We start from the raw sequence: 144179 nt of genomic DNA on the forward strand, positions 1-144179 counted from the left end.
ACAAATGTTAAACAACCGTTGCATGACGCTCTGCGGTCATGTGACCGTGTCGTGATACGGGAGTGAGTTATGACAAGCAGGCTGTCTTTAATAGTTTGATGGATTTACAACCTGGTTGCTCACAACCAGCTGGTCCGGATAAGCGGCCAGAGCGCAATTCCAGCAGTTGGTCAGGTTCACGTGACGCTTCGGAAATCTTCGTAAACGGCCAAACTGAAAGTGAGCCCAGTCATGCCACCGGATTTCCATCCGCTACGGTTTTTCCACCAATACGCTCTCGTTCTCGGATTTGGTAAGTGTCGATTTTGTAGGTACCGATGCAAACCCAATCGTTACGCAATCGCTGGCAGGGTCTTCCAAGGAGGCGTCCGGAACACGTTTAAATAAACCTAGAATAAAGTAGTGGCACACATGCATTATGTTACTGTCACAATATTTACTGTCGCAACATGCTTCCTTTCTCAACCTCTCGCCTTGTGTAATGTTTTTCCCTCTACAGAAATACTGATGCAATTGATGATCTATACCACGTGAGGAAAGCAAGTGAAAGCACGTGACGCCCAAAGTAGAGTTTGGTTTTCCTTAAAAAATGGTGGTGTACAGCTGAGGAGGGGAGGCGGGAAAACAGAAAACGTCTCGGAGAGGAGAGACGGTTACTTTTTCAAATGAAATAGAGTAAGAATTTTCTCAGAAAAAGCTTGGTAAAAAAAGTAAAAGAGCCTGAAAGCTACATAGCGGAAGGTGACGTTTCGTTAAGAGATATCTGATTTCCGGGCTTCAGGTGATCATAGGTCAATGATACCGTTTATCGGTGAGGGGTGTGAGTTGTTAGAAGTTGTGACCGCATAGTTTAAAAACAGACAAACGTTCCGTAGATTCGAAGAACTTGTTACTAGAAACACGTGGTAATTAGCATTTCCAGAATAATACAATATAAATGTTTACACTGATCAAGTCGTTACACAAGTATTGGTGTGATCTTGCAATATTTTGAAATAAAGAAGGAATTTTATCATCACTTAACTGTGTCCTTCAACTCTCCTCAAAGTGACTCATTAGGTAGATTTTGGTGCCGCCGAGCGAAACTTGTTCTCTGCCATATTTCGATTTACTGACAATTGTTAAGCCCACTTTTAAATCTGGCGACGCAACCAACCCGTCTAATTACCGTCCAATTTCCCTGACAAGTGTGTCTTGCAAATTAATGAGCCATGTTTTTACGAACATTATGGCACACTTAGATCAAATCAACTTTTTCTGTCCTAATCAACATGGCTTCAGGAAAAACTACTCATGTAACACGCAGCTTTCTGAATTTGTGCATGATTTACACTTAAACACCCATGCTGGAGCGCAAACTGATATTATATTTATCAATTTCGCAAAAGCCTTTGATACAGTACCTCATGCGCTTTTAATTTCAAAGATTCGTCACCTTCAAATTGACCACTCGATAGTTGACTGGATATCGGCATTTCTTACCAACAGAACCCAATCAGTGATGGTTAACGATAGTGTGTTCTTCTCAGCTGCCTGTGATCTCTGGAGTGCCCCAAGGAATCGTTCTCGGACCCTTACTTTTTGAGTTATTATTATTGACCTCCCAGAAATTATTACGTCAACAGTTAGGCTCTTTGCTGACGAATGTGCAAGTCTATCGAAAAATACCTTCCCCAGCCGATCACTTAATTCTTCAGAACGACCTGAAGATAATCAGCGAGTGGTGTGTTACCTGGCAAATAAAAACAATAATTCTATTAGCAGTTACAAAAGAAAAAAAACATTGTCATCTTTCCAATAATCAATTTTAAACCAGGTTATTGAAAATGCACCATCGTATAAGTATTTAGGGGTTCATTTTACCAGCAACATGTCCTGGAAATTGCGCATAGAGAGCACAATTGCAAATGCATCTAAGAAGCTCGGCTTCTTAAAACCTAACATTCATCCCGCTCCACAAACAACAAGGCTACTAGCTTATAAATTAATCATCCTTTCCAAACTAGAATATACCAGTATTATATGGAATCCTCACCAAAGCTATTTCACTTTAACCCTAGAAGCTCTGTAGAATGAAGCTACGCGATTCATTTGTCACGAGTACTCCACCTTCACTAGTGCTCGTTTATGCTTTTTTCATCAAATATATTACGACGGATCATTATTCAAAACATTTCTCTGCTCACCGGCACGGTTCATATCTCCTAGACTTGACCATTCTTTCAAAATTGAGCCCATTAAGTCGCGTACTAACCTGTTCATGTTTTCACCACTCCCTTTAGCTATAAAGGAATGGAATAGTCTCGCCAGTGATGTTGGGGTTTCATCTGACCCGATATTGTTTAAACAGAGTTGTGAAGAGTTGTTTTGTTTACCTGCTAGTCTATGACAATATTTGTATTATTGTTAACTTCAGTGTTTTTACTGTTCGAGTTCCACAATGTGTGTGCAATTCATCGCACGTTTTCCTCTTCTGTACACTGGCGTTCTTGTTGTTGCATTGGTGAATAAGTCTTTTTCTTCAAATTTTCCGATATATGTATCAGTCATGACTTTTCCCCCATTCTTGTAACCCCCTCATGTAATGCATCAATAGATTCTTTTGAGGTCAATAAATGAAATGAAATGAATGAAATAAGATTGTTTTTAGAACTCTTTAACCCCTCTATTTTTGCACACTACAACCGTCCGCAAGCACTTGATGGCAACAAATAAGGCATACAACTTTTTTGTATGATGCATAGCTTTCACACACAATGTTTTATCTCGTTTTGTAAACCAACTGCAAATGCTCCTGCACGAAAGAAAAAAATCTGGTCGTAAAAAAACTTTTAGGGTTCTTCGACTTGTCCATAACTTGTATCCTGAAGATTTCTCTTAAGCACTACATAAAAGCGCTCTTTTGGAAAAACCTATACGGGGTTCTTTTAAGCTCTCTTTTTGATGCTAAAGGGTTCTTCATTGCCCAGTTACCTTTCTAGTGCGTCAGTGGGCGATAATGCCTGAGGCAAAATCGTTTTCACGAGCTGAAAGAGTTCTTGCGGCCGTCGAAGAACCCTTCCAGAACGAATTTTTTAGTATGGACATGCCGATCTGCAAAGAAGTAACTGAGTTAAAGTTGTTGTGTTGTTGTTGGTCCTCCCGGTGGTGTGGGAGGCAGGTTCCGCTCCGATGGTCTGGAGCGTGGTAGCACGAACGTCGCTGAGTGACGGGTCGACTCACTGCTTGTAGAGAACTATGTACATTTATTTACACTCTAGTTACAAGTCCCAACTTGGGAGACCATCCTGCCTCGTCTAAAGTCTCGACCCCCGTCCCTGCACCAGGGGTCGAGACTTTAGACGAGGCAGGATGGTCTCCCAACTTGGGACTTGTAACCAGAGTGTAAATAAATGCACATAGTTCTCTACAAGCAGTGAGTCGACCCGTCACTCAGCGGCGTTCGTGCTACCATGCTCCAGACCATCGGAGCGGAACCTGCCTCCCACACCACCGGGAGGACCAACAACAACACATCAACCTTAACTAACGGCTTGTTAATGCGTGATGTTAACTGATGCGTAGCGCTGCTTAGACAAAAGTGAAGATTTTGGATTTGTGCTTTCGCTTTGCATTGTGGTCCATAATACTGGCTTTCTTATAGCTATAGGTGCCATTTCCTACGCTTCCACTGCTACTGCAAAGGTGACTATGCTATTACAATTACGAGTACATATTTATAGATACGGTGTTTTGAGTAAAGAGATTCCCTCTAAGATTAGCCGGAAATATCAGCTCGTGAATGTAACCAGGTCAAACATTCCTTACATTCACAGTTTAGGGGTTAATTTTACCCTCTGATTTTTTAAGGTGTAGCTCATTTTCAGTGAAAAATTATACCAAACTTCTTGAGATTTCAAACGGAGGACACTGGCGCAGACGACCGATTTGATTGAAGGTTGTGCTTGGGTCGTTATCGTCGATATTGGCGCAGCAAACAAGCAACGAAGCTCGGTCAAAAGCGGACGACTCCGTCGTTTGGTTGGTAGGTCTATCGAGCAATTTCTGGGATATTGCGTTTGACACTTTATAGCAGTATATGTATTTTATACTAAAACAAGAGTATCAACCCTTTTTGAATATATGACGCGATTCCTTTTTCAAAATTATTTATTACGCTAATGTCGACAAACCCTACTTCTTGAAAAGGCCTGGCCTACATTGCGAAACCGCGTCTAGTGTGCCACGTCTGGTTCTTCGACTCCGCTCGGTGCTTGAATGAATCAGACGGCTGCACCATACCCTCATGAGTAGCCAATAACAATCTATAGATGATTGTGGTAGGGATGGTGAATTTAAACCTGGCGAATCCGCGATAATGATGTTGCAACCTTGTTTTTCAGCTACCTGTGCGTCCGTTACGTGAGTTGGATATCTCTTCCTACACCAAATATGTACAGCGTAATTATTTTAATCGAGGTTATTTCGATTTACGCCGAAGCTACGTTCTCTTACTCAACTGTTACGCCGTCTAACCTTTTCCTTATTTTTTTTTTTCATTCAGCTACAACACTCTTCGATGAGGTAACTTGTTGATTTCATTATGAGTTTTAATATGAAAGATATATTAACTTGCTACTGGAGGTGATAGTGCGAATCCTCACACATATTTGCTGATGCACTGGCGTTTTGAAAACTCAAAGCATCCCTATTTTTAATCTTAAAGCAGGTGACATTTTAACACCGAGATTGTGCGACTTAAGAGCGCTAAACCGCTAAGCTCGATCCTCTGGACATTCTGCTCGAGTGATCATTAATATTGTAAGCTCAGAATGGATGGTGAATAAATATGCACGTGGAAAGTTTTGATGCGATGATGCACATTCTATTTTGTTAGCTGATTTGATGACCTTGAGCTTGGCTCGCCTTAAGGTTAACCTTGCAACATATCTTTTCATACTCACTTCTAACTTTGCGCACTCATAACGCAAGCAGCGCCCAGAATATTATGGTCACGTTGAAAATGGATTCATACGAGGAAATAAGGGCAATGGCGCAGGCTAACTGATAAAAGGGTATACTTATAAAAACCGAGAGACAAAGTAAAAAAAAAAAGAGACTAAAAAAACAGCGGACAACGTGGTTGTGCATAGTTGTAAACCCGAGACTGGGGATACAGACAAGGGACAAAACACAGAACGACACGGACGAAGTCTCAAACGCAGCTACAAACTTTATTTCACAGGACAAACATATATGTCACTCGTGAAATAAAGTTTGTAGCTGCGTTTGAGACTTCGTCCGTGTCGTTCTGTGTTTTGTCCCTTGTCCGTATCCCGTCTCGGGTTTACAACTATGCTCAATTTCCACCAGCTAGCCTGCACCCTCACCATTGCTTCATTACACGTCGCTGTGTTGTTCTTTTTTGTATGCTTTTGTTGTTTCGGGGTTTCATAACATGACAATTTGAGGAGTTTCATGTTGGTTTCCTGATGTGTGGTTGTTTTGACACCCAGGTGAAGAATCGCCTATATCGTGAGTATACACTATTTTATACTGTTACAAATCCGGTGACAGTGTAGCAGCGTAATTGTTTTTATGTACTTAAATAGTAATTTCATGCTTACATCTGGGTCATCACCAACACGTAATTATTAAAGGTAATATTATTTCATCTTTTCAGGCTTCTACAAGTTCACTGATCAGTATGAGGTTTGAAAACCGCTCAGTTGTATAAGTTGTCTCGTCGCGAGCTTATTCAAAATGTTTTTTTTTTTCAGGCATCGATATCGAAGGATGTCTTCAAAGAACTTGTGGGAAGTGAGTTTGTATCCTTCTTGCCAAATTGTAATACTTTTATAAAAATAAATATTGACGTCCAACCAAACAGACGCAAGAAAACTATGCATTTTTATTTCACTTGTTCTGTCTAGCGTGCTGTTCTGTCTTTCGTTATAAGGTTCAGCCCAACTATACATGAATGCATTGCTAAAGTTTTGTCTCAATTAATACCCAAAGCAAAAGTGCTACTGTCAGCCAACTTGGGGAAAACTTCTGCATAATTTGAACCTGAACTACATATAAAAAAATAAGGCGAATTGCTAGGCAATTGTGTTACATACGTGAAACGTTCTAGCGTCACTAATGTTTAGCGATACTCTGAGTCTTACGTATGCAGGGCTTGTGAACCTGGAGATCCTCCAGAGCCTTCCACACTCTGAAGCTCTGCTTCCTCTGTGCGCACAAATGAACGAGCTCCTCCCCGCCTACCCCTCTGGTCACGTGACCTCCTCCGTTAACTAACCAGCATCGAGCTTCGCGGTCATGCTTATTTATCAGGCTTTATTTATGAGGTTTAATAAAAAGCTGTGCAAATAACCGAGGAGCCGTTCACCCTAATACAATCAAAATTTGCACAAGAAACAAAGCTAGCGATATTTTGAAACCTTCTCAAGTTGAAGAGTCCCTAGCGTCACAATGCAGCACGCAATTTTTCATTTAGTCACGCTATCTTCTTTTATTCTCTCCCCCTCTCTTTTGTGTATTTTTGGATCTTTTATTGCTGCGTGAGCTGCTCACTATAGTCCTGTAGAGGCAGAGGGAATCAACCCGTAAAGCGCGTGGTGGCTGTTATTATGTTCTGAGGTTCAAATGGGGACGTCGATGATCGGACGAAAGAGATTCCTTCACCAAACATACAGACCTGCTGCGAAGTTATACGAATATGACATTTAACTTCGGAATGTCGGGTATTGAAACAGTATAATATTGCTAAGTTTACTATACCCGAAGGGAGATCAAGAAAACATGAAAGAGCTGAATTATAATTACTATAATGCTATTCCTGTCGTCTCTGCCCCAAACTCTCTGGTATCAATTGGGTGCGCATACAGACAATATTCAGTTTGAAAAGTTGTATGACAGGACGAGCAGTGACTTCCGAGTTTTCCACGTTTCATTATTGAAAAAGGGCACATGGGAAAAGATACCTATTTTATTTAATATTGAATAAAATGTATCTTGGTCCTACGGAGGGAATCGCTATACCGAGAATTTGTTTCCGCGGCATTATTTGAGTCCTGTGGAGAACCTAGCAAATTGAGTTTTTTTCTTTTAATTTTCTTTGGTTATGTAAAAGGAAACTTAGGAAGAGGCGTATAGGAGAGCGCGTTGGAAAGGTCAGGGCACAAAGCTCTGGTTCGAGCGATTAGAGGCTAGACGCTAAGATAAGTTTGTGTTCGTCTTACATGTTTATCCTTTCTTCAATACTGATCCTGACCAACGTTCCTTGTCCATCAATAGGAAAAGCTAGGGGCCCTTGTGTATGAATGCGTTCAACGTCCGGTGTTCGCGCTCTCCACTGCCCTTTTGGCGCCGACATTGCACCACTGCCCCTTTGGAGGATCGGTACTGTATTGGGCTCATAATAATGCGATCGAGGAGGTTTCCACTCCCATCGGGGCGCGTTGAAAATTGTATTCTTCCTTCTCAATTATGTGTTCTTTTGTAGGCTTCGCGTACCTGCTGCGACAATCTGCCGGGGCAGGCCGTGCCATTTTGTGACGCTAGCCGCACATTCGGGTAGCTGAGCCAAGCAGTCAGCGGCTGTTCGCGATCGGGGCGCCTTCCTTCCTCTCCCTCCCCCCCCCCCCCCCCCCCCCCGCCACTTTCCCCCTTCCCATATGCGATTACTACAAAGCATGAAGTTCAAGCTTTACAGATCTTTTAATCATCGCGTGCCCTTTGGAAAATTTATCTGTCGTTCAAGATGTGAGTAAAACGTTGATGGTGGTTCTTTCCTTTGTGAGGCGCCGCGGACTCCCGATGACTTCGGTGCTGATGGTGAGGTCGACTCGTTTTATGATGGGGATTAAATAACTTTATGTACAACGGGCGGAAATATACAGCTGGTCTTACGAGTCAGGAAGGGAACTTTTTGATGCCCGGTGGATCCTCTCTGCGTCTACTCGATGTGAGGTCTGCCCAACTAGCTCCAGGCAAAAACGCTTCCCCTGAGGCAACGAAATTCTTAAATAGCACGGCATTCGCGCAGCTCTCTTTTTAGAAAATGAAATGCCTAAAGAACGACTCTTGGAACTGACATACTCTTTCTCCAACGCTGTACGCTAGATCTGACATCACTTGGTCTTTTCTCTTCCCATTCGTTGATTCTGACTTCAGATCTGAAGTTCGTCGTCCTTGCGACACCAATGTTAAATAGTACGCAATGGTACCATGTGCAAAGATCACTAGACACCCTCGCTTGTATGGCGTGTACGCTCGGAAAGGAAACAAGGTATACACGCACTCAACTCTTTGACGTCACGGCGCGGTGGTGGCGTGTCGGGCGCACTTCCGGTCTGGGGCTGTGGGCAGAAGTCCCCATGACAGACGTGTATTCCAGCGTTGTTTTGAAAGGAACCGGACAAAAAACCTGCCTTCTCGTCAAAACGCAGCGACTGGGGCCGTACCAAAAGAGTCGAGAAAGGTTTGAAGGTCAGTTTTCACGTGCTCGGTTCGTCAGAGAATCTGGTTATGTGCCGTGAAAAGGGAAAATCATACCCCGTCGGACAACGATAGCTTGGGCGGGAAGCACTTTGGGTTGAATTCACGAATACTTGTTGTCATCACAATCATTTGTTTTGTTCCATCAGGAACGTCAAAGACCGCTGAGTTGTGCGGTCCACCTACGGACCACGTTCAGCGCGTCTTCAAGTTCAAACGGCCGCCTGATCGTTCGAAGTGTCGTCTGCTCTTTTAAACGTTTCTGCTTGTCGTCTGCTCTCTTAGACGACGCCGGCCCATAGACCAAATGTTGGCCCGCTTTATTTGTGATAAAAAGTAAGTGCAGGCCTCAAAAGACTGAAAGTTGAAGGTTGGAAAGCAGGCTCGACGTAAACAGTAGATGCAAGGAGATGTTGATCATTGTTACCAGCGACCATCACCGACTTGCTATGCCTAATTCACTTGTTCCGATTCTGCCTGCTATTTTCAGTATCGACGTCGACCATCTCAGCTGCGGTTCACGCTTTTGCAGCCGGAGCGGCGTCGAAACTGAAAATTGCGAACGAAATCTCATCATCCGAATCAGACTTTAGCGTACATACTGCGGCATCCACGCGGAATGAATCACCACATGTCACGATATTCACGCGAAAGTTTGCGGTGTAACGAACCTCGGCAATTTCCCTGACGCCGCTCAAGTAGTCAGACATCGCCAGGAAGACGTAGAATCAACAATTCGAACGCGAAAAAGGGCAGGGGGGCTCACAGCGACGCTGACAACATCGCATTTCAATGGTTTGTTTATGGACGACGGCAAGCTTCTTGCCCACACCCCCATCGCGCATGCGCGGCGCCGGTGGCGTCCGATAGGGGCGCTCCGGTTTGTTTGTACACATGAGTTGGTGTATACGATTATCGTCGGTGGAAGTGGCTTGGCGGAGGCATTCCTTACCTCCAAGCGAAAGCAAATGAAAATAAACAAAAAGCGGTCGCACCGAACCTTACACTGTGTGAGAAGTTATATAGCCTCAAATCTATATAAAACAAAACAGTGAATAAATAAGACATTTTATTTTAGTCACTGTAAGGAAATAATGCACCTGCCATGACACAACAGAAGTAGTAAAAACTGTGAGCTCACATTGAGTGGCCGCCACTTTTTTTGCAGCTTTAATTTTTGGGAAGAAGATGAATATGTGCGCGGAACTGCAAACAAGAAAAGAAAAAAAAAACGCGTCATGTTGTTAGTTTATGGCCAGATCTCATCAGCTATAAGCGGTTGTCTAGCGAGCAAAAGCAGCCGCCGAGTGCGGATGTGCGACTCACAATACCAGATGGGGCGGTCTACCCTGACAGATTTGGTGACGCCAGTCGCCAGATCTGCGTACCTCGCCTACCTGTGGCTCTAGCGACTTGTACACGAGACCACGCGCTCCGCTGGTCCAATTTGTTTCGTTGAGCACTCTGTGTGCTTCATATTTCATAACGGTTTCTGTGGTGTTCTGTCACACTCTCCTCCGGGATCCAAGTCCTTAAACACATTCTCTGGTAAAAGAACGGTTTTCTCAATTACATGGTGCGCCAAGAAGTTTTTACAATATTTGGTTGTCGGGAGAAGAAACATTGTTTTTTGGAGTTTGGAGTCTAAGCTTTCGCAAACAGTAGGTGTGACAAAACCGTTACCGGTACGTGTTACCAGCAAAGGTAAAATTATTAATATACGATTCACAATTTTACTCCTACCTAAATTAGTGTAATTTCGTCTGGGGTACAACAACGTCGACGGATCTATAAAAAAATAGACTTTTTTGCACACACAAAAAAGCGTTCAAGGCTATAGAAGACGTTTCATTTGACTTCCACACAGCTAGTTTATTGAAGAAGTTTAGCGTTATCAATATACATGCTCTATTTAGCTATAGACTTGTCACTAGTCTAAAACTAGAAAAAAAAATACGTGCACAAACGTTTTGATAGACCTTGGACAGCTCTGAAAATATTCATGCGGATTCTACCCGTCGTGCAGAATGTTGGGAGGTGGTCACTGCAATAACGAATTATGGCACACAAATGCTTAAACATACTATCCCAAAAATACTTAACCTACTTGAAGATGAAGGACTGAAATTCAGTACGTTGTCCCTTAGAGAAATTCGACTACTTTTCTCCACAAATGAATGTGAATCTGAACTAGACTTTTGGGGTATCATAACTTCTGTCTGCAAATAGGTCACTTTTCTTTTATAGCCGCTGATAAAATATATTATATCTGAAACACGCTTTGTTAAATTGCGGTAATAAAAATGTGTGAATGTTTTTTTTTTTTTTTTTTTTTTTTTTTCGAGTTGCTGCTACCGTGCCTTGTAGGCGGTCGAGGAGTTGTCAAGCTGTGCCATACAACTTTTTTTCTTGATCGCCACCATCAACGTTCGATATAAATAAACTCTTTATTATTCATATTATTATAAATAACGTACAGCTCTCCTAAGATGCGGCTACATATACCTTAATCCGCTATTTGAAATGAGGAATTATCAATGCACCGAAAGGAGCCGGACATCTATTACTGTGGTTCTTTAGGTGAACTCGATTATGAGAGCACAAAGAAACGTAATCTTAAGTGGTCGGCATTTTAGTATGGTGGTGATATCATTAAGAATTATTTCATCCAACAGGATTCATTGACATGTCAAGAGCATTGGAGGTGAGTATCACTCCAAAATAACCTACGAATAAAAGTTAATAAAATTTCAAAGAAATACTTTAGGCATAGAGTGGTTTTATTAATGAAGGAGATAAGCTACACTGTGATATTAAAATCAAGATAGTGTAAATCAATGCTCACCTCTCCAACAACGAGTCTAATAAGGCGGCATCGACCCGAGGGTTTCTGATGCTAGCTTTGACGTATCCATACGAAACAGGTAGGCTGTAGTTCCGCCGTGTTTGTCTCCACTTACGTGCTTCATTTTACAATTATTTGTTAACAATCATTAGGCCCGCTTAAGTGCTTGTGTGTTTTTAGCTCTAACTCTCATGGAATAAAATCGCACATCTAAAATGAGCTCAAATTCTGAGGACGCCAGAAAGTTTTTTTTCCTCTCCAGTGCCTCCTTGTCAGAATTTTAGACGATTTCTTTAAAAATCTTGGACCAAAATTGTAAGTTTTTCTTTCTTTAATAACGTAATGGTTGCGAAATGGATTTATAAAAAAATAACTAATGTCACAGGTTGATCGCGAAAGAAATACTATGAAGCAATAATTCATTCGTGAAGTTGTAAAGAAACAAGTATTTTCAATAGCTGTGCATTTAACTTTAGTTTTAACGCAGATGAAAAATTCAGGTTCATAAAAACTTATGCCATAATGTCAGTTACTCTTTAAACAAAAATCGGAACATCTCATTTACATTAACATAAGAAAGGTTTAAGACAGTTGTTGTCTGATATTGTTTTGTACTGTTCAATACTATTTCAAAAAAACAATCTGATGTCATTGTGACGTGCACGCATACATTATAATGCATTAATGGTAATAAAATACAAAGCGTTTTTTATTCTGGTTTTGTAGACAAGTTTATAGATTACTGCCATGGGACTCTAATACTGCATGGGTATATTTTGGACTCCAGGCACATTTAAGGGTCTACAAGCAGCAGTTATGGCACGCAATACATACTGCATAGTTAGTATAGTGAAAATGTGGTTTAAGTATTAAATCTGTAAGCTAACAACAGCCACTATGTTTTGCGCAGATGTTAGATGGTAGAAGTGGTAGAAAAGTGTGGATACTATGGGGTCTATTTTTCCTAACCGAGGCTGTATTCTCTTAATTTTAGTTAAGTCTGTCACCTTAAATACTAATACAAATGCACACCTGTGGTGACTGTGAGAAACTTTACTGTCTCTTTCTCCATCCACTTTCCAATGGCTGTTTCCTGACTGATTGAATTGGCATTAAAATACAATCATCATATCTGATTATGTGTCTTTATTCAGGGATTTCTTCGATCAAAATATAAAATAGAGGTAAGTGACATTCACTTGCTAAGCTCGTAAGGATTCCCCACTTCTGCAAGGGGCGAGACATTCTTAGTGCTTTTTACCATAGTTTAGAAATAGTGACATATGAATCGCACGACGTGCATATCTTGTTGCAATAATAAAATGTCACTTTCGAGGTATTTGCGCTGTTGGAAGCCGTCGTGTATTACCTAAAGGCGAAACGTACCTGGGTGGGTTTCAGACAGTACACAGAGGCGTCCTAAACATGCTACGCATAAGAAGCAAAATGTGCACTTTCTATTTGGGTACTTGGATCCGCGCCTGAGTGCCGCTTTTCTGCGTAACATGCGAGAGGCCATAGCATCAATTGCCCCACTTTACGCGTCGAGGTGCACAGACGCGCTAATGAGAAATAATCAATACAACCATTTGATTCATTGGTTCGGTTACTAGAGTGCTCATTGGTTCGGAAGTCTCGACGCGGCTATGAGCTCGCGATGGAAAGGTTAGGCACCGTCGGGATACATCACCTTTGAACTCATGTCCGGCCACAGCTGACACTGCAAGGCATGAAAGCCAATCCAAGGCCGTGAGAGTTTCCCGTGATCTTTGAGAGGAAGCGCCGTGACGCATAGAAAGCGTGGTCACGTGCCACGCTCATAGAGCTGGATTGTCTGGGATGGCTCATCTGCCAGCGGGCGTGACGTGAAACGAAGTATAGTCGTTCAGACCCCACTGGCTATATGCCTCGACGACGAGACCACGTTAACGTAATACCAAATGGGACTGAGAGAGCGAATCAGCAGCCGCGCTGACCGGTGTTACTCTTTTAGCCTGGCGTAATTGGGGGGGGGAGCAAGCAGGCCTTGCCAATGTCTGGATGGTGTTTGTCATATTCTATCCGACGTTGACATAAGCGTCGGTATCGCCTGCATTGTAATTGGCACCTCGATCTTTATTTGCCGAAAGTTCCAAGCAGAGAAGGGGTTCCTTCGCTGGTTATAGCCACTATAAAAGCTTAAGAAACGAAGGATGCGGCTTATTCTGTTCATGCCTCTTCGTCTTTTGTTACGCTCATTCAAATTATTTTCGGTTAAAGCAACCACCTTATTGGTTGGGGACACGAAAAAACAATTCTGAGCCACGTCTTGCGTTGCTGTAGCTCTCTGCGACTATAGTGATTACAACGAGTACTACAGACCAGCGCGACGTTTGTAAATCCGCGTTTAGTCACTAGAGAGTATGTGCACGAATAAGGGTGGCACAAAGTGAAGCACTTGGGCCTCCGCAGGGCTGCAAGCGGTACCATAGCTGCGACGTGACCTCAGAATTTGACGTTCGTCCACTATGTTCCAGGGCATCATGGCAACAACACCGCTGTTTCCAGTATACCACAAGCCCGTGACATGTAAGTTATTCTGCGCTCTGCTGAGACTTGATAAAGCTAAATGGACATTTTTCGCGAAGCGTTCTGCGCACGCGCGAGCTCCCGATGCCAAGCGGTTGAAGTCGGCACGAAAAATCGAGGAAATTCGGAATGAGGCTGTAGATCGACGGGTAGAGCACGTAATTGCAGCATATATATAATTGTGTTACACAAAAAAAAGAAAGTGGACGGAAAGAAAATCACGACGTTTGGGTGGACGCCACGGATTCTCCTCTTTAAAGTCGCGTTGGGCACGCGACGCAGCTCATAGAGCGAAGAAACTGGCAGCGTAGCTCCCATTATCGATGGGTAGTGCAGGTAGGTCACTTCCTCGATTTTTAGTTCGTGCAGCCACCGCCTGGTGCCGTCGGTATTTGGAAAAGGTCCATTGTCAGAAGCCCAAGCCAGATTCCAGAATAATCTTCGTTACTTGACAAAGTTGAGGAAGAGGCCTGGAGCACGAAAAAAAGTGTCTTTGACTAGATATTTGAGTACAACTGTATGAGTCCAGATGCTTTTGATTATTACTCGTGATAATCAGGATAGTCCTATACAGTGTGTAACTTCTGCTAATGGTCTACTGACTGTATTTATCATTCAAAAGATGCTTCTCCTCCGCAATACGGTGTGTGGGGTAGTCAGCACTTCGTGCACCTCGAGCCGTTTTCTGCTGCGTGGCACAGTGCCCACTATTTCTTTAGGTCTAAGCATAATTTCAGCCTAGTAATTCGCCGAGCTTCCTCCTTGCCATTTCCTCTTCCAAGGGCTTTCCGCAAAAGTAGAACTGTAGCTACCTTAAAGTAGCAGTAATACCAGATGTTTTAGTGGTTTACCCTCCATTTATAGGCATTTTCTGCAACCTGGTGTGCCCTTCCATCCTCGCAGATTGAACAAGAATCATTGCTGAATCGCCGTCAGCTTTTGCCATATGTGGTGTAGCGTGCATAATATTTGAAAGTTTCTTTTCATGGGCCCTTTTTTAATGCTAACTTCATTTTCATCCAGGCACATGTACATTGGATGACGTAAGTTGACATACAGTATATTCATTATATTGTAAAATGTTATATGTAAATGAGCTTAATCGCGCAATTAATTTGTAGAAGACACTATATATCGTTAAATATTATTAAGCTCGGAGTGTGCCCAGTCCCCAGCGCATTTTTATCGCTACAGAGCAGGTTGAGGCGTTGGTTTTTAGAAACGCAAAATAACGATTCACGAAGTAGGAAGTGCGAATAGAATAAGGTATGGACTGTCCTTCTCGATCTGGCACCGACTATAATGCTAGTAAATTACAAATCATAAAGGACGTGCATGAGGCCGAAAATGAATTGTGCTTCATTTTGTTTTGTAAGTGGCGCTGTCCGACGCGGCTTCTGCATATGGTTTCTTAAAAAAAATAATTAAACTAGCATTTAAACGTGACCGCCGTGCACTTCTGCAAATGTGAAATTTAACAAAATATTGCGTCAGGCCAGGCTCTGTTTTCGAGTAAGTTTCAGATTATACTAGCTGATCTTAGATGTCTGGCAGGGGTGTTTAGTTTCCCGTTCGCCCGCGGTCTGCATTGTTGGTTGGCGGGTATACCACAGAGGGGCTTGTTAGTCCGTCGGCGCGCTTTTTGCAATACATTAAGCAATATTTAAGCAATACATTTGTAAGATAAAGAGGCCGATACAACGATAATATTGACGTTTTAATCTTTTGTGTGGGTCACCAATAAAACAGGCCTTCAGCACCTTGGTAATTGGGATTTACATATTTGTTTTACCTACACAATAAAGCAATTGAGTCACGGTAGTCTCAATAGCATGGTGGAGAAATAGTAAATAACATTGCCATGAAAATAGAGTGTTGGTATAAATGAGCATCCGATGACCACTAGTTCAACAACATAAAAATAACTCTGGGTATACAGGCTTTTTTATTACAATATTGAGTTCTAAAGCTAGCACTGAATGCAACAATGACGTTTTCAATCTCCCCGACTGTTAAAACACCGCTTGCGATGCATTTCCTTTGGGGGTTCATTCGTTATCTTAAATGTAATTTACAAACAGAGTCATGCGTATAATTTATATTCGGTATAAGTAATATTGCGCACTGACATGATTGGACAAACTCACGCCAATATATTGATGTTTACTACTGCACACAGGTGCCAAACGTTCTGCACGACGCGCATACTGTTTTATCTTCTAGAACTTTCTGGCCGTCATTTGGTGCGTCCGACCGTTAGAGAAAGACTGACTACATTTGGCTTGTGGTCTATATTTTCAGGTCACGAGGAAACTTCTAGGTAATTGATTTCGGATATCTACGTGTTAAAGGATTCTTTGCAGACAAGATTTTCGCACCGTGTAATTGCGTTGCTGTCATCTGTCAGTTGAATCACTCCCAGCAATGATGAAGCCAAGGCCAGTTCATTGCCCAGCTCTGTCTTGCAGTGTATTGCTATGTTTTGTTACGTTTCGAACAGTTATTCTCAATAACTCGCTTGATACTTCTGGCTTCGCACGTACTTTCGTAGTTTTGTATTGTGTGCATCATAAACAAACGTCGTAAACATTAAAAATTAAACCGCTGCACCTGCTAAGGTAGGCAGCTCTTTCCTACTTTGCCTTTATATATTGTGAACGTAAAGACGTCGGAGAAAACTCAAATTGATATAAGAAAGTCGGAGCTATACTGAGTGCAGACGTTTGTTTGAGCTAGAATAAATAAAAATGCGCTGGTCTAGTTCATTCGTCTTTTATCTTTTTCGCAGATTACCTGAACACTTTGGCGAAGCTTCGGGTAAGTGGTTGAAGTTTTTTGCGTGGCGTGAGCCTAAGGTCATAGGAACATCAACTTTCACAAAATATTTATAAAAGCGTGAAGAGCATGCGTCTCTTGCACTATTTTAGAGTCATTTCAATGCACCTTAATTATAAGAGTATTCAATATGCAGGGTTCGGTCGAGAAAAGTAACCCAGTTTTTTAGACCAAATAAATCAGCTATACGCGTCGCAGAAAGACCATATAGTCTTCTTCCTTGCTGACATGTATTTTTCGCTCAAATATATGCAGCATGCACCCTCGATGCCTTTTTTTTTTGTTTGATAGATATTAGCCCTAGGTGACAACGCCTCATAAAAAAAATGTTATTGTCTTTTACTTTGTTTTTGCTTAGAAAATCATGGTCTAGAACTTTCGAATTTCGTCTCTACCGCTAGTGTCTCTTGCACACAGAGTTCCAGCTTTCTGCGATGCGCAGCTAATTTAGGTGGTCGAAACAACAAGCTAGGTTTTATCTTCTCGTCGGGCTCTGTATATTCGATTTCGTTCTCAAGAGAGGAATATCTTACGATATTACGATCTCTGTTTCAGTATCACATTGGGAATGTAGAACTAACAAAAGCAGAAACTTTCAAGTATTTGGGGGCCAAAACTTAAAATGGCAGCCACATATCATCAATATCTGCGCAGCTGCGTATAGGAAATTATGTATGCTTAGAAATAAACTTAAAAATAGCAATGAAGAAATAAAACTTACGGCCTACAAAACTCTCATACGACCCACTCTAGAATATGCCTCTGTCGTTTGGGACCCCGCAACCAAGACTGACATAGACAAGCTCGAGAGAATACAGAGGAAGGCTGCACGTTTCATAACTTCAAATTACAAATCAACGTCCTCTGTGACAGAAATGTTGAAAGCTTGCGGGCTTGAACCCTTAGTGGTTAGGAGAAAAATTGCACGCCTAAAGTTTTTGTTTTTGATTTATCATAAACAAGTAAAGATCAACCGAGACACTTATCTTAGAAACATAACCAATAGATCAGCTAGATTAAATCATTCCAAAGCATTGCAGTCGTATCTGCCCAGAATCGATGTTTTCAAGTATTCCTTTTTTGCAAATACAATTAACGACTGGAATAAGCTTCCCGAACATATCGTAAGTCACAACGATGTTTCAGTGTTCGAAGACGCCGTTAGACTTTTTTACTCTGTTTAAAGAGTGAGCATATTGTCTTGGTGTTATTTTCTCTTTTTTTTCTCTTTTTGGGGTTAAATATGTATATATTACGTGATACTTTAAATATTGTACTGTTTTTTTTTTGTTTTTGTACACGGCACGTGCCCTCAGTTATTAGTTATTGGTGATAATTTTTGTCAGTATATTGTCATTGTTAAATTTATTATCACTTTTTACGTGCATTTAGTGCTCTTGTTTTCTATTTTGCGCTCTCGGCGCGTTTTGTATTTAAACTTGTAACCACTTCATTGTTCGTAGCTCTGTTGGAGGTATGAGTCATATTCTTTTTTGTGTGTGTGTGTGTGTTTGTTCCTCCCTGCCACGGCCCCACGGGCCAGCAGTATGTACAAATAAATAATGATCCTTTCAAACAAAAAGGGGACGAGAACTCAAACCCCATATTGCAGCTTAAAGTAACTCTCAGTTCCAGGAGTAGAACACTCCTTGTCATCTTTAGTGCAATGCGGCTATAGGACAGCGTCAACAATTTAACGAAAAATACATCGACAGTCCACCTTTTTGACTTACCGTGGGGGCGTCGTCAATCTGGCTTTTGTACTGCCGCCTAAGTGCTAGGAGTCGAATTTGCCCGTGGTGTCGGAGATGGCGTCGTCCTTAGACGAAACGTCCCTATATAGACACCCTAACTGATATGTTACATGTCTTCATGCAAGGCGGTTGAGTAGAAGCGTCTGAAATACAGAAAGCAGGAGATGTCCTTTCGGATGCGGTATCATGGCAGCAAAACAGATTAATATGTTTTTGACATTCTGTTTAAAAAGTGCACCTTTCGATTAGATGCGTTTAAAACGTTTTAAGTTTAAAAAATAAAATAAAAAAAATATATTCGTGTAAAGTTTTGTTTGCCAACGTTCAAGGTCGTCAGCTAGTCGCTATTACTGAATTTATTCTGATATTTGTTTTATTTGTGTCTTCATTATCGTGGTGACGAGTTGCCCGGACATTTTCATAAAAGCTTTAACAAAAATACAGTACGTCATCAAGTGTGGGCGGCATGGAAAGGACAGCAACATTATTCCATAAGCTCACTTGAGTTCTAAACTCATTATTGTCAATGTATGTTTTCATATAGTAAACACGTTGTCAATTGCCATCAAATTTTGCTACCCATGATCGCTTTGCCGCGATTTGACAGACGTTGACTGCTTGTAGCTAATTCTAAACTCCACATCAGGCCCATATGAATACGTAACGCCTTTGTCTCCTACCCTGGGAGATGTCTGCATTCATTTCGAACATGTACGGTACGCTCTGACTGTACAGTCACCATAGGAATGTTCTCGTGTTACGCCGATTGCATAATAGTAGTAGGGTGACCAGACGTTCCGATTCAGCTGGGACAGTCCCGTTTTTTAGGTGCGCTTCTGCTCTCCCGTCTTTTTGTCCCAATAAAGAATTACGTCCCGTTTTCGAGACATGATTTTTTTTTTATATATAAAAGTGTGCAGACTTTTACAACCGAGTTTTGCAGGATAAAGTCCTGCTTAGGAAACTTCAGTCGTCGGCAAAATACGCCCACGTTAACGAAGGATACGAAGCAGTGTGACTGTTCCCTAGACCATAGGGCTTAGTGCAATTTGCTAACTTTTTGAAATGAGAGCAATTATTTCATTAAATCCTTTCTCCCAATCTTAATCTTTCAACAACAACCCCCCACCCCTTGGGATGTCCCGTCTTTTACTTTGAGGAATATGGTTACCATAGGTAGTAGGCTCTGGAGACCCAAACCCTCTGAGCGCAGTACGCTCGGTGATAATGCCTTGAGGTAAATTAAGGGAATCACAGAAGGTCATATACACTAAAATCCAGTGCCTTTACTTTCATGCAAGGCATTTGGGAGAACCAATTGCTGCGGTCAGAACACAATGATGAAAAGTTAACAATTTAGAAAACAATCAGCGCTGTAACCGTGAGTATCACATAAGAACGGCAAACGCAATACTCAGGGCCAAAGCACACAATTTTATTTCAAAAGCCTAAACATGTCTTAAGCTTCGTCGCTCGCCGAGCTTCTTTATTAAAATTGCAGAAATGGGCTCCTACAAGTGCTTTGAGAGAAAGTCGACGCACCCGATTTTTTAGAGTACTAACAGGTGGATTTGACATTCTACAAGTTATGAGATGCTAAAATAATATATTTTTTTTTTACATCCTTGACTCCTTAACGGGTGATTTTAGTTACTAGAAATCAACATATCGATAGCAACGATGTATGATTCTTTGCAGGCTCAACGAGTGACTCCGCTTACTGTTGTTAACACTTTTGAGGATGGTACGTAGACAATCGGGCACAATAAAATTACATTGGTTACGTGTTTGATCGAAAACGTTAAAACACATTAAAAAAATACAATAGAAAAGCACTTTGCGAGGAGATACGACTAAAATAGAGGTGCGGCATGCCCGTATTTTATCCGCGAAACAACTCTGTGTGACCTAGATTCTAAAAAAAGCCCTGTGCCTCTACTTTCCCGCATAAAACTAGGAGAGCCAATCAGCGCAACTTACGGAGGCAGCTCAACAAATGACGATGCCGAAACATATGCTTAGACCAAAAAACGCATTCTGAGTTGTGAGATTGAGCAATTCAAGACGTCATGATTGCATTACTTAATGTCGCAACTCAGACTGCGTTTTTTGGTCAAAACATATGTTTCGGCGTCGTCATTCGCTGAGCTGCCTCCGTAAGTTGTCGTGCTTTGGCTCCCCGAGTGTTGTGTGGCAAAGTATACACACGGGCTTTTTTTGAGTGTATTTATATTTGCACGAAACGAGTTGTTTCTTTTAAATATTGTGCCTATAAAGGGGTACTGGTGCCCATGCGCTTTATTGTCCTGCAGCCTGGAGCATATGGAGGGAAAAGTCTTGCTGTAAAGTCATGAGATGACTCATGGGGTCGTTCTCCGCCCTACCCATTTCCATACACTGCAGACAAGCATCGCGCTGGCATTCGTTCGTGTGTTACTACTGCGCGATCCAGGTTGAGTACTCGAGATTAGCAGCTTTACCATACTGTCTAAGTTGGTAATGAACAGCGCAAACCAGTTTCGACCGATAGAGTATAAAATAAGAATCTCGCAGTCTAATCTGCTTAACTGCTGGCACGTCTATTCGTTGAAATCCATTTTTATAGAATGCTATGTGTCGTTTAAGATGGCGTTTTCGGAACATGATACTTTAAATATGCTCATAACGTTGCAGAAAAAAAATCATAAATTTCTGCATGGTAGCGGTTTGGTTGTCTCCTACATAAATAAGAGGCGACACAAAAAGTGAAAGCCGTTTACAACTCCTTGTAACACCGAATTAGAGCGCAGCTCTTGAGGAGGAGGAGGAGGGAAGGGTACTGGGGGGTGGTGAAGTGACCTGGGGGGGGGTCACGTGACCTTGGGGGTCACGTGACGATGCCGATGATGTCATCAGTGGCGTCACTGATGACATCATTCGTGATGATGACGATGACGATGCGGATGCCGGTGACGTCATCAGTGACGTCACTGATGACGTCATCAGCGATGATGACGATGACGATGCGGATGCCGGTGACGTCATCAGTGACGTCACTGATGACGTCATCAGCGATGATGATGACGATGCGGATGCCGGTGAGGTAATCAGTGACGTCATTGACGACGTCATCAGCGATGATGATGACGATGCGGATGCCGGTGAGGTAATCAGTGACGTCATTGACGACGTCATCAGTGATGATGACGATGACGATGCGGATGCCGGTGACGTCATCAGTGACGATGACGTCATCGGGGAGGTCACGTGACCTCGGCGGGGGGTCACGTGACCCTGGGGGTGGTCACGTGACCTCCAGGGGGGGGCGTGTCACGTGACTTCAGGGGGGTCACGTGACCTCTGGGGGTCACACCTTGGGGGTCACGTGACCTTGCGGTGACCTTGGGGGTCGCGTGACCTTGGGATGACCTTGGGGGTCGCGTGACCTTGGGGTGACCTTGGTTACGCCGACGGCGACGGCGACGCCGCTCAAGCCGGGAACGGGCCCCTAAGAGCTGCGCTCTAAAATGACACTGCTCATAGTACGAGATTGTAACGGGATGGCACATAACTTCGTCAACTTTATAGTGCTCCGATGCGTACAATACGGTCTTGGATGTGATTAGGGGCAGGGTTTGTAGAGTGTGCAATAACGCAACGGTATGAGGTTACATTCATGTTGTTCTTCCCATGTGCCAAGTCTACGCTGGTGTTATGGAGCGAATCATGGTAAGATTCTTATTTTACTAGAAGCGCAGAATTAACGTTCTATAATAATATTATCAAAAGTTGAAACTAGAACAAAATACTTATAAGAAAAAGCATCTTTTGAGCGTCTCTACCGAATAATTATAGTAATTAACGTTTGGACATTGCTTCCTATGAGAGTTAATGTGTTTCGTTTAGAAGCTGAACACCTCTAAGTTACCTAAAAATTAATTTACTAGGCTTTTACATCTTTTCTTCTTGTGATTATTAAGCCGGTCCGTTTATTAGAGTTATGGTTCAATATTTGGGGGATATATTGATGATGACACATGGCGCATAATCACAGTGGTCGTATTGATTAGCAGCAAGAATTTATTCTATAGTTTCAAGCGAGATCATATAAACATTTCTGAGCTGAGGGGGCAGCTAGGAGTGTTAAAAAGTGCAATTAAATTTGTCAGAATCCACCAAAAAAAAACAGTCAAGGCCCGTAGAACGCCTTTTATTATTTGAATTGTAGAGCGAAGTACAGAAATGTGATGAGCTCAAATGTTTTTAACTTTTTATTTCTGTATTATTTATTATACTTACTCAGAAACTCTCTCAAAATACACGAATTATATTCCGCAAGAAACGTTTTCTGCTTGAACTAGGTACAAATTATAAGGGGAGTTGTGTCACAACAATCATATCTGCATCCATCTTTTTGGTTTGTGTTAATTAACCCTATTGCCGTTCCTTCCTCTGCAGAAGCTTTTGGATGATTGACAATTCTTCACACATCACGTAGAAAAAAAGGCGGATTATATGCAGGGTGCATCATCCCCATTACTCAAAAAGAACATTACCCTCCCACTGCATGCCTTTAAATTGAAGGACTGTTGGATGTGAGGACGAAACGGCTCACGTGTGTGCTGGGTTTCGCTTAAATGCTCCACCGCACACAATTTCTAAGGTGCCCAAAAATGTCGTAGTTCAAAATAAAGTAAGTGCACTAAAAAAAGGCATTTTGTGGAATTGTTTCTAGACGCCGCTGTTGCACGACGACATGTGTAAAGTGTGAAAGCGATGAGTGCGCGCATCTAGGCAAAACACTGACTTACAAATGTATAATATTTAGATTGTCTCGGGTTTTCGCGTGCAAAAGTTGACAACTAAAAAATCTGGCTGCCCCTTGTACATGTCAATCTGGAGAGTCATTCAAAATAACATTTTTTTGTAAAATACATATGCGAGCGACATCTATTTCTCACGCACAGATGCTGTTCCTTATACACTTAAACAGGCGTTCTCGTCGTATTTCGACCAAACACCTCAAACCCTAAAACAATTACCTTAGGTTTGGCTATAACATCGTTTTCATGTGTCCATAACTTGCAGTTAAAATTTTTTTTTAATTTTCTTTGAGAGGCTTCCGCTGTCAGAGCTTATCGCTCATTACACACACACACACAAAATTAAGTTATCGACAAAGGCGGTGGAATGCTAAGAAGAAGTCTCGATCCTCAGCTGGGGTTTAATTCCCACTGATCCCGCGGTCGTTGAATCTCGCTCGCTACAATGAATTACACCCATGTATGAAAATTAAAGTTTAATTACGGTAGAGAATGCTTCTTTTATAAATACTTATTCATTGGCTGACATGCGCCGTGTGGGCTTCACGTTGCGTTAACTTGAGTGTAACGCTTTTTTCGTCTCATTCAAGAGTGACGCTTTCAGATTAAATTCAAGCCATAAAGATACTCTGTGATAGCATCACCCAAGTGGCATAGTTCATCGAGAACACGTTTTAAGTCTGACAATTCAGGGACCTAAAATCGCAAAAGAAGCTAAGGCATGAACTAACTTGATATTCTATGGTCAGTGCCTACTCTAGGAATTTGACCCTGAATTGCCAAAAGAACTGGCAGAGTAAGGCTTCATCGCCTGGTTGTTTGCTGGTAACCTGGCTTTTTTTCCATCAGTTCCCGATGAAATGCAACGATCAGTCTTTATTTATGGTTGTTTGGCTTTCACCTGACAACTTTCGACCTAAATATACAAATAAGTTCCCAAATTAGGCTTCATTTCGGGTTGTCTGTTTGATACGTGGCATTTTTGGCTCATGCCTAGCACTTTGGCTATTATGTGACGAACCGAAAAAATTCTGTCGAGAAGTAAAACAAAAAAGAAGGTACTCTGGCACAAAACAGCGCCTCGGAGCGAAACCTTATTAGGCAAACGTTAACCAAGTTGAGCCCCCAGGATCGCGAAACTTGGGCCGATAGAGTACCTTCTATCGGCCGATAGAGTACCCAGTCTGCCGTGCTGACTGGGTGCATATTACCGAGAGGCTTTTTTGGAGAATGTGATTGAGAAAAAATGTCTAGAAAGTACGGCAGAGTTTATTTATAATTGCTAGACATTCTCGCTACAATCGCTTTTTTTACATCTATGTTTCTTGTACAATTTCTCGTGACTGTCTATTAATAAAAAAAAAGACAAACAAATAAAAACACATTTATGTGAGCCTAGACAGACTTCTATCGGGGCCGAGGTATATGCAACAGCGGACTGCTTGTGGAATTTCACCAACAAAACCCTAACCTCGAAAGTTTGCCAGTAATCTTGCAGTTGAAAAATAGCCTCCTGACATGGTAGGTGAACTGGAAGCCGTACAAAAGGATTGCCAGAAACAAAACTCGTTTCGTTTACTGGTTGTTTTGGAAATGACTGTAGTGGTGTCTTAGGCAGGGACGAAGGTGACGTCTGCGGTGAAGCCCTGCTTGAATGAAGCGTACGGCCTGTACTCGACGACCAGGTCGCGGCTGACGGAGGTAGCGGTGTTGCCAGGTTTGATCTCTGCTCCGCAGTACCTGCGAAAAGTAAGCGAAGAGTCGGTGGAACATACACCGCGATAACTGACGTGCAAAAGAAGCGCGTATGCTGCTACTCGTTGCCGTAGCAGAGTAAAATAAAATATTTCGCAACCCTATCCTCTGTTGCATTAACCATATGGAAAAGGCTCGTCCCACAAAGCTCTTCTCTTTTTCAGCTTTGACTGATTGTGCCCTGGTAGGAAGGCGTGTAAAGAGAAAGAAACCGCCAGTCATGGCGAGCGGAAATCCTTGTGGGAGGGACATCCCCCCCTTCTTATGGTGTAACATACTATAGCGCTCCCAGCAGAAAGAACACAGCTAAATCGCAAAAATCGTGGAATCTCTCTTTCTTTGTATATACATATATATATATATATATATATATATATATATATGTGTGTGTGTGATGAATTGCGAGAGGCGAAACTACGCACGTGAGATGATCAAGAAACACCATAATCTAAACCCCGAGACAAGGGGAAATAAAATTAGGTAAACAAAATAAGGGGGCATAGAAAAACAACTACATTGTTGTTTTTTACCGTTATTTTGTTTCCCCTGTCTCAGAATTCAGATTATGATCTTCGATGAACGATTTTCTGTTTGACCAAACTGCGACTGCGCTTTACTGAGCAAGTATTGCCAAATATTCTTTGTTTTCAGGAGCCTTCAGGCGACAATTAACAATTGGAGACTATTTGATGTTTCATCTCCAAGCCTATACACAAGTTTGCGAGAGGTTGGGCCTCTCACTTTATATGTTAAAGACTGCAGAAATAACATAGGGTTTTCTGTCAAAAATATAGCATATAAATATTAAACCGATTAGAATAAATCATTGATCCGACTGTGGGGTTCATCGTTTGATTCTCTCCATGCTACACGAGTGCACCCTAGATACTTCGCTTTCGGGGGTCGTAATTTAAGATTTCAAAACCTTCTTGACGAATAAGCAGAGTTCGGATGTGCAAAAATTTGAAGAAACTACATTTTGCTCAAAGCCTCCAGTAAGCACCCTGCTATAAGCACAATGTTATGATTGAGAAAATAAATTTACAGTGTTTCGCAAAATGCAGTTGTTTAGATGTGGCGTGCGGCATTGCTCCACACGAAAGTAAGATAGCATTTTAATTGTGTGAGTTCTATGGTTATTCGACCGCGCTGACTTTCGAAATGGGTGCTAGCGAGACGACAAGACACCAGTGCCATGGGAAAATGCTTAGGAAGAAAATACTCGTTTAGAAGCAGAATCGAAGAAATGATTGGGGAGATTTTGGAAGATCGCCTTAGGTTGTTTTGGGCTATGTTAGTATACTTATTGCCCTGTCGCACATTTTATAGGCAAGTGTTGAAAACTCACGACCTGAAATTTCCTTATTTTTGATCAATTGAGCTTTACGACGGGAATCCGCAATTCATTCTAAGAAAATGCCCGCGCGTTTGCCTTTCTCCGAGCACACAAAGAAATCACTAATCGACGAAGGTAGAAAAAACAAACAAAAACAGTTGTCAGCCACAACTGCAATTCTCGCTGGGGTACAGAGCACGTATTTATATAGGCAGAGTGGAATCATTACAAATGTATTTTTTTACCCCATACAATAATTGGGTTTTCACATTTGATGCGACAACGATTCCACGTACTTCGCTAGCAAACATAAACTCAGGCAGAGTTTAGGTTAGGTATTTCCTGAAGCTGCCGTAGTTTCCACATGCGAAGAATCTCAACAATCTCCGAAGTGAGGTCGTAAATATAGGTATATCTGGGTGACACAACGATAAGGGTTTTTGAGCATACGTTCAGACGAGAGCGATTGCCGCTATATACTCACGAGACGGCGATTATATTTGATCGAAAGACAAATCCCGGGAAACGTCAAGCTCTTCCGACTTGTTTTATCCTTCGATTTTTATTTCAGACCGTTAACGGTGCTTAAATACAATCAGCGCTGAGAAGTTTTGGTGGCGTCTTTTTCCCTGTTTTTTGTTCGCGACAGTCACGACCAGGATATGTCTTGCCGTGACGATAGGAGTAGTGATCCCGACTACTTATAATCAATTGCGATCAACAAGTGCGATGGTATGTGTAACAACACAACAGAAGCCCGTAAACATCGCGTGCTCAACTGGAACATCGTCGAGCTTGAATTTATTTCCGTCGATGAAAGCAGAATAGATCCTACAAAAGGAGTCATATTAAGTTCTTGGCTAAAAGACGTTTTTCAAGAAGGGTTCTGCCCATGCGCAGGCCTTCCTCTCGCTTCGGTGAAAGCTCTAACTCTGGTTGGCGTCCAGAGGAACAGTTGCACTACCTCTCCTGCCTCTGCCACGACTCGAATCAGCCGCAGAGAAGGCAGAAAAAGGTATCTCAGCTCCCATTTCATCTACCCACCGTAGTTGGAGTTACAGCCACTCGGTGTCGCCTCTATATGTGAAAGGGGCCATTGTGGAAGACCGACCGCAGCGCCCTTTTCGGCCGCGTGGGGCATCGAATAGTGTTGAGAGCTCGAGCAACGCAGGGGGTGGCGACTCCCAAGAATCTAAGGAACACTCCGGAGACAATGAGACTGGAACATTAACCGATAATGAAGATGAAGAACGAACCACGAAGCAAGCAGCATCATTATAATAACCTACACGCGGTGTGTGTTATGCTGCCGGTATCTGTTAAACAACTCTCCTGAGTCGGCCAGAGTGTCCACTGGCGGCCTGCCTTGCCGAGATGTACACGTGCCGTCGTCGGGATAACGAAGCTACTGGTGTTCAAGGAAACCACGGCAGATGGCGCCAGGGGTCATGGTGGTGTCACGACGATTCCATGGGAGACTATTACTATGTTTGTAATTCTTTCCGCATGCGACGAAGGGTACAGCGGGGAACATCCGTGTCAACGTGGCGTTCTTTCTGCGTTCAAGCGTAGGTCTCTTGTTTTCACCGCCTTAAAACATGGCCCGAAACATGATGTAGGAGTAGCAGTACGTAACACAAAGACTAAAGAAAGAAACACGCACCACTGAACGAGCGCTGTCTCGCCACTAAATGTTTAATAAAAAAAAAATAATTAGTAGCCGTAGGAGGCCGGCATGGAAACCCAGTAGTGTTTTCCACCCCTAGAGAAAGAGCTAAGTTTGTTCGACTGTTAACTCGAAGGAGTAGAGCTTCCAAAACACTTATATGCAGATGAATGGGATTTATCAGATGGGAAACGCGTGAGATTAGTTCCTTCCGGCACTCAGCTCGCTCGCAATCCCAAGGGCATTCCACCTCGCCTCGGTGCCTTCTGCTCTCTGGCTCCGCGCCAGCTGCGCAACGCTCCTATTGGCTCGAAGCGCTGACGCCAGCACGCGTCACCCTCTCCTTCTGCCCCCGCCTCGGTGCACCTTAAGTGCACCTACGCGTGGAGCGCGTAGGTGCGCCGTTCTGAGTCATCTGAACTGTCAACACGGTACTCCCTCTCTCCTCGTGGCGTCATGCATGGCGCTGACAAACTCCCTGACTGACACCGGCGGGTGTTCGTCCAAACGAGCGTTCAGCGTTCCAGTTTTCACGCATTAAAAGTAGGTGCAGCAAAATGCATGCGACCCCGTTTGTGACTTGTACACTTTAAAAAGTCTGTGCGCCTACTTTCCCGCACAACACTTGGAGAGCCAATCAACGCAACTTGCGGAGGCAGCTCAGCGAATGACGATGCCGAAACATATGTTTACACCAAAAACGCAGTCTGAGTTGTGACATTAAGCAATGCAAAACGTCTCGCTTGTATTGCTTAATGTCACAACTCAGTCTGCGTTTTTTGGTCTAAACAGATTTTTCGGCGTCGTCATTCGCTGAGCTGCCTCCGTAAGTTGCGCTGATTGGTTCTCCGAGTGTTGTGCGTGAAAGCACACGCACATACTTTTTTTAGAGTGTATATATAGTTCGGATATTTTATACAGGATACGCCTCTCTTGTCGTAGGGTTCATGTTGGACAAACCGGTAGGTGCATCAAACGACAGGTCCAGCGAGCACAGCTATTCCCTGAACACCTCGGTTGCCGGGAACCTACGGGCACACTGTAAGAGTTGCTTGTGCAAATCATCCTCTGATGAGACAGCTACCTTAGGAAGGCAGCGTATAAGGCGACGAAGAAAAGTGATAGAGGTCTTTCACGTTGTTACTACGAAGCACAATATTTCAGCGAATCACGGGTAGCGTAATCAGAAAAAAAATACTTCTTTGGCATCGACAATGAAGGGTGAGTAAGTGGAGCATTGATAGCGGACGCCCGAACGTGATTGCACAGCCTAGATTGTGCATGCGCGGTTAAGTGAGTCTTTTTCTCTGTTTTCGTTAATAAACATTCAGTTGCGAGTCAGCGCTCGTCCTCTTGTGTTCCCTTCCTTTGTCCTCTTTGTTTCGTGCTGTTACACCTACACCATGTTTAACAACCACTAACAAGCCCAGCTCTCTGCATTTCACATGTTTCTGAAGTCGGTTCAGTCTGGATTAGGATGACCGGGAACTACACGGTGCTCCGTCAGTTCCGTCGGATTGTGTGGCAATATCGTGCTCGAATGGTACGATTGAAGCGTCTTGATGTCGTGGAACGTGGGTGCAACACTGCTCCTGCAGTCCGAGTTACGTACACCCGCCGGCAACATGAAGGTGAACACTTTACCTGGTTTTTTGCCTGTTTTACGGCTCCCTAAAGCTATATTAACTCTCATAGTCTCAAATGGTACGTGGCTTGGGGGTCTAAACTTTGCGTTCTAGCCCTCTTCTGGAAAAGAGTTGTTCCAAAACTTGCAGGAGCTTCAAAAACAAGAAGAGGGCCGTTGACCTTCATATCGCTCACCGGTGTACGAAATTCATTATGGCGATCGGGCGATCGGCATAGTAAATGCTGGGGAAAGTTTTGTTTTAGTTCTCCATGGTCGACAGCTCGGCCGTTTCGTTTTCTTTTGTTGCTTGACCCTTTCAAAAACAGGTCCCGACATTGTTTAGAACTTAATAAATTTTTTTATTGAATTTCTTATATACTGTTGAGTTCCTTTGTAAATGCACTTTCGCTAAACGTTAAAAAATTCAACAGCAAATTTAACTAGTTTTTTCCCAGCTTATTTTATAAAAAGATCGAAAAATATCTGCTAAGTTTTTGTAGAAATACCTTTAAAAAATTTAAAAATAGTATATGATAAAATGTTTTGGTAGTCATGTTTCTAAAGATTTTAAAATAATATCTGCTCACTTTTTTGTAGACATGTTTCTGGAGCATTTCAAAGGAATATCTGCTAAATCGTTTTCGTAGCCATGTTTCTAAAGAATATTTAACATAATATCAGCCCACTTGCTTTTGCAGACATGAAATTTCTAAATACGATCTGTAAACCTATTTTTTTCTAAACGTGTATGCAAAATAAAATTGACAGATTAGCTATGAGCTTTCGTATGTTAACATGTTTATCTTAAATAAAATAAAAATTGCAATATTATTTTTCTTTCTACTTTTAGCAAAAATATTTAAAAACACCTTCCAATAATACTGATTTCACATTTAAAACGGTACATACGCCAGCTAGCACACCAGCTCCTCTTCCAAACCCCGGCCGGCGTCGGGTCTTCGCCGACCTGACTGGCAATCTCGGCGGTTCATTCGATCAGAGTGTGGTTTTCGACACTCACGAAATGTCCTGTTTCTTTTTTTTTTTTTTTTTTTTTATTAAAGGTAAATGTTTCAAGTATGACCGCCCGAAATTGCGAATCGTTTGTTGTTTGTAAGCCAATCTCAAAACGAGCACGTGCGGACTTTGCGTAGATTCACGAACGGGTTGTCTCCAAAAACGTTTTGCAAAGCCGGATTCATTTCGACCCATTGAAATTTTTATTTGCGTCGTTGCCACGTTGCTTGGTCGCATGGGATGAAAAAGAAGTGAATGAAAGATATGATGCGTGCCGTCGTACCTTAAAATCGCAAGCAGAATCGAGTTATGTGAAAAGGGCAGTCGGAGAAAGGATATGTTCTGCGGGCGAGAGTTATAACCCATGATGAAACTTTGTGCATACAATAATGATGTGAAACACCGGAAGCATTAAAACAATATTGCATGTTCTACAATAATTTAATGGAAGATCTATATGATGGCACAATAGAGCACTGACCCTTTTTCTCTTGCTCCTGGTCGAGCAGAAGTGTATTGACATACGGTGACCTAAATATGGTAAAATTAGTTTTTTTTGTGTGTTTTTGTGTGTTTATATGTGCTCACCCACACTTTGCTTGTCACTTATATTTGTGTGGAGCGACTATGAGAAAACAAATAAATCCCGTATTTACTCGAGTAATAGCCCCACTGTACATGAAGAAAACCTGGGGGTTCGCTTTCTCGCGGAGCACGCGGGCTGTCAATCACCGCTATCGACAGCATGATTCCAGCGGTTGACAGGACAGAGATAATGTCTTCGCGCAAAGATACCCTCTGTGAAGGTTTAATTTGTTTGGAGAACCATGTTCTTGATCTAGTCATTCGTTATGTTATTTAAGCGCAACGAGATGATTGGCAATATATGTGCTTTGAGGAAAACTAGACACAAGGGCCTTGTTCATAAATGGTGCGGCTATTACTCGAGTAAATACGGTATGTTAAAAAAAAAAAAAAAACATCTTTCGGATTTTACGGGCACAACGAAAAAGTTGTTCTGCGTGGCTGACTATCGCTGCTGTCCGTGGAACACGTTTCTTTTCCGCTGGAGCATAAAACCACCAGAATAACCGCCTAGCATAAAAACATTAGTAATGGTAAAAAGGAAAGGGCGGGGGGGAGAAGGCGAGAGTGACCACCGGCCTTTGAACCCGCGCCATTTTGGCTAGCTGCTTCCGCACTGGCAGATATGAGGTCCGAAAAACAGTGTTCATAATTCATTCACCCTCTTCTTTTCGCGCTTTTCTCCTTTTCGTCTGCTCGTGGTCTTCAGTCCTTCTCTCGCTCTACCATTAAAATGTAGAGCGCCGATTTTTTTAACTACCTAACCCAAGCGCGCATATGATTCAAGATGGCTTCCTTATTCTGAAATGCTATCGCGTTTCCCCAGATTTACTCTAGTTCATTAGAAAAAGTTATATTTCGTTCGCTGCCGAAACCGAAACATCGTTCTCCCTATTTTCCCCCCAGTTTTCTCCGCCATTCAAGCGTGACGTCACGGTGGACAGCGAGGCGCGCGGCACGCCATCGGGTTAGAGCACACCACGAGCAGGCATTCCTAGGCCCAGCCCAACCCGGCCCCGTAGAGTCATTTCCCGGGCTCGGCCCGAAACAGACAGAATATTTAGACATAAGCCCAAGCCCGGCCCGAGCCAGGCAACATTTTTTTTTTTTTAAATATAAGCCTTAGCCCGGCCCCGAGCCCGAGAGATTATAAGCATGAGCCCGAAAAAGTTTTCAGGCTTTAACCTAAAAACTGTTTGCGCATAAATCGCACACTTGCCACTTTCCCACTCTGCTGGTGGAGTCCATACGTTTTCTTTTATCCACGTGAAGGCTTTCCAAGTGCAAGATCTATTTTTGTTTTTATGTTTTTGAGCGGCACTGTAGTGGCTTTGCACTTCGCTTGTTTGTTTTCATTGAACCTCAAAGATCAATGAGCACACTTTTTGTTATCAACTATTTTAAATTTGCGGCACACGACTGCACAGGCACGGCCCAAAAATGTTTCTGCTCAATCCCGAGCCCGGCTCGGGCCCGACAAATAGCGCGCCACCCCGCCCCAGCCCGGCCCAAAGACCGGGCCGGGGTCGGGCCTTCGGGCTGGCCTGGGCGGTGCAGTGCTCTAAATTGGGTACGCTCGCGTTCGACTTTCTCGGGTATAAGAGCGAGAAAACAAAGGCGTTCGTGATATCTGCAATTGATAATAATCTTTATTTGCACGAAGTATAAGCTTGGTCTACGTGCTAAACTTTAAGAAATGGAAAAACATAAATAGAACAGATTTAACTGGGATTTTAAGAAAACCGTTTTCATAACTCGCTACGCATAAGCCGCGCCTTGCTACTATCGTAAAATCGCTATCAAATACGTTCTTCTATCAAAAGCTAGCAGTTACGCTGGCAAAGAAAGAAAAAAGACACAGGCAATACATTTTTTGACAAATTACGCAAGCTCCACAGAGAATGCTCGGAATGTTTGGCACAGGCGCCCCACAAGCTCGTCTTACATGAATGAACGTGTCATTTGTGTACTTTTTTTACAAAAGTTACTCTTGCAGACTCCACACGTGTAGCATGTAACATGCATATGCTCCTTGCTGCTTAAGTAATTTCGCAAAATATTTATAGACCATTCCAGAAAAGCGCTTTTGGTCGGTAACATTTTCAGCGTTCGTGTGGGTGGCGCGTACTTTACTCGCCTTCGCAAGCGACGAACACGCCATTGTTAGGCTGTGACCTAACACATGTAGGTTGCAATTTTCGTAAATATTGAAATGTACACAATGGAATAGACTGTATTCTTGTAGGCCGGATCACAGGTTGGCGTTCATGAACATTTTAAAATAAAACTAAAATAACTCGGCCACTACAAAGCCAAACATCAAGCTGCAACGAAAGGCGAGCAAAATACGCAAATACGCTATTGATCTTAAAGAATACTTGTTTGAATATGCGATAGTGCGTAAAGTACAAAAATGCACGAGAAAATGTTTAATTAAACTGAGTTATCCGAAGTGGCCCTTAAAATATTTGTCCCTATATATATATATATATATATATATATATATATATTTTACTGTCGGAGTTGGACTTATTCATTCAACTTTTTTTTAAATTAAAGTTTTAATTTTGCACGGCATTCATCAGCGGTAAATTTACATGCATCCCCTTAAGGACTATAATCTTTTTTTTAAATTAAAAACTTTCATACTTCATACAACATTTCTCCACCATAGAATAAGAAAGCGACGTTCTCACCACCTCGCCTGCGGTAAATAATTGCGCGCCGTCCTTCTGACAAACCAGACAACGGCTGTATCGTATATTAACGGAGCTCAACAGCCGCTCCCCAAACCTTTGTAACACCAGCCACGAATAGCGGTGTGTCAAAAGCCATGTCGAAACTCATACTTAAACTCGGTTTAGTCGTTTCACTTCCCGTCTTCAACAGGTCGGCCGCGTGAGTGGAACTCCGAAAGTAGCTCAGAGCTTTTTCGGAGCTCCAAGCTAGATTCGATGTCTCAAACGAATATAATGTTTATAAAAAAATGCAAGAACATCACTGAAGCAATTTTTAACAACAAATGTGACTAATGTCGACTCTAGTACTATATTGTGCACTGTTTTTCTCGATATTATTAGCGCTCCTCAATAGACTGATGCCGTCTTGGTCACAGCCGGCTTGAGTATGCGCTTGCCGCTCTTGAAGCTGTTCCAGTTTCATAAGAATACTCAACTCACGGCGCGCGACTATAAAGTGTCCCGATTATAAGTGAGAGCGTTTCACGTGACATTAGTTCTCTCGGCACACAGCGTGCGCAGAAGCATCCTGACGTGGCTGGCCTTCATTACTTCCAGGGAGCGGATTTTGTTTTCACCCACGAAAACAAGGGTAAAAATTAAGCTTTTCCCGGCACTGTTCATAGACTCTATCGCAAAGCACAGATTGCTACCCAGTACAAAGGAACCTTCAACCAAGAACCCGTGAAAAAATATTCTGGATTGCTGGAGTCCGGAAAACCACTTCGGGGCTGCCCGCCGGTGACTTTCACGGATAGGGAAAAGTAGGAATTTTTCGTTGTTGCCAGCAGAGAGTTCCCGGCTGAAAAGCTCGCGGCCAGCGTAACTAAAAAAAAAAAAAAATTAATACCTTCACGGACATTTTTATTTTTATAAAATATTTTGGCAATCAGTTCAAAAAGACTCATTGATGTGGTCTGCCAGTTTCCAGCAAAATCGAAGGCTATAAAACATCGACGGAGTTCCCCTTTAAGAGTGCACTAGCATAGCCAAGGCTACGGATGTGCACACCTGCCGTGGTGTCTTAGAGTATAGTTCAAAACTTACGTTTGTCCAGAGTAAAGGGATTGAAGTCGCAGTTCAAGGCGGTCATACAGACAGAACCTTCGAATCCGGCCGTATAAGTCAAAGCCCTGGAACGTCAGCTGCACCTTCATTCCTCGCGGAGCCTGTAAAAAAAATCGCAGTGTAACTGTGTTGAAAGCGGCAACGGGGTTCTCTGTGACGAGCTATTTATTTATGGTTCTATCTATTTTGAGTAATTCATGGAAGGAAACATTTCAAAAATTACAAGTAGTGCAATCTATGCTTCGGTTCTCGCTGTCCAAGGTTCCATAGAAGCCTGTTTTGCCGTTGTACCATATTTGAGTAGTAATCAAACTACAGTAATTGAATTACTGTAATTTAATTACTTTTTTATAATGGGTAATTGTAAAGAATCACTTTCGGCTAAAATTAATTGAAATTTAATTACTTTCTACCGTCAGTAATTGCAAAATTTCAGACACAATTACCTTTCCTTTAGTGAGGCTTTGCGGCACCGACGGAAACTCGCGGTAGCCTCAGCGCTCGCACAAGCGGCCTAGCGCTCGGTGACACACTCGCACAAATAGACACTCATGCACACGCTTGCACAACAAAGATAGCGTCGCGTTTTTCGTTTGTTTGTTTGTTTACACTGCAGGTTGAGAGACAATCTTCGGAGCCTACCTGAACGGCGGCGTGCAGCGCCGTCTGCGGCGCCAGCAGAAAACAATAGCGTAAACATGCCAAAATATTGAGAAAAAAAAATTGAGCGTCAGCTTTTAGTTGAGGTTGAGAATTGTAACTGTCTATGAAGTTTTTTTTTGCCAGTTTTTTATATTCTTCTTTCAGTACTGTCACATATTTGTATATTTGTATTATCTTGAAGTTTATTTCCTGGTTGTTTTACTTCGGATAATATTTGTACGTGCACTTTGAAGACTGACCTCGCACCCGTGAATATTGTCGCCAATGATTCGGGCGCCCCGAATCGGTTATCATATATTTCTGAGCCATTATAATTTCAACTCAATGTAAATAATTTACAATAACATAATGTTTGTATGTGGATGTGGTCGTATTACCACGTGTGGATCTTAGTTTTATATTAACACTTCTAATAAATTCATATATGACGAATAGTTGCATTTTTATTTGTCTGGATAACAAAAACATGTCAACCCAATATTTTCTTTAGCAATCTGGCATCTTCCAGCCTATTAAATAATCTATTATTACTTATTACAAATATAAGAACGTAGTGCTTTATTGTCCCAAGCTGTCAAGTTCTGCCATGAATTCACCAAATTCATAAAAGGAAAGTGCAATAAAAGGAAAGTGCAATTCTGCAGCGATGCTTAAGCTTCCTCAAACATTCGGGCAAGGAACGATCAAAGGAGTTGCATTCTACACAACTCCTTTAAAGTTATATGGTTCAAGTCGGGTCGCTCTCAGAAATAAGTAATCGTGAATTAATTTCAGTACTTTTTAAAAGTAATTTGTAATTGTAATTAATTACTTCTGACGTAATTGTAATTGTAGTAAACTACTTTTGGAGCAAAGTAATTGTAATTGTCAGTAAATTACATTTTGGAAGTAATTTACCCATGTATGACGTGTGTTCGTGTGTAGAAATGACACTAATTTCTCCGCCCGGGGCATGCTTCAATTTAAGCTATTAATGACAAGGGTCACGTTTTCGCCCTGTGTTTTATTTTTGGTATCAGCAACAATTCGCGAAACGTTGAGGCGACCAAAAGTGAATTTCGAGATCGCCTTTTTGTATGGGTGGAACTCAACCTGCGCTCAACAAAATATTAGAGGACGAAAAATAACATTCATGCAGGGCCTATTTCATATTAAAAACGCAAGTAATCAGTGCGACACCTCCATTTGCCCTAGTCACCTATTAAAGGATGACCGTGCATTGCGATATGATCCCTTGCCCTAAGCATCCGAGAAAACCACAAACTACAATCAGGCGTGGCCTTTTTCCCATCAGAATAGCTACCAAACAAGGCGACAGGCCCCCTTGTTTTTATCATTGTTTGTTTTCTGAGACGGCTCGGTCAAGCTTGCGCCGTAAAATAGAAGATCTCCAACTCCACTTTGGTGCCCCTGTAATAAAACTTCACTCGGTCGTCGCTCAACCTTGCAAACCGTAAATACGTGTCATGGTATAAAATGTTTGCAGCGGCTAAAATGTGTTTTATTTTCCAACAAAGTCGTCCGTAGCAGAAACATTAAATGTTTTCTTCTGCCCGTTGAAATTGCTTCATGCGCGAATGGCCTTGCTGGTTAAGTATACAATGTTTCCTGCCGATGCAACGCTATGCAGTCCGCAAAAAAAAAAAAAAAACAGAAAACACAAAACAAATCTCGACGCCTTCACTAACACTCTGGCATTTTCATCGAAGATGTATGTTAGGCGTGAATAGAACACTTTCAAAATTTAGCGCCATCAAGTAGCTGCTGCGACAATTAATCGTGTCCGCCATTGACTTGGCACGTACTCTGAGCATTTACTAGACACGAGGCTTGTGTCAGCATTCTGCGAAGACTCAAATCCGGAGGATTCCCCCGAAATTAAAATTAGGGTGTGTGCAGGGTGTAAGATAGACAGGTGGGGAAACGGCCCATAGAAGCCTACTGCAGCGTCGTGACCAGGGTGTAAGATAGGCAGGTGGGGAAACGAGAGCCAAATGAGCGACCGGAATGTGTCCCCCTCGGGTTTCTCTTCTCCTGTGGCGCCATCTATGTGGAGCACCACGAACTCTCACTCCGGGTGGGCGACCGGTGGCGACCGGCTAAACTGACGGAGATGATTTCTCGTGGATTTTCAATGAAGGAATGTCGTGCTCTCGGTTTATTTTGCGCACTCTCCCATAAAGTTCTATCCAAAATTCGATTCCAATTTTTTTCCTCTCGCCGCAGCGCCATCTGTCGCAAATCGGGGGTACCCGCAAGCAGACGAGTACACAATCCGGTCACGGCGCTGCGGTAGGGCTCTATGGGCCGTTTCCCCACCTGTCTATCTTACACCCTGGTCGTGACCGGATTGTGTACTCGTCTACTCGCGGTTCCCCTTGATTTGCGACAGGTGGCGCTGCAACGAGAGGAAAAATTTTGAATCGGATTTGCATGGAACTTTATGGGAGAGTACGCGAAATAAACCGAGACCACGACAGTCCTCCATTATAAATCCACGAGAAATCATCTCCGTCAGTTTAGCCGGTCGCCACCGGTCGCCCACCCGGAGTGAGAGTTCGCGGTGCTCCACATAGATGGCGCCACAGAAAAAGAGAAAACCGAGGGGGACACAATCCGGTCGCTCATTTGGCTCTCGTTTCCCCACCTGTCTATCGTACACCCTGGGTGTGTGTCTAAACTTACAGGTGCTGGGAGGAAAGGGGGGGGGGGGAGGAGACAAGGAGGGACTTTCTTTACAGCATTTACTTATTTGTTTCCGCCGATTTTTCTCTGCGTTGGGAGAGAGGCATGCGTGGTGTCCGACAGAGCTTCTGGGACTGTACATTCAACATAACAGACTAATCATTGAATTAAGAATGCGTAATTTATTTAAAAATAAAATAAAGTAAAGCTAAAATCAACATTAGAGAATATCAATCACCGTATCGATACTGTGATACCGCAATGAATGTAAAATAACAAATATATGATCGACTGAAGAATCAGGCAGCACAGAAACGACTCTATTATTTCAAGGAATCGTCAGCGAAAGTAAAGGCTTTCTTTTTGCGATGCCGACAAATATCAGAACAGGTTATCTCAGGGTATAGAAAGGGGCGATCAATATTAATAAATTCTAGTCGCACCCTGTCTTCCGACGTAACAAGGAAGATGACGATATACAATACAATCTCTGGCACTCTATTTACCTAACCCTCTATGCAACATTTATAGGGATTTCCAATTAAAGGCGAAGGTAGCACACGCTTATCATTTACCTTTCTTGATTTGAGAAATTATCATTACATCTTCAGAGCGAACTCGTTTTAATGCGATATCAGAAAATGTTAACACTTACGAACGAAGAAAGTGAGACCGGGGAAAATGTAAAGCAGTAACGAGCAGGTATGCACCAAAATAGTGGGAATAAAGCGAACCTATAGACAAAAGGAACAACCATAACCAACGCACAGGCACACGTACACGCACACGCGGAAAAACGTGGAACACTCTCCTGTGCAGTTTACCGTAACACACCAACGCAATAATGAAACAAATACCGGGAAATCCTAAGCCATGTACGCTCGGCAATGCTCAGACGCGCGGGAAATGCATACCGAAGCTCCCCGCCCTTTCCGATACAGCGCAGACGATGTAAGCGAACCGGGACGCTTGCTATGAGATGTTTCCGCGGTTTCTTGTGGTTCCCGTTTCGGAAGTCATGACCAGGATTTGCGTCGCCGTGAACCGTCGATTGGGCGGGAAGTATCGGTTGACGGGAAGCTAATTTTGGTCAATCGTGAATGGCGACCACACAGACAATTTTGGTCGGTAGATGTCGCAATATATGGTTACAATTGTTTTGGGCCAGTCAAGCTGTGTCAAAAGTGTATCTCAACGGAGCTCGCCTTCTTCGTGCCATCGGTGTTTAAACCAACTGGGCACTGAGAAGAATCACGGCGCATTCAGTGTGCGCGGTGGGTTCAGCCGGTGATAGCACGAAGACAACTAGCGCCGTGAGAATGCCAATAGTCCTACCTCACTTGCTCTGAGTTATAGATCGAGGCAGGCCCATTGAGGCTGGTTAACTTCCCGCTATTTAAACATAAGACACTTAAAAGAAAATTAATTAAAAGTCAGTGCTCCGTTCGATTTTTTTCTCTCGCGCCTTTTCCTTGTGCGCGCACTAATTATATATATTTTTTATAGTTGTACCAACGCGGTACGCCGATATCGGCAAACCACTCCTCTGTTTTCCTTCACAGAGGGAGACAAGGAGCTAAGCAACGTCCAGGACATATGACAAAACGGCTCGTGCTCTTAGGTCGCTGTGAGCCAGCGCGCTCCACAAAACACCGATTTCGCGCAAAATAAATATTACGTTTTTTTTTGTTTGTATTTGTATTCAGCGAAACATTTTTAAGTGGGTTCCCTCAAACCAGTGCTTGACAAAATACTCGAGAACAGTATTATGTTAAGTTACGAAATAGATGCTTCATAAAGTACTGTAAAACCCTTTATTTTCGCGGCCCCTATTTATCGCGAATCGGTCACAGATGACATAATCGCGACCACTAAAGTTCGCGAATTCCAGACGCCTGCATTGAAATTCGTAAGGACCGAAATTTTCGCGCGCCCTTAAATTTCGCGAATTCTTCAATTCGCGAAATTCGCGAAAATTGAGGGCTCGCGTACATTAAAGGTTTTACAGTATTTAAAATATTACCTAGGTTATTTTCAATGTAAAGCACCTTGAGTAGAGTACAATTACTTAGAATTGGAACTGAATTACGTTTAAAGATACTTCGGCATTGCGTAATTCGTGTCGATGTCAGTGACAAACACAATTATACAGTTGCGCAAATCTAATTTACCAAAGTAAAAAAAAAAAAAAGAAGAAACCTCGACGTTTTGCTGTAGCAGGGTCAACATACAAGCTAAAAAAGTGTCTCTTATTGTGCCCACTTCATATTTTCTTCTATTTGTTATTTTCTTGACACCAAACTCTGCATGGATGTCGTGGGTCGCTTCCCGCTCTGCGTTGCGCCACAGTGTGTCAATCTCTACTTCCGGGAAGCCACCTCTTTTGTTTGAGGATTTTTGGGGGGAAACTCTACGAAACAAAAGACGCCTTTGGGAAGGTGAGGCGAAAACCTTTGTTGTACGAACTTTGGGGTGAAATATGAGTCACAATGGGAACCAAAGCGACGTTTTGACGAGCTCAGTCTGTCACCTTAGCTTATCGAAGCTAGTAATAGGATTTGGTTGCTCCAAAAGAATGTTCACGTTCGCTCGTGCCACGCCCAGGCCACTTCATACCATAAAAACTCGGAAAAAGACGGAATGTTAAAAATGTATAGGAGATAATGAGTACAAGATACTCAGAAACGCAATTCAAATACAGTATGAAATACTCTCGGTTAAAAGTATTTGCAAGATACCAAGACACTTCAAAAATATCTAAAATGCAGTATCTTGAGTAGAGTATTTGAGATAGGAACAAGTCTGCCTCAAACAAACTAGAGGGTGGGGGGGGGGGTGTAGGGAAATCACTTCTCGCATCCAATCACATCCTTCATGCCCAAGAACGGCGGGCGCCAAAGCTACTTGAGGGGGTTTTGAAGATAGTCTTTTTTATCTTTAGGAATATCGGGGAATATCGAGGGCTATTAAAAAAGGAACAAAATTGCCGTGATCAAAGGTTGCCGACGACGCATTCGACTGAGTTAGCAGGGTTATGCTTGTAGTGCCATCTCTCGATAGACGCTGCAAGCAGATGACGTCCTCTGTCGAAAGCAGACAATCTTGGCGTCTGGTTGCTGCCCCTATCGGAAGATGGTGCTATAAGATCATTACTTACAGAGCCGTATATGGGGACAGTCTGGCCAGCGGGTGTGGCGACGAAATCGCTGGCGAGGAGAAAAGCAAAAGAAAGGGAGAAGAGCGCCGAAGGAGCGAGAGAGAAAGAAGAGAGCAAAGAGGAGACGACCGCCATTTTGACGCAACGCTGTCGGCGCGCCGAGCACAGTTGAGGCTACGCGTCGTCTGCTATGGGCTTATTTCTTTTTCGCCTGAATAAAAGTTTCCGTTCAAACATGGATAAACTTTATTCGTTAACTCTTAGGCCAACGAGGAATAGCATTATATCTTCTTGCCCGAGCCTGCCAAATAAAAAGAGAAAACCGAAATGTTGATGTCGATCCCATGCATTCCGCTATGAATTCTGCCCAGCGAATGGATAAAAATGGCGGCCCTCTCCGCTCAGCTGGGAGTGGCCGAGAGTTCACGCGCATGCGCTTACGCCTCTCGCTCTGCGCCGCGGGCTGACTGGCTCACTGGGGAGAGGGGTGTTACGGTGGCTAGATCATAGACCGGCCAAACTCTCCCCATATACGGCTCTGATTACTTACTACCTCGGTTGTCTACGCTCTCGTCGATGTTCACCATGGGAAGTGTAGTCGCCTTATTTTATAGAGAAAGAGAGCTCCACTTAAACATTAGAAGGGGCGAAATGCACCACTAAAATGCATCTCCGAAGAAAATTAAAGAAGGCTACTTTCGGGAGCCGATTTTTTCGGCAAATTTTAAAGCGGACCTGGGTAATGAAAATACCTATATATAATGTCATAAATTTCTTTGACAGCAAACTAATATGAACACATACTTTTTTTGTACATAGGTGTCTTAGGGTTTATGAAGGTTACTTGCCCGGATCCACCAGACGCACACTCCTTGTTTTGGTTCCTGGGCATCGGGGTAGCCTGGGGAACTGATAGTCCTCTGTCGAGTAACGCGCCTTCCGCAATGTGGACGAGCTTTAGACAAAAAGAAGCAACAAAACCAAATCTGAAAGCACATCGTCAAGGCGAGAATCATCATAGCGTCAGCACTTTTATGACCAATGCAAGAATCGTCTGTTTTTACTGTCGCAAAAAAGATTCTGACGTATTTATTTTTTATTTTTTTGGAGTCTGGAAAGATACACCTCCTACCAGGCACGTAGCCATGATTTTGTTTCGGGGAGGCCCACCCATGACAAAACGCTGTATGACGGGGAGGGGGGAGAGGAGGTCCCAGCAAAATGGAAGATTTCGGGGGGGGGGGGGGGGGGGGGGCCCGGGCCCGATGGGGCCCCCCCCCCCTGGCTACGTGCCTGCCTCCTACTCTCTGAAATTAAAAAAAAAGCAAACAAAAAAACTTGAATAAGTTTATTGGGAAAATTAATGTCACGAGATAGGATGGTCGTTATTGGATAACCAAATGTGGAGAAATGGGTGGCTTCAAACGTCGCTCTTGGAGATTGACTTGTGAAAGTTTCCAGATGAACGTCCTTGATTCTCAAGAACGAAAACATACAATATTTATAAGCAAAAAAAATCATTAAAAACACGTGGAAAAAAAACTTCTCATGATCATTTTGATAAAATTGGGGAGCACATAATGTGCCTCGCGTGCGTCATGTGTGCACGCGATTTGGGTGGTGTCGAATGTCGCTGCATACAGGACATACTAATATGTTTTACGGGTTTGCCCGAATGACTGAGACAAGTTTAAAATTATTCTGAAATGATCCGTGTCACGAGTCTGCTTTGGTGAAAAGTTTTTCCAGGGTTCTGCTTGTTCCTTGGTTGCGCGTAAGGCCTTGAATTCTTAGCGCGCTTGCAAAACAAGGAAACTCTTTTGGTAACAAAAGTAATTGCAAGAGGAGTAATCATAGCCTTTATACGCTATCTATTGACTGCCATCTGAAGTTGTGACGTCATACGACAGCTACGTTATCCATTGGCACGTTATGATCCATCCCGTGATGTCGTGAGTGCACGTTCGAGATTCCAGCTATGCTTCGCCATTCGGAAGCCAACTGTCAGGGCCGACGGTCACTTGCGGGCTATGTATGCTGGACTAAGTGTGACTCGCCATCAACGGTCGCCTGCGCAAGGGGTATGCTGGAGTATATACTACTCGCTGCCGATGGACGCCTAAATACTAAGTATGCTGGACTAGGTATGAATGACAAAGCATCACTCACCATGGAGAGTCGCATGCTACCGCATGCGAGTGTAGGCGGCAAGTAATGCTTAGTACAGCTACTTGCGATGTTGTTCACCTCTAGACGGAGGTTTAAAAAGCGCAAACGACTAAGAAGAGAAGAGAACAGGACAGAGCGCTTAGTCATTTGCGCTTTTTAAGCATCGGCGTGCGAGTGTAGGCGGCAAGTAATGCTTAGTCCAGCTACTCGAGATGTTGTTCACCTCTAGACGGGGCTTTAAAAAGCGCAAATCACAAAGAAGAGCAGAAGGGGACAGGACAAAGCGCTTAGTCATTCGCGCTTTTTAAACCTCCGTCTAGATGTTCAACCAACTAGCCCCCCAATTGATCTTGATGTTGTTCACCTCCTTGTTGCGTCGAGCAAGGAACGAAACAGGAAATCGCTTGGTCCGGGGTTTGATTCCCGCTGAGCCCCTTGGTGAATCTCGCTGATTACCATTAATTGTCACTAGTTACGCTTATAGAATTATAATGACTAAACATGCCCTCTTCACGCTTCGGATGCTTATGCGATGCCTGCTATTGGCTACGCATGATTGAATTATGTCGCCTCGGCCTACGTGTAATGCTTTTTGGTCACTTTCAAGCTTAACGTCTTTCGAAAAAAAAAATCTAGCTCATAAACATTGTTTATGTTAAAAAAATACGTAAACACCGCTCTCGATAGTTCTTCGATAACTGGGAAAAATATGTGGTGCTTTTCTCTTGAGAAGCTATTGAAAAAGTCATCAGAGGATATAGAATGTTAACAGCTTTTCATCTGACTTTCTCTAGCTTTTCCATTGGCTTTCTTTTGAGTATTGGCCCACTTTTCATTAGAAAGTCAACAAACGTTTTGCTGCCTTCAAGATGTTATTTCTGAAGTTTTTTTATTGAAAATGTACAATAGTCCAAAAAAGTGCTTTATAGATTCGCTTTTTACTTGACAAAGTTTTGGAAGTCTCACTACGGCTTTTTACTCTGCTCCTGTTTAACTTTCCCGAAATAGCGAAAAGAAGAAGGAAATTGCGATTTTTGAAATAATTTATTTTTGTATTTTGCTTGGAAGTTGTGTTTCTTTAAAGTACCTGAAAGCACTACACATCTCTCGCAAATAAAAAAAAAAAAATAAACAAGCACAGCGAAAACAAACACCATGAAGCACTCACAACCCTTGAATCACAGTCGGGCTGACTGCTCCAGAGGCTTATATACCTTACACTTTCAAGTAAATCATTTGGCCGGCGACCACCGCAGTATTTTTAAAGATTTCGAGTATTTTATCTACTTCTCGGAAGTCTGTCCAAGGGAAAGCAGTGTTTCTACGTTCGTTGAGTCTGTCTGTTAGTAAAAAAAACACAAAACAATAACATTGGTACAAGCAACAATTATTCGGCACAGCCGCTAAAACAACCATCATAAAGAATGGCGCACAGAAGGTACGTTAAAGCTTGTCTGCAGAGCACCGCTCAGGATGACGCCGTCAAGGTAGTTTCTCCACTTTCAAACACTTCCTTTACGGTTGCTTTTTCTTTGTTCATTGGCTCGTTTAATAGGGTTAATTTAGTCACTATAGCCATTGACAGAGTGAGAACGGCTGGGCGTGTTTTGGAATGTCTGGCCTGCGCGCGCTCCATGCCTTCTGCCGGGCTTTGACAGCGCGCGGGCGCTCCAGATGCGCGCGAAGCCGAAGCATTGCCAAGGGTATGAGGTTTGCACTGGAGGGTGCACAACTGAAACTTGTCCATGTTTTTCGCAACTTGCCAGTGACTATGAAGGAACTTCGTGTGAACTTTTGATATATAGTCCCAGATATGTTAAAAAAAGTCAACAGAAAGCCTGCTCCTTTTCTGTTTACGCTGGCAACCGAAAGTCAACTGAACATTTTCTTTTCGAAGTTAACAAAACGTCTGCAGACTATCTAATGACCCTGCACACAAAAACTCACAATAAAATAACTAATTAACGACGAGTTAACAACAATTTAGCAGCTTTTTCTTATTCAGATTGCATAAAATTACAAGAAAAAATTCAACACAAAGTCAACATACTTTCTGTTGGCCATGCAAACAGGATATCAAAGTCAAAAGAAAGTAAACAAGGTCAGCAAGCAATCAACACATTTAGAATATCAAGTAAACAAAGAATTATGGCGGTATGGCGAGAACATACAAGTATGAAGTGCACTCACGGTAGTATGTCTTTCGGAAGGTTTCACACTTTTCACCGCTGGTGTTGGGAGGACAGACGCACTTGCAGGTGTGGTCTACAAATCCCTCGTTCTGGCAGACGGGCTTGTTGGTACAGGCCGCTGTACCGTTGTGAAGTAAACAGTACGATTTTGCTTTCTTATGCTGGCGATGTAAACGCATTAAAAGTTAAAACAAAATCCAAATTAGCCCATTGAGGGTCTCAGGATGCGCCTCAGAGAGCTAGATGTAGGTTGCCGTTATTGTTTTACTTCAACAGGTCGGCATTGTTTTCGGTTAAAAATGATTCAACGATTGCTTTACTCTTATCAAGCTTTAATGAAAACAAAACAAAAAAATCTTTTACGGCTCTTTCGATTGTTGCGACTATAAGGGCCCTGTGTTGGGAAATTGTGAGATATTTCTCTTAAAGCTTGCTCCAAGAAAGTCAGAGCCTAAATTATAAGTTGTAACGCAAGAAAAATATATCATATATGTATATTATAGATTTCAAATATATTTTCCGTATCTCAGGTTATTTAAATAAAGTTCCTTTTTGTTCTTTGGAGCTTGGTTTTTCTCGCAGAAGTTAAGAAATTCCTACGATTGGGAAAGAAAGTAAGGCGCGATTATGCTGAACCTGAACCAAAATTCTTTTATAGTTCTTTCACAAGTAACGACCGTCAACACGCATGACTACTGACGTCTTTCAATTCATCCTGCTGCTGTGCTTCAGGTGATCAAACCTTCACCGTCATGCAGACGGCGGTTAAAGAAATGACATAATCGGAAGAGGCAGAAAATTAGTGTTTTTTTTCATCTAGAAGCTCGTCTCTTATGTGCCATCTGGGATCCCATCCGCTCAAGTTGTTCTTGCTGCTTCGGCATTTCCAGCAGGATGCAGGTGTTTCAGGAACACCCCACATTTTGCTGCGCTGGAGCATATATCGTCTTTAGAATATTTGAATATCTACCAGCTTTTGCCTCTGTCGCGAGGGCAAGGGAATAGCTTTTTTGATTATTACATTAGTACAAGCTTAATTCGCTGGTAATGGACCTCTCTGAACACTAAACACTGAGTATCTTTGGCTAACGTTGGCGCTGTCCCTCCGAAGTAATCAGAAGGGACCTCTTAATGGTAGCAAACAAGTTTCTTGAGTTGAAGTAGGCGCCGCGAGCTCTTGATAACAGAAGTTTTTGAAATCTGGAATGTTGGAAAGCGAGAATAACCTGAGGAGAGCGAACAATTTGAAGCGTTTTGATTGAAAAAGAAAAGTAATTAAAAGCGCATGCGACGGTCGCCTCGAATAGCGAGGCTGTCTCACCGTCGCACTGGTACAGGAAGTTTGCCTTCCGCCTGTCTCGGAACGTGAGGCCGTCTTTCCTGCGGATCAGCGGCGCCAAGAGCGGATTCACGGGACTGAGCGTCTTCATCTCGGGAGAAGCGGCGAAGGCCTGCACACACATGCATCGAATGCCCTTGGCGCGTTTCCCTTGAAATCGCTTTTATTTACTTCGTTTCTTTCGAAGCCCAAGCGCCGCCAAAGCTTCAACAAAGTTCCAGCGCGCTTATTACTACAGAAACCCCAAGGTACTTAGCTTTGGGTGAATGCGCTGCGCCTAATTTTTATTACCCCCCCCCCCCCCCAAAAAAAAAGAAAAAGATGTAAAGTTACTGCACTTGCTTAATTAAGTTAAATTGTTTCGAACTTCTAACGGAAGTTTCGACAAAATTTCAACTCAAGTTTGATTGTTGTGCGCATGGGCTGAAATTGAAAACGAGCCAACAAAACCCAGCAGGGGAGGGGGCTCTATTGGATGTATTGCTTTAAATGACGAAACTTACGAAACGATTAACTTTTAATTAATTGGCTTTCGTATCCTGTAAATTTCAACATAAACTACTGAATAAATTATTGTTTGCCTCATATTTTCATCTTTTTTTTTTGCGTAGAGATTGCACTCTAAAAAAAGTCTGTGCGTCCACTTTCACGCATAACTCTCGGAGAGCCAATCACCGCAACTTACGGAGGCAGCTCAGCGAATGACGGTGCCGAAACATATGTTTAGACCAAAAAACGCAATCTGAGTTGTGACATTAAGCAATGCAAGCGTGACGTTTTGCATTGCTTAATGTCACAACTCAGACTGCGTTTTTTGGTCTAAACATATGTTTCGACATCGTCATTCCCTGAGCTGCCTCCGTAAGGTGCGGTGGTTGGTTCTCCGAGTGTTGTGCGTGAAAGTAGACGCACAAACTTTTATTAGAGTGTGGGGTAAAAAATGCAACTGCGGGGAATTTTCCGAAAAGTTGGAAGTTCATCGAACCAATCCAACCTACAGTTGCTGTATATGGTGTCTTTAGCTGCGAGAGCAAAGCAAATCATCTCCCCGCGCCGCCTCCTGCCGCGATTGGTCTAGCGCAGTGTAATGGCAACGGGATAAGCTGGCTCGGTTTCTGTACAGCTACCGACGGAGCCGAACAAGGCCAACCAACGCTAGAAGTAGCGTTCGGATATTTCGAAGCGCCACCCGCGTTCTTATCGCGTGCTTCTCTCGCTTCCCGAGTAGTGCGAAGTTAAATTGTCAGTGCGCACCTCTGCTTGCGCTGAACATACGGTGATTGGAACGCTTAAAACTTCAAATACGCCCAGTAACAGTATGCCAACCACGCTTTTATGTGGATCTTACTCACTTTTACCGACTTTTACTGGGTTTCAATGAGCGATTGGAGATATAAAATGAGTCATGTTTATAAAAAGGCCGCAAGGCGCAGCTAGCAGCTCGGTTACCTTGGTAACCTCCAAACCCCCCCCCCGCAAAAAAAAAAAAAAAAAAGCATCTCTTTATGGCGCTTTTGACGTTGTGCGTCTAGGTATTTTCGCGTTGTTTCACTATTCTGGAAGTTAAAACTGACATGCACAGTGGCTCAAACCGAACTTAAGAGATACGACATCCAACCTCGCGTGAGACAAAAAAATTTGCGATATTCACGCTCACAACTGATATCGAGCAGAGCACCTACTTCAGGCATACAATAAAGCTGCGGTACCAACCGTCGGCGAGTAGTGCATAACCGACTGGTAGTCGTATCGGGCCCCATACTCCCTCCTGGCCTGGTCGAGATCGAACTGACTGCGCAGGCCTTCCAGGATGTTGCCGTAGTTGACAACCACGAAGCGGTTTCGGTCCGCACGTGACTGCTCGTGCAGGAAGCCCACCGCGTGGCCGATCTCGTGGACCACCGTCGCCAGCTACGAAGAGCAGGAACACCGTTACGTGGGAAGGTCTCAGACAGGAACAGGGGGAATGCCTTGAAAACTTGAAGCAGCAATAGTAGCTGAGTTATTCACGACATGGCTGCAGTAAGTCGGTTCTTAAGGTCTCTTCAAGTTACATTGTTTTTTTTTTTGTTTGGATCACTGTATCTTCCACACTGTGAGGGTTCCGTTAAACTTTTAGCAAACTCATAAAATTATTTAGACATCAAAAGGGAAGCAAACATTTTAAGTGTTATCCCCGACGCATAAAAAAATCGCAAGCAATCTTTTTAAGGTTTGGTGTTATGTGTGATTCCCAAAGCTTGGTTGCTTTCCGTAGGGTCGACATTAGAGTGCTATTTTCTTCATGCGGAAAGCAAGCCATCTGCTCCTTGCGCAATTATTGCAATGACGTCAGAACGAGATTGAATTCTAATTGGTCTTGATTGGGGGGATTGGGTAGACCTCAATGCTAGATGCCTTGAGGTCTACCCACTATATGCTTCAATCAGCCAATAAGAGCTCGGCCATCTGAGATCATCGCAGCCCCTGTGCCAGAAGCAGGCGAACGTGCGGTCCGCATTGATTCAACCGCTGGAAAACGCAAAGCACGATACTGAAGCGTGATATGATTAACGAACATGGCATTAAACTTTGGGGTTTATATTAAACCGGTTAAGAGCATAAACTGACTTTAGATAAGAAACATCATTGTAAAACAGGCGCGACATACACAAAAGCTACAGAGACGAAGGTTTGACATAATAGTATTTACTCAAACTTACATGAGCTGCTTTCTATTCGTAGTTTGCAGATTTATAATCTCGCAGCGGAAGCAGCCAGCAAATTGTTGCGTAACTAAAAAGATGTTGACGAAGGACAAATCGGGCCCACAATTTTAATTCAATATTCCCTATACCCCTGGGATTAGGAGCACACAAACAGAACATTCAGTATCGCAGGGAAAGTAGTTTGTTTATGCACAAACTGGCTCAGAAAAAGTAGACGCGTGAATTTTATTACTAGAGGAGATACAAATGTATTTATTTTTTGAGTAATAGCGGTATTTTAATTATTTAATCACGGTGTGCCGACAATCCTTTCGGTGGGAGCAGTTATAGCGTGATCAAAACAAGCCATTTTGTTTTTCTGGAAGAGTGAATAAAGTGTTGCATATGTTACACCTACGAATGACGCGTCTCAAGTTTAGCCAACGGAAAATCTTGGAGAAAAATAAATATTTTAGATAAACTGAGCCAGCACTGCGAAATAGCCTACATGTAATTGCGGAATCCCCGAGAATTCGTTAACTCCCTAACCGCATCCGTAGGCACGTTGGCCGGCACATCCTACAAGCCGTCGACGAGGCCAAATGTTCTCTGATAATTAAGACGTACCTTACTCAAAACAACCTCTGCTGCCGTCCCAGTCTTTTCGTTAAATCTGAGGCTGTGTGCCAAATCTTATTCAAACAGAGCCGTGCCACTCCGGCGGATCGTATCACGTGACAGTAGAGATTAAAAAACGCTGGACGCGGGTAGGTTTTAGAACGCCAGTGTACAAAAAACCCTTACCCTGGAGTAGGATCGAGTAAATTTTGGAACACGGCCTGACTGGCTGCCCGAATGACCTGTTTGTTATGTTTATAGAAAATACGAAGTAGGGCTACTGTCACTGAAAGACTTAAGAAAAGCATGGCGCGACGAGTCTAAAGGATGTCATTAACACTCCGCAGCCAACAACATTGAGGCATCAGCCGATAAGAACGTCGAAGAACCAATCACATAGCAAGGATTACAATCATATCAGGCCACACCCTGTGACTATTCATCTCTCAGTCAGTATAGTTGGCAACGTTTTTTGATAAAAGGAGCGCGAATAAGGCGAAGGCCAAGGTATACAGAAGAGAGGAAATCAAGCGCTTTGTTATATTTTCTTCACAGGATTCGGTATTTGCTAATGACCTCAAAAAGTGACACGTTCAACGTAGAGCGTGGTGAATCATTCCTTTCTCATTAGAAAGCGACAAGTAGCCAAGATTGAGTTGAGAATTTGGCCGTCGCTTGAAAATACGCATAAGTTAGGTGAGCCACTACGTTGCCGTCCACCCGTACGCCAGAGGCGGAAATAAATACAGCTGGCTGGACAGTAGCGTGAAGTTATCCATAAAAAAAGATCCCGAATATCCTAACTCGGATTGTTACAGGCAATGACATAAATTATGTTTTCAGAAACGCGCCCATTGATAGTTTTGTAATTCTTATAAGTCCGTTTATTGAAGTCCCCTTACCGTTTCGCAGCCATCTCCGATTGAAATAGGCTGCAGAGAACCGACATGGCCCAACCTCGACCAACAGCTGCAGGGAAAGCGGACATGTGCGGTATGTACAGGGTGTCACAAAAAAAAAAATTCACGTCTTTTTTAGCGCAAAAATAAACTAGACATTGCCGAATGCTCATTCTGTGCCCGAAGGTGGCGCTAGAGGTCACAACCAGATGCCAAAGTTTCAGCCCGATTCGATAACTCAATCAAGAGTTATAAGCGATTTTCCAAAAAATTCAATAGGAAAACGGCGGCCGACGAAGTTTTCGAACGCATGGGGCCCTATGGCATCAGAAACCGAAAACGGGCAAAAATGGGCTCCATTTTCCCATTGCAATTTTCAGAAAATCACTTATAACTTTTGATTAAGTTATCGGATCGGGCTGAAACTTTGGCATCTGGTTGTGACCTCTAGCGCTACCTTAGGGCGGAGAATGAGCTATCGGCGATGCATAGTTTATTTTTGCGGTAAAAAAGACCGTGTAGATTTTCTTTTGTGACACCCCGTACTACACTTTGAGGCTAATTATATCACTTTCCTCTTAGACAATCGCAACCGCTAAAGACTGTTAGATCATGGTGACCGTTGCAAATGTAGAAACTATAATATTTACAAATGGCAGGATGATACATAGCGGTGCAGCCACGAGCACTGGGATGTTCTTCGTTGCAAAGTAGCCCTTTTGGCTACATTGCAACGAACATTGCAAAGTAGTCTTTTTTTTGTCTTTTTATTGCTCTTTTTGAACAATTTTTCGATTACAGTAGGTACCATATGAGTAGTACCAAGTGTTTAAGAATTTTTGCTTTCAATTAAACTAAGTTGATCTTGCAACTGTATACTGGTAACGGTAACTGGATTTGTCTTTGCTTGTCAAGGTCGAGATCCCCCCCCCCCCCCCCGCCCCCTCTCAGTCCTCTTCATGACTAAAGCCAAAGTAATAAAACAAGAGCGCATATCAACCGGGCATGTGAAAACAAGAACGTACATAGAACCACATATAGGTAATGAGTCAGGAGATTAGTCACGTGTTATGATTAGTTTTCAAACCTATGCTAAAGTCTAAACTAGACCTAAAGGAACACATATTTGTTCTTACCCTCGACCCTTCACGAAGAGAATGAAGTCGGTTGTTGTATCGTCCTGTTGGAGTTCTTTAAACATCAGGCAGGAGTTGTTCATCCAGTGAGCAACCGCTCGCCGAATAAGTGCAGCGTCACCTTGAGCTGGATGAGATTACAAAGAAAGTCCTGTATTATGATTTCTTAGGCTTTCCTAGGACGTTTATGACTGCAGAAATACCAAGACGTCAATAGCGTTCAAATAGAAAGTGTAATTGTCTTACTCCTCAAAATTAAAAATAGTTCAATACTTTTCGAGTTTTGTTTTCTTTTTAATAATGCATTATTATGACTTTAAGGTCATATTAAGTCTGTTATTGGTCAAGATCAATATAAATGTTTTGTGAACAGGCATTCGAAGAAATCAATCGTATAAGTACTCTATTTCCTTCATGTCGGAACCTATAGCTGGGCTGATCGTGTGTCGCGTAATGCTTTTTCATGAGGTGCATAAAGTTTTTAAAAGCTTGAGGTCCTGAACATTCACCACGCCTCTGGAATATTCAAATAGACGAAAGATTTCGCGCTATAAATCAGCCTGCATTGTGTTATGTTTGCGATTGGTATGTCTGTCTATCCTCTTTAGGGCAAAGTCGTAAAACAAACGCCCAACCAAACGAGTCAAAACACCAGTGGACCTTTTCATTTTCAGGGAATTGGTTTTTTTATGAATAAAGTGCAATCTGCGAGGTGAGTGAAAACGTGATATGCTAGTAAATTGGGTTTCTTGCTTCCTCTGTACATTTTCCAGCACATTATAATTTTAAAAACGTATAGTATTTCAATAATAATTGCAGTAAATCCTCCAATCATTCCAGCTAATTGGAACGTGCAGAATAAATAAGCTCACTCACAGCTATCACTGATCTTGTAGGGCACAATTCCCCCAGGCCACGTGATGCTCCTGGCTGGCGCTAGCGCGTACATCTCTTGCAGGTCCCGCTCTGTCATAAGCATGTCTCCCTGGAACATCGCTTGACCCCCGTCTACCTTTGGCACCTCTTGCAGCATCTGCTCGTACTGTGATAAAACGCAAAGAATATTATGAAAAAAATAATGTTACGCAATAACATGACCGTTTACGAGAAAACCAATATTTATGGACTAAGGGAAGTTCAAAATGTGTTACCCCTTTCTCTGACAGTTTTAATTCAATCAACGCGTGGCGGAATGAAACGTCCGATAAATTTAGGAAACTCTGCCCCTGAACTCATCAACAAATAGTATGGAGAGAGTAACGTAACTCACGTATGTGCGAATACCGCATCTATTGAGCGATTTAAAAGCTTTCAACGCTAAGTTGGGTATTAAAGCCACTCCCCTCAGAGTGCTCGCCGATTATTCTATCGCCATGTACTTTGGGATTGTCAAAAAGTAAACGAGAAAAGGGAACTCTTAAAGGCCGACCTACAAAACCATTTTCCGCGGGAGAAGAGGTTTCCTCCTTGCCACCCAGAAAGGAGGAAACGCCTTCTCCTTTCCACAGAGACTAGCTTCCGGACCCGCCCTTTTCAGGGGAGGAGGAGGAAGGAGTGCGAGAGGGGAGGGAGCGAAGGTCGTTGGGGAGCACTTTCCTACCCTGCGGAAAATGGTTTCGTAAGTCGGCCTTTAAGCGGGCAGACACTCAGCATCGCGTCGTCGAGTGCTCTTTGGTCACCGAGAGCGACATTTCTCATCGGTAATCTTGAAGATGCGAGGGTTTGTCGTCCTTCCACCTTACGGTCCCGGGTTTCTTTTTATACTCTTCAGGACTGTGTATATGAGGGATAGGTATAAATCAAGTTAGCGAACGGGTTCATATAAATAATAAGGTATGGATTCGAACTTATTGATTCTCAGAATTTTTACCATGGTCGAGTGAAATGTGAGATCACTGTATGTGTGCAGGCGGATAAGTCACCGCGGGAATAATTCTGATGTGACAGTTGCAGTTGCTATATCTAATTGCCCAATTAGTTCTTAAGGCACTTTTTCGATTTATAATCTAATTACAAAACGCCAGTATGTAGAAAGGAAATAACAAATAATGGTACTTAAAGGGGTGTCCGGAAGCGGAATGTTTCTGATATTTCAAAGAACGTATAATTCCCATATTCAAGTGCGGCATAGTTTACACACGACGGAAAGACTAGAAAGGTTTGTAGTAGCAATTCATTAATACAGGCGGTTCGATCAATAGGATAGTGCAATAAGAGAATTGATCGTTATTTACTAAAATGCAACACTAACTCACCATTTTGTAACGTGGAGATCTTACCATTTGTGTGTTCGATCTTTCATCTTTAAGAACTTCGTAAGTTTCAGAGACAAGATGGTCGATTGACTGAAAGAAATGAAGTATACTCTTGTAGTAACGTGTAAACTTTGCACACTTCATAATTTTCTGTGATAGATAAATAAAATAAATTCAAACATACTTTGAACTAACTAGTTCTTGACGAAACCATGACCATATACGGATAATATTTGTAATTAATCACGCAATAGGCAAAGGATGTGTATCCGCGCAAGAAGAATTTAAAAATATATTATAGTTAACGTTTCTTGTGCTACAAGACATTTTGCTTATTATGTTATTCCACAACATCTTAAGTCGCCAACGTCATAAATATTACATTTATGCCGGGACCTTAACAAATAGCTTCCAGTCTGTTGTAGTAAAGAAAATAGGCATTGGTATTTTTAATGCAACATTTTCGTGGCGAGAGGTATTGATCAGCAGATTCGGTTGAAACAGAGTTGGTACTACGCCTTTAGCGAACTTAGCCAGCCGGGTGGTAACTCTCATCGAGTGAAGGCTGAACTCCTCAAAACGAATATGCTGCGAATACCCGACGAATTTTGGACGGCGGCTTTTGATCTTCTCGTGGAATCAACACAGTGACTGCTATGTCGCGCGCAAATCGAGTGTGCCGTCGGGCGGCGTTCGCCAGTTATTCGTCGCATAATTTGTTCAATGGAGTTCAGCCTTGAGTCTTAGGGAATATCTTTGTGGTATTGCATACCGTCTCCAAGACAACAATTTATGTCGCTCTCTCTTTCTTTCTATGGTATTGCAAACGTACTTATATGAGTTTGTGTCCTGTGTACGTTTACAACTTTGTCTTCTCATCAGGGTATTTTGCCGAGGGAACTGGCATCGAGTACGAGGTGTGGCAAAAATGTCTTCGTATAAATTATATCAAGAAGGAAGTCTGAAATTAGATCGCTTCTGAGCATTTTCTGCTTTCATGTCGCGAAGATCTCAAAATAAAAATTGAACGCAAAAAAGCACGAATTTTAGTCGTTTCTAGCGCATAAAGGATGCTATGGATGTTTCGGTTATTACGAAATCTTAGAAATGCCGCTAACTTTTAACATGTCCAGCGACACAAAGCTTCAGAAATTTGCATAAAATAGAATACCGAATCCTAAATATGCCATATGCAATCAAGCGTGGAGTAGCTGTGATAAAGCAATGCTTATACTTACTTCTTCGTATTGCGCTGACGACAATCCTAGCGTCATCAGAAAGGCAAGGAGAACTTTGGCCTTCATAGCTGCTTGCCTACAGTAAGTTCAAAGGTATACAATTTAAAAGTTTTGAAAGAGTATCTTTGCTTTAGAACCACGAAGTTCCACTGAAAACTATGTCGTGCGTTACAATCATAGGTTCGATGTGAAAGTGGAGCGTGTGCAGTGAAAGAAAGTTCTTCCTCGAGCGTTGCCTGGGAAGGGGACGGGTAGGCGGTAGCCACACCTTGACTGTCATCCGGAGGGGAAGCGACGCTAGGTCCCAGAGGAAATCGACGTCGACAGGAACGAATTTTTCCGTTACGAGAAAGGGAAATAACGCTCCTAGCTGATAAGTGTCAAATCTTCCGCTTTCTATGTATGCGCCTAGTATTCTTAACGATGAGGTCTATAAATTAACTGGAGAAAGGGGTTTAATTTTATGTTTCCAAAATTTTACACCTTAAACTAGGGTTACTCTTGAGATACCTGGTGACTATAGATCTTGCTTAAAATAAGCCGATGTTGCATAAAAATTATTCTTGGAACTTAGTCACCCCTGCGACCTATCTTGGGATCCTTCTTGAGTGGCAGAACATGGACTTCTTCTGGGGGGGGGGGGGGGCACTCAAGAAGGATTGTTTCTGTCTGGTCACTTTGAAGCACTTAGCTAAATGTTCCTCTTAATTTACTAGTTTGTTAAAGGTCCAACAGCCTTTAATTTTTAAAAGTCTTTGTTTTAGAAAATGTACTGATTAATATAAACGCATGATTGCCAATGCGCATAAGTAAAATTCCATGACATCATAATACTTGAATATAATACTTGTATTTGCATTACTGATCTAAACATCGAAGTAACATTCTCAAAACATTCACAATATTTGAATACACTGCAGAAATATGATGCTTCTCAACACTTGAATCAAAAAACTACATAAATAACAGGAATAAAGAACGAGTTGTTCTTTATGTAAAATGCGCAATATTTCAACGGCGAAAGTCACACTCCTCTGGCAACCCCGTGGCGAGACATCGATAAAAAAAGTAGAATGATTGTTTAAATGCTTTTAATGGATAAAGCTGTCGTATTTCCCTTGCCATCTGCCGAAGTTCGCTGACGACATTAAAATGTTTTGAGAGATTACGCAACTTGGGAACCCGTTGCGGTAAGGGGTCTGGCCTAATACTTTAAAATTCAAGTCGTCTCGGGCGAACTCTTTGAAGGGCGGTTCGTCAAAGATGCTAAGGCTCCACTTTTTTTGCGATTTCACATTAGCTTTTGTGCTCGAAAACGCAATCATACTAATTGGTGTTCAGTCATTTCGCCTGCCTAAGTATTAATGAACGAAGGGAACAAATTAAATTCGAGGGCTAAAAATAAAGCAAACAAGTACTTTAATAAGGAAATACCTTTTCCTCGAACCTCTTCTTAGTGATTTCTACAACTTTAATTTCAACAGGAAGATCATTCCGGAAAGTTACCCATTTCGGCATTGGGCTTTGACAAACATACTTTTCATTCGTTGGAGTCAAATTAACTCATGATATGATAGCAGTATTTAAATAATGTCTAAATAAAGCTCTTATTTTAATAAATGAAACTAAAAAATGCGAAAAAATTTGCACAAAAGAGACTGCATTTCTTAGATTTTGCTCTAAATTCAACCGAAATGTAGCTATAAAGGTTTTTCGAGAAATGGAATACTGTGGACAGCAAACGTTTTTTCCGCAAAACACGCAAATGATAGCTTTGTGTGAGTGTCCCACAGCCAAGCTCAAGGCAGATAAGAGAAGGTTTACCGAAGTGTCATTGTCCTCTTGTCTTTTTTTTTTTGTAGAGACGACGTTGGAGATGGGGTATATAAAGCGTGTTCGAAATAAACTTTGCAGCTGAGTTTGAGACGTTGCCTCCTCTTTTACTACCTTCTGTTGTGTTCTCTTCCTGCCCCAGTCTCAGGTTTAGAATCATGTTCAAAAAAGAAGGAACTTTAAATTAAAATAAGGTCCACGGACAGTTCACTTCTTGTCTTCCGTTTGCGTTGGCAGTGTCTGAAGGTATACCAAATAAGAAAATGCTCAAAAACACTTTATGCGTAATGCGGAATTTACAATACTTATTTAATATTTTATCTCATTTACATCTTCTTTGAGACCAAGGTCGTAGGAAATAACACACATTTTTAACTATTTAAACTTATTATATGTGCAGCATTATTTAATGCTCCTCATATTGTCACGGGTGGTGAGTCGTGACCAATAAACAAGAAATAAACAGAAATAAATAAACGTTTAATGTGGCGAACTTGTGCCAAAAATAAAGAAGGAAACAGAAGAAAGCAGAGCGCCGCGGGCGTCGAAGTCGGCGTGTCAGCAGAATCGAGCGCTGGGGCGAGACTGACTCCGCTCGCCTTGTGGAATCCCTTATGTACCCTCGTGGGTTTCTGGATCGTTCGGCGTAGAAGGTTCGGCGCGTGGAACATTCTAACCTCGAATCAGCAAGACGGTTCTCGAATTCACCAGAACCTTACATTACAGTGTCAACAAAAATGCGTCTCCGCGGCCAGGAATCGAACCCTGGCTTTCAGCGTGGGAAGCAAGCGCGATAACCGTCAGGCCACGCGCACGCTGCCTGCTTGGCCAGCTTCGCGCGCGGCAATATGATAACACATTCTAACAGAAAAAAACATGTTTTATAGTTTTTGTTTTGATAGGTATGTTGGAGGGGCCTCTAATGATAGCTAATGCGCAAGCAAGCTGGTGTAAAGTCAAACTAAAAAAAAAAATAACAACGAGACACCAGAAAACAAAAAGACGGACAAACGCATGATGTATTCATTAACTTCGTGTGTGTTCGGACGCCTTTATTTATTTATTCACCAAACGAGAGCAGCTGATGCTTTACAACCCGCTTTAGTGTACCAACCAATCCTCTAATACAGCTAAAAGACACGTGACTCTCTGTGGTCGTGCTTTATTTGCTCCCTCCCGACAAAACTCAGTGCGTCTGGCTCTAGAGTTCCTCGGTTGGTTTGGGAATCATCCCGCACGCCTTGTGCAGAACCTGAAACAAATCAATAACAGTACAAACAACGTAAATAACCGGGATTGCACAAAGCGTTGGTATGGCAAGAGAGGTTTGGAGTAAGAACCTGAGAAGTGCAGTGTACTATCTGACTGTAAAAATTCACCCAGTCTTAATTTATTACGAAAAAATAATTTTCGAGAAGTGCCTTTAAGGGTTTTCGTAGAAACTTTAGTTGGGCAGTATAATATAAGCTTTAGTAGGACTATATACAGGTCTTCGCAAATTTGTGGAAAAAAGGCGTTAAAGCTACTCAAATATGTTCTGTACAGGTGAGTTTCACGTCAAGAAGTACATACTATAGAGGCTAATAGCCGTAATAAGTTACATAAAAAAGCAAAATCTTTCCATAAACTATCCAATAAGTAAAAATAAACACGTGCTTTCAATTACAAAGCTGCTGACCGTCATGGAAAACCACTAAATAGCTTAACTTTAGAAAGATTTGGTTGGCGTGGAAAGTCCTGGTTGAGTAAGCAAGACGGGAGGTTAATCTCCCTAAAATCTCACTCTTTCCTTCGCGAACATAATATTGCAAGCAGCTTGAGCATTGGCATAATTGCTTGGGGCTGTGAGGTGAGCGCGCACTCACGTATGGCATTGCAAAACTCTTTCTAATATATTTTACAAGCATCGTGGCAACGCATTCTTGAGCAACGAAGTATTCATTAAACAAATTTGAATGACAAGTTATTATAGTTATTTCCTTCAGAATTTAGTACGCTAGAGATGCGACCGTGAAAAGCATGACACAGATCGCTCAGTGGCATAGTTTGGTTATGCCCAAGTCATAAGCAACGCCTTTAGTTCTCTATTAATGACATCGAAGTATCACTTTCAAAAGAGTACTGTAGCTTCACTTCCGGAGGAACAGGCACGAAGAAATTCCGAGAAGAAAGCCTTTCGATGTAATTTCCGGAAAGAGCCTGCCAACTTTCATTGCAACTTGAGCGCCGGAAACATAAACTCGACCGCATCCTGTGGCTTATACAGACAGGACGAAAAGGAACAAACAAGAACGACGTATAGATTGATCCAAAAGAGCCGTCGGCATTTTTGAGGACAGGTTAATTTGTCTTTCACAGGATCGAAACATATCATTGACATTACAAGAAAAGAAGTAAAAAAGGCACCTACAAACAGCAATACACCAAAAAGAAAACAGCAAAAATCTGAGCCTTGGGAACGGAAAAGAAATTAACACAAGCTATGAGGGACGAACGTTCAAATACAGTTAACTGTGTATGTGAACATATATTTTGCTTTTGTAGTTCAGAGGTTTAATCCTGTTTCACCGAACTCCTATACTACTTTTAACGTGAAATACAGTTTTCGTTGAAATGATCATAGATGAATTGTGACCATTTTTGTTGAATTTAATCTGCAATAGTGTGGTTCGAACACTAGTTGCGAAGAACCAACTATTAATTTTAGAATAAAGCGTAACTGCCTGATTACCTCCAAGCAGGGTGAAAGAAATTACAACAACAAAGTAAAATTATTTTTATTTTGATAATAATATTAATTTGTTTTAAATCAGTGCAGCTACAAAACAGTGATTCTTCATCAATAGATGCCTATTTAAGCATGGCAAATTGACTTATCAATTCATTCGATCACTGAAAACAGTGCGCAATAAATACTTACTGTAAATATAAAGTAAAATTTAATGAACGACATTTTATTGTGAAAAATTCACTGTAGTAGTTAAAAGAAACAGTTTTTATTGAAAAATTTGTATTCCGCCGTTATTTCGCGTTCTAATTTGTTTACAATAAACACTATTTTTCAAATATTGAGTTCGTTCGCATTGCTATTCTTTTATTAGGACGTTACGTAACTCTCAGAACAAAAAATAGAAAGAATGCTAAAGTTTCCATTTTCTCTGATCACTGCTTTTTGCTTCGTATTTAGCCTGATAAAATTAAAACACGCCTAGCTCTGTTTGGAAATTTGTGTCTGTCCTTTGTCCCCCTTGTTCTCTTTTTCAAGGGATTTCTTTCGCGAAAATTCTTCCTTGCTTAATAAATGTTTTTTTTTTAAATTAAATACAAAACAGTTTCACATAGAAAGCAACAAATCATAAACAAACGGCTAATAAAAAATATTGAGATTGTTCTTGAGAGAAGGATTTGATTTAGCCGTCATAATAAAACCACTTAAATTTACATCTTTAATAAAATCGACTTAAGACACGATTATAATCCTGTAAATTTTATTCTTCAGCCTGCCTTTAAGTACGACGACGAAAACGATCATAATCGCCGGAGAAGTGGTACAATGGACACACACAAACATCCAAACACATCTAGGTGATCGGTGCGTAACTGAAAAAAAAGTCGCCTGGTCTTGGTATCGAACCAGGGATCTCTCCATTCCCAGTGGAGCGCTCCAGCGATTGAGCTAACCAGTAGTAAACGTCAGTAGAGCAGACGAATTTTAACAGCTGCCACGAGTCTAAGACCAAAAAAGGCAAACGGACTGCATTTTAAGGTTATGACGATAATGCACTTAAAGCAAAGGTGCAAGCGAGCTGGACAAGTGTGACGATGAGAATCCCTGGAGAAAGGGAACAAGGGGGACCACTGAAAAACAGAGATCTCTGAACACAGCTGGCTTACGGGAGCGCGAATGAAAAAATCCGACTGGTCCTGGTATCGAACTAGGGACGTCTGCATTTTCAGTGGAGCGCTCTACGATCTGAGCTAACGAGGAGTCGGCAGTAGAGCAAACTGGTTATAATAGCTGCCACCAGTATATCACCTACTAGAGTTAACGGCCTGCATTTTAAAGTTATGATGATAATGCAATTAATGCAAAGGGAGAAGCGAGCTGGACAGGAATAACGATCATAATTCCTGGAGAAAGGGAACAAAGGGGATAAAGTACAGAACACAAATCTCCAAAGACAGCTAGGTGACAGGGGCGCGGATGATAAAAATCCGCTGGTCATAGTATAGCACCAGAGACCTCTCCATTTCCAGTGCACCGCTCTACCGACTGCGCTACCAGTAGTTAAACGCCAAAAAGGAGCTGGTTTTGTCTATAGAAAAATTATCGCTAAGTTTTTTTTTCCTCAAAATAAGCAAAACTTTGTTATGTGCTATACTGTCGTTTATTACTAATAAACAATCGGTGAAATAAAAAAAAAAAAAATTTGCTTAACTTTCTTATTTTAAATGGCCAAGATAGGAGCCACAGGGACGCAGAATATTATTTAAGCGTAGATGCAAAGTGTAGGGAAAACATAGGCTATGATGTTTTGTGATTTCCTGAGGTAAGCCAATTCTTCAACAATTTTAGTGAAAGCTTTCACCACCTTCGGGCACCACTGTAGTAAACTCTTGCGCGAGACTTAAGACCCCATTTTTGCGGACTGTCTAAAGTTGGATCGAAGCATCCGTGTACACGCTGTACATAATGCGGGGTGGCAATTATTCATAGTGGAAGTGAATGGTAATGTGTTGGTGACTTTACTATTTCATTTAAGTAATTTTCTTGTCTATCTTTTTTGTGTAATGTATTCCTTGTTTTATTACTGTATGTAAATTGTATCCAATTTATCAGATTCCAAAAACATGCAGTGGTCTAGGGAATGAGGAAGAATATTAGACCAAGGAATGATGAAGATGAAATAGTAAAGGATAGTTCATAGCCCGCTTTGTGTGCGTCCGGTCTCTGTGTGATCGTTTAGAGGTCAAGCTGTTTCCCCACCATCACCTTTGGCGAGGTCGGAGGGTTAAGCAACATTCGATGCGACCTCTAATACTTCTCCAGTTGCAAAATCAGCGAGATCAGCTTTACATATTTGTGGATCGCTGCTCTCGCCTGTATCTACACTGAAATATAACTTCAAATATTTGGAAAACTTCTGAGCAGCGTAGTGCCACAAAGCATCGTAGTTAAAAAAAGTTCGTTTGATAGAAATCAAGAACGCCAGAAGGCATCTAGAAAAGCGCTGCATAAAAAAATTAGTTATTCGAGGCACTTAATTTGGTTCTAAATAGCATAAAGTGCAATAATTCGCAATTTTGTATATAAAAAGGTATATTCGTAATACAATAATAATTTATATAACGATTCATGCCAGTAGAATACACAAGCTAGAACTTCGGTGAACCCTTACCCTGAAGGCAGCGCTGCTTGTACACTGGAACATCTCCTCAGCCTAAAAAAATACAGTTATATATTGTAAATATAATCTTGAAAATCTAAGACTTCTACAATATGGCGTTCACTAATCTGGACACTACTTATCGCACCCCCTACAGTGAGGTATTGAAATTTGTCTGCAGGCAAGGTGTCGCGGGCAAATGTTAGATTTGTGCAGCCACATATTTCAAACCTCCATTTTTAATGTAGAAGTTTTGAAATGTTCAACAATTAGCTCAGGAGGAGGACACCCACCAATGTTTTGCTTGGGGTCGCGGATGTCAGAGGTGCTAGCGAAATAATTCTGGCGAACTACTAAAAACTGACAAAAGTATATGCCTGCAAATTGGTAGTATTATTGGTACTGCTATGTAGAATAATATATATCATTGCGCGAAATTAGTTGTACTGTAAACGAAAGGAAAACCTACCGGCTGCCAATATTTTTTTTAATTGAAATTAATTTATGCATACCCCACTAGTAGTGTAAAATATTCTTTTAACTTCATCTTTCAATATATAGTTCTTCCGTTCCAGAGGGCAGAGTTTTTTTTTTAATTTATGTTTGACGTGTTGGCTTAGCAACACAACAAAACCTACTGCGGTGTGGGTATACAATTGTCAAATCCCCAGATAATATAACAAATCTCCAGAAAACGACAGTATAATTGCGTGGTCTACATAGAATTCCTACCTTCGGGCATAACCCCATCTTACAGTTGGTGAACCTTTAATCCAAAGCTTATCAGGACTAGTGCATATTAATACACAATTTTGCGATGTAGCAAAGTTAGATAGCACAGGAGTAAAATATCCTACGCCAGGGTACAATTTTTAATACCTCTGAAGTTCTAACAAAAAATATTGTGAATATAATAATATTCTGAGTTCTGCGTGTGAAACATAACGTGATGTTTAAGTATAGTTAGCATTATAGTAAATAACCGTCTGTTTATGGCAAATTCCTTAACTGTTCCAAAAAAAAGTGTAGAAAGATTGTAGAAATGCAAATGCATCCCTACTAACAGTACGCGAGTCGTATCTTCTACGATTATGGTATACACTTAACACCAATGACTATAAGGATTACTTATTGAGAGAAGACACACTACGCCCATTCGAGTCAGTTACAGGTTAAACATTGAGTTGTGCAAGTTGAGTGTCTTGTACCACAGGCGTTATTCTTCCAGTTCAATTCGAATTAAAACAAGTAAAAGCGATGGAATGGTGGGCATACATTTCTTTGTGTTACATACTTCAATGAATATTTAACATGTCACCGATTATACAATCGATGCCAATCAGCTTCACGATTTCAAATAGTCAAAACAAGGCATATTGTGTAGGTAATATAAATCGCTCCTGAGACAATTTGAAACAGAAGATTAGAAATAGCCTTTAAGTTAACATCTTAATTCATTTCATAATCACATCGAGATACGAAGTATTTATTTGATAAAATTGTCTGTATTTTGAAAGCTAAATATATACACCTGTTTCAAAAAGGAAGACATTAATCAGTCTGCATTATTTGTGTTATGTATTCAGTAAGTCTAAATAATATATATATATATATATATATATATATATATACATATATATATATATATATCTGTGTGTGTGTTATGAGGCTGGTCATGCAAATCTGAATCCAAATAACAGCAGCCTGTGTGGAAAATGCAAGAGTATGTTCAATTTTAACATAGACGCGAAAACAGAAATGTTTATATAATTAAAAAATAGTTTCACCTTCTGAAAACATTTTCCACTTAATGAACCATTGCTTCACATCGCCTGAAGTAACCACGGCTGATGGGAATTAAGATTCTTAAATATGACGCTGGTATTAACTCGTCTAGCTGACCATCTTTGGCATGTAACACAAGGCACGCGAAAATATTTGGCAACGCACACACCTTGTAAACTTAAAAATAAAACCGTTGTTCCTCCGTACTAATAAAGACAGAAACTAGAAACCTGCAAGGGGTTCTCACACCTCGATCGTCTTAGAAACACTGAATAGTGAATGCCACCACATAATGGGAAAGGGTTCTAGTGCTTCGTAGCTAAATAATGATCTACATTTATTTAGGTATTGATTTCCCCGATTACCTTTTCGAGGCAGAAGCATCCGACGACTTCCTCTCCAACTTGAATTGCGAACGCGTGTCCATGTCCCAAGCGTTCATGGACAAACTTGGTGATGCCGGCTTTATCGCAGACTCCATTGACTAACTGTAAGTAATGTTATATACAGAACCGTCAATGAAGTGTTTGCTTCTTTTTCTACGGGAGAAAACTATATGGCATTTTGATACGGCAAGTCCAAACAAAACATACAGGTGCTCAAAGTGGGAAAAAACCTACATGAAAATAGCTCTGGTAACCTCAGAGTGACAGTTGGTGTTTTGCAAAGACATCAAGCTTATGCGGGAAGAAGCTATTAGCAATACGCCGGTTGTTACGGTAAGCTACCAGGAGGTTTTTTTGAAATTACACTAAAATAAAACCGTGTCAAAAAAGGTCCACCTTCGAAAGTACACACTCATGTGCTTCATGCGAGAAATCGCAGTTGATTTTACACGCAATAAGACTAATAAGTGTTATTCTTTTTCCCGCAGAAGGTATAATTACAATAATGAAAATTCGACAGCTTGACACCAATAGTTCTTTCAGTCAAGTAAAAAAAAAGGAAGAAAGAAAAGCTACAAAATATAATTGTCGAAATATTACAGAGATAGAAAACTACCCTAGTACATGATCTCGGAATAAATGCGCCTACTACAAACTTAGATTATTATTGAAATGTTCAGAGTTACAGGGACTTACGATTCCAACCTTCTCATTGTAGCACTTTTTCATCTACATGGAGGAAAAAGAGAAACAACATGTTACGCTCTCCGAGATTAGGATATAAAGCAGCGGTAGAATAAAAAAAAACGAGAAAAATGTTTTTTTTAAGCAGCTGGATTAAAGTTCTGTTTAAATTAATTATGCGATTTCTTCTTCAATAAGTTTATCTGTATCCCTAGTTAAAAAAAAATCAGATTAAACTATTATTTGTTCTGCAATCGTACAAAACATTTATTTTCGTACACAAAATTATGCACAGTCTATACCATTCTTAGAGATGCAGATACGTTCAGATTTATTTCGCGGATCATAACAGATAGTATAGCATTAAGTTTGATGAACCTACAAATTAATATTATTGAACAAAAGGTTAAGGCGCAAACGAGCTGGTGGTGGTTAAAGATTCGACTAAAAAACCCCGGACTGGAACGAGAACGGACAGACAAACACAAAGTCTCAAAGACAGCATTTATTCGACATCGAAAGGGCTTACATAGGCATCAAATCCTACACAAAACATTAGAGACGAGAGAGAGAGAGAGAGAGAGAGGGAGACATGGGGAATCCCGCGCCACAAACAGTACACCAAAATTTCTCCCTCTCTCTCCCTCTCTCTTTCGTCTCTAATGTTTTGTGTAGATTTGATGCATTTTTATAAGCCTTTTTCGTTGTCGAATAAATTTCAGCTGTGTATGAGACTTAGTGTTTGGCCGCCCCTTCTTGTCCCGGCCAGTCTCGTTTTTGTTATTCAAAAGTTAAAAATTAATATATTGTTTTTCTATTATGACCCCAAGTAGTTGTCTGCCCAATCAGTGGTACACATACACGAAACCAAAAAAAAAAGGGAAGAAAACATATGCTAAAGAAACGCAATGTACTGAGGATTCATCAGTAGTAAACGTGTCTTAAATTGTTCAAAATTTGCGTTGGAGATTTGCTGTTTGTTAAGCACAAACTGTGCCGAAGCCAAGTTTGAACTAGTTCGCAAGTTACAAGGGTAAATAAAATCTCACTAGACTTACCTTGTTGAAGGATAGCATGAAAAAAAATTATACTTAACAGCAAGGGCGAAGGATCAAGGGCTCTGAGCGCTGTATAGAAAAACTATAATGCAAACTAGTCGCCTTTCAGGTAAGGTTGCATTATTACTCCAGTACAGGTTTAAAATATATTCAATACATTTTTCGTTCGATATGGTGATCATAAAATACTTCTACAAAATTTCGTGGCATACATTTTTGGATAAACAACACACGTCTATGCACTCGAACAAAAATTCAGCGGTGGCAACACAAACGAGTGTGATCAATGAAATACGAAAAACAAAAACAAAAACACGAGTAGATGCATGGACCGCGACCAAACCACACCAAACATAAAGTATGTAGTCAAACCTGAGACTGAAAACCAGTTGTGAATCAACCGATACACAAATGTACCGTATAAACAGCTAACCCTAGTACGCAAGAGGTGCATCTATAGGGTTGTTCAAGTCACCAGGCTCGATCTAAAATGGACCGTAAAAATCGACGCCTGCACGTAGCAATTTAAACTTTTCGTCAAATGTGTATTTCACAGGTTGGTTTTTTCTCGTAAAATTACAAAACGTAGCTCTGTTTCTGTAAAAAATAAGGCCAAGAAACTTGCCAGGGTCTACGGCGGGCAGCAACGCAAACGACAGGGGTCCAGTAGCGGGGTGTGTTTGGCGTTCGTATACAATGGCGCTACCTCCTAATCGTTAAGGCTCGCGACCACCGTGCTTTGTTAAAATGAATATAATCTTTTTGAAATGTACCTTCGTTTGAAAAATGAATGCGAACAATAAAAGCAAAACTTAAAGTAAAAAAACACGTCTGCATAACGGCGGCGCTTTTGCTGCCAACGGATTTCGTCTGCGTGTCGTCTGCTACCTTTCGCTGATCGGCTGCGCCTTCAGACGCTGCTCCCGACGCCATCTATCAATACGAACGGCAAACACAGCACGCTACTGGACTTGGTCGTCTGGGTCACCGCCCGCCGTAGACTCTGGAAAGTTTCTTGGCCCTATTTTATACTAAAAGAGAACTACGCTTTGTAATTTTACAAGGAAAAACCGACTTTTGAAATACACCTTTGACGAAAAGTTTAGATGGCTACGTGCAGGCGTCTATTTTTACGGTCCATTCTAGATCGAGCCTGGTGACTTAAACCACACTATATAAGTGTGAATAAATAATTTCAGCCTCGAAACAAAAAACAAGGGTCGACCTGTTATTCAGGGGAAAAAACATACAATTTAATACGATATGATGATTTGAATAGATATATAACGTAGTCACAGACAAAGTAAGAAGGGTAGGGCGCGTCTTTGGAACGCCTAGACCCCAGTACGCGCTCCATGTCTTCAGCCTGTCTTTGGCTACGCGCGTGCTCGCTCGAAATGCACGGGAAGCAAAAGCGTGGTCAAAGGTATGAAGCTCGCGCTGACGGAGCGTCAAATGAAGCTCCTTTCTACCCTTATCAGCTTGTCAGGAACTATTCTACACTACATCATATTGATAGAAAATTTCCCATGCTCGTTTTTCAATGACCAAATTACTATTTTCTTCGCGCATTGTTCGTATTCTAAATGACGGAACAGTAGATTGTTACCCATTTTTAGCTACTTGTTAAGCGAGGAAATTTTGTCTTAAAGTGCAGGTGGAATACCAGAAATTTTCGCATTTCTCGTTCACAAAAAAAAAAAAAAACTTAATCTGTTTTCAACAGCTACAAACGTTAGACTCAAATACTGTCGTTGCATCTCGGCTGTTGGCTACGAGAGGAAGGGCAGTGTTCAAGGCAAATGCAGCCAGGCTTCGAAACGAAGCTCTTGAGTTTGAGGGGATATAACATATATACCATTTTCTTTTCTGTGTTTCTATCAGATGACCCTCGGTGAGGCCAGGCTGTTCTTTTCAGTATTTACTGATATATAAGAATGCCTCGCCTGAAAGTATTTAGAAAGAATTTTTTTTTTACGTAAAAAAAATCATTTTCTTTTCATTTTTGTTGGCGTTTGAAAAAAAATTATTGAGGTATTTTATTGAGAAATGAAAACAAATCTTTTAAGCACCATTTAAGAGGCTTTATTTAAACCCTTAATGTGGCACTAATTTTTATATTTTTAATTTACAAGGACTTTAGCAACTATGTTCCTCCTTAAGAGCTTATATATCTGTATTATAAGCAGTAAATATTGGATATTAATTTTTATCTTAAATTTATGCTACACCAGCACTTTTCTCTTGACTCGCATAATCATTCCACTCTGATCAGGACTGCTGATTGAGGGTACGTAGCGGCGATAATATGTGGTATCGTATGCCATTCTAAAAATTATCTGTTTCAAGTGTGTTTCATGATTAAGTTCGGAATGAAGGCTACGCTGCTTTAAATTGTTGAAGGTTCCATAAGAACCACAAGGGCGGCAAAAAGTGGCGAATCGTTTATGCAGTCAAATATTACAGTAGGTGAAGTTTTTACCTGGATAATGTCCTTGTTGCCTGCATCGTAACATTCGTCGATAGCCTGCACATCCTTTTTGGGAACATAAAGTAATGCCAGTATTAAGATTGCGCTAATACATACACACTGATTGATATACATTAAGCCATCAATAAGAATGTTCACATGCGCGCTCCTACAATGAGAGACCATTATGGCTAGAATGTAATTAAATGCAAAGCTGCAAATGAGCTGGACAAGAATAACGAAATAATCCCTGGAGAAGGGATTATTGGGATCTTGTTCCCCTTATCCAGGGATTATTTTCGCCATTCTGGCTTGTCTAGCATTAGTTGAAGAGTAATCTATTACATATACTTTTACATCGCAGCGTTGATGGACGCATTTCGTATTCTTTTGCCAATGCAAAGTCTCAGTTTCAGGTAACACTAAAACAACCTACAGTTCCTACACCATAACCGCCTCTCATAAAAGCGTAAATATGCAGGATGTGCCGTAGACACAAACACAGTATATAGTTATCCCGGTTTTGAGACTGGATACCAATATTTATTACGTTTAACTCACTGCTCAAAGCGCAGAGTTTCTGGGAAATAATGCGAGCAACTGGCCCTGATACTTGCAGCTTGCCCGTAAGGAGATCACTAAGCTCTCAAACAGTTTAGAAAGAACCATGGCGCAAGTCGGCGCCCAAACCCAGGGGATTAAAAAATAAATAAATCCAGCACAATATCGCCTGTTCGACAACTGTAGGGAAGTATTTCCAGACATCCCTTTGTATCTCGATATATTGGTCGCTATGTGCTATGAATTCTGGATGACGATGAAAGCAACAATCGCCGCAGTCTTGGCAGTTTTGTACTCTGGTCAGTTATCGCCGCACGGTTACGGGCCGAACTAGAAATACGTCGTATAGGTACAGCAGGTTTTTTGTGACCACTGCAAAAGTTCATAGCACATTGCTGACAGAACATGACGTTGTGAATCTAGGTCGAAAAACATTTTCCGGTATTATCCGTCTCCCACCAGGATGAACAGCAGCCAATGCGACGAGCTATAACCCTAAAAAACGCTGTGAATGGGGCGCGTGACTTCACGTTTTACACGTTGCTGCACCTCACCGGAGGGTCTGTGAAATTCTCAGGCTTAGATCTGGTTAAATGGTACATAGCGTCCGCTGCGGCTCAATTCGAAAATGAGACGTAGTATTGGCGACTCTAACTTAGTGATTTGTATTTCCCGTTCCTTTGTTTTACAGTTTTTCCGATAGGATAGTCTAGCTATCGCTGCACAATTCACTAGGCGTTAGCTGTTCACTTCTATCCTTTACGTCTTTTCTACTAGATGATGCACCTGCTTTGGGTTCAAAAGAGACGGTGCTTTGTTGTAAAATGCGAGCTCTCCACGCCCAAGTGTGCACTCTTCGCCCATACGAATATTGTACGTCCACTGAAAACATTCATCACTTTCAAGGTCACGAAAGAATCCCCTAGACAACACCTACGCTACCTACTGCTCCGGTAAATTTACTCGATTTTGTTACAGAGTTCCGCAGGTTATTCTACCGACCATTTGAAGACTGCAAGTTGTAGTGCCATAGCTTACCGAGTGACAGCCAAATAGATTTCTCAGTTGTTTTTGTTGACTTCATCCATAATTTTTGGTACATCAAGATTCAGACAATGTAGCACTGAACAGTAGGGTGCTTTCTTGTTATCACCTCATTCGTTTCGCTAAACGTTCCACCTCAAAATACTCGTGGCGAATGGACGACCCATTACAGAAAAAAAAGAGTTTTGACTTCTCAGCTTGTTTTTACTGCGGCACTCTACAAATGGCCTAGTTGCTCAATACTTATGCACAACAGTCTTTCTTTCTTCTGAATTACTATTTATAATATGTGATTTCTAACAAAACATGAGGGTTGCAGATAATGGCTCTATTAATGATAAAAGAAACCTGCTGGAAATCCCATGAATAGGAGCTGACGTATTGCTGAAAAAATACATTTTGTTTCTTGAGGACTGAGCACATTACCTCTTGGAAATATAAGTAGAACGTACTAGAATGTATTACCTCTTGGAAATATGAGTAGAATGTGTGAGTAGAATGTGCTAGCGAAACGCAGACTGCAATTACAATGCTTTGAAGACGCTCCTCTTCAAAATAATAGTGAACAGACTATTTCGCGACACGTAGTGTTTCACGAAACAAAAAATACCGAGAAAAATGCTGCTTTAGTGAAGGTATTACAGAAAGAAAAAAAGAATGCTCAGATAGTTGGAAAAGAGTTTTCGTGATACCTTCGGGCTCATGGCGGCACGCCTGACAAGGGCCAGTACGAGTCGGTTCATTTGCTCCTTGCCCATACCGCTGTCATATGCTTCAAAAGCCAGTGGCACCTTAAAATCTGCAAGAATAGAGAACTTTACTTAATTTTCATAGCATACTTTAAGCGCTTCAAATTTGTACATTTTGTACTGATTTTCAAAAATTTATTTTGCCCCTTATCGGTAGATTCGAAGCAATATGATCAAGATTAATCCAGAAGGCGCGTATTTTTTCCACTTTATTTTTAAGCGCGTTGAATACGGTATTAAAAATGATCGTGTATTACGTAGACGATTGGGCAAGTTGGTTAATTATTAAAAGTACAAACAGCGCAAGGACACGGAGAGAAGAAAACAAGAAACATCCAGCGCATAGTTAGAACTAAATTTTATTGATGCTTAGGTGCAGTGTTGTACACGTTCCTCAAAAAGAGCAGTGCTAGCTCGTTCCTTGTTCCTTCTGATTTTTGGAACGCGTTCCCGTTGTAAGTTCCATCTGTGATGAAAGAACTCGTTAGAGTTCTTTCATCACAGATGGAACTTACAACCCGTTAGAGTTTAAAAGAGGAAACGTATAGGTAAACATACGTGAACTTCGTAGTTTGCTAATTTCCATATTTAGGTATATGAGACAAAGTTTTTTTTATCTATCCCATCAAATGGCAACATACGAATTTGAATGCCGTGATGGAAGGACACCTTTAGGTTCGGTGATGCCCTTCTAAGAGTGCGCGTCCTCACCACTTCTACCGGGCACGAGTTTTTCCCGTGCCTTGCACCGATGACTAAAGAATATGCTTATCTGCTTAGTACAAACGGATGCGCCTACTTTCTGCATGTCTAATTCCCATTTTTTTACGGTGGAAGGGAATTGGAGAAGAGGGCAGGGCATCTGGAGGGTCAGTCTTCAAAACTACCAGCCAGTCTTCGGGAACGTTGAATTTGTTGTTCAGCTTGAAGGTGGGGGAGAGGGGAAAGGGAATAAAGCTTACTTTTTTGTTTTTTTAAGTGACCAATGTTCGAGACACAAGGGTGCGTTGGATGCCTGGTAACATGTTCCTTCGTTATAACTGTAGGTCTATTTGTGGAAGCTCAGTAATTGCTCTACCGGCCTTAGATTTCCGGGTGTATGAGGATTCATGGAACTAAAGCAAGTAGCTTAGTTTGGAGACTTCCCTCTTTCTGTGTCTTTGCCTACGAATAAAGGTTTAACTTTTTGTACCGCAGTCTTGGGCACTGAAAACCGGATTATTAACCACCAGCTCGCCCACACCCGACTCATACCCAAGCGTGGACCCCACAAATTAAACCCCAGAATAAGTAACAGAGAGGTTATCTATGCCCTACTCCTCGTAAAAAATTTTTCATACTTTTCAAAACTCCTCCCTTAGAAATATGATAAAAAGTACTCCAGTGGACGAAAAAAGAAAAAAACGCCGCTGTTCTTTTCGTCCCCTTAAAAATGTAACGAGTTCCCCATTTAGTTCCACTAAGGCAAAATTGAACACGGACGTTCCTCCGTTCCTCCTGAAAGGAACGCGTTCTAGGAACGTTGTTCTTCCTTACAACGCTGCTGAGATGAAGCACGAATATTACGTGTCAAAACTACAAACAAGTCACTTAAAGAAAAAAAAAAATTTAAAGACAGGGGTCACGGCAAATGTAACTTGAGCGTGGTGGCCTTATCTGATATAAAAAAAAAAACAGCCCTCTCTATCTGAAACTGATAGTGAAGGGCGCTGACTCATTCCGACCCTGTTTGGCCTATCTCGTGTTCTTCCATAATCTCGCGGGTCAGCTTATTCTTAGGTTTACTAATGACAGTTCACTTTTCACAGGCAGGGGTGCAACACAGTCTCGGCAATACATTTCAAGGTGTCGCGACAGAACTCTAGAAACATTATAATTATTAATAAGTAGTTCTGACAATGTACGTCAAGGCAGCATTCTCCACTGTGTCAGTGCGTGCGACATGGTTCGCTTTCTCTTTTGGACGGTCCTCGCGGTTGCGCCGTCGAGTATGTGGTTTGGGCTCTCGAACCAGGGCGTCTTTCCGTGGCAATATGCTTGGTGGTGGAAGGAGACCGATGCTTCGCAGGGCTGGATGGCACAGCTGGAGTAGGCGTACACCGGCGTCGGATGAGGTGCGCCGCCAATGGTGCACGCCGTTACCGGTCTCGATAATGGCTTGGTGAGTGGAAAGGGTTGCGTACCGGTAGAGCTTTTCCGTACTTGTGTGTCTTTCGGAAGGCGTTTGATGGCGCGAAGGCATTCGCGATGCAGAACCTCCAGTTGCATGCATTTTATCTTGGTGAGTTCGAAACATGTGGAGCCATGAGCAGGCTTTGGTGGTGAGGGTTGCCTGAGTAAACATACGAATGTTGCGTGTACCGGCACCACCAAAGTGATTGCCTATCCTCTAGATGAGATGGAGCTGTTGCTTCCTTGCGGACTTGAGATGTTTAAGCAATTCATCCGCGCCGCCTTCCACGTGTAGTGAAAGTCCGATGATGAGGATCCAGCGCTCAGGGGAGCAGTGAATGGGCTGATTGTCCATAGTGAGGTGTACTTGGTTTCGGTTATGTTCAAGATCATCAGTGACAAGGAGCTGTGTTTTCTCTGGGGTGAACTGCATACCGGTGGCCGGTAGGCATCGATCCAGGACGTACAGGGCCAGTTGTGCAGTGGCGGCGGTAGTTTTGGTGTCGAGCGTGGTGTGGCGGGGATCTACCCAGAGGGTGGTATCATCCGCGCACATTGTGAGCTGTAGATGTTTAATGGTGCGCAGCTCTTTCGCAATCATGCGCATGACAAGGTTAAACAACGTCGGCGAGAGGATGGCGTCTTGGGGAACTCCGCAGGCATTGGGGAACGTGCGAAGCTGTTTGGCACCGGAGCTAATTTCGAAAGAACGGTTCTCGAGGAAGCCCTTGACGGCTTTGACGATGCGGGTGCCCGCCCCGCGTTCCTCGAGTGTTTCGATTACTGCCGAATGTTTCACTGTGTCAAAAAAAAAAAAAATGACCGCATCTGCACGTGGTGAATGATGTTGATTGGGGCGAAGCTCTGGTGGTGCTCATGATACTGATTTTATTGTTCATAGGTAGTGCTGATGGTGCTGATTCTTTTGTTTGTTGCTCATAGGTAGTGCTGAGTTCCGGGTTGCGTTTCGACTTCATTATTACTGCTTTATGGTTGGTGAAATGCAGATGCAGTGGTTCTTCTAGTAGATCAGCTTGGATCCGCTAGAAGCCGCCGTGGGAACGCATCTCCACCGCTTAAGTCAACGGCCCATGTCAGAAAGAGAATGTGTGGTATGGAACGTGGTTATATACGCATTTGAGCATTAGACCGCAGCGCCCTCTCGTCTATAAACGTTGAGCCAATGTATGCAACGTTTAACCTCGATTATATACGCATTTGACCGCAGCGCCCTCTCCTGTATAGACGTTGACCGGCTGCATGCAACGTTTCATCCATGACAGAAACCCCAGCTCTTGAGTCACTACCACATCTCAGAGCCCCCTACTCGTCCCGCAGTCGTGGCCGAGTAGTTAACGCGATGGACAAGAAATCCATTGGGGTCTCCCCACACAGGTTCGAATCCTGTTGACTGCGCAAACATTTTTTTTTTTTTTTATGTGAGCATGGACGTCGGCCGGCCTGCCGGCCGGACGGACGGACAAGGCTAGACCCTAAGGAGCTTCGCCTTTAAAAGCTTTCTGGCGGTCGACCGCAACCAGGAGCCCTGGTACTTCGTTCGTACCGCGGCGTCTCTTCCCCACTATGCTGCGGGGGAGGTGCAGGCTGTCGTGGATACATAAGCCAGGCCGAAATCCAATCTTCGCGTAGCCGTAGTAGGGGCCGGTTCCTGCTTCTACCAGTATGTAGGTGAGCCTGGTGAGGATCAGCCGTTCTAGGAGTTCGCATAGGGTGGGGGTTACTGAGATGGGGCGGATGTTCTGGACACGGTCCGGCTTCTTCCCTCTTTGGTGAAGAGGTGAACCACCGAAAACTTCCTGTCGTCAGGTGAATTTTCTGTAGCCCACACTGTGTTAAGTTTGGTCAGGTGCTGTCGCTTCTCGGGCTCATCGAGGTTGTGGAGCATACGCCACGTGATGCAGCCCTTGTCCGTGGGCGTATTTGTAAACAGTAGGCGATTTGCAGCATGGCAACGCAGCTCACGCCGGATTGGGTGTGCTGTCACACATGTCAACGGGCAATTTCTGCACCGGCCGGCAGTGGGCGCGTCGCGCACGTATCACTGGAGCGCGTTTAACTTCCCCCCCCCCCCTCCCTCCCCCTTTCACGCCGCTTCGCGACGACAGTCCGTGGCGGCTCATACACACAGGTGGAGGGGGGATTAAAATGCCACCGTGATACACGCGGAAGGTCGCCGCGAAGTGACGCAAACGGGGGGGGGGGGGGGGGGGGATGAAAACGCGCCCAGTGATACACACGCAACGCGCCCACTGCCGGCCAGCGCAGCGATCGCTCGTTGGTACGTGTGAAAACACAGCTTCCTCTTCAGCCACTCCGGCGCGAGCGGCGTTGCTACGCCGCGTATCGCCTTTTGTTTACAAATACGCTTCTCGTTGATAGAGTCCAGCGCCAGGACCAGCTCTTGTGTTGTAAATAGCGCGTCCTGTCCGTTATCGCCGGGCATTCGGGGTTCTTCGATAATGGACAGGACGAGTCGGGAGACGTCGGGTGCCGGGACGTCATTATTGCTGCTAAATTTAGCGGGGAAAACTAAATTGATGTATAGTTCACATCACGTCAGGTCACGTGACATCAATTTTGCTGCCAAATTTATTGGGAGAATGAAATTGGTGTTTGGGTTATATGGCGTCACGTCACGTGACGTCCATTTTTCCGCTAATTTTAACAGAAAAACTAAATTGGTGTATAAGTCACGTGACATTAATTCTGCCGCCATACTTAGTGGTGAAACTGTATTTATGTATTAGTGACTTGACGTTAGGTGACGTGACATCAATATTACCGTCAAGTTTAGCGGAGAAAGCTGAATTGGTGTATAGGCCACGTGATGTGAGGTCACGTGACATCAATCATTACGCTAAATTTAGCGTGAAAACTGAATTTCTGTAAGGTCACGTGACATCAATTTCCCCGCTAAATTTAGCGGGAAATGCACGGAAAGAGGAACGGACGGAGACGGACAGAAAAAAAAAATTGGGATTCGGGATAGAGTTAAAACGCATTTCAAGCTTTAAAAATGGTTTCATAAAATTTGGTAATCATACATACACATAACAATATCGGGGTCAAGATATTAATGCTCTAACACAGGATCACGAGAACCAAGTATAGTCGCTAATAGGCTAACGTTCCAGGTCCAAAAGTGTGAAAAATAGGAGACCAAGCACAAAACACTCCCCTTATTCTTTTTTTATGCAATCGTCTTTGTCTCAAAATGTCTGAGACAAGCACAAGTTGCTTGTCTCATCAAACCAGCTTTTTATAGTCGCAGCCAAGGAAATCGCCGTTCAATGTACCTTTTGTGATTGCAAGCAAAACATTATCTGAAGCGTCGAACAATATGTTGGTTCACATTAGATTAAAGTTTTTAATGCGACTGCATTATTAAGCCACTCATCACAGATTTATATCTATGTATGTTGCATCTAATGTAATCAATTTTAGGCTACATTTAGCGGAAAATCAAAATCACAGGACCTATGCACCAATTCAGGTGTCCCGCTAAATTTAGCGGAATCGGGTTTACCGCTAAGTTTATCGGAAAATTGATTTCACATGACCTATGCACCGATTCAGGTTCCTCGTTAAATTTATCAGAATCAGGCTCCCCGCTAAATTCAGCGGAAAATTAACTTCACATAACCTATGAACCAATTCAAGCTCTTAGCTAAATTTAGCGGGAAAGCGAACACCTGCCCGTGTGTTGTGGGATTCCCCTTTTGTGAGGGTACCACTTAGAAACACAGAAGGTTCCTTGGGTCCGGATAAAGACGTGTTTATTGACTCGAATGTCACACGCTTGCCCGAAGGCCAACAATAGTGGAGATGACGGCGCTGTCTCTTTTGACAGGATCACCAGTCGGAGTCCGCGCTGCCGCTATTGACAGTATAACGGAGGGGGAGGATCAGATAAAGATATGAAGGCTCCGTCGAGCAGAGCCTCCCCCAGCGAGAGTCCCGCCCGTTGGATTAGGGCCGTCTTATATAGCCCGCGGGAATGGACGCGCCCAGGGTGGGTCGGATCTAGGTGGCTCCCCGGAGGGCGGACGCGTCCAAGTCATGATCCCGAGGGCTGTGCTTTAGGCAAATCACCCGAGAAGGACGAGGGAAAGCCGCCCACCAGGGAATACGGCTTCGCCCTCGCATCCGGGACGCGCCCCCACGTGGCGACGTCCCACGGCCTGCCTGAGCTAGGCCTAGATAGGGATGCGGGGAATACATGGTTCCCACAGAGTGAAACGATAAATGCTATCGCGTTCATAAATAATCACCCCCCTTGTTTCTACAAATTTGCCCCAGAATAGATTTCTGTTATATGGCGGTCGAAAGTTCAGTTTGAGTTTTTTTTTTATATTTCCCGATGTGCCTTTCCCGTACTTAACATCGTGATGACTGCAGGAGAAATATATAACTTCTGCATGAGTGATAAACTTCATGTCAAGAAAAAAAAATGCAGCAGCTGGAATTTTAGAAAGCAAGGTAACAGACTCATTTAGGTACTATAAGTTTACACTCGCTCACAGCTGAAGAAACGGATGGCGTGGCAGGTGTCCCTCATCCTATGATGGTTCGGCTGTTGATAAGAAGGCCGAAGAAGGAATCAGCATGCAATAAGCTTGAATATAATGGACTATGCTTTCCTTATACCCTACACAGTGGGCAAAGAATCATAGAATACCGCGGCATTGACAGATTGTAAGCTTTAAGAAACAAGCGCGAAGCGAATTAGTTTACAAGCCTTCGGTAAACTTTGCGGTAGCTCGTTGAGAGATCGACCTTGAAACAATCGAATATGAATTAGTCGATTAACGACGAGTGATGTCACAATCCTTGCCAAGCTTACCTAAGTCGTTACAACAGGCGGAGGTAACAAAGAGAAGGAAAACACTTAGGCGAAGCATCTTCACTAGTAGATGTAGGTGGCACGTGAACTATATACCAAATCTGCTCTACTGGGCAATATTTCGCTACGACTGTGCGCATTTTATCTCTCAGCGTTCGTGTCCATCACCTCGAATAATGTTTGATCAGGCGACCTGACCTCGGATGCGTGTTTGCAGCGCGAGAAAAGATGAGCGTGTCGAGCGGGCAGCTGCGCAAGTCACAAGCTCCCGCTACTAATGCCTCAGGAGGCGTCGTTCCATGCGCGCACGCACCGCACCCGCTCGCAAGATTTGTGCACAACACAACTTGGACAATTCTGCAGATGGTGTTGATCATGCGATAAGATTTCCTTTCACCTCTGAAGGTTGCTCGTGTAATAGAAAATTACCTTCATGTTTGTTCAAGCTCCTGTGACTATGCTAAACTGCGTTCTTTCTCTGAAGGTAGGATATGGCTATCCAAATTGTATCACAGCATTTTGTTGGAAGGCACTTAATTTTTATCAGCAGATTTGAGGTGTGCCTGGAGTGAGTCATATTTGCAAATTTGTGGAAATAAATTATTTTATTTAAGATTGTTTATTGCGCAGCTGCATATACAGATGTCGGAGCCACGTAAGAAAAAGCCAACATTTCTTGACTTGACAATGTCCGGGCCGCAGGTGCTTGGCATATAACAAAGGAAATGCAGAAATAGAAATAAAAATAAAATTTATACACGTATAAACATAAACACGGACTGCAAACGATTTACATGAAAAGCGCAGAATACACAAAAAGTGGATAGAGTAATTTTAGTATGCAAGCTAATTATGTTTAAGTTATCTATAAAATATTATTGAGAATGTGGGTGGGCTATTATCCAAAACTGTAGGAAATAGAAAAGATACTAGTTTGAACGAAGATAGGATAAATTCTATTCTGGGCAGAGGGTTTTCTTTCTGATTAGAAACAATGCACTTGTTATAAAGATAATAAGTTCGGGGGGATGAGAAAAGAAATCACCGAGTTAGCAGAATTAACAAAACCAAACTTTGTTGATATATTTTTTTTATAATCAAATAATGATTATGAGTGAAATCAGAAATAGACAATTCTATGTCGGATAATTTGCCTTGTAAAAGTGAGGTTTCGTGGCCTGCCGGTTGGTCTCTTGAACAGTTTGATTGCCAGATGGTCATTCGGTAGGAATCTTTTGCTATAGAGAGAAAAATTGATTTTGTTAGGTCACATTTACAACAAGTTGTTTTATCAAATTTCAAATATTCTTATGGATGTTGTCAGAAAGTTTCTTTTTTGTAACTAAAATATTTGTATTCAAATCAAAGGTTCAGCTGTCAAAATATTCAAACACGTTTATCTCGCTTAAATATTTTAGCGTCAGTTCTCGCTTGAGGAACTGTATTATTTGTGTGTGGAGCCAGTTTTTTTAAAGTTTTACGTACTGAATTTTTGTGAGGAACCCGGCTGTGAGCTTCCATTGTGAATTCTCATGGTTTTTTGTTATGAAAAGTTGCAGTATCTTCAACCTAATGGACGCCAAAAATAAAACGTTTTTCACAGTAATATTTTGATTAGAAATTATATAATTTCTGTACTTTCTTTACATAGCCGCGGGACAGAAATGTTATACACAATGTTTCATTAAAAAAACAAAAAACTGGCTAATAGTTTTACTTGTTATCAAAGAGTGTTCCTCAGGTTTCAAGGTATTTATTTGATGCACTTTTACACAGCTTCCTGCGCGATAAACCTACAAACGTAAAACTTTATATATAATCCCCTTTCTAAGGTGCGAATAAGTCCTGCAAATTTCATACCAATGAGACTATCTTTTAATTAGTTTGTATTATTGAGTATTGCTCTCCTTTAAGGCGACGCTCTTCACAAATAAGGCTAATAATGGTTGGGTGCGCGTTGTCGAGACACAAAACAAACTTTATTTATGATTCGTAGCCATATTTCCGACAAGCAACGTGACCGAAAACAAATACTGCCTGCGTTATGCCAGCATGAATTTCTCTTGTACGTTAATGGCATCTATTAATTCCACAGGTACCGCTGGGCCTCGACGTGTGCATCCCCTACTACGGCTGTGATTGAAACGTTCAGGTAAAGTGATAGTGTTCTAAGAATCTGTGGCAGAGTTTTCCACGACCTCCGTCTAATTTATTTTACACTCTCAATACACCGGTGTACTCTCTCTCTCTATATATATACATGTATATATATAAACGTCAGACGCGTTTTCTTTTCTGCTGAACGTAAGACAACGAATCATGGCGAACAATACTAGGGTCCCAGTGAATGGCGTTGCTCATAAAACATAGTTAGACCTAAAAAAAAGAAAAAAAAAACGTTGCGCCCAAGGATTATTGAAGAAGTGAAAGGTCATGCAAGTTGCGTGTGTTTAACATCGCATTTTTTGTATAATTATATTCTTAGTTTCGTGCATTCGCCAAGATTCTTCTTTTGTTCGCCGTGATTTGTTTTCTCGTGCTCTGCATAAAGGTCGACTCACAGACCCTTCAATAGATATTTGAACCACGAATAAAAGCGCTAAAAAGACAAAGGCAAGACATAAGACAAAATGCGGGCGCTGTCTTCTCTCGCTTGTGTTCGTCACTTTAGCGCTCCTAAACACGGTTAGAAAAATTCATCACCGACTAGCCCGAACCGCTAGCACATTTTATATAACTTTTCTACGCGGGTGACGTCATTTTGAATTCTGAAACTTCCGGTGTGCGGGAAAACATCGTTTTTCTTTCGCCGTACCTCTACGAGGAGAAGCTCACGCTTTAATCGCAACTGTCTGTCATTCTTGTTATTGTCGTTTTTTTATTATTTTACTTGTTCATAATCGCAATGTTTCGTTGTTTTTTTTTTGTTTTTTTTTCTTTCATCTCGCACACGGGATTTGTTGACCACGCGGATGGAAACGAGGCTAAGCAAAATAGCAATGTAAAGAGTGTGAAGATAAGAAGCAGGAGCGCGGTTCCGGAGACCAGACTCTAAGATATCTGGAGCGTCTGCTCGCCTGAAGATAACTTGGGAGAGCCAATCGCTACTATCTACGTATGACGCAATCTACGGGGCTGATAACACGTTTAGACCCCTCATGAAAGAAAATATAAAAAAAAAACTGTCTGGCGTTGTGGCACTGAGCACTGTAAATCATCATGCCCTGAGCCACAGCACAGCCATTTCTTCTTTTTTTTTCTGTTTTAGACATATTATGAGTGTCGTCATTCGACGAGTGTCGTCCGTAGATTGCAGTGATTGTCTTTGAAATGTGCTTTGCGGGAAAGCAGACGCTGCAGATTTCTTACAGTGCAGTAATGGAGCGATTTAGAGTGAGTGGCCCGAACCCTTTTGGTCTCCCAAGTCACCTGCGGGACAGAAAGTATTAGTCGGGGGAGGCTAAATTCCCCCAAAGTTTAACTCAAAAATTTTTCGCTAAATTTAGCTTGTCAATTAATTCCCGAAATTTAGAGACACAATTATGACGTCACGTAACATGATGTCAGGTAACACTACGAGGTCACGTCGCGAAGCTTTGATTCAGCGCTACATTTAGCGAGAAAAAGATTTCCAGCTATATTTAGCTGGCCACGACGTACTACGTATACGCACCGTGCACAGAATCCGCTACGAAACCTCGCCAATAACAAATATCGCCGTAAGAAATAAGCCACCAACAGCAGTTATCTTATTATGTAGCCAAGTGAATCAGTTACCGCCGGCATAAATGTGCTTCTGAAAAAACAAGTGCAGGTTGAAGAAGATATTTAGGCAAGCTGTGACATTTAACATCTGCAATAGAACAGCGTGCTCCGGAACCCCAGAAAACATGGAAAATATTTGTGCGGGCCTAAATGTTTCAAGTGCTACTCTTGAGGCCAGTTGTAAGAAAAATGACCCTGGCAGTCATCGAGGTCCCAGGAAGTTTACTGCAAAGAAGATACAAAAACAGAACACTCGACTGAAGCTATAGTTTTGAATGTGATTTGTTTTCTAGCCTTCTCTAATACGAACCCCTACTTTTTTAAAGTATTAGTGTAAGCAAAAAACGCTAAATGTTTTTATGCCTTTGACGATAGTGAAAAGAGAACACAAGCAGGGTACAACTATTTGGCCGGGGGTAACGACGCATTGAAAACGCGCGAAAAGACAGTAGCGCGCCGGTGCGACGGCGAGCAGAAGCAATTTGCATAGACATCGTGTCTAGAAGCCGATCTATGTTTCTGATCAATGTCATCTTACCTGAGCACAGCGTTATATCAAATGTTCAGGGCCGCAGTCGGCGTCAGCGTTTTTTACAAGATACCTGAATACTGAGAAGACATATCTTCTACAGGCGCTAGCCTAAATAGCCATAATAATCTCAATCCCAATGCGTCTACCCAACACCATCAAGCGAAGAACAATCTGGCAATAAGAGGAGTAAACGTTCTTCCTAGGTAGGCGTTATCAATTACTTGTACTGGCGAATGTCGCCCCGTACAGATTTCAAGACTGTAAAGCACACTAGCGGTTTGTACGTGTATATTTTAGCGCAGATAAACAAAAACCAAGGCGGTGTGTAGCCGTCGCTGCCGCTTACAACTGCAAAGGACACAATTGAATTAGAACTCCGAGCAACTTCTATCGGCCGAATGACGTCAGAAAACGTCCGGAGCAACGCCGGACGCTGGTAGAAACTTTGAATGTTAAGGTGCCAGACCTTTACTCTTTAGCGAGATGGCGAAATACGGCGGCGGAACGTCAATAAAGCTGCGGTACCTACACTCTAAGAAAAAATGGAGGAAAAAAGTAGCAACGGCGCGTCTTCCTCCCTTCTACTGACGCGCCCCCAAGCGGACACGAGAAGAAGGGAGGAACGAGACGCTTTCCTCCTTCTCCAGGCAAATGGGAGAAAGCTTTCGCCCTCCCGACTCATCTTCTTTCGGTTTCATTCTTCGAGCACGTCGCGCACGTTGTTTAATAAATTAATCTTGAGTTGATTAAAATTTAGCGGCAGCGAAGGCCGCCTATAATTCCGTCTTCTAGTCCAAACCTGTAGAACGTTTCGGTTGCATTGACGTTTTTACCACTAATTTTATCAAACGAGCAAACGAAGCCACGAAGCCGCTAGAAACAGCGAAGTTCCGGAGCAGTGCCAGCAGCGCCACGTACACTGGGGGATGGCCGTCTCCGGATTGCGGGACTCACGCGGCACGGAACCACAGTAGTGAAACCACGCGGAACTGTGTCGACGTTTTCGACGTTATGGAAACCCCAGGAACTGCGTCCAAGCCAGGCAGGTTTTGCTGCCGGCTGCCTGGGTTCCTGCCGTGCTGAGTTCGGTTCTGTTTTCCGATGCCGAGTGCAACCGGCGTTCAACGTGGTTCTGTATTTGTGCGTGTCAGCAACTTAGCAGCAACATCGTGATGGCAGTGTTATGGGTTGTGAACAGGAGACTGGAATTATCGCCGATGTGACCGTGTGTTCGCGTATCAGTGGTGTAACAACAAGATGAGATCGTAAACTGGTCGGGCATTCATGCCGCTGGTCGGGCCGTGATCGGAAGGGGCGGGGTGTCGCAGGTTGACATTCCGCTTTACATTAAAAAGTTTAATACCACTTGAGGGATTAGGTGCAATCGATCGGCGTGCGGATAGTCAGGTTGGAACGCTGGTCTGAACAGTAGAAGCTCCTATCGCTATCGTACAGTGGCCAATGGGACTGTGGGAAATGTCTCGACCCCGAGAGCGATTGCGCTCTGGGGCAAGGACTGAACAGTACGAAATCGTAATGGAAAGTACGTATATTCACAGTATGGAATTTCGGCATTAAAAATCAATAGTAGGTGAAATCGAAAAAAAAAAAAGCTTCCCTTTATTTTGCTGTTTAAATATACTACGGTTCCTGGAGAAACTGCCCTCTAAGTGGCGCGCTGGGATGAGTGCTAGAAGTTTTCGGGCTCGCCAAGGCGTAGCTCCGTACTCTTAACACCTGCCTCAAGTCGCGGCTTTGACTGCGTTCAAGTTGATCGAAAAGCGATTTCTCAGCCCGTGAAGCATCACTTCCAGCTGAGTGAATATCCGCTCTACAGAGATTAATTCAAGACGGCAATTGCAGCTTTGCGCGAACATCGCAAATAGAAAAACCAATAGAAATACAGGCTACGGCGTGCCGTGTGGGGAAACAAACTCATGGCTTCGAGCCGCATTGGAGCGGCTTGATTAATTGGTTTTCAAATAATTACGGCATGATCGAGCGTTTACTTTTGAATAAGAGATTAATCCCCTGAGCCATTCAAAATACTCTCAGAGGTATGGGATTGCTGGAAAAAAATCAATATGCTGGGAATATTTTTTATTGCTTAGGGAGTCACCGAAAAGTTCCGTACGTTCAAAACGACCAGTATAAAAGACGGAACCGCAGAGCATGGGTGTAGTGTTCGGGTTAGTGTGGTGTTCCGTTGTATTGATATTTGTGTGTTCCGTGTATGTGCTCAATGTATGTTCACCTGATGCATGTAATAAGCGTAATGTGTGTGTACTGTGTATAGTAGAGGATCCCCAAGCGCAATAGTGGCTAAAAAGAGAAAATTACTTTTTGTAGAACATGAATTGGGCGGTACCTAGCGCCACCTAGCCTAGCTACCAGCAATTACTCTGCTTGACCCCGCCATCTGGTGGCTAGCGATTTAACTTTTCACGCCACGCGATAAACAGCGGCTTCGAGTTTGTTCTTTCGAGAGCGGCTTTTGGTTTCGCGGATTGAGTTTGCCATTCTCTGTGATATGCGGTTGAAGAAGGAATTGTGACTCGAGGAACACCAAAGGTAAGACGGAAAGTGCGCGAAGTAACTGGGTATCGGCTGTCTCCGTTTAACATCGCAGTACTGTCGGCGAGAAGACTGAGTAACTGCTTTCGAAACGCAAGTTTCTGTACCTAAGGAGGGAATCTGGCTTCGGAAATAAACACAGTTTGCGGAAAGCTCGCGTTACGCTTTTATTTGCTGCTGTTCTCGTCCCGTACAAGAGACGTAGCTTCCTCGTCAAGCCTTATTGGGCTCGATTTGCTCGATTCGGGGCCGCCATATTGAGATGCAAGCGACGGAGGAACTTTGCTCCCCTGCTTCAGGGACGAACGTTTCTCCCTTTCTAAAGGAACATAGGTTACAAGACCGTTCCTCCCCTAAGGGAGGACTATCCATACCCTTTTTTCTAAGAGTGTAGAGCTCATCTTCGACTGGTGTCTTTAGCGTCCTGTCCCTGCCATACCTAAGTAGTAGTCCCGAAGGGGCAACAAACGACGTCACAGGATACGCCCTGTCACGTTGTGGGTTGTCGCGATCTCGGCAGTTGGCGGCTACAAGTATCAGTAAAAATGAAAGGTGCTTACAATCCCATGTAATGCCAAATTAGAGCGCAGCTCTTGAAGAGGAGGAGGAAAGGTTACTGAGGTGAGAAGGCGGAAAGTCCCCCAGTAGTAACATGCATGTGGATCGACGTGTGCTTAACGCAAGTCGCAGAAGATGCACATCTTCGGAGAGAGCATCGCGTGTAAATTTGGCGGGAATATAGCGGGGCAATTCTTTCCCCTAACTTTAGCGGGGAATTTTTTCCACTAGATTTGGCGGGGAAACGTTTTCCGCAAAGTTAAACGGGGAAACGGTTTCCGCCAAATTCAGTGGGGAAGTTTTTTTCCGCTAGATATAGCGGGCAAATTTTTTCCGCTAAATTTAGCGGGGGATTTAGCGTCATCGTCATGATGACGTGATCAGTTGCGTCACCAGTGACGCCACGTGTGACGTCATCAGTGGCGATGACTGCATCGTGATGACGTCATCCTCATCGTCATCGTCATCGCGCGGTTACGCCGACGGCGACGCCGCTCAAGCCGGAAACAGGCGTCTAAGAGCTGCGCTGTTAAGTACGAAGAGTATCACTGTCATTGCGGAGTCCCAACTGCTAGTTGCTGAAATTTCCGTGGAGTGTCAAGCTGGCAAGTGGCCTTCGGCAGAGCAGGCGTCTGCAGCGTATACGGCTGCAACTGAGACACCGCCAGGATCGCGATCGGCGACAACATGACACTTCTCTAACGTCACAAAACGGAAAGCAAAATTTTTTTTTTTAAGAGATTACTTCCCATGTCTGGTCCAAACTACCAAATACGACTGGATATAATTATGATAGAGTCAGATATAAACACAGGGTCTGGATTTGAAGGTGGAAATAGGACGTGTCAGTGTTTGACTGAGGATCCCATTTATTCAGTAAAGCACGAATATTGAGAGGAGTCCCAGCCGAGAGCCGCAGCGCTCCTGTTTAATCTGTCCTAGGCTCGACAGAGGAAGGTGACGTAAAATGGCAGTTCACAGGCGCGTTGCTGGGCTAACAGGGATCGAGCTCGGGTGAGGTAAGTTTTTCAGGGGCTCCGCTTGGGAAAAGAATGGAGGACTAAACAAGCGAAGGGACTTGGTACAAAGCCGCGCTTTACCGTGCGTCCCTGGTGAAGCATGCGTACTTATAGTAGTCGTGGTGGTAAAAAATAGATTGAATTTATTCTAAGTGAATGAACGACCGCAAATTAATAAATATATCAGATAGTTCATGCAAAATGAGTGAAAGTCAGCGCGAAACAAGTTGTCGCCTGCTGTTATTCTCTGACGCTAAGAACGTACATTACAATGAAAGTTACTATACTCGGCGACAACTTTTCTTGGCAATGCAGTGGAAGGTACGTCCCGCGCCCGCTCTCCCATTTTGAGTGTACGCAGGCTCTCCTCCTCTCCCCGAAAATGGGGGAGGAGGGGAGTCTGCGTACACTAGAAATGGGAGAGGGGACGCGGGACGTACCTTCCACTGCATTGCCAAGAAAAGTTGTCGCGGAGTATAATGCGGTGAAATCTGTTTATTTACGCCACAAGCCTAGAGGTACACAGTTATGTTCGTCATTAACTCGCCTAAGAAAAAACATTAAAATCGTCGATGTCCTGTATGTGGTACCTTTCTCCCGCAGCGTAATACTTAAGACTTGATAAAACAAATAGTTCACTCCTCATGCACATCATGAGTGCACTACTTAGGGAAGGTCAGCTCGATCTGAGATCAGTAGATTCGTGAATTTGAGGAAGGCATAGAACGCAACGGGAGCCGTTTAGCTCGAAATTATGAGTGTCTTTGATTGAGTCGTTCCTAAGAGTTGTAGAGAATGTTCATTCTTACTTTCAGGCACATGAATTGTTCAGATAATATAATGTATTACCAATTAAAAAAATGTACGACTATTGGCTTTGTACGGCGTTTAAACAAAAGGTCAAGGCTAAATCATCGTTTTTAAAAGCACTAGCTAACTTGCAAAGTAATACTACTGCCTACACAACGCGCAATAGTGAGCCTTGAAAAGTTTGCACCCATACAACAGTCTACGGGCAAGCTATGCAGAAAAACAAACTGCCAATATTACTAAATGAATTATGGCGAAAATATCGATGTGATAGTTATCACAGATTCAAAACATTGCGTAGTTATTTCAACCCCAAGTCTACCTTTTGTCTAAAAAAAATTTAACTGCGTAATATTAGTGCATTTTGAGCATTGGTGTGCATATGTAGGATTTTCTCTTTTTTTTGCATTACTATACCTTAAAAGATATTTTTTGTTGGTGCGCTTAACTTAGTCCATTATTGGTTCCCTTTTTTGACTTTTATCTTTTTTTTTTTTTTGACGCTGAAAATTGTATTTTATGTTGAATCGTTTAGTGCTGCAGAAATGTCAATGTGTGTGCCTGCGGCTTTTCAAGCTGTTCTCGTGACAGCTTTCTTCCGCAAGTCTTCAGTATCCTGTAGGTTGTACTTGATTCAAAGAAATAAACATCAAATGTCAACCATATAGAACGTTACGGAAAGATACAGACGCACCCAAATAATGGCTCCCAAAAACAAGCGCGCACCAGAAAGAACGTACAGGACTGCGTGAAATCGTCGGGTCCCGGAACGTCCGCATACCCTACGCGCGCAGTCGATCGCCCTCCTTTCTGGCCCTTTCCTTCAAAAAAGCTCAACAGAGCCACAGCACTAGCCTAGCGTCGAAGAAACAAATCGAGCAGTCCTGTGTTAATCCACAGTACGGCTGCAGTGATAGCTCATACACGTCACGGTGAAGTCGTTGGACATCAAATTCGCGTTTAGGCACCGTAGGCTGCGTGAATAACTCGTTCAGAACAAAGTAGACATCTGACCATCTTGTTACGAACGCTGTTGTTGTTGTTGTTCTTCTTTCGGAGTGCGTAATTGCGCGTTTTCGGACACGAGCTTTGTCATTAACAGTGCTACGACGGCGTGTTGTTATCAACTATTTCTTTATGTTTTTTTTTTCAGAGAGTGCGGGCAGATGGCATTGGGTAGTACAAAAACCTTAAGTATCAAGCGGGTTGTTAACGCTGCGGCCTAGCTCTATGGTGACGCCTCTGGTTTAGACGCAGTGGACCCAGGCACGATTCTTATGTGTGGTGTGCGACCTCGTTTGAGGATTTGGCAACGTCGACCACGCACACCCTACGCGCTACAACGCCAAGTACATCATCTGCAACAACACGAACTACAACTTCAACATCAACAAGTGCAACTTTAACAACGGACATCATTTCCGGTGGTAGGAAGAGCCCATAACAACTTGTCCACCCCTTCCCCCCCTCCCCATACTTCCCAACAACAAGAACACACACAAAGAAAGATTAAAGCGTTTATCTTTCATGACTGACAAAAAAAAAAAAAAGAAACTAATCATTGGCCACGCCTCTACCCAGCGTTATTGATGATTGGCTCACTCAGAATGGTCGCATATTCCGAAGGCTTTGATGAGACAGGTTGATGGATGGATCGATCAAGCTGAACCCCCTGAATCGGGCGACGGCTTACGCCACCTAGCCAGTCTTTTTTTTTTTTTCTAACACTTATTTAACATAGAGTTATACATATAGATATTTATTCTTAAAAGCTATAACCCGTACGACGGAGGCGCCTGTGTGCGACCGGGTGCATAGCCCTCCGCATAACGGGTCGCCACGAAGAGAATAATAAAATATTTATTCCTCCCTTCACCTATGCCACCAGTCTGACAATCTCTTCTTGGTTATCTCCACCTTCCCCGTGATTATTTTCCCTCACTATCCCTAAATCCCAGCGTGTTTTTTTAACTATTCGTCTCTTCAGCTACTGCAGGGTGAAGCCCCCACGGTAAAGTCACAAATGCTCAGCCGTCTCTTCCTCCTCTGCACAAGCTCCACACCGTACATACTTCCTGATATCTATCTCTATATGTCTTAGTGCGCAACACTTCCGTTCTTGCCTCCAACAACAAGGAGCTTCCTCTAGAATTGTCGAAGATAAGTTTTTTTAAGAAAGTTCTTTTTACCCGATTTGTCAATTTCCAAGCTCTGAAATGCGCTGAAATGCCCTGAAAAATTGCACTGTAACGACACAATTCGTGTGCTATTTCAGCGACATCAAGGGGGAGAAGCGAACATGCGGCCGAGATCAGGCCCTCCCTTAATCCTCTCATGCATTGCGTGCACATGTGAGGACAGTTTTTTTTTCAGTTTTTTTACAACGCGGCAAACAGTCTCACACCATACTTTGCAGCATGGTGCCCTCAAGTGAACACAGAAAAAGCTTTTCCGGTCGGTCGATAGATGGCAACACTTGTCGACTGTCACCAAGATGCTAGGTTTTGCTATAGCAACAATCAGCAGCATTTCGTATAGCTAAATACTTTTTTACCGTCAAAGCTCTAGCAGAACATTAAAAAGAAAAAATGGGATTGTGCTAGCCATACATACTAGCAATCAAAATTGCGCAATTATTTCTCTCCACTAGTTGTGTTGACGCTCACTATATCTGTCCTCCAATGGGGAGACCATGCATCGAAACTGCCCTCATTTGGCTTCACGCGCTTTCGACTTTTGCCAGCAAAATACCTTGACTCCTTACGCTTGGGAGTTTTATACCGATCTGTATTCTCTTCATTGGAATGAAAGAGCCTAGACAAAAGTTTTGCCCCACAAGGGAAGAAATTAACGCAATATTAGATATAACAATCTTAGACATTAGACATTAGATAATCTTAGGTGACTGAAAACGGCCTTGATGTGAGCAGTGATAAAGAACCGCAGCCTGCAGATGTCTGTAATGTTGGTGGGACGCACGACGGACCTGTGGGCATTGCGATGTCCCGCTTTGCATCGAGTGCTTTGAAAGGTTTCATGCATCGTGAGACATGCCGTGCAATTTCCAGTGACACATGATTTTGCTTAGTATTGTAATACCGAAATATACCAATATAACAGTGCCAACGTGTTCTAGCCCGTATATATTAATCATTTCTATTACCAAAAGACTACTGCGTTATATCAACAATTAGATTATCTGACTACTGGAATACGCGTTGTTTTTAATTGGGGACATGTCCGTTCTGCTTTAGCAAAATATATTTTTAAGTTAAAAATATTTTATTTACTTCACAATTGGTTCAGATGAAATTTCACACATAATGTACTTTAATTTTTATATAGTCATTATATTTTATGGATGAGAGGGTTATATTGTGTCCCGTGGCAAACTTTAAGCTAAATTTGTTTGTTTGTTTTAAACGGGGAAAGTTTATTTTATTACATACGCGTCCCACTTAGGCACTGAAAATGTTTTGTTTTGTTGTTGTCATTATAGTGTTCCAAAAATACATATTTCGAGCTTTTTTGACGGGTACAGAGGCTGACAAGATCAAGCTTAATTTTTGTTTTCGGAAGCAATGTTCTTATAATGAAACATGTTAATAAAGGTAGCTGTTTCAATAAGAATCTATAAAATGTAAAAAAAAAACAAAAAAAAAACAACAAAACAAAGAACGATGCCCTTTTTATGTTTAGGTGCCATTTCCAAGAACTTCTGCCTTAATTGTCAGAACAGCTTTACTGAATAAACGCACGATCCGTCCCGATCAACACGCGAAAATACGATTGCCGCTTAAGAAAAAGCTAAAGAAAGCTCACTTTTAGCCCTGCTCTTCGAGCAAGGACGGACACCGCATTCGCATTGTGTCGACATGAACGCGCTGCTTTCGGTTCTGATTCTCGTAGTCTACAATATAACGTTTATAGATGGAAAGCTGAACGTTACTTTCTTACAGTCTAAATGCACTTTGTACGCGCATGAAGAAAATTCGTCTCTCAACGTGCTCAACATTGAAAACGGCAAGCCAGCATCGTCATCGCGAAATCGAGTGAAGCGAGCCCCTGAAGATGGCGGTACCAACAGAGGAATCAGCTTCAGTTACGGCGAGGCGGGGACTGGCGGAGGACAAAGATTCAGCTACGGAACAAGTGCAGGAGGAAGTTCTGTGGGTCAACCCTACAGCTACAGCTACTCCGCTCAAGGTCCAGGGTACTCTCAAGCTGCCTACCAAGGCCTTCCTGCGCGAGGAGGATTCGCCAACACGGGAGGACTTGTCGGCGGTATGACACCGGACTTTGGCGTGCAGAGACTGGGCTATGGCCTCGGCAATGGAGGTCAGCTTGGCGGAATGGCGTTCCAGGGACAGCCGGCCTTCGGAGTCATGAGGTCGAACATTGGAATGATTCCCGGTGGCGGCATGCTGGGCTTCGGTTCGCAGCCGGCGTTTGGAGGCACTGGTTTAGGACTACGCGGGGGTGGCATCAATGTAGGCTTTCCCGCAACTGTCCTTGGAACTGGTCGAATGGTAGAGAGAGGATTTGGAATTGGAACCTCTCAACTTGGACTAGGAGGATCTGGGATTGGACTGGGTGGACTGGGCGGCGGCAGAGGCATCGGCTTTGGAGTGCGGCCAGGTTTTGGTGGAGGCGGACTACAGATGGGAATGTTGCCATCACTCGGATCTGGCATGATAGGGCAATCTGGCATGTTCGGTGGCGGTCTAAGAGGCGGAAGAATTGGGGGAGCGATGATGCCCATTGGTGGTGGTCAGTTCGGTTCCCTTCGGTCTTTGGGGGGAGCCACCGGAGGGCTCAGAGGGGTCATGATGCCCATGGCGAGTGGACTTCTGTCGTCTCTTGGATCGATGAGCTCTGGCCGATTCCTTTCGTCTGGTACTGGAGGCGGTATGGGAGGTTCTAGTTTAGGCCTCCCGAGTATTGGCAGTTTGAGTAACATTGGTGGAATGGGGCTTCGAAACATGGGGGGCCTCGGAGGATTGAGAGGATTAACAAATTTAGGGGGAGGCTCACTTGGCCTCATGAATGGTGGAGGCTCCCTTTCAAGGCTTGGCGGTGGTCTGGGAGTTGCGAATGGCGGGAAATTTTCCTTGGGTAGTCTTGGCGGTTCAGGTGGAGGCCTAGGCATGGGATCAGGTGGTACGGGCGGGTTCTCACTTGGATCGGGAGGGCTCCGGGGTGGCAATGGACGATCTATGATTGGGATTTCAGGAGGTGGGTTAGGGGGAGGCCTTCGATCAGGTGGGGCTGGAGGTGGCATAGGAAGGGGCGTATCAATGGGAGCCGGTAGGGGTGGATCTCTTGGCGGTGGATTAGGTGGAGGAACTTTGGGTGGAGGCAGAGGTGGGTCTTTGGGAGGAGGGCTAGGAAGTGGATCAATGGGAGGAGGTAGAGGAGGATCTCTTGGTGGAGGCTTAAGGGGTGGATCTTTGGGGGGAGGCCGAAGTGGATCTTTGGGAGGAGGCAGAGGTGGATCTTTGGGAGGAGGCTTAGGAGGTGGAAGTACGAGAGGAGGTCGAGGCGGATCCTTTGGTGGAGGGATAGGTGGCGGATCTATGGGAGGAGGCAGAGGTGGATCTTTAGGAGTAGGTATAGGGGGCGCAAATTCGGGAGGAGGTAGAGGCGGATCTCTCGGCGGAGGATTGGGCATAGGATCTATGGCAGGAAGTAGAGGCAGATCTACGGGAGGAGGCTTAGGGGGTGGAAATGTAGGAGGAGGCAGAAGCGGATCTTTCGGCGGAGGACTAGGAGGTGGATCTATGGGAGGAGCCAGAGGTGGATCTTTGGGAGGAGGCTTAGGTGGTGGAAGTATGGGAGGAGGAAAGGGCGGATCTCTAGGTGGAGAATTAGGTGGAGGATCTATGGGAGGGGGCATAGGGGGCGGAATTTCGGGAGGTGGTAAAGGCGGATCTATCGGCGGGGGGTTAGCAGGCGCATCTATAGGAGGAGGGGGAGGCGGAGCTTCCGGTGGCGGACTAGGGAGTGGGGGTTTGGGATTGGGGACGGGTGGATCCCTTAGCGGGGCATCAGAAGGTGGATCGCTTGGAGGAAGCTTGGGTGGCGGGTCTATGGGAGAATCAACAGGCGGAGCTCACGGGGACGGAGCGAAGGGATCCCTCGGAATAGGCCTGGGAGAAGGTGGAGGATCTTTCACTGGTGAACTGAAGGATGACGGTAAAGGAGGTAAAATAGGACTGGCAGCTGGATCCCACGGGGCAGGGTTAGGTGGGAGCTTGAAGGGGGAAGCCGGTGGAGAGGGCAAGGGTATTGGTCTGTCACTTGGAGAAGGGCTGAAAGGTGGTGCCGGAGCGGTCGGTGGAGCGCTTGGCGGTAGTATGAAAGGAGGTTCGAACGGAGGAGGCGAGGGCTCGGCTGCAGCAGGATCACTCGGACTCGGATTGAAAGGTGGACACGGCGAATCTGGAGGCATAGGGCTTGACAAGAGTGGCTCTCTGGCCGGAAGCATCGACAGGGGGGCGTCATCTGGAGGGTCTTTAGGCATTGGGTTGAACGGTGAGCACGAGGGATCTGGAAAGGGCGGATCGCTTAGGGGCGGCTTAAGTGGCGGGGTCGGTGCTGACGGATCGCTTGGAGTTGGCGTAAAAACCGGGCACGAGGGAGGTGGTGTTGGCGGCAGCGCAGGCACATCCCTTGTAAGTGCTGGCCTGAAAACCGGGTCAAATATTGTAAAAGATGGAGGCGGAATCGGGGTGGGCGCTTCCCTTCACAGTGGTCCCAAGTAAAGATAAATGCTCTAATATTATTCATTCAGTACTCAAAGATCGAAACTCAGTTACCGCTGTGATTGTGCAAGTAATTTTAACATGATGCACTACTAATCATAGAAATATATCAATTAGGCAAACGACCTGAATCCAGTAAAAAAGCAGTTTGCACCTTTTATTGTTGCGGATGTTTAGTTTTTTTTATTGAGGCAGCATATAGATTTGTAAGCCTTTATGCGTTTCTTTAGCAGGTATTTCACGACAACCAAATGTATTTCTACTATTCATTGATGCATGTGAATATTTAAGAAATATTCGTATATTTATGCTGCTTAATTGAACCCTGTGGTAATTCAGTTCATCAATTGAAAATTGAAAATTGTATTTCGTGCGTTTTTAATTGTTACGCTGAAGAAACACAGTTCTATCTGGAGAAACACTCTTAAATGTGATTTTAATAAAATGGTATGCTTATAATATGGTAATATATTCCTAAGGAAAGGCGTTTTTGTTCTTTTTGTTTCTTCTAACTGCTTTACAGTAGTAATATATGTTTTCCCATTCCAGATAAAAAAGAAGAGAAGCGCTCTCGATCGTTACTGCAGGCATATACAATACGGCACTTAACAAAAATATCTACACAGACAAACTTTAAATAGGACTAAAAGCGACTATAGGACAGAGATGGCATTTTAAGGAACAAGAATTTTTCATCCATCGGTCAATCGCATAGCCAATAAGCGTTGTTTTAAAATACGTCATTCCAAATCAATTGGCTTTCGGGGTTCTCCAAGTAACGATTCAGAAATGCCCCTCTTGAATGAGTCCTTCTATTTAGTTGCACACTTTTGGCGGAAGGGAATGCATTGAAACTATTCGTAGATTGTATGTTTTCAAAGCAATCACGCTATACATTTGCTAGCGATTTGGCGCATCCTGTAACTTGTAAAGATACAAATCTTTTTTTTTCTTTTTTTTTTTAAGGAAGCTTTAGTTTCTTACAATATTATGTGTTAGCGATAGAACGCACAGATGTATCCCTGTTGAGGGTATCTTTAATTGAACATCCAGTACGGACGTGTCCTATTTTGTGTGGACGAGGCCGCTTCTACAGGGTACAGTGCACAAGTACGTCTTAGGTACAAATAAGGCCCAGTTATCGTGCTATATATAGTGCCTTTAAAGGGACACTGCAATGAAAAACAAACGTTTTTTAAAACTTTTTGGGGGATACGTATTTTTTTCTTAATATTTCCACGAATTCTATGTAACGCGAAATTAGAGCGCAGCTTTTGAGGAGGAGGACTGGAGGGTATAGAGGGGAGGGTGTAGCAGACAGCCTGCTATCATCATCAAAAGGCATAATGAAGCCAGGTGCACGGGCTGGCGTGGCTGCTAGCTCGGGTGTTCGGCACAGTCTGTCGTGGCGGCCGCACATGCCTAGTTTCGCCTCCTCGAAATAAATATATTTGCAACCTGAACCAAGCTACAACAGATGGTAAAACTCCTCCTTCTCCTCCGTACAATTCCGATTGGTGTTGAGGTCACGTGACGTCAGTTTTTCCGCTAAATCTAGCGGAGGAACTGAATTTTTTTCATAGGTGACGTGGCACGAAGACAAGTGACGTCGTTTTGCCCACTAAATTTAGCGGGAAAATTGAGGTCACGTGATCTCAACACCAATTCAATTTCCCGCTAAATTTAGCGTGGCGGTAACGTCGAAGCCGACGGCGACTCTGGGAAACCCGAAAATGGGCCTCTAAGAGCTGCGCTCCAGAGCAAATAGAATCAATTTAGGTGGAGGTCAAGGCCCGCTCTATGACGCGCCCAACAGATAAATGGCCCAACCCATTATTACTGGATTGGCTTGGCTGCTCGACCGAACAAGTTTAAAAGTGTCTCCCTTTCGTGACATCCGGTGCGTCTAGAGCACTGATCTCAATGTCTATTTTCTGGATTGCGTTTGACCAGCTTCGCCTGTGGAGGTGAATGCGGTCACCAACGTTACTAAAACACTCAGTTGGGAAACTCGCCGTCGAAACCTGGGCCGCTGGCGTCCACCGAGACCGAGCTAAATGCGACAACAGCGCCACTCTTTATCGTTTGTCTGTACTGTGGTCCCCTTGAGCTTTTTGAAAGCCTGTTTTTGCGTAAAAACAAACGAAAAAGACTCTTTTTGTATGGAATTTATTGAAGTTTAGTACCAAATGATGGGCGCGTGATGTTTTTATCATCTTTAGTTCTCAAGGTTTTGCGGAACAATTAATATTGTTTTCATACAACCTTGCCTCAGCGGGCCTTTCAGGTAGCACGTCCTGACCTAGGTGCATTTTAACGTCAGTACTTGAACGCGGCGCGTCCGCCGGGGAGGCGGGGGTGGCACCGCTCGTTCGTGTGAAGCGTCTCTAGTTTTGCACGCGCCCAGGGACCTCAATTTATTTGTGGTCCCCGGGGTTCGAAGCCTCCGCCATGTCGACGCCTACGAAGGCACAGTGTTTCTCTTTTAATGTTCCGGCGGACACTCCGGTAGATGCCATCATGGACAGCATTCAAGCCGTCGCCGGCGGGGATGGTCTGTCGTACCTGCAACACCACGGTGGAGCAAGGTTCATGGCAGCGGTCAGCACCATGGCCGCCGCACAACGACTTGTAGCGCAAGGTTTCTTGTCGCTGGGTAACGTGGAAGTCCCCCTGGAGCCAGTGGGAGCCCACGTTGTGTTTGTCTCGGTGTACCGCCTTCCCCCGTACGTGTCGGAGGAGGCACTGGTGCAAGTCCTCGCACAGTACGGCAAGGTGAAGGCGATCAACCACGTCACCTTTCGAGACCGCCCGGACGTCAGGACCGGCACCCGGGTGGTCAAGATGGAGATGTCGAAGCCGGTCCCCAACTTCGTCCACATCAAGGGACACCGGGTGATGGTGGACTACCGTGGTCTGCGACGCGTCTGCAGCCGGTGCGGGCTGGAAGGCCACATCGGACCCGCCTGCAAGACTCCACGTTGCGACAGATGTGGCGTTTTTGGGCATGCGACGGCAGGTTGCACGGCTCCTTGCCAGCGGTGCGGCCACGGCCACGCAACCACGGACTGCGTCCAGCGAAAGTCGTATGCCGCCGCCGCCAAGCAACCCAGGGAGGACCGTCCACGCACTTCGCAGCGAGTTGTCGACACCGTCTCCGACCCAGCCCCCCAGCTTTCCGGTGACGACTCGGACCCGTCCATCCGCCCGCGGACCCCACCACCTCCCCCTGTTGTCTCGGATTCCGACGCTTCGTCGAACGCCGGAGTTTCCGACAGCCAAGCTTCGGGCGCTCCATCGAACGCGGCCGCCCCTACCGACGGCCAAACTTCGGACATTCCGTGGAACGTGGACGCCAACCCCGGCAGCCAAGCGTCGCGCGTTTCATCGAACGCGGCCAGCAGCCAAGCCTCGCGCGTTCCATCGAACGTGGCCGCTAAACCCGACTGCCAAACCTCAGACGCTTCGTCGAATGCGGCCGCCATCCTTGAATCTCACAGCATTGATTCCGAAGATCTGAGCGACGATTCCGACCGCCTTTTCATCGCTGAGGAAGGCGACGTGACCCCAGGCCAGGGACATCCGCCACCCACGCCAGAGGTTTCGACGACAACGACGTCACGTGAGTCGTCCGCAGAGTCGGCATCTCCCGACGCCGACATGCCGGACGACCGCTCCGATGCCAAACGCGTTTTCTCGCCTGCTAGCGGCGGCTCGGACGCGTCTCCCGCCTCGTCAGCTAAAAAGAAGCGGCTCGGCGCGGACAATTTTGACTACGCGGAATCGCTGAAATTCTAATCGACTGTCTGCCATGTTTTTCTTTTACTTTTTTTTTCATGGGCCTACACATTTTGACGTTAAATGTGCAGGGTTTTCGGAATCCGAACAAGCAGCGCGAAGTGATACACTTTGCCCAGTCTAATCACTGCGATCTGCTCTTTTTGCAAGAAACTAATTTTTTTTCTGCCCGGGATGTGGCAGAATTTAAGGCCCGTTTTTCGATTCCTTGTTATTTTTCTCTCGCACCTTCTTGCGCGCGTGGTGTTGGCGTTTTAATATTCCGCACTTCGTTTTTGCGAGGTGCTTTTTCACTGTGCGACCCGGACGGTCGCATCCTTGTGTACAGTTTTTTTATCGGTCATGCCAAGTTTCGGGCTATAAGCGTTTACGCTCCAGTTCGTGGCGGCCACACGCCGGCGAGGGATTTTTTTAGAAGCCTTCTGCAGTATGTGCCCGAGGACGGTTTTTTCTTCCTCTGCGGGGACTTCAACTGTGTAATAGACTCTTCTCGAGACGTTCGCGGGCCTGGTCGCGGGCGGAATACCTCTGACGCTCAGGAGCTGGTTCGGCTTCTCGGGCTGCACGACCTGCGCGATGCCTGGGTCGAACTACACGGCGCTGCGTACGACTCCACGTGGTCGCGGGGCACGTCGTCGAGCCGGCTGGACCGCGTCTATGTCCAGAAACATCTTGCATCGCGTCTCCTCAGCTGCGAGGTGCTTTCCTTTCCATCAGCTGCAGGCTATGTTTCAGATCATCGCCCGGTTTCAGCGGTTTTTGATGTGTCGAGTTTTTTGTACCCACGCGGCGACACATGGCGCCTAGATATCTCGCTACTGCGGGACGAACCGTCCATCTCTAGCTTACGACAATCGATTCGGGCGTCACTGACGGCCGTTGCCTTGTCCCCCGCCCAGTGGGACGCGCTGAAGTCTGACTGCCGGTTTTTCGCGACGGCAGCTGGGAAGTCGCTTCGGCGCCGCACGACGGAGGCCCTCAATGAGGTTGTCCGTCGCATTCGCATTGTGCAGCGTGGTGTTGTGCGCACCTCCTTGATGTTTGAGTACCTCACGGTTCTTCGCGATCGCCATCAACGTCTGTTGAGCATGTCCTCTCGAAGTGCTGTGGCGCAGCGGCTGCGTGACCAGCCGGTGGAAGACCCGGAGGTGCTCCGGTGCCTCCGTGCCACACGCGCCGGTGGGGACGGGTACTCGTACGTTCCCAATGTACATCTCGCGGACGGTAGCCTTTCGGAGGACCCCCGTGAAATTGGCGCGGTGTTCCGAAATTTCTTTTCGTCCCTATTTTGCTCGAACCCCGCCGTAAACATCTCGAATTTCGCCGAGCGGGTTCGCCTTTTTTGCGGAGATCTCCCGGCCTGCCCTGATGATCTCGGCTCCTCTCTGTTCCGTCCTACAACACGCGAGGAACTCTTTGACGTCCTCCGGGCTATGAAAGTCGGGTCTGCCCCAGGCCCCGACGGCTTACCAGCCGAATTTTACGTCACTTTTTGGGATGTCCTGGCGAATCCCCTAGTCCAGCTTGTGAACGGTTTTCTGGAGACAGGCGAAGTTCCACCATCCTTCAGAAGAGGTCGCGTCATCCTCCTCCCAAAGGAGGGTGGCTCTTCATCGGATCCTGCGGCTTGGCGACCTATCACTCTGTTAAACGCAGACTATAAGATAGTAGCGTCTCTACTCGTCTCGCGCCTCCGTACGGTCATGCCCCATGTGGTGAGCCCTGTTCAAACGTGTTCGGTGCCTGGGAGAAACATTTTTTCGTCCCTGTCACTCACACGAGACCTCTTTTCGTACGCGAATTTTACCCATCTGTCGGGGGCCTGTGTCTCCCTCGATCAAGCGAAAGCGTTTGATAGGGTTGAGCATAGTTATCTGTTCGAGGTCCTGAGAGCCTTTCGCTTCCCCGAGACTTTCATTTCGTTACTTCAGTCCCTATACAGCGGACTGACTGGCCATTTGCAAGTCAACGGGTGTCTTCTTCCGCCTTTTCCAGTAAGTAGGGGAGTACGACAGGGCTGCCCGTTGTCTCCCTTACTCTACGTTCTTAGTCTTGATCCGCTTCTCCGACGTCTTGCATCCTGCCCCCGGATTTGTGGCTTTCCGCTGCCCGGCCGGGACTCAGTCGTGGTTAGCGCCTACGCAGACGACGTCAGTTTGTTTGTCCGCAACTCTGACAGTTTTGAGGCTGCTGGACAGCTGTTCTTGGAGTATGGCGCACTTTCTGGGGCTTGTTTAAACACTACCAAGAGCCAGGCTTTGGAGTTTGGAGGCTCCCCTTCCGCTCTACCTGCGGATATCCAGATTGTGAACGAGCTCCGAGTTCTCGGCGTGTTTTTTGACTCTCGTGGAGTGGCACCCCGCACGTGGGAGGTTGTAGCATCCGCCGTTGAACGTCAGGTGGCTGTTGCAGGGACCTTTACGCTCTCCCTCCGCGACAGAGCTTACCTAGTAAGAGCTGTTTTTTGTGGGCAACTTTTCTATGTTGCTCACATTGCACTTCCCCCTTCTCGATTCGCTAGCCGCATCACCTCATGTCTCTTCCGGTTTTACTGGAGCAGGGGCACTGAGCTAGTGACAAGGTCGGTGCTCCGCCTTCCCACGTCACTGGGCGGAAGGGGCATGCCCTGCGTCAGCACGGTGTGCCGCCTGCTCTCCCTCCGCACTGTTCTAGGGGTGTTAGATGACACGGATCACCCGGCACGGTCCCTGGCTCTTTATTTTCTAGGGCCCTCGCGCCGAGTGCTTGTTCCTCGCGCGTTGGGCAACCTTTACCCGAGCGCAGAAGCAACGCCACCGTTTTACCAAGCGGTGGTGGCTTGCCAAGAAGAGTTGAGGCAGGCGTTACCAGACCTCGAAGTACGCGAAGTGCCACCGGCTCGCGTCGTCGAAGAGCTCTGCGTGACCCGGATCGCTCGTGAGCAGAGGGATCGGGCGAACGCCTTTCCGTGGACCTGGTCGGTTTCTCGCCGCCTTCCCGGACCTATGGAGGATTTTGAGTGGCGTCGGGGCTGGGGTGTCCTTCCAACGAGACAACGACTCCACCGCTGGGGCATCGTTCCCGACCCTAAGTGCCCCAACTGTGGACAGGTAGAAACAAACACCCATGTTTTCTTTGATTGTCCCGTTGCGCGCTCATTTTGGCGTTTGGTGCACCATGGCTTCCGGGGCATCGGCATCTGGAACTTTGTGTCAGGCGGTAGGTGCCCCCGCGGGGGCTTCGCCCTCCTCCTGTTGGCAGTCGGCCAACTGGTCCTCTGGCAGAATCGTTGTGCGGCGGTTGGCCAGCAACGACGATCTCGTGCAATGTGGCCAGTCCTCTCTCGACTGCGGGGTACCCTGCTCCGTCACCTAGACTCCGAGCTCTTTTGGTTGGGCGAGGAAGAGTTCCTCAGGCGGTGGTCTTGCCGCTACGTCCGGCTGGTCGGTGGTCACATCCACTTGCTTTTCGCGCCTCTCGCACAGGTGTGAGAGGCGTGGGGTGGGGTGAAAGGGGGGGGGGGGGGGATATGACGTTAGCCAGCCGAACGCTACGCCTGGCTTACACTGACATTTCTTAGATAAAGGAGAGAACCCTCCTCGTGTGTGCTGATGAGATGTAAACAGCGGCCATATTTGGTTCGCTAAGTTATGTTTTTTCGTTACCTCCGTCCCTGGATCTTTGTAGCGTACATGTTCCTATTGTATACCGGTGTGATTTACGTCTTGCAGTTTACAGTGTCAATAAACTTTTCTTTAAACCCTGTAACATCTACCGCTGTATCTGTTCTTAAAAGGACCATGAAATGACCTTTTTACTTTTTCCAGATAACTTTTACATAAAACCGTCAATGTTTACTGAATGCCGAACAGGCATCCGTTTTCGTCTCGGTTTATTAACTTCTACACAAAAAATTATTGAAATATCGACTTTTTCATTCTCTCCAACTGACCGCAAAAGAAGCCGTGACGTAGGCCGTTTCCGGAACCGGAAGTTCTCTCGGCAGTAGGAGAATGGGAGTGTTAGCGGCAACGAGTTGGGGTGCGCCGGTAGGTTTTACTGCGCTGATGTCACCGACGTATTTCCTGAATCGGCGCCTCTCATCGCCGCATCGCAGCTGAGCGAAATTCAATGAGATATGTTGCGCTACAGCGACAGCATGGGACTAGACCCATACGCCGGTATGCCTGTTGGGAAGTGCAGCGAGTCTTCCGGTGAAGACTCCAGAAGTCAACCACCCCGTCATTGTTGGCAGAAGGGCCGGCCCGTGTCAGTCGTTTGCAAAGCGACGTAGATGGCGTTTTTCGTGGCCTCGGAGATGCAGAAGCGAGCCGACGTTAAAAAAGATACGTTTGAACTACGAGTGTCAGCAAGAGCCACGTAAATACCTGTTTACACTCGGAGCGGACGCGCGCGCTTGATGGAAGTCTTGTATTCGCGCTGTTTGTAAGCGCTTCGGGACCGTTCTTTTACGACTGCAACTCGATACTGACGCGACACTCGGCAAAGGAAGGTTGGACCGGGGTTGTACGTATACCTCCCACGAACTGTTATAGCTCGACAGTGACGTGCAGTCTGTCAGAATAAAAATGGCATACCAATAACAAAGTGTACATACCGTGTTACGAAGGTAATCCATACGGCGTTTATTTCAGCTCTATATCACAAAAAACAAGAAGATAGAATCGACGAGAGTCCCTTTTCGACGAGTGTTCGTCAACACTGCCTCGGAAAACAAGGGGAAGAGATTGACCTCACCTCTTAATCGAGAATTGAGGTCGGTGATCAAACTATAATACGGGAAGGGTCCACAAGGGTCGCGCGGGCATATTCCATTTAGCACGTTAGCCGATCGTAGGCAGACGGTCTTGCGACGAAGCAACGCAGCGCCGAGTTGGAATGCCTGCTAGGCCTATACGCTTCGTCGGAGTCGGTGGATCCAGCGTTCTTGTTCGTCGTGGTCTGTTTTAAGTACTGTTTTCTTGCTGCTTGAAGTCGGCACGCGCGGGAAAAACACGTAGAAAAATAAACGTTCAGTCAGTCAGAGTTTGGGAGGAAGGAAAACAAAGAAAATAAATGGTCGTCGGTCGCCCGCCACCCAAGTAACTGTCGGCCCTGCCCTACTGCGCACACGCAGTAGTTGCTTCGTTTACCACACGATAGATGGCGCCTGGCTCTCAGCATTATCAAATTTGGCAATTTTCGCCACACATCTCTAATTATGCTACAAAATGTGGATCTGGATATTATTTAACAAAACTTTTAGGAAACATTCGCCGGCTATTTATTGTTTACGATCGCGGTGCTGGTGAGGTAGGCTCTTACCCAATAGGCGACCTGGATTTGGCTGACGTGCTCCATTTCCGCAGATGCATCGTAGTGAACAGGCGAAGGAAGGAAGGCGCAAAAGAGTCCAGTTTTCTTTTAAAAGTTCTATGGCAAATAATTTTTTTGGCTCCCTATTTTTGTGTTTTTGTGTTTCTTTTCACACCTTTTACGACGTGCGGTGGTTGAAACTCGATTTTAAAATCATTTCATGGTCCCTTTAAGCCAAAATAGAAGTCACGTGCAGTTCTTCGAAAGGCCGCTGCGGGAGAAATGGTGGCGCTGTGTTCGTCATTAGCTCGGTGCTCGGAGACAGATTGGGGCCACTTTTTCAAAGCTGTCTCTATGGGAGTTTCCCAACTGAGTGTTTTAGTAACGTTGGCGGTCACGGTCGGCCATTTCTTTGGTAGAGTGATATTATCTCTAGCCGTCTTAATAATATGGCGCACAGCGCTATGGCGGCAGGCTGTCATATAAATAACCGTGGGTCTAGTAAACTATACCTAGGGTGATATGTCGTGCTTGATTGAAGTTGTTTGACGAAGCGGATTCTTGAAACCCGGCGTGAACGGTAGCCCCGTATTTGAGGACCCGGTGAAAGTTCTACAAAAGCGCAGCACCTTGGGAAAGCAGCGCAGCTCGCATTGAAAGGAGACGCCGTACCGGCGTCTGGTATCGACGCTTTTTTTTATGCGACTTTCGATGCGTGCTGTGCTGCTTTTCGCCGGTGCTGCGATTTCGTGAAACTTTCACCGGGTCCTCAAAGATCGGGCTACCGTTCATGCCAGGGTTTTAACAAAATGTTTCGTTGAACAATTTCAATCACGAACGAGATATCACCCACGGCTATTTTTATGCAGCCTGTCACCACTGATCTCTTTTGTAGTAGGCTGAATCGTGGACCGCGGCCTCGGGAGCTGAGGCCGAGTTTCGGCACCGGCGGCCATTGATCGACACCACCAAATGCATGGGACTCTATGGGAAAAACAAGAAAAAGTGTCGTTTTCCCTATTTCTAAGCTGTTGTCCGCACTGAAACGTTTTGGCTGCTTTTCGATAAGCCCGTCAAATAGCTTGCGTACATACATTAAAACTGACAGCCCTCGCAGATCTAATAAATAAATATTTCGTGGTCGACAGTGACTCCGCTGGGCGAAAAATGTAGGGCAGTTCAATGAGGCGACAGTTCCCTAGAGGTACCGTAAAGTCGGTGGCGGTTTCGTTTAGTTGGGTTTAGCAGACGACAAGCTCGAAGGCTTTGATACGCGGGATTCGCCCCCTCCCGGAAAGCCGCTGTCGAGATGGAATTTTTTTGTCATTCATCAACTTCTGGTCTTCTCCGAGGACGGTCTGATTGAAGGCAAGTTCCATTGTTTACTCCACTACGAGAGCAAGCTTGCCAGCTGATCCGTAAGTGCTCCGGTACGTTTGATTTTTAGAGCGCAGCTCTTAGGGGCCCGTTCCCGGCTTGAGCGGCGTCGCCGTCGGCGTCGGCGTCGCCGTCGCCGTCGGCGTAACCAAGGTCATCCCAAGGTCACGTGACCCCTCCCAAGGTCATCTCAAGGTCACGTGACCCCACGTGACCCCCTGAAGGTCACGTGACCCCTTCCAAGGTCATCTCAAGGTCACGTGACCCCAAGATGACCCCACGTGACCCTTTGAAGGTCACGTGACCCCCAAGTCACGTGACCCCTCTGAGGTCACGTGACCCCCGAGGTCACGTGGTCGGCTCCCCAAGGTCACGTGACCCCCGAGGTCACGTGACCCCCAAGGTCACGTGACCCCTTCCAAGGTCATCTCAAGGTCACGTGACCCCACGTGACCCCCAGGTCACGTGACCCCTCTGAGGTCACGTGACCCCTCTGAGGTCACGTGACCCCCCGAGGTCACGTGACCCCTCCAGGTCACGTGACCCCCAAGGTCACGTGGGGGTCACCTTTGGGGTCACGTGGCCTTGAGGTCACCCCCAGGTCACGCCTCCCCGAGGTCACGTGACCCCCTCCCCGAAGTCACGTGACACCCCCCCCCGGAGCATATTAAAGAATGAGGGGAGGAGGAGGAGAAGGGGGAGGGGTCTACCCTCCCCTCAGTACCCTTCACTCCTCCTCCTCAAGAGCTGCGCTCCAATTCGGCGTTACAGGGATTTGTAAACGGCTTTCACTTTTTTTTAATCGGCGTTCGAACGTTTGACCAATACCGATTCGATCTCCAAAAACTCGACATAGAGAACACAGCGCACCATAAAATACTCGCCTCCGAGCACAGCGTACACTCTTCAATGTTCTTATTTTTGTGCGTTTCTCCCATAGACTTGCGTGTATTGCCTAGTGTCAAGCAATGACCGCCCGTGGCGACAACGACGGGCTCCCGATCCGCGATCCAGCTTACTACAATAGAGATCAATGCCTGCCACCACAACATCCACAACGCTGTCTGCCATGGATGGATGATAGTGGCTGCACCAGCTGTACATTGGCTAGAGGTAATATAACTCTACCAAACAGATTTCCGCCAGTGGCCGCATTCGCGGAGCGGGCAAATGCGATCCAGCAAAAAGACATACGGACTAGTGGTCTAGGGTCACTGGAGCGTCTAGTCTGGCGTCTGACACCGCCTGCTAGTCGTGCGAGCAGACCTGCGGCAGCCTGTGGCATCGTATGCTATTTCACCACCGTCTATCGTCGTCTGCAATGCCTCTAAAACGCGGACATGAAAGCTGCGCGTTGGCGTCCGTTTTCGCCTTTTTTCGACTGCTATTCCGCCCCGTCTAAAAAAGTTCTACAGTGCTCGCAACACTCGACCATGAAAGCGGCGCTCTAGTGTTTCATCATGGGCGAACGACAGTCCAATATAAGTGCTTGTCAGCGTCTGTCGATGTGTCGTAGAAAGCGACCGAGAGGACTAAAAATGCCACAAAATAAATATGCAATCCTTTCAGCATTTATGTTGTTGGTATTTTTCCCCCTGGCATCCGCGTTTAAGGTTAGTGAGCGTCATGACGCACAATTATAAGATTGCTTAAAAATATTTGCTTTGCAGGCCAGATGCACTGCAAAACTTGACAGCTACTTGCCTTTCGAAGCGAAATTACAGGAGCATACTTGAACTAACTTGATGCGAGTCGAACACCCGACTGCCTCCAGCCAAATGGCTCGCAAATTCTAAGCTCTGCAGCAATCTTCTCGGTATTTAAACCATGTTTGCAATCATGACGGTTGCACAAATCACTGATCCGCGGAACCGCTTTTACGGCAACCAACATCTCTTGTTTGCATCAAAACGTAAAAACGAACTAATCAAGGCAGATCGAGCAACATAGTTGTCATGGGACGCTAGGTTTAGGCCTGTGCCGCTACAGAAACAAGCACACGCATAGCTCTTGCGAAGGCGCGTCCTTGCTACAGTTGTTTGTTGCAAACTACGTCGGACACCGATATCTTCCGCTGAACACTTTGGTAAACGCAAAACGACCCGCACTCGAAAAAATAAACGAGCTCGACGTGCTGCGTCCGTAGAGCACGTACTCCGCAGACGCCGGCAGCCATGTTTATACTCGCTTCACACAAATGCGGAAAAAGCAATCTTAAGATACTTTTGAAAAAAAATAAGAAAAAATAAAAACACGATGACTCCACCTAAATTTTTGGTTTCTCAAAATAATTTTCTATTACAATACTATTCTGTCGTGGAGATAAAATTGTAACCCCATTATTCCGCACGTCACTCATCTTTAAACGCAGTGAGAAATGTAAACACCTTGTAAGCACGGGGCGTGAGGAAGCGGGCTGCATCCTTGACGTTCTCACCTAACTTTTAGTGTAACAACGTGAATATTACTATTTTTTTTCTGCGGTAAGAAAAAAAAAAAAAAAAAAAAAGAGCATACTTGTCCCATCTATGCCCTTAGGAAAAAAAAATCATTCTAGTGTCCCTTTAAGGCGGCGCTCCCATGGCCGCGATGATAATACAAGCGGTGACGGTTCAAGGTCTGGTTCGCGGTACATATGTCGTGCGATTCAGGCAGTTTGTTCTTAACGCAATTGCAGGACCACGCTATCTGCAGTTTTTAGCATGGGACGTGATGTTCACCTCTCAAATCGTAGCTCGTAATAACAAAAAAGAAAATGAAAAGTTTTGATATTTTTAAACGCTTTTAGAAATCTAGTTTTTTTTAGTAAAACAAATCGGGATCTTATTTTATTCGTAATTAAGGTAACATAACCTGCTGGTCTGTATTGACGTCACTTTCCAATTATCTGACACATCTCTTTCTTATCTGAAAAAGGCCTTCTTTATACCAGTTTAAAGTGTTCTAACCTTTTTAACATAATAAATAAACAAAAGAATCACGGCATATTTGTGCTGGACCTAGTATTAACTCAGCATAACAGATATTAAAAGCGCAACACAAATTTGTTTTGTGTTGTGCTTTTAACGTAGCAGTAACAGTTCAAAATTCACGTTTTGGCGATCGAAGTTCTTTCCGACTGTGTTGTTGCACCTTGCCCCATATCTTGTAATTGTATCCCACGAAGCCAGATAAGCTATGTTCTTGTTTATTTTCTACATATTTGTGAGTAGGTTTTTCCGCATTTCTATTAGAGCTTTATTTAAACTATTTTTAAATATGACGATTTTTTAAAGCTTACATTTAATGTTGAATAACGTGCTTCCGAAGGAAATTATAGTTATTTTGAAAGCGACTTCATTATACGAGTTTTCCGCAATTTACCGAAATGCCTTTTTGTAATCAGGATTTTTTTGAAAGCGAATGAATTGTTCTGCATGTAAAAGAGGACGATTAAGCTTCAGCTTTACGAGTGGAACGCGATAGCCTTATCGGGCCCCGTTCGCATAGCCTTCTCATTCGCTTCCCATGCTCTTCCTACCAGGAAGCAGAAAGTACGGCGGACATGGCCTAGTCAGTAGCGTGTCGGGCTCGCAAGCGAAGGGTCGTGGGTTCGAACCCACCCAAAATCAGTCAAAGTTTCCTTAAAGGGAAATAAATTGCTTCGCAAAGTGGAAGGATATGAGACATCCCGCGACCTTTAATTCGCATGACATGCATTTTAGTTCCTTTCAATCCACGCGGGACATCACGTTTCACGAGAGCGTTGTGGGTTGTTTGCAATTCCCGCGCGAAGTGACGTGGCTGTGACGTCATGACCCTATCGACCAATCAGGATTTTCGCGTTACGACGCCGGCTTTTCTGCCACGCCACCGTGTGAAATCCGTAACCAGATTTTCTGCGACACGAGCTCAATAACGCAATCACGTTAAATGAAAAATCCAGCAGTAGTTGAAGCAACGCTTTTGAGGCATCTTTTGACCGTGTGACTTAGCTTTTCTATGTGAAGCACCCACAGGCAACAAGAATGGCGCTGTTGCCACTCATCACAATGATGCCAACTCGGGTCATTTCACCACCGCAACCGCTGTGTTTGCAGCGGTCACTGCGGTCCCTTGATACTTATTTTACAAGTAACGACAACCAATACAAATGACACAGCACATTCGCCGGAGAAAAGTAGTGGCATTCAGTTCAAACGTCTGCTGTGCGCCGCCATTCCCTTTCTAGAACCTGCATCGTCACGCAGTCGGGGCTTCAAAGAATGTCGCTTCTTGCAGAAAGCTCTTATCTAGGGACTTCATTGCAGACTAAAGTCTCTAGATAAGAGGCTCCTACATGTAGCGACATTCTTTGAAGCGCCGACTGCGTGACGGTGCAGGTTTTAGGAAGCAAATGGCAGCACACATCAGAGGTTTGAACTAAATGCCGCCATTTTTCTCCAGCGAATGTGCTGTGTCATTTTTATTGGTTGTCGTTATTTGTAAAATAACTATCAAGGGACTTTACTGCAGACGAGCGGCGCGTGACTATAATTTAAGAAATTATTGCATGGACGCTATTCTTTTATTTGAATTACTATAGACCACTGGTTCTCAAAGGGGGGTCCGCGAAGGCATTCAAGGGGTCCCGAAGTCCTTCCTCCTCAGTCAAGCCCGGCAATAAAAGTTGTATATTATTATTTTCTTTTTTTTTAGATTGTGAAGAATCGCTTTAATTATCTGGGTAGTTCTTTCGACTTTATGTGATTGAGAGAAGTCTACTTTACACGAGCCCCTAGTTATGTCCATTCATTAAATGATTATCATAATTAATCGATATTTTTTCCTTCCCTCACCACAAACAGGGTCCTCCATCATCTCCGCCGATCCATAAGGGGTCCGCGAAACATCTATGGTTGAGAACCACTGCTATAGACCTTTACATCGCATATCACCCGGGTGAAAAATGTCGAGTCACTGAGCTGTGGACGCATAAGCAGGGTCTGATATACCGCGCAGCAGAGCAAAAGCGCATGCTCAAAAAGCGTTCCACAGCAGGGGCCCTAATCTGGACACTAGGCGAAAAAGTCGGCGAGAAATCTGGCGGCCGTGATTGGCCAACTCCGCACTTGACCTTGGCGGCGGCCAATCAGAACCGCCGGATTTCTCGGCGACTTTTTCGTCAAAAGTCCACATTAGGGCCCCAGAGCAGACAAAGACGGCAGCGTGCAGAAGCCGATTTTCGCAAAGATCTGTAGTATGTTTCGTCACGTCCGACCGCAGTCGAAGCCGCATACTAAAATACTATAACCGCAAATCACTGGGCCTTCTGTATAATGATTGGATTGGCAATAAAAGAACTGGTAAAGAGGCAATACAAATACCATGACGTTGCGTTTTCAAGGTTGTTTGATTCGTCCCATGGACTGGTAGCTTTGGCTGCGTCTGAATTGAAGGTCTAACGAAGTAAGGAAGTCATCGGAAGTTTCGTTCTAAAGCACCAGAATGATGAGAGCGGTGCTCGCGTTCGTGATACGGAAGGAAGCCTACAATATACCGTCCGAAAAAAAAAGAAACACGAAAAGTAAGAAACGCGAAAATAGCAGATAAAGAAATTAGAAATGAAAAAAAAAAACAAGGAGGGAAAGAAGGTGGAGGAAAGGTGGCGATTAATATTGCACACATACATACACAGAGGCTCGCACGCACACGCGCAGATACACACACACGCGTGTCAGTACCCATACATAGACACACACAAAGTCTCGAAGGTGGGTTCGGAATGTTAGGATGAAGCAGAATCGGTCTACAGTTTTATGTACCTCAGACAAACTTCCAGTGGGAATACTTGTACCCAAGACCCGTTTGTAAAGAGAGAAGTTGGCTAACGTGTGTTCGACGTCAATCTCGTTCTGCTGAGAGCACAGAGTGGAAATTGTTTGATGTTTTCGGATATCTGCGACTGTGGGTATGCTATAGAACCGAATGGATAAGACTGCGAAAATATATATCTGCTATATTGTGCACTTTGCGTGAGACGTAGAATAGAAAATACACTGACCACCTTAATTTCAGGTCATTTTGGAGGGGGGGGGGGGGGGAGGGGGACCGTGAAGGTGGACATATTGGAAGTGGAGACGTATATGCTGGCTTCTTAGATAAATTTGAGGGGATGCCAGCATCATCTTGCTGTGTTGATTGCTGATCGCTGACCCTCTCCATTCTGGGAAGCTCTTGTGAGGGTGTTGAAAAGGGAGGCCACATGTTGGCTCGTCGTATCCGTGTAGTGGCGCTGCATTTCATGATGAGCTTTGCTGGATCCGCGGTCCCGCACCGAGGGCATCCACCGGTAGTAATCCTTTCTGTGTCGTCTGGGGTCCACATTCACCTGGGTGCTGGGTTCCAGATTGACCGCATTCATTTGTTCAGTTTAGTCTGCAGGGCTGGTGTTAGTGCCGTCCTAATGCGGATGCGACGCTGGATAATGCGGTCCCTCCGGCCTGCTGGTCGCTAAACGGGCCTTGAGAAATCAGGACTACTAGGGCCTTGCACCGCCTGATGTTTCCCAGGAAGAGCAACTTGTCATGGTCGTTATTACGTGCTTTAAAAATAAATAACTTTGCTTCGGACACTCAAGAATGATCTCATGAATTTCTTTACCGATGACAGTCATCTATGGACATAGCCAAGGAAGTCACAAAAGCTCAAATTTGTACAAAGACAACTCCATATGTTCTAGCGATCGATCGATAGGGAACCTAGGTTAATTTGTTGCCCGCCCGGGTAGTTACTATGAAGTTAAGACGTTTCTTTGAAATATATACACCAGCAAAGCCCTAAAACTGTCTATTGCGTGCCAACGTATATTTAGGGATACTGCACATAAAACATTTCTACATATCAGCGTGCAAAATATAATTTGCCATGTATAAAACTTAATGTCAATTTCGACTGACTTGGACGTTTTTGCCATGCATGCAAAATTCGCGTTTTCAAGCGCCTGTGCAAGATTTACAGCTAGCGTTAGTGAGAAATTAGGGTTTGATATGGCCCTATTGCTATAATGATGAAGCAAGAGGACGAGGACGAGTTGAAGAAAATAATACATTATGCGACCGAAGCGAAGGCACTATTAGCGCCAAGATGTTTCGGTGGCGCCCCCTTGCGGTTTCCGTTCGTGACGACACACGCATGATTTTGCTCGCCATGGCGTCACGAGTTTGAATCCTGGCCACTTACCATCACTTCCAAACTACACGTCGTTTCAGCGTAAGTCAAGACGCAACCCACGGGGCGATCGGATATATCTAGCAGCGTCGAAAGCGCAAGTAACTATACCTTTTTCAGTTGATGATTGTTTAAGCAATAATAGAACACGTGACAAATAGCATGATGGTGCGCTTTTGAAGTTGTCTCATTGCTATCACTAGCTCGCGGCGTCGGCTGCGTCGAGACTTTAGATTAAACAAAGTATGGAATTCTGATGGTGTGCGTAAAACGCACTATAAAAGCTTGAATTCATGGCATTTTGGAATCGTACCAAAGAGTCCGGCACCGTTTTTATTTCCGTCGATATTATCAAAATTAATCTAAATAACGACATCATGATTGAGCGTTTGGCGAATCACGAATGCCGGCCACACCGGTGCTCTAGTTCGCACACACTGCCAATGCGGAGCGTCACTTCGTCTGCTTTTTGCACAAGAGTTCCGGTGACGACAGAACGCCGAGCAATTATTGGCTTATTGAAAAATATAGTGAGTAGACCATGAGTCATTTAGCATTGGCTGTGTTTCAAATCTTACTCGGAAGGATATTAGTTACTCCTGGGGATCATGTCACAAGACAGATAGAGCAGTGCTGGACGGGGATAGGTTTTTGAACGCCAAGGTGCAGAACATATACCCTAGAGTGACATCGAGTAAATTTTGATTCTCTTAATCAAAGGCAATAAGAGCACGGCGTAGGTTTTGACGTCACCGCAACTCCTGCGCAAGAAGCAGACGATCTCCGCATAGTCGCAGACAGCTTAAGAAACCCAGGGCGTGGCTAGTCCTGGCATCTCATTATCGCTTCGCTTCATTAAAGTTGTGGCATTAACCGATAAAAAAGACGAAGAAAGGCACAAGACGCGTGAACGTAATAATTATCGTCCCACGTTTCTTGAGCTGCCGGTGACTTATACTGCTCTGTGTTACATCATGAAACCTGATTGATTCAACCTGCTGACCGTTTCAGGACCACGCAGATTTCCCAGCACCCAGTTGGCGAAGGTGGGCGGAGCGTAAGTTCGTCTGCTACTTTTGCAGGGGTTGTGGTGACGTCAGAGCGCCGAGCTCTGAGCGACTCTGATTGAAAAATAGTGGGTAGACCTCGATGCAGCTTGCTTTAAGGTCTACCCAATATCCTTCAATCAGGGCCAATCAGAGCTCGACGTTCTGACATTGCTACAACCCTTGCAAAAGTAGCAGACGAACTTCCGTTTCGCATAGACATTGAACGACCGACACGGCGTGGTTGCTTGGGATTCCTTGTATCCCTTACGTAGTATATATAGTCTGTTAAGCAAAATAGAATGTAGCTAGCGCATTTTATTGTGCTAATAAATATATTTGGAAAGCTCATTGTAGTTTTTTATACATAGGGTGTCCGAAGTCACCACGCGCAATCTAAAAAGGGCCATAAAAATTGACGCCTGCATTTAGCAATGCGAACTTTTCGTTAAAGGTGTATTTCACAGGTTGGGTTTGCCTCGTAATAGTACAAAGCGTGGTTTTTTCCCCCATAAAAATAGGGCCAAGAAACTTGCCAGGGGCAACGGCGGGTGACGGCGCAGACGATCAAATCGAGTAGCGGGGCGAGTTTGGCGCTCGTATTGATAGATGGCGATACCTCCTTAACGAGACTGCTCTCAACCACAGTGGTTTATTAAAATGAACATAATATTTTTGTAATGCACCTGTGGTTAAAAAATAAATCCCGACAGTAAAAGCAAAACAAGAAAAAAACGCGTTTGCATAACGACGGCGCTTTTGCTGCCAACGGATTTCGTCTGCGTGTCGTCTGCTTTCTTTCGCTGGTCTGCTACACCTTCGGACGCTGCTCCCGACGCCATCTATCAATACGCGCGCCAAACGCACCCCGCAACTGGACTCGGTCGTCTGCGTCGCCGTCCACTGTTAACCCTGTCAAGTTTTTTGGCCCTATGTTTTACAGAAAGGAAGCTAGGCTTTGTAATTTTACAAGAAAAACCGACCTGCCAAATACACCTTTGGTGAAAAGTTTAGATTTCTAAGTGCGCGCGTCGAGTTCTACGGTCAATTTTAGATCGAACCTGGTGACTTGGGACACCCTATATTTCTTCACCACTTTGTACACATATAGAACTCAAATTGATAAGGCATAGCGCGACTTTTACATTTTGGACCGGCATTGATACATTGGTCTTTATATATTTATCTACTCAGTATACCACAGGCAAACAAGGAGAGAAAGAAATTGAGGCACGGACCACTTTGTTTGTCAATGCATTGCAATTGAGTAGCAACGTGCGCCACATAACCCGTCACCATGATCGGCGTTCCAAGATTAACGTAACTGATGGAACGCTCACTATTGCGTCATTCGTAGGATGTATTATACATTTATAGACGAAATTAAAAGGTTCTGTCAGATTGTAAATTTTCATGATGGTGGTTTATGAAGGCGATGACTCCAAACTTGCAAAATGCTTTTTACACACGCCATTGACCTTGTCGTTCGCCACTGATAATCCTTGTCATTACATCAAGGAGCAAGCCACGAGAAGGCATCCTCAAAGCATCTAGCCGCTGATAGAGGAACATGGTGTTGTATCTGATTCCCGTTTAAAGAATATAGTCGAACCGCGCCTTTCTTGTACATTTATTTCTATCAAAAACGCGTAACATTACAGGAAACTTAAAAAAACAAACAATGAAGGGCCATTACTATTTTCCCGGAAGTTCTGACAGAACCCAGTCTCAAGTGCCGTCGTCAGCTCCGTCGTGCACACGCAACAGTGTCTCCTGGCTGTGGGCTTTATCCCGTCGTGTCAATAATATCGATGATAATAGGTTTGTGAACCCTGAAATCTGAGATAAACCGTCTGAGAGATGGTCAGGCGATGCGCTGACGAGATGCTTGAGGGGATAAGATACCCCGGGGAGGTTTGCCCTTCAAAGAGAGCGCAACATTCTGTAGTGCTGTTTTTCTCAACGCGAGCGTGTGTGAGCCCACTGCGAGGATGGCCATGGAAACCCATCACTTTCTGTCAGGTACGTAAATGAGCATTTTCTTTGTCCGGTGAAATTCTACATTTATTCGAGTAGTTTTTAGTATAACTAGGCAAATACTAAGCTTAAGATTCCAGCCGAAGAAAGGGAATTCACCAAAAGTTAATCAGAAAAAGAACGAACGGAAGCTTAAACATAACTGGAGTAAAGCTTATGCTTCTAAACATACTTTATGCACTCCGCTTGAGGTGAATTCACTGAAAAAAGTCAAGATTGAGAAGCCCTATAGGAACTTAATGTCAACTTGTCTAAATGGCTAAAAACAGATTGGAGCTCGAAAGTAGAGTAATTAAGGTGAGCGCCAAGCCAAATCAATGAATCTGTAATTTGTATTTATGTTAATTTTATTATCGAATGTAGAATAAATTAAAATTGGAATAATTTTAGCGAAATATGGCTAGAGCCAGAAAAATGACAAAGTGAGGCCACATTGTGTCGCATCGATCAAAAAGGAGTGTGAAAGTTAAGTTCAGTGACAATTGGGTTTCAGACAATATTTTCATGGAGACTTAAATTACGGGAAAACCGACTGTTGCTAAAGTAATAAATATTTGATACGGAATACGATCTATGTGAGCGGATAAAGATATTTTTTAAAATTGGCAGCGATCTGAAAGCTGGTAATTAAGAATGATCGGAATAATGACACGCTACAGGATTGAAGTTTTTATGTACCCATGAACAACTTGGTTTGCGGGAGCCCATATGGCTCTGACGCTGCGGTGTATTGAAAGGTAAATTTCTTTATGGCTATTTGTATTTGATAAGTGAAAGCCAGAGAAGCTGGTCTTGACGGACGTTTGTAGCCAGCTGCTTGAAAACGCCCTAAAAGAATGAGTGAATCCTTAAACGCGCCTTCATGAAAGGAGAATTGCTGTTTGAGTTGAAATTGAATGAACTTTTTCATTCTTTCACGAAGGAGAAAAATTTACATTTTAGATAAGGGGTACATTCAGTTGAAAAGCACAACGACACTGTTCGACGGGGTCTTTTTAGTAGATTATCTTGGCCTGTCAAACTTCAGAATTCAAATTTTAACTTATCATTCTAGAAGCTGACGAAATACTCTAATATCTTATTGTTCTCAAGATAAACTAAAATAATTAAATATTTGTAAATTTATTCAGGGCTGATAGGCGTAATACTTAACAATTTTTGCCGCTTGCCGAAGGTGAGCAGAAAGCTCCGTTATACCAGACTCATTTTACGAATAAAAAAAAAACATGATATCTAATGTGACGTAGCAGGTGTTAGCAAAAATTACATTTTATTTGTCTCTGCTTCAAGAACTCAAGCTTTAAATAAATTTTTACATAACTGCTTCAAGCATACTCTCATGTAACGAATAGAAATCGACCGAACTCAAGGACGAAATTAGATTTTGTTACCAGCTGAAGTATGCTTTAGAGCACATACCCTAATTATAGGATGCCGTAGATGCAGAAAGCCTTGAGATATCATATAGAAAGTTGCAAGCATTGCGCCCTGGCTAAAGGTCGATGAGTGCCCCGTAATTGCACGTACTCACATAGACAATCAGGAACAAGGGGTCGACCGGATATACACGATGTGACTATACGTATTGCGTATAATCTGCCGTTTTCTTCCTTTGTCAGGCAGAAATAAATTTAGGTGAAAGAAGTATTTTTTGTATACATCTTTTCAGGAACCGTACGAGAGAAGGGCAAGACACCTTCAGTGATCGATTACAAGGGTGTCCCCGTACCCGGATTTCTGCTGCCGGAGTGTGTCGATGCCGCCTCCAAATACAAGCCCACAAAAGATGACCTGTTCATTGTCACGTACGTCAAGTGCGGCACTACGTGGATGCAGCACATCGTGTACCTCATTCAGAATCAGGGAATACCACCAACCAACGCGGGACAGTTCTACCTATCGAGCCCATACATTGAACTCATGGGCACCGAATTCGTGTCCATCATGAAAAGGCCGGGCGCCATAAAGACACACTTTCCTTACCATCTGGTTCCGTTCAGTCCAGATGCCAAGTATATCCTTGTGATTCGGAATCCCAGAGATGTCATCGTGTCTCTTCATTACCATTGGCTCATGTTCCCGGGATACGAGTACAACGGAACTTTTGACGATTCTTTTGAGAACTTCATGAGTGGTGAGGCCGACTACGGCGACTACTTCCAGTATTACCGGGACTGGTACGATCACAAGGACAAGAAGAACGTGCTCTTCGTCGTCTTCGAAGATCTAAAGCGCAACCCTGAGACGGCGGTTCTGGAGGTGGCTAGGTTCATGGGCAACGGATACGAAGAGACGCTGCTAGCAAACAACAAGGAGATTTTAAAAAGGGTCCTTAAGTACAGTCATGTGGACGAGATGAAAAAGTACACCAACGACATGATCCACTCGTTTTTCCAGTGTGAACTGGAGACAAACGCTTCGAGAGGACTTAGGCGCTTCCACGATTCCATTCGCCAGGCCGGGCCTGATGCACCAAGGAAGGTCATTTACGTCCGCAAGGGAATCATCGGGGACTGGAAGAACCATTTTTCCCGCGAGCAGCTGAGAAGGCTGAACGAGAAATTTAAAAGAGAGACTGCTGGCACAGAACTCGCCACACTGTGGCCTGACATGGATTTCGTCTAGACGTTGAGACACTAAACGTGGAGGATAATATGCAGGGTGTTTTGTTTTATGTTTTAGACATTTGTGGAAAAAAAGGGAAAATATTCACTAATCCGGTCTGCTCAAGTGAATTATTGTGCCTGGTAGATAAAAGTAAACAATTGAATTGTCACAATAAGTGAACTAATTAACAAGAATTTCTTAATTACATTTGTTTATTAAAAAGAGACCAATTGTTTTAATTAAAACTTTGGTGAGCCTCATAAAGAGCACCAAATATGTATATATGGAAAGGTTTGACTACACGTGGGAGGAGTGGTGATGCGCCAGAAATTAAAACTCGTGCAACGGGCGCGTGCTGGTGGTGCGAAAAGGAGAATAATAAAAGACGAAAGAAATGCGCGGGTGCATTTTTGCATTACTAACCTTGCTCCTGGTACACGAGTGGACCATTTAATGTGAGCCATATTCACACGCGACCGATATTTTTCTAAATGTTTGCTAATTTAGTGGTTTTTGATGACGCTCAGCAAGTTCCCGATTAAAGCCATATCTCCATGTCTTGAATAATTAAAAAGTTAAATAACAAGTTTTGGCCGATTAACACACGTATCGTAACGATTATTCATCTATATTATCACCCCCAGGCCCTACAACGTGCCTACTCAAACCGCATTACTGTAGCTGTCAGGGAATTTACAAAAAAATACGTAAAGCCTTAACAACACCCTGTATATACTATATTCGGCTTCCACTTGAGCATCTCATGGTTGCCACCTTTGCGCGTGTATTACGTGATGTGTGCCTGATTTTGTCTGTGTTTACATCAATGACATTTGACTATCAAGTCATACCAGTGTCACCGAATTGTTAGTTCTATCTTTGGTATCTTGACATTAATATCGTGGTTCTACATTGCATTCATGTTGGGATTACTGTTTTATAGAAATAGATCTGAAATATTATTTCATATAAAATTACAGTCATGAATTTATGCAAATCACACAAACTGAAGCGATTTCAGCTTAATTTCTTAAATGGTATTCTCAGCCGTTGGGTTCGGTAATCCGCACAGCAAACTATATAGTGAGAAAGCTAAGCGAAAATACATTCGCTATTCTTAATTTAGGTTAATAATTTTAGGAACTAGAGTAATTACAAATGGGAGACATCTAGAGAGCAGTTTTTAACACCAAAGTACCTAATATTTTCATGATCGTGAAAGTATATTTTCTCTCACGTGATGTATCGATTGAAATCGTAAATGATTTTTCCTCGACCCTGCATTAAGGCAAAATATGCTCATAATTTCTCGGCGTTTCTGTATATGCATATTGCACTCATGATATTTTTTAACACAGCCTAACTCACAGTTTACTGTAAGTTAGCTTGTATTTTGTTGCAATATCCCGGGGCCGTCGTTATTTGATCTCATCGATAAAACTCAATGGTTTGAGACGGATTAGACCCCTCAGAGATTTTGATGCAATCTTTTCAACCAGCTCAATTAAATTATGAGTAAAATGTAGCGAAGTATAAAAAAAAAGACAAAAACAGGATCTGAAATGTGAGAAGGGTCTTGTTCCACTAGACAAAGAAGTAGCGTAAACTGCTCGAAAGCACGTCAGCTAAGCTTTGATAAGAATCTTTGTTCACCCTCGAAAAACCAAAACTGACCGGGCAAATGCAATGTTTTTTAGCAAGCGCCATTGCGAAGTATTGCTGGGGTCACCAAATTACTGAATTTGTTATGCCGTCAAGCTGCACTGGTTCTTTGTTTGTTTTGCGCTCAGAAGCAGGGTCACGCTGATGTGAAGTCCACCACGCCAACAGCGTTTCACTCTAGAAAAAACAGCTGCTTCTACTTTCTCGCTAAGCGCTTGGGAAAGCCAAACGCTGCAATCTATACACCATTTCTACAAAGGCGCCGCCATCTTGAATGTCGTCAGTTCCAATATGGGCGAAAACACTGTTTTGCCGCCGCCCCGCCAATAGAAAACATTCAGGATATAACCATAACGATAAGATATCTCGTTTTGCATCACCTCTATTTCAGGATATAACCATAACGGTAAGATATCTCGTTTTGCATCACCTCTATTTCGTTAGTATTCTTGCAGGTAGAAATGTCGTACTCCTTCTTTGTCGCTCACACCGGATATGTCGGCCAGGTGGCTGAAGACGAGAGTAAACTAAGAAAGGTCTATACGGCGTGCAAGTTAGTCTGCCCCTTGCGTACCTCGTTCATTTGTTTAACCCCCACCTCCCCCCTCCGACCTACCTCAAGCAATGAAGTCGCACGCCTGGCCAGCTCGTCAAGGCACGTTTCCTGCCAATTATCTTTGCCTTTCTTTAATTGGCGTGCTCCTCCTTCCCGGCCGATACGCCAAAGACGCATTTTGGAACACTTGCTCGCCATATAGACTTTGTTTTGTGTACTCACGTCCCCAGCAACCTACTTGGCGTATTCGGTATGGGCCACGAAAAAATAACAAAAAGTTTTAACCTTTAAATAGTAAACAAATTATTGGGGAGGCAAAACGAGAATGTGTGACAGTTAAGCTTAAATCCTAAATGTATTTTCTTGACCTGGCGATGGCAAACAATATTTTCGCCCATACTGGAAGTGACGACAATTCGAGTTGGCGGCGACCTTGTGAAAAAGGTCTATAGAGGAACCTCGACGAATGACGAGGCTGCGAATATGTATAAATCTAAAAATAAACAGCCGGCTCTGGGGTTCTTATCATGACGAAAGCGTGTGAAACTTCGTGCTTAGTGTTATAGCGGAGACTACTTTCTAGGTGTAAAGGTATTTTGAAGTCCATCATTCACCGAGCTTGCTTTATAAATTGTAATGATTGGTTTCCCCATTTGTCTAGCGGTAGAGCATACACACTAGATTTCTTCGGTTGTTTACACAGCACTTAGCAGCACATTGATAAGGCATAAGTAAATTTCCGAGGTCTTTCAACACCGGAAACTTAAACACTGGTGTGGAGGTTGGTAAATTACAATTGACGTCGTTGATTACCCAAGAAAGATCTAGAAAAGAAAGAGGGCGACAACTAAGAGGTCTACGAAAACAGACGATAAATTAGGCCTACTGGCTCTTTTCGTGTTTTTTGTTTTACTGTTTTATTTTACTAGTGTGCGTGTTTCAGTGTTAATTGTATTCGTGCAATGTAAATTATAAATATGAATAACCAACTTGCCCAGTCCTACATCTTAGTAAGCCCGCTTGTTTTGCCATGCTGCGGGCAAGTTGGTCTTAGTGACCCTGTATACAATACACGCTTCCGATGCGTTCTTGGAAAGTACGCATAATAAATAGAATAAAATGACCTATGAAAAACATTTTATACCTTTTTTTACGTTTAGTACAGCTTGGCCAGCAATCTGGGATCAACGTGAACATAGGTGTCTGTATCTATGTCTCGCCGCTCCGAGGTGGCCTAAATGTTTGAAAATGTGATAGGCCTTTTATTTTATAGATTAGTTGTATGAACTCTGCGGTCAACCCAGAAAGTACAAGGCCCAGAGTTTTGGTTCCTATCATCCACTACATTATTCTCACGTGCTTTGGCTGGATGATTTTCTGAATGCCGGTGTTCGACCGCCCTTCAGAATACGTCGGTGCGGCTCCCTTGGCTAAAGGTATTCACTAGACAATTAATTTGTTGATAGATGAAACTACTTTAAAAATCTTACATTGGCTTCTATGCATCACTTCATAAATCAAATATCGCGGATGCGATATTTTATTAGATTAGAGCTGCCAAAGATAAGATTTTAATAAGTTCTTCAACCTAGAGCTTGGCAGAAATTAAGGCCAGGTCTCTGGCTCCAATCTTAACGGACGTCTTACTGAATGTCGGTCAGTGGAGTCACAGGTTTACCTTGGTCTAACGGACATACAACCGCCATGAATAGCAGTGTAATAAGCCGGGGCGCAAACATTCCCTCGTCATTGCGCATATATGTATAAATATTCTCATATTATTTGCACCCCCCGACTGCATACTTACTTTCCTACTACTTACTATAACAAAAAAATATTGCAGCAGTGATTACATTTGTTTCTGTCCCGCTTTTGTGAAGAACAGTTTAGCGAAAGCTCCTAAACTTCTCATTTTAATGGGCAAAACAGGCTTTTGGTTATATTTTGTTAAAGGGAAAGCAACGAATGTATTTTTTAATTAGTATAATATTTGAACTTTAGCCCAACACCAGCATAGAGCAAATAACGGATAATCTCGTCCGGCGTGAAAGGTGCACTTTGCAGCGCTGTTACTTTAAAGGAAACAAATTGATGTGACATGTTTTTTTTTAATAAGCACAAGAGCATGGTGGAGAACTATAACTATAAATTACACAAAAACCAAGAATGTTTTTGTTTGTTTTATTTTCCCTTGAACTGTTTAATTTTATACTTTTGGCCACGTTTCGAGCTACATACAAATGTAAATTTGTGATATAAAGCAAACATTTATAAAACATTCGAAAGAACACTTTAATAAGATTTTATGACATAAGGTTTAATGTTGTGGCTATTCAATTTGTTCAGATAACGGCACAGAAATATAGTGACAAAACATCAAAGGAGTCATGTCTGCACATTTTTGACGCAAAATAGATGACCTACAAAATGCTGTACATACAGTAGCGAACAAAAATATATGATATTTCGTTTCTTTTACTGAAGTATTGCTCGACGTCTAGTGAATAGCCAATAATATTTTGTTTTGATGTGGTACACCATAATGCAGTCTTTTTAGCCACCAACGAGTCGGTTGTCCTGACACCCGTAGGTGTCGCAACAACCGACCCCTGGTGGCGACATCGACAATTTGCTGAATTCCATGCATCGTCGGTGCCAAGCGGTGATCGATGCAAAGGGTTTCCCTACAAAGTACTGATCAGCTTATGTTTATATCTAGACATAGGGTTTTACGCGGTGTCCTATTTTGTCACAACAGCCAGATTACTGACGACGTCCTGTTGCACTGCTGTTACCAGGTTCGCAACAAATATCGATTACAAAAAATTGATTTATGTTTAGGTAAGCATCAGTTTCTACTCTATAAATACGTTAATGTAGTGCTCCATTACAATTTTGATATCTGTATCACAGTTCCAAGAAAAGTTACCCACGTAAAACCGAAATATAATATATTTTTGTTCAGTGCTGTATATTAATATATAGTTTCCATGCTCTATTATAGCTGCAAAATATTTTAGATTTCTGATATTTGTAGTTTGCGTAGTAGGTGCTGCCAAACATTAAATAAAAGACAACTTGAAAAATTTAATATGGCGTTATAGCACATTCAACATTGTTTCTCTTCAAATATCATGTTTTTCGCAAAATCATTTTGACCTCGTTCCCTGCACACGCTAAAAAGTAGCTTATTAGAAATAACAAAAACAAAATACGTCCGAAGTCAAGGGCATGATCTTATCTGAACATAGCCAGATGGGCGTTGTGATATTCTGTCATTCTTGCAAGTAACTTACCTTCCAGCCATTCTGTTTAGGGTTGCGTTGATTTCCGTGCGCATACTTTCCCCCGCAGAGGCGGGTATGTGATGAGCTCACCAAACAAATGGTTTTCAGATTATCATAAAAAGCCGAAAATTAACTTTTGGCAGCCAATGTAACAGGATACCAATCATGGAAGAGCATCGCAATAAATTGACATATGGTAAACGTGTTTCACTACTGCGATACAAATGCACTTGTCAAACGTATCTCGATACATTTGAAAAATAAATTTAAACAAAGAGGAATACTATTTGTGGATGTTACTATCACGTCCAACTTGAATGGGGCTATTCATATTGAGCAGGTTATAACTTATAACAAAAGCGTCGAGTAAACTCTGATCGTTATGCAGGAAAATGTGTCACTGCACTTCTGCGACAAATCTGATGCCCTATAAATGGCTGATTCGTATTTTGGTAGAATATACTGACATCATACGGGACCCACATTTACAATCGCTCATTGATAAATTGGAGAGCGTTCAAAATAATCTCGTAGGTTTATTTTTAACTCATATGGCAAAGATTCCCACGTGAAACCGCTGTACAACGCCCCAGGAGTGTCTATATTAACATTCGAAGGAAAGTAAATCGTTTCAAATGTTTGAATAATATACCGCAAAATAAAGCTGGTTTGAATGTTAATGATTATTTGCAGTATAACGCGAGTCGTGATAAGAGGCAGAGGCAGGAGAATTTGCTTCTTGATTTCCGTTGTAGAGAATATGTTCTTAAATACTCCTTTTTTACTCGTTTTGTTTATGAGTGAAATGAGTCGACCCCAAGTGTGACTGCGATTGTTTCTACCACTTTATTTGCAAGTGCAGTTCATGAACGGTTGTTTGGCAACAATGACTAAGCTACATATTAATTGTGGTTGTTGCGTTCATTCGACTAATTGATTGCTTGTGATGTTGTCTTATCATACCTTGGCCTTCAAAAGTTGGCCGGCAGTATTCTCAAATAAATAAAATAAAATACTGAGCAACAGCGAAAGCAAACGGCTTACTTAGGGATATTTATTGATTTTTCGAAGGCATTCAATCACCTTCACCATAACACCTTACCAATGTTGCGGAGTTGCCACTGCGGAGCTGGAATGATTCAGGGATCAGTCCGCAATTTCGCGACACCGGAGTGAAATGTCGAATCGAATAGCTTAGGTTGAAACGAGGAGGGAATTAGGTGTTTTTTTCCCTGAATCGAGTGTGAATGGAATGGTCTCATATCTTATTCTGACTGTGCCGATTTTCAACTAGGCCCTACGGGCCGAGGGCGCCATTCGCTGGCGCACGATAAGTGGCTCTTGAAGCAGCACCACGCACTGGAGATGACTGACACCTTGATTGTTTCCCTGGCTTATGCTCTTTCAAAGATACAAATTGCGCGCCACCGATAAAGTGACCAAAAAATAATAGTTCTAGATAAACAATGTGTCGCCCCTGACGCCGCGAAACGCAACAAAGCGGCTGTTGTAATCGTGCACGATTAGCATGTAGCTTTTAACCAGTATGTCGAACTGAACATGAACCGAAAACCAGAGCAAAACCGGTATTCCTAAATGAATTAGAACAAAACTGTAACAGAATTCAAACATTGGATATCGAAGCCGAGCCTGAACAGAACCGTAATCTCATGTAGCGGTTACCGGTTCATTAGAAATGGTTCTGCGTAATAAAATGTGAGCTGCGCTTTTTTGGACGCGCTAAACACACAAGTCGGAGACTCGTTTTAGGCACCATAGCCGTACTGTTTATCCGCAATAATATTATTTTGTTCAATGCTATTTGTTAGTCGCGCACTAATAGCTTGTTTTACGAGTCTCGAAAGAAGGCGGAGAACCGAGATTAGTCTGGTAGTTGTATAGGTAATTTTTATCACCTCCTTCGTGAATCACCGTCACTCCTGCTATCTTTAATTTATGAGGAAATATGCCGGTACTCAGAACTAGACTACATATATGTCAGATTGGCCCATTAATTAAGTGAGGAACAAATTTTATAGGTTGGGCACTTATTCCATATTCACCACAATCAATGTTATTCTAAGTTTGTGTATTAGGCTGCAAATTTTGGGTTCAGTAGTAGGAAACAAAAATATTGAACTCTCAACACCCGGTGATATCTGAGGTTCGTAATCATAAGTACTAATGGCAGTGTGAGTGAAAGCACCGGACATCAAAATGGGGGCATTAAATTTATCAGCAAGCTTAGCCCCAGTACAGGATACCTTCAAGTATAAGCTCTTAAATACCTTTTCTTTTGTTTTAGATATTAGAACGTTGTACAGATTTCCACACTTTTCTCGGGTTATAAATATCTGCGAACTTATTTTCATGATTCACACTCCGTGCTCGTTTAATATCAGCACCCAGTTGATTTCCGTTCTTTTTTTTTTTTTTATTCAGTTATATATTCCAGATGTTTTGCTTTCATAAAAAGGTCGAAGAGGTTAGCTCGTTGTTTTATTCTCTTATGCAGTGCGGCATCAATACGAGGCTTTTTTGATTTTTTATTCTTATATAGTGCAATTGGGAACGCTTGATCATACAGATTATTAATTCTTGTTGAAAGAGGACGTATGCTGCAATGGAATCATCCAACTGAACAACAAAGCTCCAGTTTTCCTTCGTGATTAAACTTTGAAACAGCATAATTTATCCTAAATTTTGTCCCTAAACATAATGAGTGAATGTATTGTAGATTCTTTACGCTGTTTTGCATAAAGTGTTAAAAAAAAAAGAAAATGGGTAAGTGGTCACTAAGCCCCGATATCAAAACACGTGCCTGTAGCTCATTCACTTCATAGCTTGTAAAGCACAAGTCGAGCAAGATTTGAGACATATCAGTTACCATGGTCGGGACGTGATTTACATTTTTATCAATAAAAGAATAAAAAAAAAAACATCAAGAAGCTTTTGCTTGACTGGATCTATGGGTAATACATTTGTAATAAAGTCACCACAAACAATAGCACATTTATTAGTAGCGATTTGCGCGCACCATTGCAGCATATCTACACGGAATCCTAAAACCGTGGCTACTGTGCACTCGAGGCAGGTCTTTACACAACAAGTATGGTTCCTGTACACTGTAATGTGAGAAACTCATAATGCCGATTAATTATTAAAACAATTTTGAAGTTACATGTACTACAACGATCAATATAAGTGCGAACACTGCTCCAAGTGTCACGCGGTACTATCAGTGCCCCCTGTCGACTTTTCTTTGAAGTACACGTGCACCTTGGTTTCGAGGCGTACCGTCTCTAGCGGTCGCCTCACCACTCCGCACTTTCGGGTCGTCTGCTAGCGAAAAACGGTCGGCGAAACCGCGAATCTCTTCACCAATGACGAAGAGCAGTTTTCGCTAGCAATGTGCGCCCGCAAAAATATTTGCATAAATATTTTAGGGTCATCCTTTTGATTAGATATTTTAGTAGATTATTCCCCTGACAAATGCGTTCGAGCTGCCAAGTTGTGGTCTGGCTATCGCACGATAACCCGCAGCGGCGCTGAACTTTATGCTGTGTCATGTTGCTTTACACTGCTAAGGAGCGAAGGAGCGAAGAATGGATATTTGAGGTTGTTGGTGGGAATTCATCATGGAAAACAGCGCGAAAAGAACGACGATTAGGTCCCGTCTGTTTCTTAACAACATCGTCGTTTCTTTCGCGCTGTTTTTTATGATGAAAGGTATCACCCACGCTCGCACCGCGCTAAGGTCTTGCCTGTGCGAGTTGGTGGTCCTTTGCTGTCGCAAAACTCACGCAAAGTAAATAATAGGCAGTCTTGGTTGATTTGAAATATAGTGCAAAAAAGACAGCACAAAAAGGGCGAAGCAGCATACAGGACAAGAGCTTCTTCGTCTTTGTTGTCCCGTCTTTTTTGCGATAATTTTAATATGAATGTCAATTACCAACTTGACCAGCAGACCAAGCTTTTACCAAGCTTAGTTGATTGTTTTGAAACCTCCGATAACAATATAATGCATGCTTAAAGTCGTCGGCGTAGTATCGGGTATTGTTATCGGAGTCAGGGGAATATTCTACTAAAACTTCCTAATCAAAAGCATGAACCTAAAGTTGTTTATACAAGTTATTTTTGCTGGCGCACATTGCTAGCGAAAAATGCTCGTCATTCGTGAACAGTTTCGCGGTTTCACCGACCGTTTTTCGCAGCAGACGACCCGGAAGTGCCGAGTGGTGCGGCGATTGCTAGAGGCGAAGTGTCTCGAAACCAAAGAGTATGTGTATTTTAAAGAACAGTCGACAGGGGGCACTGATAGTACCGCGGGCCACGCGGAGCGGTGGTCACACTCATATTGATCGTGATAATACATCTACGTGTTCTTTTACATACAGGCTCACACCTCCTCCTTTCATATTGTCTCGGGATACTGATGTGCATCCATATACCGGGAAGTGAAAGACATAGTAGTCGTTTGAAAGCCAAGTTCTAGTAAAAGCTAAAGTACAATAATCACGGTTTAACTGACCTAGTAACATGAATATACCTTCTGGTTTATTTCTCAAACTTCGCGTACAAAAATGAAACAAAGCAAATTGCTTTTTATCACGCAGTTCTTTAAAGTGAGAGTTGGATACGTAACTCTTGACTTAAAAAAGCTTCATAAAAACGAATGCTGTAATGTTTTCTCAAAATGCATGTTTGTTATGGAAATAGTATATTATGTAATTTTTCTGTGATCTAAATTAATGTTTTTGATAACCTGGAATCTTCCAAAGCACAACACAATGTTTTAATATTTTCAATTATTTGCATATCGGGAACGACACGTGGAACTTGATCGAATTGTTACTACACTACTTAAGCAGGAAATCAAGGACTAGGTATCAGAAATAAGTTATCGCATAGTTTATTGTCAAACATATTGTGCATGGAGCTGATTATTTTAACAGAAAACGGGGTGTTTTGAGCTTTGTTAAAAAGAAAACGACACTGTTATATTTCATTTGCAGGGGCGGCAGTGCCTGCAAAAAAGAAACATTCACAATTCGCAATGAGTCAATCCACCTTAAAGATTCTTCAGAAAACGCCTTCTGGAACTTTTATCATTCTACGTTTAAGTTGAAATTGTACGTGACAATGTCACCATCGTTAGCTTTTTTTCAAAAGAAAGCGATATTAATTTGTTCTTACCATTTATCACATTGATGGTCGTGATCTCGTATCATTGTTGCCACTCTTTACGTCAATCCGACGGCTGGTAGCTGTCTCCGAACGCTCTCGTTGTCCAATGTTGCTCCTATCTCTTGAGCTATATTGGATCGGCCTGTTCATTCCATCCCCTTGCGGACCAGTCATTCCTGTACCATCCTTAGTCGCAGCTTTCATGATGCTTCCGTTCGTCATTTCAGCATTTTCCATGTGATCTGTCATATTTATTGAGCCAGTGAAGTCAACTCTGGTGCAGTTACGGTCTATGCCACCAGATTCTTGATGTTTGTCTTTGTTTGACGTGTGAGCATCTTCCAGTGAAGAATCTTGAGGAGGCGACATACCCTTACCATCTTTAGTATCTCTTTCCTGTGACATTTTTTGTTCGGCATCTTCCTTCATGGTATTGTCTTTCGTGGTGTCGTACATTTCTATGTTCATGCCAGATGAACAGCCATGCTGAGAGTTTAGCAAGACGAACACGTAGGTCGTGCTTAAAATGTATTTCATGGCGAATTTTCGATAGGAGTAGTCAATTTAAAGGCAGAATCACGCGGTTTTTATATGCTCAGGCGTGAAAGGACACGCGTAGGCGTGTCGAGTAAAGTCGGTTCTAGGGCGGCAGTATTTGACCAGCGCGTCTGTGAGTCGCCCGTGGCCCACTTTCGTTCGTCAATGAATACAAGAGGAAAACAAGTGCTGCTCTCCAAACATTTATTTCGTTGGTTCCTATTATTGTATTATAGCAGCCAGCACCGGCGACAGCGTACAAAATACGTATTCCGTAAATGACACAGTCAAATGACTACTATGAGTTAATCTTCATACTTTGATAATAATAATAATAATATTAATAATAATAATGATGGTGATGACATAAGGCCTTTTTTAAAATTTATCCTTTTACAAACTCTTAAATATTTTCATGAAGTTAGCTTCGCTTTCTCGCCATGCAAATTTTTTCTAAGATGCACAATTTATTTCATACATGCAAGAATTATATCATTTTTACCAACTCACCCAACAACCTAAATCATGTCAATTTTTTTTTCGTACAATTTTATTTTATTTGGAACTAGTCGCGTATTGCCTTAAGAAGTCTTAATAAAAAGTATAAATGTCGAACAGGATTCTGATTTTGTTGCTCGATTAACCAATGAGTCTGTACTTAAATTGTAAACAATTAAAGTGATGGAGGAATACCTTGGAGGACAACCTGTGGTGTAAAGATTCAACTGCAATTGAAGTTACTTTAGATATAGATGGCAGATATATTTAAACACCGAGAAATCTTAGGTGCATTTTTGTGTATTTTCTGCATTATTCACTCTATTGAAGATACCACCTAGTGATAATATTCTTATTTTTATAAATCTCATATAAAATTTTTAAGGAAAAAAATTTAACTGTTGCCCTGATTCCACCACGCAAAGGGGATTAATAAAACAGGGCGGTTGCAATCCTTGTAGAATAAAATAACGTTTGGTAGAAGTTTATGAATTACTCAGTAACAAAACAAATGAAAAAAATCATTTGTTACTTCCTACTCGCTATACACATACGTGAGCTTGATTTATCGATCTCATAGCAAACAATTATTTTGCCGCACTTTTCGTGACGTAAAGCCTCTGCGTTTCTGATCAATATTATCATCTTATTAACTCAGTTACCTGTACAACATAACTGCATTTTAGTTTTAAAGTTTCACTGCCTGTACTTATACAAAACTTAGTCCATGGCCATGCACCGCGGTCACTATAAAACATAAAAGACAACGTCAATTATTGTCGCCATTCTATAGTGCCCCTCAAGCGCAATTGCTGCATATTTATGGTGAGTAGATTGCCAAACCCCTGAAATAAAAAAGGTCGTTGATTATTGCCTAAAAAGGGTAAGCTGAGCAGCAGTTTGCATAAGCATTATATTCCGCGCAAGGAAACTGTTATAGTGCGAATGCCTGACTAACACACATAATATATGAGGATAAGAACAACACAAAAGGTTTATAAGTTACCGTCAACATATCATTGATGGTGTTCAGAAGATTATGAGCATAATCTGCGCAACACCATCAATGTTGTGTTGACTCGGAAGTTTTTCCAGTGCATTTCACAGTGTATCGTAAAGACAGGAATGTTTCAGGTGGTGGTGTCTTTTTGCTTATTCATGAAAGTTGAAAAAGCTGCAAGATTGATTTCAATGGCTTATCTTGTGAAACGGTTTGGTGCCGCGTCTACCTTGAAAATGGCAACTACCTTTCCGTAGGCTGTTTCTATAGGCCGACAGCAAGTGATGCTAGCCCAGTTTTTTCTTTGTATAATGCTTTGTCAATGGTCGAAGACGGTTTTGTTGTTATTGGTGGCGACTTTAATTTACCTGAAATCCAATGGATAGATCACCGGCCTTTAACTGATAGCTCTTCTGGTATATACGCAGCATTTATTAATCTGATTAACGACTACAGTCTTAAACAGTTTGTTAACGAGCCCACGAGAATTTCTCCCAGCCGCTCGAGTCTTCTAGATCTTCTTTTCAGTAATTACGATTCGGCTATTACAGCTGTAACAGTCATTCCTGGAATTAGTGACCCTATGGCTGTGGTCGCTAATTTGGCTTGTTCTTTTAAACATGATTTTTCGTTTCGTCCTAAGAAAGTGTACTTATTCAATAGGGGTGATTATACTGGCCTATCGAATAACCTAAGTTCATATTTTCCGGCTTTCGAAGAATTAAGCGTATCGGGTGACGTGCATTTATCGTGGAACATTTTTAAAACGAGATTATCAACCCTTGTTGAAACTTTCGTTCCATCTAGAATTCTTTCGTCCAAGCGACGTCGTGACAAACCATGGTTTAATTCTGAATTGCGCAAATTAACAAATAAAAATAAACGTGCCCTGAAACAATACCGCACACGCCATGACTCTGCATCTTACAAAAAATTAATTAAGATAGGAGCTGCCCTCAAGCATGCGATAACTTCGTCCCGAGCAAATTACTTCGCGACGCTAAATACTAAGCTTAAACAGAACTTCGCGACGCTAAATACTAAGCTTAAACAGAACCCGAAGGAGTTATGGAAGTTCATTCGATCAAATCGTAAGGATACCGTGGGCGTCCCACCTTTGAGTGTCAGTGGTGACATTGTCACCGATGACAACTTAAAGGCGGTCACTTTTAATAGCTACTTTAGGTCTGTATTTTCGGATGTCATTACGTGTGATTATGATCATTCCGAAGTAACGGTTAATCCTGTGGTTCGCATGTCTGAAATTTATTTTGACGTGCATGGTATTTTTAAGCTTTTAACCAAAATAAAGCAAGGTTCAGCGTCTGGTCCCGATGATATCCCGAACACTATTTTAAAGTCCTGTGCTGATGTTATCTCCCGTTACTTGACCATTATATTTACAGTGTCTTTGGAGACTGGTGTATTACCACATGACTGGAAAACTGCAAAGGTTGTCCCGATTCACAAGTCTGGTCCCAAAAATCTAGTCGTTTATTACAGGCCAATCTCTCTTACGAGTGAACCTTGTAAAGTCACGGAACACGTGATTTACACCAGTCTCATGAGTCACCTTGCCCAAATTAATTTTTTTACTCCAGCTCAGCATGGCTTCCGTTTTGGTTTATCCTGCACTACTCAGTTAACTGAATTCTATCATGCTTTGGCATCTTCATTCGATAGGGCAAAACAGGTCGACTGCATATTTTTAGATTTTAATAAGACCTTTGATGTGGTTCCACATACTCTCCTCATGTTTAAGCTTCGGAATCTAAACATTGATTCCAAATTTTTTTGTTGGATAGGTGACTACTTAAGCTACAGGAAACAGTCGGTAGTAATTAATGGGATTCGGTCCCCGTCACTCCAAGTTACATCTGGTGTCCCACAGGGATCGGTACTCGGACCTCTCCTGTTTTTAATTTTCATTAATAATCTGGTCGAAAAAGTTTCTTCTAAAATAAGATTATATGCCGATGATTGCGTTTCTTACGCAGATGTTTCATGTAATGCTGACGCCCTTGCTCTTCAAAGTGATTTGGACAGGATTGAAGCATGGTGTTTTCAATGGCGTATGTCTTTGAATATATCGAAATGTGTCTATATCAGGTTCACAAGAAAAACGAATTTCTTTCCTTCTTCATACACCATTGGTGGATTGCCCCTCATCCTTTTAAATGAAACTAAATATTTAGGAGTTATTTTTTCGTCAAATTTAAGTTGGAATAAACAGGTTGACCGTATAACCGCCAAGGCAAGTCGATCGCTAGGTTTCATTAAACGTAATTTTAGATTGGCCTCCTCGTCATTGAAAGAAACCCTATATTTTTCACTTCTTAGATCAGTTCTTGATTATGCGTGTACAATCTGGGACCCCTATAGATTCAACTTGGAGGAGCAGATTGAAAAAATACAGAACCGTGCTGCAAGGTTTGTTACGGGAAATTATGATTTCAGGACAAGTGTAACTGAACTGAAGTCATTGTTGGACTGGAGGCCGCTGAGGCACAGACGTCAGTGCCTTCGTCTAAAACTTCCGCATAACATCTTCCACAATAATACTGGTATATGTAAATCAGCACATCTTCTAGAACCTGCTTATGTGTCTTTAAGGGTCGACAATTCAAAAAAGATCCGTCCATATAAGTGCAGAACTGATGTTTTTAAATTCTCTTTTTTTCCACGGTCTGTTGAGGATTGGAATAAGCTTCCTAATGACATTGTAGAAACTTTGATGCCAGGGCTGTTCTTTGAGAAAATTCAATAAATTGTTTAAATTTTCATATGATTCAGTCTTTATAAGTGTAGTAGTGTTTTCTTCTTTTTTTTCGTGTATAACGATGTATAATTTGCATGCTATTTTTGTGCCCCCCCTACTGTAATGCCTTCTAGGCGATGTAGGTACTCTGATGAATAAATAAATAGACGGTAACTTGTAAACTTTGTCTGTTGTTCTCTTTTCTATATATCATGTGTATTAGTCGGGTATTCGTTTTATAACAGTTACCTTGCGCGGAATATATTGCTTATGCAAGCCGGCGTTCAGTTTACCCTTCTAGGCAGGTCGTCATTTGACAACGTAGTTTGAGGATCGATATGAAAAGGTTTGGTACACACAGACGTAGGCATAAAGCGTGACTCTCATTAACCTTCGCCCACATCAAAGTGTCTACGGTATCCTCCGTTGACACAGGTATTGAGGACATGAGCTCGCCGGTCCGTGCTTTTTGTTTGACCATTCATAAAAAAGAAAACAAAAAAAACCGGACAGTTGGAAAGGAAACGACTCTTGCTTTCAGAAATTGATCATGCTGACCTCGACCGAAATATCCGACCTACCGCCTTTTTTTTTATTTTTTTTATTAAAACTTTTTGCAGGCTTCTCCTGCTTCATTTTTCATCCTTTAAAATATGTGTCCAATAGGCAAGGATGCCAGCCATTGTCATGTCTATTAAATGACTCGTGTTCTAACACGCTCTATGTTATGGTAAAAGGTCAGCCATCACCGAAAAAAAGAACGGAATTTTCTTTGAGGATACATTACCCTGCCCTACTTTAACTTCTCTGAACAAGCAATTCCTTTCAAAGAATGACATATATAGCTTGTCATTTGTTCCTATCTTGCTCTTTTTGTGAGGGCATAGTAACTATTTATATTTATTCCCATTCATAATATGTGCATATTCGTTCTTAGCTCTGTATATTGCATAGGAAACAAAAGAAAAAGCCTCGATTGTTGATAGCGTAGCGTTAGGTACAGCTCAAGCGAGCTTACAAAAAGAACGTGTTTCCGATAGTGCTCTCATTTGCTGGATATATAGGGACACTATCACAGCCAGTAATTTGAGGTGTTGGCTGTAATACGCTTACTCAAGCACAAGCGATGATGCAGCTCCGACTGTGGGCGGTGCTTCTTTTCCTATGTGTTGTTGCTTCAGAAGAGGAGAAACCAAAACCGAATTCGACCCCTCCCGCTACAACGCCTACAATGAAGAAGAGATCCGAAGTAATCGTGATCCAACCACCCTGCTGTGGACAGATGGCCGCACCACAGAGCACCACTATAGCTCCCATCTTCTTCTTGGGACGTTTCGGCATCGGGTTTGTTCCCCCTTCGATTCGCCTTCTGGGCGGAATCGATGTCCAGGCTGGACGTCGACGTCGTCGCAGACAACTGAGAGAGACGATAAGGGTGAACCTTCCTTGACGTTCTTCTGATCTTTTCTGCTGCGGCCACATTAACATCGCCGGAAGTTGGGAACTCTTTAGACATTGATAATGGCGTCTGTTCAGTTTTCATAATTTTGTTCAAGCAGTTCACCTCAATAATTATTATTACAATAAAGACATTGTACGTAGCTTTGAAACTTTAAACATTATTTTCGTGAATGGCTGTTTCTTATGGTGACTTTCGTGCACCGTCAACTGAGACTCACAAAATGCAGCCCTGTTACGATTTAGGGCAATATTACATTACAATCATATAAAAAAAAGACATAGCAGGAGGCTTTTCTTTTTCAAATATGGTTGTCTTCTCTGATCAACCTTCAACCTGGTACTACTCTCAGTAATTACATTGAATGGTTAGCAGAGAAGGTTATCTTAACCGAATTCTTTACCTTGTAATGTTTGTACCTGAGTCTACAATATGCGTGCTGTCTGAGAGCCTTCTTTACTTCGTTTCAGCTACCGTCCGAGCGCGGCCAAAGCTACGCGGGGCCGGAGCCAATCACACGTCGGCAATAGGTCATGCGATCTCGCGTGCACTTTTGTGTCACTCTGCTACTCCGCTGGTCGTCCGCGCCGCCCTCGCTCGCCGAGTATTTCGTCTGCCACGGGTATATCAACGTTATCATCTGCTACAGGTTTAAAAAGTGCCTTTTGACATTCAGAAATTTAGCCACAGGGGATGTCAGTATGTAGGCTGGCCGCTGGCGTTTGTGTCCCAGCTTTCCATCTGTTCGGCATAGTTTCGAGATGTAAGTACACGTTGCAAGGTGCCCGACGACCCGGCCGTTGATGTCTCGTTCTGATGTCTGGATATACCAGGAATCCAGGCGCAGTCCCTTCCACCAGCTTCTCGGCGTTCAATGTGATCGGCAGGTAAAGGGGTGCCCTGATCTCGCCTTGTATCAGTGAACTGTAGTGGCCCGGACGCCTTTCTTGTTTACAAAGCAATCGCGGTACGACGTGGCCGAAGTCTTCTGCCGAATTTGAAAGTACACATTCATCACGACCCCTTGCGCCTGACGCCCAAGCGTGCCTTTGCAAAAGGATGTTTTAAAGCGACTTGGGGAGGAAAGCAGCGAAGCACATGATTCTGCAATTACGGGAACAAAATCACCCAGAAAAGCCAAGCGCTGCGGCCGTGCTGCCACCAAATGTACGTGCACGTGTTTTCAACAAATCACAGGCATTTATATATATTAACAAAAAATAAATTTCAGATATTTATTTTATTTAGTTGCAAATCATTCTCAGCAGTACACATCTGGAATATTGTTTAATATTTAAGCAAAAAGCAGCTATTTAAAAAAAAAAAAAAAACACTTTTTCGGACTACTTAGTGCTGCGTATGAAGGCTCTTCTGGAAGTTACGAACCGTCTGTCAGCATTTGGCTGCGCTCGGACGGAAGCTGAAACGAAGTAGCAATACAAAAGCGGTAGGGCTACAGTTTAGGTGCCACGCGGATGAAGCCACCGCGGGACATAAATTTGGCACGAATGGTGAGTTGTGCTAGGATAAAACTTGTGTTGCTTCATTTAAAATACGAGCTCCAGCCGAAATCAGGCACTGCACTTGGGCCCAATCCTTACCCCGCTTTGACCTCCTTTGCATGAAGATGAAAACTTAGCACTACGGCCTTTCTTTTTAGCGTCTAGACTCTGCGCTTTATAAATTGAAACAAGGTTTTTTTCTTTAAGATTTCACGTTTATGTACGAGTGATGTTTAACGAGGACATTTTATGGGGTGACCATCGGTTCCAAGTATCAGTCGTCCGGGTCTGCTTCACTTGAGTCGTGATCTTCCGGTTGGGTGGGATGTTCGTCACTTTGAGTTGACTCATCTGGCAGGCTCTTGGGATCTTCCTCAGTGTCCGGGAGGCATGGTTCTCCTTCTTTCGTCGACGTCTTCACGCAGAACGCAAGGTTAAGGAGGGCAACCAACAACAAAAGCGCCGCTTTGAGCATTGATGCTGACCGCTTTTACATTCGGCTAGTGTACGAACCACCGCGAGTCCCACATGCGTTGCGTCGGATTGCTGAACTGCACATTCCTATTTATAGAGCCCCACAAAACTATTTTGTTTTATCGCAAGCTTCGTGTCTTTCATGTCAACTTAGAAGCAAAGAACTACGAACAATAGTTTGATTCATGGGATGCGCTAACAACCCAGAGAAAAGATATAATGCAGACGTTTCTGTTGAAAAGAGCAATCAAAGCTCTTTTGTGTTTTACTCTATTCTCCACCAAAGACTATAAAGCGTTCTGGAAGTATTACAAAAATATACAAGGAGAAATTTACAGCTGTGTTAGAGTAGACCTTTCATTGAACGAGTGCATTTCGTTGAGTGAATACTTGCACTAGCCGAAATATAAGGGTACCGAATAAAAATACAAAATACCTATCTACAGTTCACAAATTGCTGTTACGCGAGATTAATGTTATCTAGTTGGAGAAGCGGTGTCTCATTAAACTCAATAAAAAAGATTCCTCCTCCGTTGGTCTAACTGCGCAATCAGAAGCAAACACAATTTTGTTTTTTTGGGGCTTGGGGGGGGGGGGGGGGGGAAGGAGGTAGGAGGGGGATAACAATGGAATGCACGCACACATTCACCGCACACAAATTTCTTGTAATCACGCGACCGATGTTGTATTGTACTCAGCACAATGAGGGACCATTTAGAGACAGCATCTGTTGCATGGGTACATACAGCTGCAGGATTCCGGGAAGAGCATTTGAACCAAGCGGAACCGCAAGAAAAAAAAAAAAAAAACTTGCGTGGCGCAAATGATTTGACAGACGCTTTGCGTTTCTAGGAAAGCTTCTGTGCTGGACGCAGGATTCCTCGTTAGCTATACAGTGGCCTGAGATTTCAATTACGAAAACGCATTACAAAGGCGCCGTAATCCGAGAAACGTTACGTAGAACAACAGCCACCACTCTGCAGCGTACAATACAAGTCTTAAGTGAGTCGTAATCATTTTATCAAATTAGGAAGCGAAGACGGAGGCCTGGGTAGTCAATATCCGGGTATTCATGGATATATGTATTACGTACTTAGTACAATCAAATTTAGTTTGTTTCTTTGCTCTTAAGCTACGGTGTAGTCCAACAATTTTTACAATATACTTAGGATTCACACTTCAGACACTTAATAGTAATCCACTATTCAAATGTATTTGGGTTTCTTATTGACTTTAATTTTCAACCCAGAATGTTCAACAGCTATGGCTTACACACCCACCCAGTTTACAATACTTTCATTGAATTTTCCTCGAAAAAAAGTTGCTCAGTGTCAAAAACTTGAGCTGGCGACTATATAAGGTCTTGAAGCCATAGTTGCTTTAAACTTCGGCCACGGCTGGTACTGCCAGAAACAAAAGGTGACACAGTTATTATTATTCCGATCTTGAAACATCAAATTGTTTTGATGAACTTTTTTAGGAAACAGAATCCGCCTGAATAATGGTTTATCAGATATTTATCGTTTCCATTTACTTGAAAGCGCAGGATCCTATATCTGCGCTAGATCGACGAGTAACATAAGCCTCTCCCAGAACGCTAATGAAAACTTAAGGTTTCGGATGCAAAAAAATATTTCACGGATGAACAACGAGACGACGAATAATGAACTGAAAATAAAAGTTTATTCGGCGACCTTGTACCAGAAACAAAATGAAGAACAAACGTCGACGGCGGTGGCAGACGGCGGCGGCGGACGGCGCGAGCGACGCTGCTTCGGTGTAACAGCTGGCTGGTGCGAGAGTGAATGCGCCTCGTCGTCGGCAGAATCTGAGATGGCAAAGCCACGCTCGCCTCGTTGTCTACTAAACATGGCTTCTCGAATATTCGTCCTAGAATGTTGAGAAGGGATCTATGGCGAGAATGGTTAGACAAGGTCATTCTCTGCTTCTTATCTTTTACACTCGCGGTAAGAATAAACTTTTTTTTTACAAGTATGAAGAATCGTTCTTCTCCATGCACGCGGCGATATAAACTTGTATTTATGAAACGTTCAATAAGTTCTATGTCTAGCACAAAGTAAGAGTTATAGGGACGCGAGCATAGATTTATTATTAACCCAGACTCTAAGCACATTATTCTAAAAAACACAACTCTTAGCATGTTTGCTGATTTTGACAGATAAGATTTTGTCACTCCGAATAGCATACATCAGCCAGCCCGACTGCCAGACTGTCGGGCAATTGGGCTGGTGTGCCTGATGCAAAAATTTAATTTGTTTTTCTGGGTACAAACTAAAAGCATGTAAGCATCAGTACTAGTGCAACAGACACTCTCACCTCGTTTTATTTCTTAAAAGGGATGATAAAATTCAAGAAAATAAAGAGTGAACATTTCTTAGGGCCGCGGAACGCAGTAGGGTGGCACAAGTGTCTTCCAGTTGTGCTGCATCCAGTACTGGTATGATACACAAAATAAAAATTTGATAATACCCACTTGGCTTCAAATGACGCTATATTCGCTCTTTTATTCTAATATCAGTTATGGCATGTTGGTGTTGAGTACGACCACTGCATCCAACTCAACAAAATAATCTTACTCCAGAAAAAATTTGTTTGTATTTGCGAAAATTAGAGTGGTAATGCAAGAAATCTGAGCACTCAACCACTGTTTGTTAAATATAATATATATCCAAGGCCGACCATATATGTCACTTTAAATTATTTCAGTGGATCTACAAAAACACAGACACTTCATTCTACTTCATACATATTACGAGACCCCAAAAGGTAGAATCCCAAGCATACGCACAAACTGTAGCAGGCAACGTTATTCGCAGATGTGTAGTATTAAATTATTAAATTCCCCCCGGATCGATGTTAATTTCGTGCCCCTTTTCCAATGTTCCAAAAAGACTGCATACGAGCTCTGGTTTGCAGTGATATCCTATTTTCATATATGTAAGGCATAATAAATGTGTATTTATTTTTTATTTATTTTTATGAGATTCACTTATAAAAGACTTTTGTAGTCTCATTTATGGATTTGGCTTAGCTTGTTTCCCTGTTTTATAAATTCTTATTTTTTTATAAATGTAAAAATTGGTGCCTATTTTTATGTTTATGTTTATGTTATTTTGTCTTCTGGGTAATGAAAAGCATGTCGCCCCACATTGTTGAAGACTATGCCGCTTGTGTAGTTGTTTGAGTTGCGTCATTGCATTCTATGTGTTTTTCAGATATTTCTGTAATAACACTATCTATTTGTTGTTATGACAATGGCTGTCTTGTTATTTATTATCACTGGAAGCGGTTTGTAATGTTATTTCTGCTGTTTGAACTGAACGGGGCAGAGGCGTTGTGAGGCTCCAAGTCTTTAACTCTGCGATTCTGCCCCCCCCCCCCCCCTTGCGGATAGATGAAATCCGCAAAACAAATGATAAAAAACAAACAAAAAAACTCCCTACCTGTAGTGCTTTGGGTTTCACTACCTAAGGAGCACTACAGGTAGTGAGTGTACAAATAGGGAGCAAAGTTTATGCAAGAACAACAGCGATATTTTAATTACTATTTTTCATAAATGTGGAAGAAGTTGAATGTACGAGCGCGTGCATGTTTTCTGTCAAGCTGGTTTCATTTTATACATAAGGGGGGGGGGAGGGCAAGGATCCCTATATCCCTGTGAAGCGACAGTTTCCAGTCCAAATGTAAGTTTGATATTGGGGTCACCGTGAACCTTTGCATTTACATATGCTTCATGAAATTTAAGATAACATATCAGCTGCTTGGGAAACTTCGTTTTATTCATATAACCTTGAGGCAAGTGGAAACGAAGTATCCATGCATCCCTGTGTGTCTGTACGTCAGATCTTGCAATGACGGCGCGGGTCATATCTTTTATATATATATGTATAACATGTACGGTAAAGCCATGTTCCTGGGATAAATAGTCGGCAATATGCAAACGGCATAGCAAATTTTCTTTCGGAGATATAAGATTTTTAATCACGAAGTTTTAGGATCACCAAGGTTTCACTATGGTATTTTGCACAGCTGTCAACATCAAATCGAATCATGGATGTGATACTTTTTTCTATTTATTTTATGGAAGGTTTACAACATTACACAAAATATTAAAACATAATATAAAACATTTTATGCAAAAAAAAATTACTAAACAGATCAAATAAACACCTTTCAGAGATACATTTACAAACTATATTTGTACGAGCTACTTCAAATAAAAAGACGACAAATATATCAAAATAATTATATTTAAATATATGTTATGAATTAGTAAAGAAACATATGTTTAGGGCTTTTTGTAGTATTGTTATTAATTCAGAAACGCTGATCATTTCTCTAAATGGTGGCAGAAGTGAACGTCAATATTGAAAACAAACAGATTTTTTATTTTATTTTAAATCTTCTTCATCGTTTACCGTGACATGGACTGGCTTGTGATGGAGAAACATTGAGTAAGATATGACCTCGACAACAAACTTACACCACATTGGAGCTGAATCGTCTTCGTTATAGAGGTTTACCGCAAGACGTCGGCTCAGAGGAGGCATTTTTTACGATCCAAAAAGGCTGTACGGTGGTGCTGCTCTTTCGTAAGGTATATAAAGTCATGCTGTCCCAAGCTTAGTCAGTTTTATATTTGGGTTTTCAAGCACCTTCCGGGGCCATTACCTAACGAAAGACTGTAAGCGGACGGCCCTGCTGCCGGCAGTTGAAAACTGTATGCACATTATATTTCTGTCAAGCCTGAAGCCCTCACAGGACGAACGTCTATCACAACGAAGACAAGCTGAGGAAATTAATATCTGCAGAGTCGGTATCTTGGTTTTCAACAGTGTGTGACGACAATCAGAAAAGCTTACCCTTTCTAAGGATCCATCCATATACTCAATGGAATACAGATAGAATTTAACAACCACAAAGATTTTGTTGTTGGGTGTTTGCATGTTAGTCGATGCAGTAACGGTCCGAGTCATATTTTATTTATTTCTCTAAACACATACTATATGAAGCTCATGCCATTGGGAGAAGCACTCAGCTATACATACGGGGTGTTTCACAAAAAGCGGACCGAATAGTTCCTGTAAAAATTATGGAATGCGCAAAAAAAAAGGGATTGATGTAATATTATGACAATTCAATTAATGCAAAGGTGCAAGCGAGCTGGTCAAGGATAATTATAATGTTCCGTAGAGAAGGGGAACAAGACGGACAAATGGAAGCACGAATCTTCAATCAAAGCTAGGTGACCGGTGCCCGGCTGAAAAAATTCGCCTGGTCCTGGGGTTGAAACAGGAACCACTCCATTTCCAGTGGAGTGCCCTACCAACTGAGTAAACCAGGAGTTATACGTGAGTAGAGCAAACGGGTTTTTAACAGCTGCCACCAGTCTAACACCGAAAAGGGTAAACAGGCGGCGTTTAAAGATTTATGTTTGTCCTTTGTCCCTCTTGTTCCTGTTCTCCAGGTATTATTATCATCATTCTTTTCTAGCTCGCTTGTTCATTTGCATTAATTTCATTATCATGATAACCTTCAAATGCAGGCCGTTCATCTTGTTGGAGTTCAACTGGTGCAGCTTTTAAACACCCGTTTGCTCTTCTGACGTCCTACTCCTAGATAGCTTAGTTGGTAAAGAGCTCTAATGGAAATGGAGAAATCCCTGCTTCGACACCAGAACCAGGCGGATGTTTTCAACAACGCACAAGTCACCTAGTTGTGGGGACATTTGTGTTTGTCCTCTGTCCCTCTTTTTCCCCTTCTCCAGGGATTATTGTCGTTATAATAATGATGCAATATTGGTTCCTGAAGAAGGACAGGTTTACGAAAAATTAAGTGTTTGATATACTTCGGTTAATAATTATTGTTTTTAGAAATTCACTTTATAAAGAATGCATTTAAAGGTTCCATTCAATTACAAACATGGTGGGAAAACTATGGAATTCCCTCACGTTATAGAGATATCAGGCAGGCGCAGCCTTTTACGGCACGCTGTAGAATACACTCAATCTGGACCTGTGGAAAGGGTCTTAAGAGGCAACGCAGGAAAACAACTATAAAGTTAAACTAGAGACAACATAACGTTTTACGCCGTACGATAGAGCAGCATCTCTGTACAGCGTTTGTCGTTTGTAGAAAATGTTTATTTGTAGCCGACTTCGTGCGGCGAAGCCCCTATAACGAAGAAAAGCTAGCTCAAATTGAGTGAAGGTTTGTTGTCGTTTTTATCTTAGAGTCTGACTATGTCACTCAATATTTAGCAATCACTAGTTAGTTCAATTCACTGTAAGCGATTAAGGAAAGTTTAAATAATTAAAAAGTGGATTTTTTTATTGTAGTATTGACTTGCGGTTTTGCCGCATTTAGGGAAATGAGCTATGTTTATGTAATATTAACATAACTACAATAATGGCTAAGCATCATTTTTAATATATTTATTTATAAATTTACAGATGATCGTGTTGATATTTTTGGAGTCGTTTTATAGGAATCAGTTTGTTCTTAAATAATTTGTTAATCTGTTTTTAAAACGTGTTAGTTGACGTGTTTCGTAAATTTCTTTGAGTAGAAATCGTTTATTTTAATTTTTGTAATCCGTTTACATATCGTAAACCTTTAATATTTTGAATAAAATAAATGTTAACCACGTGATTACTTGGGTGTGAGATTTGCGGTTGTACAAAGTACCATACCGAAACCTTGGCAACCTTCATGCCTCGAGATTCGAAATTTTTCATCTCCGGAACAAAATTAGCTA

General features: G+C 43.1%; 3 protein-coding genes and 1 pseudogene across 4 annotated transcripts; 2 read left to right on the forward strand and 2 right to left on the reverse strand.

Annotated features, from left to right (window-relative positions):
- Positions 1-22659: 22659 nt before the first annotated feature.
- LOC8051710 (protein SpAN) lies at positions 22660-56712 on the reverse strand. 2 transcript variants are annotated; one of them, XM_029976643.2, is made up of 11 exons: positions 56119-56712; positions 54905-54970; positions 53502-53667; positions 52626-52752; positions 51493-51559; positions 48999-49196; positions 47268-47397; positions 45945-46064; positions 42434-42540; positions 35060-35181; positions 22660-25028 (listed from the first exon to the last, which is right to left on the reverse strand). In XM_029976643.2, the coding sequence occupies exons 1-11, from the start codon at positions 56182-56184 to the stop codon at positions 24899-24901; spliced, it is 1299 nt and encodes a 432-aa protein (XP_029832503.2). In that variant the 5' UTR covers positions 56185-56712; the 3' UTR covers positions 22660-24898. The 2 variants fall into 2 exon arrangements, with proteins under 2 accessions (XP_029832503.2, XP_029832502.2); XM_029976642.2 differs by having other exon boundaries at positions 54881-54970.
- A 2278-nt stretch (positions 56713-58990) lies between these two features.
- LOC115317121 lies at positions 58991-79175 on the reverse strand. The gene is made up of 7 exons (XM_029976674.4): positions 79112-79175; positions 72019-72125; positions 69734-69787; positions 66206-66238; positions 65489-65611; positions 63351-63392; positions 58991-59203 (listed from the first exon to the last, which is right to left on the reverse strand). Exons 1-7 carry the CDS (start codon positions 79167-79169, stop codon positions 59153-59155), a joined length of 468 nt encoding a protein of 155 aa, XP_029832534.2. The 5' UTR covers positions 79170-79175; the 3' UTR covers positions 58991-59152.
- A 13069-nt stretch (positions 79176-92244) lies between these two features.
- On the forward strand, positions 92245-95133 carry LOC115317111 (annotated as a pseudogene).
- Positions 95134-115567: 20434 nt separating this feature from the next.
- On the forward strand, positions 115568-118903 carry LOC8051711 (sulfotransferase ssu-1-like). The gene is made up of 2 exons (XM_002433481.5): positions 115568-115859; positions 117544-118903. The coding sequence occupies exons 1-2, from the start codon at positions 115829-115831 to the stop codon at positions 118497-118499; spliced, it is 987 nt and encodes a 328-aa protein (XP_002433526.2). The 5' UTR covers positions 115568-115828; the 3' UTR covers positions 118500-118903.
- The last annotated feature ends 25276 nt before the right edge of the window (positions 118904-144179 follow it).

The sequence above is a fragment of the Ixodes scapularis genome, unplaced genomic scaffold, assembly GCF_016920785.2.
Source record: "Ixodes scapularis isolate PalLabHiFi unplaced genomic scaffold, ASM1692078v2 PGA_scaffold2__306_contigs__length_199485367, whole genome shotgun sequence".
In the NCBI taxonomy this organism is placed as follows: Eukaryota; Metazoa; Arthropoda; class Arachnida; order Ixodida; family Ixodidae; genus Ixodes; species Ixodes scapularis.

Bases quoted from the DNA above. Each gene is read 5' to 3' on its own strand.
- LOC8051711 (XM_002433481.5), top strand. From the start codon at position 115,829: ATGGCCATGGAAACCCATCACTTTCTGTCAG. The intron at 115,860-117,543 runs GTACGTAAATGA...ACATCTTTTCAG, and splicing joins AACCCATCACTTTCTGTCAG to GAACCGTACGAGAGAAGGGC.
- LOC115317121 (XM_029976674.4), bottom strand. From the start codon at position 79,169: ATGCTTCGCCTAAGTGTTTTCCTTCTCTTTGTTACCTCCGCCTGTTGT. The intron at 69,788-72,018 runs GTATCACGAAAA...GTTCCCAAAAAG, and splicing joins GTGCCGCCATGAGCCCGAAG to GATGTGCAGGCTATCGACGA. The intron at 66,239-69,733 runs GTAAAAACTTCA...TCCTCCATGTAG, and splicing joins GCAACAAGGACATTATCCAG to ATGAAAAAGTGCTACAATGA.
- LOC8051710 (XM_029976642.2), bottom strand. From the start codon at position 56,184: ATGAAGGCCAAAGTTCTCCTTGCCTTTCTGATGACGCTAGGATTGTCG. The intron at 47,398-48,998 runs GTTGGTACCGCA...ATGTGTGTGCAG, and splicing joins TTATGCACTACTCGCCGACG to GCCTTCGCCGCTTCTCCCGA. The intron at 46,065-47,267 runs GTGAGACAGCCT...ACAACGGTACAG, and splicing joins CTTCCTGTACCAGTGCGACG to CGGCCTGTACCAACAAGCCC.